Genomic DNA, 144,179 nt, shown 5'->3' with positions numbered 1-144,179 from the left:
AACCATTTATTTAATAATTTTGTTATGCTTTCTCAGTTAACTTTTTTGTTATTACATGTGCCTATGACTTTTGCAATGTGCTGTATTTAAAAGATATTTGCCAAAAATATTATGGGTGCCAACTCCACGCTGATTGACTGAATTGTTGGATTTCTGTTTCTTTGTCTATATTGTCAGAGAGAAGCATGAAAGACTCCCGCATCGATCGTGCTGTTGGTGTTTGTAAGAAGGTAGTGAGCAGTTTCTCATTCAGCTGGAAAAAGAGGAGAGATCTTGGAACAGCACAGCAAGAGCTAAACTTACCTGCACACCAGCTGATCAGTGAGTCTCCTACCAGGTGGGGCTCCAGAGCCAAAATGATTAAGCGAGTGCTGGAGCAGGAGCGAGCTATCTCACAAGTCTTGGCCGCAGACAAAAAAACAAGGCATCTGGTTCTGACCTGGCAAGACCTGGAAGTCCTTGAGTCAGTGCTCAAGGCCCTAAAACCCCTCCTGGAATTCACCGACGCGTTATCAGGGGAAGACTATGTTACAGTGTCTTATGTAAAGCCTGTGCTTTATCTCTTCCACTCCAGCATCTTGGTAATTCAGGATGATGACACTGCACTTACTGAGTCCATCAAAGTCTCCATCCTGGATTATCTGAGGGAGAAATTTGACGACCCTGCCACCAACGACCTGCTGGACATGGCTGGCTTAGTGGATCCCAGGTTCAAAACAAGATACATAGCGGAAGACAAGCTAGAGGAAACCAAGTGCAGAGCCATATCAGAGATGGAGGCAATGCTGTCTGAGTCTGACCAGGGTACAGCTGAGTCATCTGCTTCACAACATCAAGCACCAGCAGTATCAGAGCCACCAAAAAAGAAAACCCTTGGAAGCTTCTTCAAAAAGGGCAACAACATCCTCTGCCACATCATCACATAGAGAGCGGATTGAAACAGAGTTGTCTGCCTACTTGCAATCTGTCGATGTTGACAGTGAATCAGATCTCCTGCAGTGGTGGAAGACCCATGAGGAAATGTTCCCAAACTTGAAAAAAGTGGCAAAAAAGTATCTGTGTATGCCCGCCACCATCGGAACGATTATTCAGTACATGTGGGAATTCATGCCATCGAGCATCTCTCAAACCCGACACAGTTGATAGACTTGTGTTTTTGGCACAAAACCTGTAGATAAGCAGTTAGTACTGACTGCAAACATGACACAATCTTGCACAAAATGCAGCTATTTTTTTGTATATAGTTTTTGACCAAACCAGTTTGACATCATGCACTGGTTTTTGATTTAAAAGAAAAGATGCACTTTGATTTAAAATGTCTAAAAATTCATTTTATTTATGTTACATAAAAATGTCCAGTGACAGTGACTTTACTTTATTATTTTATTATTGCACTTTCAATATGTTTTGATATGTATAAGGGTTTCTGCGCTTTTTCATTGAGCTCTGTTTTTGCCCATAGAAATAGGGCAACAGTATGTATGTAGGGTAGGCCTACATTTATTTTAATATGTATTGAATAAATACTGTTCAACTCAACTTTATGATTTACCACACATTTGTCTCATTATTTTACATTCCCTTTTTTCTAAGAATTATTTTTTTTGTGTGTTGGTTAAAATCGTTTTAATAGAAACCACTAATGAAGACAGAATAAATAACAATGGTTTAATGCAGACATATGTTGCAGGGACTACTAGAATCATAATACTGGTGTGACTGTAAAGATCAAGGGGTTAAATAAAAAAAATGTATGTGTTTTAGAGAAAATTTCAGAATATCGCGATATATATCGTGTATCGCGATATAGTCAGTAAATATCGCGATATAATTTAGAGATCATATCGCCCAGCCCTAGTTCACACATGACTGCGTGGCCACACACAGCTCCAACACCATCGTGAAGTTTGCTGACGACACGACCGTCATCGGCCAGATCACCGATGGCGACGAGACGGCGTACAGAGAGGAGGTAAAAAACCTGACATCTTGGTGCCAGGATAACAACCTCCATCTCAACGTCAGCAAAACAGGAGCTGATTGCGGATACAGGAAGCAGCAGAGAGAGGGACACGCCCCCATCGCCATCAATGGGACTACGGTAAAGAGAGTCAGCAGCTTCAGGTTCCTCGGTGTCCACATCACTGAGGACCTGACATGGACTCTTCACACCACCACCATCACCAAAAAAGCTTGACAGCGGCTCTTCTTCCTCCGCAGGCTGAGGACATGGATCCCAGGTTACTCTACAACAGGGGTCGGCAACAGGCGGACCGCGGTCCGGTTCCGGACCCAGACGCCGACCTATACGGACCCGGACCTATAATCAATACATTAATAGGGGATTTCAATTTTGACAGGGCGATTTTATTTTAACCGCAGCCGACAGGGGGCGAAAGAGAGGAGTGAGAGATACAGGGAGAGAAACACAGAAGAAGAGACGAGAGCGTGGCAGAGAGAAGCGGAGAGGAAAGTAAGTGAAGACAATAATTAGCGATACAGGGAGAGAAGACGGAGAGGAGAGTGAAAAGGCGTGTTAGCGGCAGACAGGGAGAGACAAATAATTACACATGGCGCTCTCCAAGAAGAGGAAAGTGGACAGTGAGAACAGAGCTTTTAACCCTGAGTGGACTCATTCATGTTCATCCTGCCCACTGGGAGCACAGAACCAGTGTGTCTCATTTTTTCAGAGACCGTGGTGCTCATTAAAAGTGCCAAAGCGCCACTATGAGACAAAACACAAAGTGTTTGACCAAACATTCCCTCTCAAGTCAGAACTGAGGTCACAAAAAATAAATATTGTTCTAGGGCAGGCTAACCAAGGCTAACCAACGAGCACCTGCATGTGTGTGTATGAGAATGGACCTGACACCATTTCAGCCCAGATCTAAACTCCTGGCAGGACAAGCTTGAGCTCAATTCTCGCATTGAATAAAAAAAAGTGAGTGAGGGACTGCAATATAAGAGGGAAAGAAAGAGAAACTTTAAAACTGTTCAATTGTTATGATGTGTAAAGACTGATATTGTTTTATAATAGTCTGAAACTGTTAAGTCATGATGTGAAACGGTTAACAAAGAAAAAGGGAAACTCAAGCTGCTGCTACACTTTATATTATTTATCTAAAATTGAGCACTTTTAAGATGCACACATTTTCAAAATCTATTTTATTTATTTTCTCTATTTTATTTTTAAATGCAGCCCGAGAGGAACATTACACATATCCACAGTATTTTACTGTATATCTGTATAGTTCAATGTTAATTGACAATACATATTGTTGTTTATGATTGTCCTTTCTTTATTTGATTGGCAGTCAGTTGTTGATTACATTTAATTTAATTTCAAACCTTTATTTATCTAGATTGGTCCCATTGAGATCATAGATCTCTTTTTCAAGGGAGACCTGCAGCAATTAGGTTCCACATGAAACATGCAGACGTTGATACAGCTGCAGGCTACTTAAATATATATCACACTAATTCATAAAGCAAGTTAGACATTTTGAAGTTCCGGACCTTTGCACGGGGAGATTTTCTCTAACTGGACCTCGTTGAATTTTAGTTGAATACTCCTGCTCTACAACTTCTACAGGTGCACCATAGAGAGTATCCTGGCCTTCTTCAGGTGCACCATAGAGAGGATCCTGACCTTTTACAGGTGCACCATAGAGAGGATCCTGACCTTCTACAGGTGCACCATAGAGAGAGGATCCTGACCTTCTACAGGTGCACCATAGAGAGGATCCTGACCTTCTACAGGTGCACCATAGAGAGAGGATCTTGACCTTCTACAGGTGCACCATAGAGAGGATCCTGACCTTCTACAGGTGCACCATAGAGGATCCTGACCTTCTACAGGTGCTCCATAGAGAGGATCCTGACCTTCTACAGGTGCACCATAGAGAGAGGATCCTGACCTTCTACAGGTGCACCATAGAGAGGATCCTGACCTTCTACAGGTGCACCATAGAGAGGATCCTGACCTTCTACAGGTGCAGTATAGAGAGCAGAGGTGTGGACTCGAGTCACATGACTTGGACTCGAGTCACCAATTTGATGACTTTGGACTCGGCTTGACAACATTACAAAACACTTGCGACTTGACCTGGACTTGAGCCTTCTGACTTGAGGTGACTTGATACTTTAATTCAGGGGTCTCCAACACGTCGATCGCGAGCTACCGGTAGAAGACCAGACTCCCGTCAGGGAGAGCCTCATCCTCAGCCCCTCCTACTCTTGCTGAGAATCCTTGCAGGGAGGGGCGGGGCTTTATTTTGCTGGGCCACCATGAGGCCAATCATGTGCAAGGACACGTTATGTGAAAGAAGGGTGGGGGGCAGACGCTCCAAAGACAGCAACTGTAGTGGTACAGGCCAGCTACACAGAGCGACGGGGAGACGAGGAGCCGGATTTAACACTAGAACCGCCAACGGGTAAATTTTACCCGCAGCTGTTTTTTGATTGTATGTAACTTTTGTTCAATAACATATGAAAATCTCCCAGTCCGTGACTTTTCCTGAAAGTGTGTTATGTAGCACACTCTGTTGTTAACAATTGTCAATATGAAGTCAGATTGAAAAAATCGCCCAAAAAAATGCCATTTATATACCTATATCCGCCAGCGGGTAATATTTACCTCATAGAAAATGCAGCGTAAACATGATGTGTTGCTATAGCAACGCCTTTTGTCTACTGCGATTCCTTATAGATAGAGAGATAGATTGAGAGAGAGAGATAGATAGATATATTGATAGATGGATAGAGAGAGAGATAGACAGATAGATAGTTATAGATAGTGTAACATCTTGGAGAATACAAGATCTTGGATGACTGAGCTCACGTTGAGGACCTAATGCATGTGTGCAGGTTACGTGCCAGTTGAATAAAGATGGACACTCGGAATGAGAGAAGTAGTCCGCGTTTTCTGTTTATGTAGACAATTATATGTTCATAGAACAGAACATTACAGATATATCGATAGAGAGAGATAGAGACATTTGTACCTAAACAAAACACAAGTCTAACACCAAGCGTTTAAATCAGCACTCTTAGCGATATTTTAAACTTCATGCTATCTGCACAACCTATATCATATGAAAAGCTGAGAGTCCACAGATTCTATTGGTATAAGTTTCATCCCTGTGCGATCAAAACTCACTGTTCTGTATGATAAATAAAAGAACATTGTACCTTGAAAATCTATAGCGGGTACATTTTACCCGTTGGCGGTTTTACGGCCCGTCTAGACTACAGGCATGAAAAAATCTTGGAGCTGGGCGTGTCTGAAGCTTGGCGATTTTTTGCGAGCAAACAATCACATGAACCTCCCGCCCCCGACATACAAAGCAATAGCAATGTTAAAACGAAGTAAACTGGATATAAACTCTCCAAACAGGCGAAAAAACTATCAGTTTCACCCACTGTCTCTGCCACCTCCCTCCATGCCTGGTTCCTCCGGTTTGTATCCCGGTAAATAGTTCCGGTCGTAAAGAAACGGGTGATTTGCTACCGTAATATGAGGAATATGGAGGAAATGAACTGCGGTCTGGCTCTCCCAGCTTGCACGCGGTTTGATTGGCTGCGCTTGCACTGGCGGGATTTGCATAAACGGGATTTCATTGGCTGATGCCAAGCATCGAGCCTCAAAAGTTGAACATTGTTGGAAATGAGTTCAAATAAAATTGTTCAAATAAAAGTTGAACATTGTTCAACTTTTGATGCCGATAGATGCTCGTGATGCTTGCAAAGCCATGCCATGCTCCCCACAATGCAGTTCGGCGAAGATTAAAAATCTTCTACGTCACCCCATTCAAGTGAATGGGCGAAGCGTTGAAAGCATTTTTTGATGCCTGTAGTGTAGACGTACCGTTAGATATACAGCGACCTCTGGCGGTTCTAGCGTTAAATGCAAGCGTGTCGGAAAAAGTCAAGAAGTTCAGATCTTGTACTTGAGTAAAAGTACCAGAGTGCTTTACAAAAAATGAAAGACATTAACAAAATGGCATTTAAAATCAGTCATTAAAAAGAAAAGCTAATAAAATAAACATTAAAAGAAAAAATACATGGATAAAAGTTACAGTGCAGTTATTATATTATATGAATAGTTCAATTAAATACAGCGACAAAAAGAAAGGTCTTCAGCCTGGATTTAAAAGTAGTAAGAGTTGCAGCGGACCTGCAGGTTTCTGGGAGTTTATTTTATTAGCCTCTTAAGCCCTGAGCCTGTTTTTCAGGTTTCAGGCCCCAAAATGCCACTAACACAGCAAAGACTATATCTTCACTTCTAAAAGGGGTAAATTAATAATCTTTTCTCTAAGCAAGGTTACATCTGTGAGTTGGATGTAGAAGTGTCAGAATCAATATAGATGTTTTTATTTTAAAGTAAATTCAGATGGAACATAGTAAAAACATGTAAATTATAATTCCCGCCTAAAAAAACCCCATTACTTATAGTGAAAACCACCCTTGAATGATGGGTTAGTAGACTAAAAGCTTTAGGAATCCAAACTATAACATATAATAAGTACCCTGTATCAAGATTAATGCAAAACAAGTGAAATGTGACCTTTTTAGAGAGGTTTAGAAAATAAAGTCCAGGCGGACTCACCTGTGGGTAATTTGGGAACCATCGGTTCCATTTGACATTTTTCACTGTAAAAATAATTGTATTACTTTGAATTATCACTATAGGTATTCATTCCATCCAAATACAACTGTTGTGAAAAAATAAAAAAAATAAAAAAAACATACTCTGTTATCCTCTTAGGCCCCAAAATGCTAACAGTGAGCCTCTGGATTAGCCCCGAGCGAAAAATGCTAACCTATTACTGCACCGGAAATTACTCATAGCTCCCTTATTACTTATCCCAGCTGCACATCCAACACATCGTTTATGATCGTAAAGACACAGAATCTAACGGTGCCCACCTCAACACTGAAAGATACAAACTTGCAACGTTATCAACAAAAACGTAAATCAAAAGAAGTGGCGCTAGGTAGCTACACAATGCTAACATGGTTTACCTTTGTCTTTGTCTGGTCTAAACTGGTCTTCAATGGCATTAAAACGATAACAACGATGATGTAGTTAATCCATAGGTTAATATCCAATGTGGCTGTTTCCCCTTTGAAATGTTCTGATAATCTATAAGCAATAAAACTGCAATTCCGTTATCTGCTGTCCGCTCTGTGCTCCGTGCACTCTGGGTCCTGCAATTCCTGCTTCCTTACGGTAGTAAACAATAAATGAAGTCGGCTGCGTAATGTTCTTACGCCGGCTGGCATTCTTCATACTTTACGCAGGACCATATCTCTGGAACCCATTGGTCGATTTGGGTGATTTACACCTTTTTCTTAACCAAAATATCCAATAGAATCGAGGGGTAGTTCCCAAATCCACGTAAACATTATCATTGAACCATATAATAAATAGAGAAGCAAACAAAGCACATCTGAAAGTCCAAGCCTGGACGACAAAACTTTATACCCAGTATATTGCCATAAATATGATGGTGGATTATCACTACAAAAATCTACGTGACACAAAAACATTGGATTAACCTTGAGCGGGGTTTTTATTCCGGTGAACACAACTTTTGATCACAAATCAAAAAAGGTAAGACGTAATTATTGTAATATTTTTGAAACCGGATGTTGTTTAGTTTCTCTTTTCTGGATGATAGCCCCGCAATTCGGGGTCCTACAGTGATGAAATTACATGTGTGGAATATGTTGAGTCTCAGCTTTAATCGGATATCTTGTTTGTGCAGTGACGATAAGTAATAAGCGCATTGCTACCGTGAGTGCTGTGCAAAAGTCCGTTAGCATTAGTTAGCATTTTTTCGCTCCATGCTAATTCAAAGGCTTGGTATTACTCTTGTGTTTCTTTTAGCGAAACATGGTTCATATTGTTAGTTAGCTGAGTTTCTTATCGTTAAAAGGGTATAGAACATTAATAGTTTCATAAATGTTAAGAAGCCCTGAGACATAGTCTCGTAAAAAAGCGGTGGGGGGGGGGTCCACTGGGGGGACCCTCGGGGTTAAGAGGTTAAGATATACTTAAATTACCACCTGCAGAGGGATCTAGATTTACAGATGTAGCGATTCATTTCAAACAGTTTGAAACGCGAGGGCCGTGATTGGTAGGTGATCTACCCTCGCTCAAGGGAGAACCTCCAGCTTGACTTGAGACCGCCCCCGTGATAGATAAATGTAATTATAATGAAGCCAGCTGCAATGGATCATTGATCCACCAGGGGGTGCAGTGGGGTTCCACACTGGAGCTCATGTGAAATAAAGTCAGATACAGTACGCTGGATGTACAGCGGAACTTTGTTAAGATCCATATGTCACGCATATCATACTCTGTGCTAAATAAGAGACATGTAATCATTTACAAAACATCACCATGTTGTTATTTAACAAAATAATGTTGTCTAGTCGAGAAAAAAACGAACGGGAGGAAATGCAGCCCGGCTCTCGATTTTTAATCCTAATTTAATCATCATCTTCACCACGATCATTTATGTTTATGTTCACCGAATTGACATGAAATCACTGACACATATGAATATACTGTATTCAACTTCATTAAAACTTTATTAACGTGCCTAAACTCAGTAATTCACTAAAAATATGTATATTTTAATGGAGCCTCGTCGGCAGATCAGGAGCCCAACGCGCAGCGGAGGGATATTGGTCTGCATGACGGGTGTTATTTTCCCCATAAGGAACAAGTCGCTGCAAATTATCCCGCTTATTACATGGCCACATTCTCAACAAAGTAACGACATGACTCCCAATATTAATTTAAATGCTTTTATGGATTTAGAAAATGTTTTTATTGGTTTAAAAAATAGTTGTATGTATTGATTTAAATTGACATGCATCCGCTAAGAAAAATAGTCCGTTGTTACCGTTTTTTAAACAGTGTGAATGAAACGGCAGCTCTCTCCCCCCTCCCCCCCTGATCTTCTTCTCCAGCAGCTAAATTAACTGTAGGTTACTCTGAGTGACCATAGAATGTATGTGACAAGCTTACAGTTAGTGACGTAACAACACCATAAAAGCTGGTTGATTGAAAGCAATACGGGAGGTAAAAATAACTACAATAATTGTGACTTATTTATTGTGGCTTTTATGTTTTTAGGTATAAAATGTTATGTAATTCAGGCTTATAGTTCATCCTTCTCTAAAAGCCTTCAACAATGACAATATTCATAGTAATTTAATAAATCCTTCCAACACACATTGTAAAAATAGCCTACTGTAAGTTAAGAAATCATTCCAATATGTACATCTTCGGATGTAACAACAATAACATTATAAATAGTAACATAGCTGAACATGGTATTGCACATTTGGCTTTGAGTGTTACTGACCTGAGATGTTTTTATTACATGAATTAAGGTGACTGAGGCTTTGGGATGCAAACTCATCTGTATGAAAAAGGTGACAAGGATCCGAGCCCCCGGCTCCCCCACCCCACGGAATGACAGAGGATTTCAGAAGTCAGAACAACTAAAGCAGCAGTGTTAACAGAAACGCCTAAGAGTCACATCTAATAGAAATATATAAAGCATTTTTTTTTTATTGTGTAGCAGTCAGTTTATAATTTTGGCAGCACTGTTGAGCATTTTGAAAATGTATTTTCATGCCTCTGTGCAAGGCTTAGTCTTTCTATCTTTATAGCCACATGGTGTAAAGTAACTAAGTTCATAAACTCAACAAGTACTATACTTGGGCACAATTTTGAGATACTTGTATTTTATTGAAGTATTCCAATGTTTTGCTAATTTGTTCTTCTACTCCACTACAGTTCAGAGGTACATGGTGTACTTCCACTCCACTCCATGTATTTAATACCTTTAGTTACTTTACAGATGTGGATGAATGATGTGAAATATAATCAAGTGTTAAATCAGACTTTAGTTCCACCTGGAGTAAATCCACAAGCTACCCTGCAGTATACAAAGTCATTCAAACTAGCTGCACCTTTACCAGCTTTGAGAACACTTTCATGATCAATCATTATAAAACATATCATATATATTATTCTGAAATGGACCAATCTGCACAATGACTACTTTTACTGTCGCTACTTTCACTATATTTTGATGAGAATACTTTTCTACTTTCAATTGAGGAACATTTTGAATGCAGGACTTTTACTGTAACAGAGTATTCCTACACTCTGGTACTTCTACTTTTACTCAGTACAAGATCTGAGTACTTCTACCTTTACTCAAGTACAAGACCTGAGTACTTCTACTTTTACTCAAGTACAAGACCTGAGTACTTCTACTTTTACTCAAGTACAAGACCTGAGTACTTCTACTTTTACTCTACAAGATCTGAGTGCTTCTACTTTTACTCAAGTACAAGATCTGAGTACTTCTACTTTTATTCTAGTACAAGATCTGAGTGCTTCTACTTTTACTCAAGTACAATTATATATATATATATATATATATATATATACCACCTCTGTTTATAGCCTATGAAAAAAACTATTAAAAATAGAAGGCTAAAGCTAAGGTTAGCAGATAGTGACAATGTATGCTAGCTAGCTAGCTCAACGATTCCTTAAATAATATTGCCACAGAAAAACTTTTCAGTTCACATCACGCTCTGCCGCTCCGACAGAGAGCTCTGCTCTGAACACCTGAACGGCCCGTTCTAACAGCTGTTCACCAGCGGTCCAGTCTGTGCCACAGTGACTCCGGACGCGCAGTTAATATTAACGAACGCACCCGTAGGTAATGTAGCTGCTGAAGCTAGACCATCATCTCGGAGCAGCAGAGCCTTAATATACATCCATGAGAGCAGAGCCGACAGGCAGGAAGACTCGAGCACACAGCTCGCACCTCATTATAATATATATAAAAAAGAACACCATGCGTGTCATGATGGCACATAAAAGCTCACGGCCGCAGATTACTCCGGGTCCCAGACCCCCCCATACCCCAAAAATATTTTTATTGCAGATCTAAATGAATCACACAAACGACTTATTTTGGATTAAAAACTGCGAATTTCGACAAGTTTGCATCAAACACAACTGAAACATAACATCTGAAACGATGTAACAACATAATACACTTTGATGCAGCTTGTGATGTGAGGAGTGAGGGACACGGCTTAGAACGGGCGTGTCGACTGGCAGGACAGGAGAGTGTGTGCACCAGTCTGCCTTGATCTATGAATTCATGTCGGTGACACTCACTGCTGCCCACAGCTGTTTTATAGAAGGAAAACCTCCTTCACTTCATGAAAGTGTTTTAACCACACACACACCTCTACACACACACACACACACACACACACACACACACACACACACACACACACACACACACACACACACACACACACACACACACACACACACACACACACCCCCACACACACACACACACACACACACACACACACACACACACACACACACACACACACACACACACACACACAGTTGACATGAAATCACTGACAAATATGAATATACTGTATTCAACTTCATTAAAACGTTATTAACGTGCCTAAACTCAGTAATTCACTAAAAATATTTATATTTTAATGGAGCCTCGTCGGCAGATCAGGATCCCAAAGCGTAGCGGAGGTTGTCCGTTGTTACCTTTTTTTAAACAGTCTGAATGAAACGGCAGCTCTCAGCTGTGTATTTACACAACTAATGGCCCATCAACCACAGCTCTCTCCCCCCCTTCCCCCTGATCTTTCTTCTCCAGCAGCTAAATTAACTGTAGGTTACTCTGAGTGACAAGCTTACAATAGACACAACACTGTTATTGCAAGTGACCCTCAGTTAGTTGACTTTTATGTTCAACTGCTAAATTCGTTACTGATAAAAAAAAAGGGCTTCTACTGTACCTAATTACCTTAACACTAGAACCGCCAGAGGTTTTTGTATAGGCCTACCTAAAACCGTCAAATCCCGCCATTATAATGCAATTTTTAACAACATAGGGTGCTACCACACTTTCAGGAAAAGTCACGGACTGGGAGACTTTAATATTTTATTGAAAAAAAGTTACATTGCACACACACAACACACATCACACAAATTGGCCCGATTGGTGGTTCAAGTGTTAAATAAACTCACTAATGAATGAAACCAGTTCAATACGCATTATTCTTATTCTTATCATTCTTTATCAGCGCAGAAATAGTCTTAAAATCAGATCTGTTTTTTAAATGAAATCTGACGGCAGGCAGTTAGCTCTGATCACCTATGATAAATGCGCCACACCTAATCGCTGGCCATTCAGCCACTGAGCTCCCTCTATACAAATCAAACTGTAGACGGTGTGAAAGCACCTATTGTTTTAAATAATGGTCGGAATGTGACCTGTGAGCCTTCTGAATTACCGTGGGACAGACAGCACATTCTAAACTAAAATGTTCAATCACTACAATAAAGTAACATCTTATCTTATCTTAATAATATCTTCATATTAATAATAATAATAAATCATACAGTATGTGTCCGAAAGGGAGCAGGAGGAAGCAAACACAAAAATATACAAAAAATATACTGCATATTAAAGCAAACGATTGTAAAGGTAAAAGTATGAGCATAACAAATAAAGAAGTATAATGTAAACATTTACATTATTATTATGATTATTTAATATATAAAGACTATATATTATTGAATTACAAGATTAGATATACTTTAGTATAGTATCAAAAATATTGATGTGTTCAAATGCTCTTCAAAACACAACTGAAAGTCCATGAAACTTGTCTTTCTGTATTTGTGAATGAAGCGCCATCTCCTGGTTAAAACCTGAAATTGAAAATCTGGCAACGCCCTCTTGGAAAATAGTGGGAGGGCTTAACATTCCTCTATACTGGTCTTAGGCAGGTCGTAGGCAGGAAGCTGTAAGCTGGAGTCTGAAATGAACAGTGTTGGGCAAGTTACTTCCAAAATGTAATATATTACATATTACTTATTAGTCTCTTTAGAAAGTAATAAGTTACATTACAATATTACTGTCTCTGAAATGTAATGAGTTACACTACTTTAGTTACTTTTTAGTTACTTTCACCAAAATAACCGCAAAAGAATAGCTAGGTATTTTAAATGCTAAAATGTAGTTTAGTGCAGCTCATTATGCATCCAGTGAAGGGCAATGTGGTATAGCATAACAACTGTGTAGGCCCTTAAGGCTACTAACAACTTGTATTACACGGCTTAGTTGAATACTCGATTCTGATTGTAAACTCTTAACATGTGACACGTTGTTAATACAGCAGTACAAACCGCTGTCAAGGACTATAATGAAGGTTAACATATTGTAAATCCAGGCAGATATTATTTAAACCATGCTCATGGTTTGAAATGGCAAACATTGAAAGGCAAAAGTATTATTAAAACCATGTAGCCTACTACATCATCACCTTGGTCCCATCATATACGCTGGGAAGAGAATATTTACTGTACTTGAAAACTGGTATCACATCATCATGTTAGGTTGACTTTGTGACCTGGAGAACATTTCAGCTGCAACATCAGCTCGTTGATAATAAGCTTAGGATATGAGATATTTTTGTAGCCATTCGTGGTGAAGGCATCTGTGCTATTGTATGCATTATTTTTGACCCAACATTTCTACAGGCATGTCAGAATATGGTACTATTTTCACATGAATATTCTAGCCATTGTCTATTTTTATACCACAAGCTGCAAAATGACCACCTTACCCCACTGTACAGGCGGGTAGTTGTTTAAATATACCTGGCACCTGCGGGCCGCAGAGGGGCGGCGTAGTTTCGGGCGACGAAGACTGCTGCTCCGGGGCTGGCGAGTCAGGCGGGAGTAAGCTAGTGTCCACAACGGAGGGTAACGTGATGTCCGCATCTGACCTGTTGCTACTGTCTGCAGTAGATGCAGTGTTGCTGGCGTTTACTGATGGTTGCTTTAACCATTTTTGTATAAATGATTATCCACAGATCAGATGTGTGTCACTGCTGTGGAAGCACTTTGGAAATGATGCATGCGCAACGGAGCAGGTTACGCGCACCAGACACAATTTGTTGTTTGTATTTTTTGCTACGTTCTCTTTTTTGAATGGTTGCATAACGTTCAACTTCCCCGAAGATCTCGACGCGAAGCCTGAAGGGTAAACACCAGGTTTACTAATCTACCCGCACAATTTGTCCGATGTCGGAATGTCTCGCTTTGTTAGTACATTCTTAAAAAACAAAACACCATTTAATTTCGGGTTAAAATCTGTTGTAACTGCGTTACTGAGCATTGTAACGGGTAATATATTACCCACATTTCATTAGTAATGCGTTACATTACTTCGTTACAGCAAAAAGTAATATATTACTGTAACTCCGTTACTTTTGTAACGCGTTACACCCAACACTGGAAATGAAGTGCTACATCTGTAGGTGTTCTTTCCCCCATAATGACCGCCTCACTGCACATCATCCCTTGCATAAAGATAGATTTTGGGTCCCTTATAACATGTTGTACACAGTGGAAATAAACATTCTGGTCACCTTAACATCAGGGATCTTATAAATTAAACTCCTCCTGAATCAAACCGTCACAGTAGCCTAACCTTACTTATCCCTCTTAAAATAGAATAAAACATGTTACTTTACCAGCAGAGAGAAAATTGATTCGTAAATTATTAATACGACTAATAAAGAGCAGTTTGATCTGCAATACGATGAGGAACACATATTGTTAGAAATTAAAATCAATGTTTTGATGGTATAATGTAGCTTAAACATACCGTCAGTTTAAACGCTGTTTTATACTGAAAAAAACAGAAATTCTCGTGCAAAACCAGTTGTTAAGCTTTTATTCTGAAAATCCTTCATCTCCGGTTAGCATTTAGCATGTGGCTAATATACTATTTCCTAAAGAGGTGAATTTAGTAGCGAAATGACATTGAGTGATGCACACCGAAACCTACTGATTTAACACTACAACTATAGATGTTGAGATACTACCATGCTGAATATTAAATGAAGGTGTTGAGGTTTAGGATGGCAGCTTCTTCTTGCGCTGCACTCGGAGATAAATAGTGGAGACGGAGACGATGAACTATTTAGCCCTTGAGCATGTTTTATTCCTCTGCTTCACAGGTGATTCCTTCGCTCAGCCGAGCTAAATTAGAAGAGAACAAAAGATAGACAGTGTACACGTGCATCAGGTGAACACACCCTCATTTACATGACGCAAGCCTGTTCATTACGTAGCACGTAATACTACAGTGCCTCACAGTGGTACAATAACAGTATTACATCCCTATAGTACAGAATAGATACAATCTCTCTATACATACAATAACTGAGGACATACAGTATGTAAACATTTCCCTTAACACCCCCACTTGTTCTCAGGTTGCTTTATTCCAAAAATGTAAACAAAATGAAAATGTGGACCTCCTCTCACATTTTAAACTCCAAAAACGATTCCTGCAAACTTCTTCAGTTTCAGCTTAGTTACAGGTTTTGTCATTATGTCTGTCACCATCTCTTCAGTAGGGCAGTACACCAGAGTTACTTTCCCACCCTTTACAGTTGATCTTATGAAGTGGTACTTTATGTCAACGTGCTTACACCTCTGTCTGCTTACAGGGTTTTTGGCTAGGGCAATTGTTCCCTGGTTGTCCTCATACACTACTGTTTGTGTATATTTGTAATCATCGATACCCTCCAGTAACTGCTCTAGATATATACACTCTTGTATAGTTGTGGCCAGAGCCATTTATTCCGCCTCACAGGTGGAAAGTGCCACTGTAGGCTGCTTCTTACTCTTCCATGAGACTGAAGAGCTGTTCTTACTGAGGCTTACACAATATCCTGTGGTACTGCGCCTGTCGGTGACATCAGATGCCCAGTCGGCATCACTGTAGGCTAGTAAGCCTAGCTTCTCACTATCATTTCTTCTGAAACACAACTCTTTCTCTATCGTGCCTCGAAGGTATCTTAACACGTGTTTCACAGTTACCCACTGCTCCTCTGTAGGCACAGCAAAATATTGTGATAGTTTGCTCACAACAAAACTTAAATCTGGCCTTGTACATGTGGTCAGGTATATAAGGCTGCCTACCGCCTCTCTGTACATCCTGACATCATCAATTTTCACTGCATTTTCTGTATAGTCAAGTTTTTGATCACAGGGTGTTTCTCTGGGTTTACAGTTTTGCATGTTAAACCTCTCCAGTATCTTGTTAACATATTTTTCCTGTGACATCTTTACACATCCATCCGAATGTTTGAAATCGATACCCAGAAAATGTTTTAGGTTGCCTAAATCTTTCATCTTAAATTTGGCAGAGAGTATCTCTTTCACTTCCTTCAGTATTTTGTCATTGCTAGCTGCAATGATCAGATCATCGACCCAGATAATTATTATCACCTTTCCACCTTCGGTCTCTTTGGCATAGACACAGTGTTCTGCTGGGTTCTGTGCAAAATCGTCTTCAGTTAAACAATCGTGCAAAATCCTGTTCCAATTTCTACCGGATTGTTTTAGACCATAAAGAGATTTTTCTAGCTTACACACTAGACCTTCCCCTCTTTCTTCGTAACCCTCTGGTTGTTCGATATAGATTTCATAATCTATAAGAGCGTGTAAGTACGCTGTTTTTACATCCATCTGATGAAGTAGCAAGTCCTCCTGTGCTGCTTTCTGTAACAACACTCTTACACTCGTCAAGCTGGCCGTGGGGGAAAAAGTCTCTCCATAGTCAATCCCCATCCTCTGGCTATAGCCTTTGGCCAAAACCTTGCTTTGTACTTGTCCATTCCCTCAATATCACTTTTGATAGAGTAAACCCATTTGCCCCCCACTGTCTTTTTGCCTTTTGGGAGATTTGTCAGGGTAAATGTGTTGTTGTCGTTTAATGATTGGATTTCGTCATCCATGGCTTTGACCCACTCTCAGTTGACGTCATAGCCTCCTTAAATGTCTGTGGAATGCCACATACAGCTCTGTAGCAGTAGTCTATGGTAGTATGAATCCCATCACTATCACTGTCTTCAGTTACAAAGTCCTTTAAGTGACTTGGTTTCCTTCTGTCTCTAGTCGGGTATCTCCCACCCTCAGATTCATCATCTGTCCCACTTGGTTGTGTTTGGCTACTGTCGTCAGACATAGTTACTGAGCTGTCACTTTGTGCACTAGTATCTTTAGCATTCTCTGTGCTCTCATTTATCTCCTGTGTGACCCTGCTAGCCCTAGGCTGCCTCACACTGTTTTTGTCATCATTTGGGTCTGACCCAAAGGTCTGTGTCTGTTTCTCCACAGTTACCTTGTTTACAAACTTGACTAGCCTGTGCTTTTGTACTTTCTCAGTATCTGGGTGATAGACCAAATACGCGGGGCTGTTCTTGTCATAACCCACAAAACGCCCCTGATCACACCTGGAATCAAGTTTTCCCTTGTCCTGTTTGTATGTGTAACATACAGACCCAAACTTCTGCATTGTAGAGACGTTAGGCTTTTTATCTGTCAGTATCTGGTAAGGGGTTTGTCCTTTATGCCTGTTAAAACATCTGTTACGCACTATGGCTGCTGTTTGGACTGCGTAGTTCCATAAGTCTTTTGGTAGCTGACTTTCAGTTAGCATACACCTACCCATCTCAAAAAGAGTACGCCAGCTTCTCTCAGCTGTACCGTTCTGGTGGGGTGAGTACGGGGCTGACGTCTCATGTCTTATCCTATTTTTCCTTAACAACGTTTGGAAATCCCTGCATGTGAACTCTGTGCCGTTGTCTGACCTTATACACTTCACTTTCCCGTATGGGGCTGTATCTGCTAGGAATTTTTCTGTTGCCTGTACCGTGTCACTTTTAGTTTTTAGAAAATATACAAATATTGCAGCCGAGTAGTCATCAGTGAATGACTGTACATATTTGTAACCATCTCTTGACTCTGTAGCTACTGGACCGGCTAGGTCCGTGTGTACCATTTGTAATGGAGCCTTTGCTCTACTATCAGGGTTTCTATTTCTGGTTTGTGCAAATTTCCCCTGAATACAAACCTCACATTCTTGGTCTGTTTTGCCCTTGATCCGCATACCTTCAACCACATTTTGCATTTGTAGCACATCGTCATAATTACAGTGGCCTAGTATTTCATGCCACGTCTGTACATCATGGCAAGCATTGCATTTGTCACTATTCTTACCTTCAGTGTGCAAATAATACAACCTGTTGTACACATGAATGTCAAACCTGGTACCGTCTTTGTGTATCAAAGCGTCTTTTCCCTGCTTGAAAACGACCGTGGCTCCGCTGGCGGTCGCTGCCTTCACTGAGAAGATGTCCTGGGGATATGACGGTATAAACAACGCCTTTCTCAGAGTAGTGGTATGTCGCCGTCCTCCACTGTCGACCAGGCAAACCTCTGCCTCTCCCTTGCATTGAGCGACGCCGTTGCACCGGGTACCGTCTGCCAGCTCCACGCAGTGTGTCTCTGGCTTGAACGTGTCATCGAAGTTTTTGAACTTGGTGATGTCCGTGATGATGTGTGAGGTGGCTCCTGTGTCGACCATCAGGCCCTTCTCCTGGATGCTGCGTGCTGGCTGCCGCTGGACCCTGTTTTCTCCGTCTTTGATCCTGAAGACGTAATCTGCGTCGCCACCGCCGCCATCTTCTTCTGAGACTTTTCTCGCGCCATCTTGTCTGTCTTTACGCCTGCACGTGGCGTCTTTGTGTGTGTCACTTTTGCATTGACTACACCATGTCTTCTGCCGACACACTCTCGCTCGGTGGCCTTTTGTGCCGCACTTAAAACACACAATATCGGCATTGTCACTGTTCCTGTCATATGCACCTTGCTTGGCGGGCCGCCGTCCGGGTCTCGCTTGAGTCTTCATCACGTTATCACTCGACTCTGTCGTGCTTAATTTCTCTGTGTCTTCAAAACTCCTTAGCTTTGTCCTGAACTCTGGAAACGTTATATTGTCATCATTATGTGCCACGTGTATTGCAAATGGCCTAAACATCTCAGGCAGTCCTTTTAAAACCATGGCTAACGTTTCACCTGCGTTCCGTAGCGCAGTGATGGTGGTTTCTGCCCGTATGATATAGTCTGTGACACTTTCACTGTTCGTCTTCTGAAGCGATGTCAACATGGTATACAAGTTTATTATCCAGGGTTTTCCCCTCCCGGCATAATATCCTTCTATATATAGGCTTCTCTTGCATTGTCGGGCGCATCCCTCATAATTAGCGAGAGGCTTTTGTCGTCTAAAAGTTGTATTAGCTCAGCATACGCGTCTGCATTTTTCTTGCCGTCTGCCGCTATCTCGGCTTCACTATCTGGTTCTCTTAGAATCGTGTTCTTTAACCATAATAGGTGAAGGTGTCCTAACACTTTTGTCTCCCACAGTTCATACTTAGTTTCATCTTCGTCGAACATCAGTCGAGGCAACCTGCTTGTCCCTCGATGATCCATGTTAGCTTATCTTGCTATCCCGTTAGCACGCTGTTCGCCGTGGCTTTCTGACGGTGATAAATCTTCAAACTTCTTCCCGAATGACTCCTGGGCCCATAACCTGTTGAGGTTTAGGATGGCAGCTTCTTCTTGCGCTGCACTCGGAGATAATTAGTGGAGACGGAGACGATGAACTGTTTAGCCCTTGAGCATGTTTTATTCCTCTGCTTCACAGGTGATTCCTTTGCTCAGCCGAGCTAACTTAGAAGAGAACAAAAGATAGACAGTGTAATAATAATAATAATAATAATAAATTGTATTTGTATTGCACTTTACATTTGAAACAAACCTCAAAGTGCTACAGTACATAATAAAAAAAGATAAAGAAAACCATTTGCAAGAGTCAACAAACAGGTTAAAAAACAAGTTTAAAAACAAGTTTTAAAAAGGAGAGGCAGGGTTATTAAAACCGGCTTAAAAAGCTAACCAAAGGCTTTGTTAAAATGGTAGGTTTTTAGTGCTCTCTTAAAAGTGTTCACAGGTTGAGGAGCTCTGAGATGGTCTGGGAGTGAGTTCCACCACAGCCGGGGGGCAGCTGCACAGAAAGCTCGATCTCCCATAGTGCGGAGGTTGGTGTGCCGTTCCTTCAGCTTGTTAGTATTTCCCGAGCGGAGGTGTACACGTGCATCAGGTGAACACGCCCTCATTTACATGACGCAAGCCTGATCATTACTTAGCACGTAATACTACAGTGCCTCACAGTGGTACAATAACAGTATTACATCCCTATAGTACAGAATAGACACAATCTCTCTATACATACAATCAGTGCTTGAATTGGGCCGGTACTCACCGGTACGCAGTACCGGCACTTCTGATTTTTACCCATGTGGTACCGGCACTTCTTACTGAGTACCGGCAAGGTGCCGGTACTCAGTAAAATGCCGGTACTCAGCCGCCGGCAATATACGTATATATTGTAAACGCAACGCAGCGCAAATGTGGGTCTGACTCTGCCTCACAGAGGGTGACTGGCTGTCTACATGACGTGGCCTGCCGACATTGCCACTTTCATACAGATCATACTCATGCCCTCCATTGGTCTCTTTGTGTCATTCAAGCTCGGGAGGGTGTGTGTTGGTGTATGTGTGGCGCGAGCGAGCGAGAAAGCGCGCGCACCGGTTACGTGTATTGTTGTTAGCATCTGGTGCTAGCTAGCTGCGCTAACGGATATAAGGAGCTTTTTCAACAACAAGGTGGAGGGAAAGTCCTTTGCTGTCAGACTGAGAGGCTGAAAACTACAGCTCTGGTGAGGTAAATTACTCTCTGAGTCTTTAGATAGTTAACTTAGTTTAAGTTATCTCAGTGGGTCTCAAACGGTTCGGTCACCATTTATGTAAACACATATTTCCATTTGAGGGGGTAGTGATTCGTAAAATATGCATGAATAATACAAAAAAAATGTTAACTAGGTGAAAAAAGGTAAGATAAACTTGTTGAGAGCTAAAACTAGTCTTTGCTGTTGCCTCAAAGAGGAGCAGGGGGGAGAGGAGGGAGACAGGAGAGGCTGGTTCAGGAGCCCAGACACACTCACAACTATAAATGAACCAAAAACAAATAAATAAACAAGTTTCAATGTTTTTTCATATTGCATATTGTATGTTATTGGTTATGGCCATGTACTTATGATTTTATGATTATTTAAATGTATACATTTTTGTTTCATATGAGTGTAGTTTCTTTATTTCTCCCTCAAAATGCACCAGATTGATGCATTTAAGTCCAACATTTAAAAAAAAATCTCACCGGGTGAGCATGCCCCCGGACCCCCCTATAGGATTTGAGGCCCTGTTCCCAAATAGATTTGCAATTTTTTTTAAATAGTAACCCATCTCCATATGTTTCTTTTTGGGTAGTAGATTTAAACTAGAGGGCTATCACTTTGTGCAGCAACGCTATTGACAAATAAATCCAGCAAAATGGCACAAAAAACTGGTAGTGGCCTCAGGGACGAGGAGTCATTTAACCAGCCAGTAGGAGTCAAGCTTTACTTTCTTTTATATCCATAAAGAAAAAGTAAATCTGTTTACAGTTGTTTCATTATGGATGTTGAGAGGTATCCATATATCTCTTCATTTTGCTCTCAAAGTGCACCAGATTTATGCATCTAACTTCAATATTTAAAAAAAAAAAGTTCCCGGGGGAGCATGCCCCCGGACCCCCCTAGACTAGAGGGTGTCAGGTCCACTCCCCACTTATAAAAATAGCACTTTACCACTGCACCCCCTCTAATCTCAGATGCACCCTGAGTCATTTTGTTTAAGTACAGTGAGCCTTTCTAAAATATACAGTAAAGAGACAAACCCACCAGCATTATAGGATATACTATGACTTTGTGCCAAATACTTGTTGCTGATTTAGAGTACTGGCACCTTTTTTATTCCAATTCAAGCACTGCATACAATAACTGAGGACATACAGTATGTAATAATTTCCCTTAACAGAAGGTACAGTTTATTTGAATACATTATTGTTTACAGACGTGGGTAGCATGTGACAACATCCGGAACTCCACCGGAAACCAAACCAGCCATGAAGTATTTTCTGTATTTTTTAGAGTATTGATTACAGCGTTTAGAATGTGTTAAATGAAAAGTGATGAGAGAGAATATGAGGAGAAGAGGCGTGTTAAGCATATATTGAATGTGAAAGGTACCAATCCTCCGTTTAAATGCAACAACGGACATTAGAGACGAGGCAAGCCGGCTCACTGGGAGGAGCCAGCAGAGGATATGTAACTGCTGGAGAGGAGGGGTTCGCTCTCTCTTCTTCGCTCACGAGGACCAGGGGCGCCGGAAGCAGGGGGGCCAAGGGGCCATTGGCCCCCCCACTTGTATGGATCAATTCAAAAATATACGTGTATTTGTGTAAAAAAATATTTTTCCGGGGTTCGAGTTTTTTGTTTGATTTTAAATAAGCAAAGTCTTGGCTTTCAGAATATGAAACTTTTATTTCCAAAAACAAACGATAAATACAGTTTTGAAGCTTGTAAAGGGAAGAAGACAGGCACCTCGCTCTCACTCGGCTCCCCCTCAGCGCAGCAGCAGCAGCAGCTCCCCTCCCCCTCCCTCTCACTGAAATTATTAATGTAAACCGTATAGTAATCTAGATAACACGGCAGGGTCCGTGACAGTTTCATCTGATTTCAAATAAACAAAGTCTTGGCTTTCAGAATATTAAACTTGTTTCGGCAAATCCAGATGATAAATACAACTTTGAAAGCTTGTAACGGCATAATTACAAGAGGAGAACGGAGTAATTTAACGTCACAGGGCATAACAACAGCCGGTGTTTCTCGTCTGTGTGTTTAACACAGACACACTTGCGAGTTTACCCCAGACAAGTAATCCAAACGAAAATATTTTCCCTCCATAGCTACTCTGGTCATTTGCCCCGCTAATAATCAATCAGATCGATGGATTCCAGAGAAGAGGAAACTTTGAACGTCTTTTTCTCAAAATTATGACTCGGTGGCAATCATTATATAATGTGACATTTTGCTTAATATTTGGAGTACAACAACAATCCTGATATCATTAGAAAGCTAGGAATCTCCTCTTTCCAACAGTGTATACAACTCAAAATGTGTCTTTGGGTCAATGCGAGCAGTTCAAATATTGCACTAGGTAAAATAAAGCAGGCAAACATAACAGGAAGAATATGTACATTTTAATCCAATCAAAGAGGACTTTGTCACACCATTCAAATGTATCAAGTAGCCTACATTACAACCAATAAAAAAGCTGAGATTTGTTTATTTGTTACGTTGTTCTGTGTGTGGCAGCCGTTAACCTAGAAAGATAAACTTAGCTCGCAAACATGTCAGAAGAACCAGCGCATAAGAAAATGAAATACAGTCAAACTAAACTTAAATTCAACCACTTCAATGTCACATCCCTGACATCCACCACAACTCCGGAGCCTGGACCTTCAACTATAGAACCAGCGCAGCCAGATAAACCCAAAAGCAGCAGCTCTGCGGCCGCAGAGACTGTCATAACCGCAGGCCTCGTTGAACCGAAACAGGCTGGTTCCGACTGCGTGGAGGCTTGTTGTCGCGACATCGAGACGGGTAAAGCTGCACAGCTAATTGTTGATAAAAAGGAGACCGCTAGATCGTTTGGACAAAGAGAAAGGTACTTTAATGCAGAATGGTACAAAAACCGAGAGTGGCTAATTCTTTGTAAAACCACTAAACGGGCCTTCTGTGAAATTTGCAGATTTGCTGCTGTCAAACGCCTGGTAACTTTCTCAAAATGTGGAGATGACAGTTTTGTAAATACCGGATGTAATAACTGGAAAAAGTGCCCAAGCCTCCTGGACAGCCACGAAAAGTCCAATGTTCACAGAGAGTGTGTTCAAAAAAAGTGTGCTTTCTTCAGTCAAACACCAGTCAACATCCAGCTTGTCCAACAGGAGCGTATTGAGCAGGAAAAAAGAAGAGATGGGATGATGGAGCAGCTGCGCTGTCTGCAGTTTCTAACCCGACAGGGCCTAGCAATCAGGGGGCATGAGGATAAGGAGAGCAATTTCAAAAGGCTAGTAGAACTCGTAGCTGATAAAAACCCCACTCTGAGAAGCTTCATGCTCACCGGGAAATATGCATCACACGAGACAATCAATGAACTCATAAACCAAATGTATCGGGAATCTCTCACCACTTTATTAACAGAAATTAAAAACAATGCAGAACATTATGCAGTTATTGTGGATGAAACTCGCGATTGCTCCGGGCATGAACAATTGTCTCTGACTGTACGATGGGTATCAGCTGATTATGTTGTCCATGAAGACTTCATAGGAATGTATGACTGTCCTAAGACTGACGCATTATCAATAACGCTTACTATTAAGGACATGTAACTGAGATGCGGCCTGGACATTGGTGACATGAGAGGGCAAACCTACGATGGCGCATCTGTTCTACAGGGACAAATGTCAGGTGTGGCCAAACGTTTTAAAGACATCAATCCCAAAGCAATCTCAATGCATTGCACTAATCACAGCTTAAACCTCATACTCCAGGAAGCTGCTTCAAAGTGCAACATGGTACGTGGTGCCTTCAGTTTAGTTCACGACATACATGAGGTCATCAACAACTCACCAAAACGACTTGCCATCTTTAATACCATTAGGGATGCTGCAGCTGCTGCCTCTCCTACTGTCAGTGGCCTCACACCGCTCTGCCCCACTCGCTGGACAGCCAGAGGCAGTGCAATAAAATCCCTGCTTGCGAATTATGAAGCCGTCTACGACACGTTGGATGAAATAATCCGAATGGGGGGGAACACAGAAGCAAGCAAGAAGGCACCAGGGCTGCAGGCATTGATGACTCAATTTAGTGTGTTCTTCGGATTGAAAGTGTGTCTTACACTGTTTTCTTCTGCGGAAGAGGTGGCTCGGGTGCTCCAGTCCAAAGACCTCTCAGCAGAGACAGTTAAGTCAGCAGTGCAGATGCTCCAGACACACTACACAAACCTGAGGTCCACAGAGGCATTCCACAGCATCTTTGAAGAGGCCCAAAGAACGAACATGAGCGACCTGGTCCAGGCCCCGGCTCTTCCTCCAAGGCGGCGCGCTCCACGCCGTTATGATGATGGGGATGCGTCTCATCAGTGGGAAAATCCAGAGGACTACTTCAGGAGCCAGTTTTTTGAGGTAGTTGACCTGCTCACTTCTGAGCTGACTCGCAGGTTTAACCAACCCACTCTGCAGCTGCTGATGAGTATGGAGCAGGTACTCCTCACAGCAGTAAACAGTCCCCCTGGTTTCGGCAGCATCAACATCCCCCAAAATCTGGTCGACATGTACACAGGTGATATTGACATGGAACGGCTGTCCACCCAGTTGTCACTGTTTCCAGCAGTTTTGCAGGCACACAACAGTAGTTCCGCCGCTGAAAGACCCATCATGCAGGTGACAAAGGTGTCCACAATCACCGACATGCTGGCGGCACAGGGACGAGGCACGCAATCCCTCTTCAGTGAAGTGGATATACTTCTACGGCTGTATTTGACTGTGCCAATGTCAAATGCAACAGCTGAGCGGAGCTTCTCCAGCCTCCGTCGGTTGAAGACGTTCCTCCGTTCAACAATGTCCGAGCGCCGCTTAAATCACCTTCTCTTCCTCCACATCCACAAAGATTTGACCGACGGCCTGGACCTCAAAAAAGTGCTCCGGAGCTTCTGCTTTGCCAGTGAGCGAAGGGAGGTTTACTTCGGCAAAATCTAGGAAGATTGTGTAGATTTAGCCACGTGGAAATGTTCTTTAGCTTTAGCCTAATGTCGGACATTTGTTTGAAGGGTGCTCCGCCTCCACCCTCACCTGTGATTGGACATTTGAGTCATGTGATTTTGATTACATGACATCACAGCTTGTGTTAGGTGTTATTAACCAATAGTTTCATTGGAAGACCTATTTTATTATACAGTTCATATTACGCCCCAGCCAGGCCAGTTCGAGTGGCTCTTCGTCCTTTTCGTAACTGTATTACAACTATTGTTCATCGGTTGAATAAATAATTTATGTCAATTTCTTGAATTTCTTGAAATAAGTTTCATGAATTGCATTACCTCCTGTAGCCAGAGAGGCGGAGTGATTACCACTCCGCCCTGGCGGAGGCACTGGCGGACTGATTACCACTGTAGATTTAGCATTTCTTTCACATACACACACACACACTTTTTGGCCCCCCCACTTCTGAAATGAATCCGGCGCCGCTGACGAGGACCAGATCACAGCTGTTTTTCTGACTGAACAATATCCTGCTTGTAACATACCCGTGCCTTTTTTAATTAAAGTACCCAATTGAACCTTCTCAGAGACTCCATTTAGTCTCCTTTTTAAAGCTTCTCTCCTAGACGCGAGAATAACGATCACAGCTTACACTATCCACTTATTGATTGAGTTATTATTGTTATGGTACTCTTTAATGTTTGCATTCAGGAGCAACTTGTTTGAGAAATAAATACATGATTCATGATTTGTTTAAATTTTATATATTATATTCTGTTTTGGTGAAAGGACATAATGAGTTGTCGGTTTTCAAAGTTTAGGGCTTGGACTTGACTGGACTTGTCCATCGTGACTTGGGACTTGACTCAGGACTTTAGTCCAAAGACTTGAGAGTTACTTGTGACTTACTTGTGACTTGAGTCCAAAGACTTGAGACTCACTTGTGATTTAACCTGTTAAGCCCCAAGCCTGGTTTCAGGTCTCAGGCTCGAAAATGACATTTCCAGAACAAATGACCATAACTACACTTCTAAAAGGGGAAAATGAATAATCTTTTTGCTCAAAGTAATGATAAACCTGTGAGTTGGATGTAGAAAAGTCAGAATCAATATAGATGTTTTTTATTTTAAATAAAATTCAGATTGAACATAGTAAAAAACTGTAAATTATAGTGTCCGTTCAACAATTATTTTTACTTATAGTGAAAACCAGCCTTGAATGATGGATGGTAGACTAAAAGCTTTAGGAATCCAAAGTACAACATATACCCTATAGTACCCTGTATCAAGATTGGTGCAAAACAAGTGACATTTTACCTTTTTAGAGAGGTTTAGGAAAAAAAACTCCACCTCTGGGGTCATTTGGGTGGAAATAGGCGTTTTTGCCGTTTCTCTGGAACCCATTGGTCGATTTTGTTTGATATATCTTTTTAACCGTTAGAGCCAATAGAATCGAAGGGGAATTTCCACATACACACCAACATTACCATTGAAAAGTGGGGGCTATGCGCACGCAGTTTGCCCAAAACGAAAGCTGTTTTACGCTCTGAAATCTGAACATTTAAAACTAGTTTTATTGCTTTTTATTGCTACAGAAATCATTTCAAAGGGACACAGACACATTGGATTAACCTATGGATTAACTTCAGCATTGTTTTATCGTTTTAATGCCATTGAAGACAACTTTTGATCAGACAACGACAAAGGTAAGACATATTGCCGTGTTTGCTACCTAATGCCACGTGTTGTGATGTCTGTTTTTGTTTATAATGTCGCGAGTTCTGATCATGGAGTGATATGTTGGATGTGCAGTTACGGTAATAAGGGTGTTATACCGGGTTTTCTGCGCTAACGGCGTTAGCATTTTTTCTCTCAGGGCTAATTCAGAGACTCAGCGTTAGCCTTGTTTTTTTTTGCTAAAAATGATTCATATCATCAAGTTAGCTGAGTTTCTTCCCGTTACATTGACATGAAACATTCATAGTTTATTAAATATTAAGAAGCCCTCAGACGCTGTTTCCTGCAGATGATGCGTTTTTCCGCCCCCCGGAGGCGGGGGGATGGGGTTCAACAGGTTAAGTCCCAAGACTTGAGAGTTACTTGTGACTTGAGTCCCAAGACTTGAGACTTACCTGTGACTTGTGTACAAAGACTTGAGACTTATGGCGCATTTCCACTACAGCGCGGAGCTCGCTTTAAGCGTGCCGTGCCCGGCCCATTTTTGGTTGCGTTTCCACTTGGCGTAGTTCTGGCTAGCGGGTGCTATTTCAGAGTTTTCTGGCCCCAAAAAAATCGAGGTTCTTTCCAGGCCAACAACCAGGCTGAGTCGGGCTGAGTATGCTAAACTAGAGAGAGAATCGCTGGCAAGGGGGCTAAAACTACAACAGAATGAACATATTTGACCGTGATTTAATTGTAATACACGTTTCAAAATGATGCGGAAGTAACAACATACTGATACCGATTAGTAAAAACCATGAGTTAATGCTTTGATAAGTCTGCAGACAGACTGCAGGCAAAAAACCTTTTAAAATGTGTGTTTTCTGAATGGAGATTGGCTAAGCTAACGTTGTATATGCTCCGACCGTCCACACTCACAACGGCCTACAGCCATAAATAAACCAGTGACTGTATTCGTCATAACACAGACAGTCTGTGGTTTGTACTTGTTTAACTTTTGTCTAGTTTCTGAACAGATATGAGGAGCTGTGAGCTTGAGTGCTAACAGCTAACGGTTGTTTTTCTGTGGTTCTCATTGAAGATGACGTCACGGCTCCGCCTACACTGCGTAACTATAGTTACTGCCCCAGCTACGTAATGGAAACGCAGCATAAAGTGAGCCAGTCCTAACAAGGCCTAATGAGGCCTAGCCGTACAAAGCGAGACCGAGCGAGGCGCCATTACTTGTGATTTAAGTCCAAAGATTTGTGACTTACTTGTGATTTAAGTCCAAAGACTTGAGACTTACTTGTGACTTACAAAACAATTACTTGGTCCCACCTCTGATAGAGAGTATCCTGACTGGCTGCATCACCACCTGGTACGGCAGCTGCACCGCCCTCAATCGTAAGGCTTTACAGATGTTGGTGAAAACTACACAGCACATCACCAGGACGGAGCTGCCATCCATGGAGGACCTATACTCCCAGCGCCAACATCTCCATACTGATAATGTTTTATTTCCTGAAGTATACAGTAGGATTTTCAGTCGAAAGGTAGGGGTTCGGCATCTTCCAGAAGCTGAACACCTGGATCCAGATGTGTTTGGTCAAAAACACTAACAACAGCCAGTGTGTGATTTTGACTCATATTTTACTGGTTTTCCCAATAGGAAGCATCACATGTTTCACGACAATGAGAAAAGCACAAATGATGAGAAATCAGCTATGAAAGAAGTACAGTTTAGCAAAGTGATTTACATATAACATGAGACAAAAGCAATGACATGCCACAGCGGCTTATCAAACAGAAATATGTGTCATTCAGTGTCAAACAGCATGCCATTACACTGCAGTGCAGTTAAAGGAATACAAATGCAATACAATCAATTGTCAGGATGTATGCCATAGTTTTGTATGTGGGCAACATACATTATTTTCCATAGAACCTCCCTACTTCTCAAAGAACAAAGACATCGTCTTTAAAGGACAGATTTGAGAAGAACTGTGAACTTAAGAGTCCTTTCAAGCCACTTGAAGAGTTTGTGTTGCTAACCACCCTCAGACACACATACTATGACCACTAATTAACTAAGACTAAATAAATCAATATCAATAACACTGCTAAATTCTTCCAAAATACTAAGTTGAAAATGCAAAAGTCCTGTCCCCATAGTGTCAGGTTCCGCCTCTGTCTGATCGGTAACAGCATAGAATGAGTCAAGTGATTCCTCCTGCTTTATGTCTATACACTAAATCCCTCCTCAACTGTCTCTGCACAGGATGCACTGAGTTAAACTCTTAGTCAGATACCACTCCAGAAGATTCCTCAAAAGTTGTTATTGTTCCTTAAATAAAAGTCTTAAAGCACATGGTCTAAAGCTTTTTAGCATTATCACGTACTGGTCTTGCTAATACAAAGTAAAAACCATGAGTGGAGCTCAGTGGACAGGACTCAGTTCAAGGTCAACCCCTCAACTAATTTGGCAGCAGTAACAGTAAAATAACATATGCAATCATAAGAGAATCAATAAATAGCAAAATAAATAGAAATGTGACATTTCCTTTCCGTTCTTAGTCTAAAGTCATGGCTACATCTCCTGTATAGATAGGCTGACAAGTGCAGAACCCCCCCCCCCCACACACACACACACACACACACACACACACACACAAACGCTTCAGTCAGAAATTCACTTAACTGAAATACATTTAAAATTAAAAGATTAAGACAATGAGATTGGGATGAATGATCATTACAATAAATGTCATTATTTTTCTTATATACCCACAAGGCATAGAAGATCTTAATCTGGAAAAAATAAATACACTTAAACAAAGTAAAACTAATTATGAAAACAAAAAAGAAAAACAAAAAATGAAATAAGATCAATTATTTAACAAAATGAAATAAACAGTGATACAAATAAAGACTCAAATAAAAGCTAATGAGCACAGTCCCTCTCATCTTCACCACCTGAGGCTGTGGTCCTGTCACACTTAGCAGGCAGCCCTGTGCTTTAATACCCATGCTGTGATGCCATGGTGTCCATCATTGTTTAAATAAACCACCAACCAACTTGGCACATCCTGGAGGGTCCACAGGTGGGGCCCTCACCACTACTACCTATGCTTAAAAAACTACATACATCCTAATGTCATATGTCCATGGTGAGGGCGGCTCAGATGAACCACTCCTTCTTGCTCTCGTCGATGGTTTCAGTGAAGGCCGGGTCGTTGACGATGATCGCTGCGTCAGCACAGTCTGCTGACTCCGCCCCCTTGGCCTCGTTGGTGTGGTAGGAACCTTTGTGGCGGAACATGTGACGGATCACAAACACCATGATGCAGAGGACAGTGAAGATCACGATGGAGATGATGCCTAGAGTCAAAACAGAAAGGGGCACTATTACTAACATGTACTAACAACTGACACATATGACATATGGGGTTCCTCAAGGCTCAATCTTGGGGCCTCTTTCTTTAACATCTACATGCTACCACTGGCTCAGATAATAACAAATAAAATATAAAAATCATAAAATAAGTTATCAAAGCTATGCAGATAACACACATATTTACATAACCATTTCACAGGCCGAGGAGGTGGAGTTGCAGCCATCTTTGACTCAAGTTTATTTATCAATAATAAATTAAATTATACCTCCTTTGAAAGCCTTGTTTTTCAGACCTGGAAAACATTGCAATAAATCTTATTTGTTACAGTGTACAACATGTACACTGGTCCTTATTCAGAGAATTCTGAATAAGGTCCTTATTCAGAATTCTCTGAGTTTTTATCAACTTTGGTATTATCGTAGGTGACTTTAATATTGATGTTGACGATGATACAAATAGTCTTTCTGTTGCATTTAACTCTGTATTAGATTCTGTTGGTTTCAGTAAAAGTGTAAATAACCCAACCCACTGTTATACACGTTTTGAGCACCAGGAAAAGCGCTATATAATTGTAATGTATTATTATTATAATCACACTCTCGACCTTGTTCTGACTTATCGTATTGAAATGAGCAACTATTAGTCGAACCGCATAATCCTGCTTTATCCAACCATTTTTTTGTAACTTTTGAATTTGTGTTACTAGACTACAAACCATTAGTCAAAAGTTCCTGCAGTACAAAATATTTCTGTTAGTGCTATAGCCAAATTTAAGGAAGAGATTCCATCAACTCTTAACTCGATAGCATGTCTGCATGTAGGGGAGGAAACTTATACAACATTTTCACCATCCAAATTTGATCATGTAGTTGCACTTGCTCCTTTGAAAAAGAAGAAAGTAAAACAACATAGACTAGCTCCATGGCATAACGCCGAAACCCGCAAAATAAAGCAAAAGTCTTCAAGAGACAACTTGAAAGGATATGGCGTTCCACTAAGCTTGAAGAATCTCGTTTCATTTGGCATGATACTCTCAATCAAATTCAAAATTGCCTCAAGGACTTATAAACTTGGATTTTTAAACACGGACAAAACTGTTATTGTTCTTGACCACCAAGAATCTAGGAAACAATCTAAAGATACACTAACTCTGGATGGCATTAATTTGGCCTTCACTGAGACTGTAAGGAATCTTGGTGTTATATTTGATCAGGATTTATCCTTTAACGCCCACACAAAACTAATCTCACGGACCGCTTTCTTTCATCTACGTAACATTGCAAAAATCAGGCATATCTTGCCTCAAAACGATGCAGAGAAACTAGTCCATGCATGTGTTACTTCAAGGCTGGATTATTGTAACTCTTTATTATCAGGGAGTACCAAGAAGTCAGTTAAGTCGCTTCAGCTGATTCAAAATGCTGCAGCTTGTGTACTAACCAGAGTTAGGAAAAGGGACCACATTACTCCTGTTCTGGCTGCCTTACACTGGCTCCCTATAGAACACAGGATATCATTTAAAATTCTTCTTCTCGCCTACAAAGCCCTTAATGGGCAGGCGCCATCTTACCTTAAAGAACTAATTATACCCTACTCTCCTACTAGGGCATTGCGTTCCAAGAATGCAGGGTTGTTGGTTGTTCCTAGAGTCTCTAAAAGTACAATGGGAGCCAGAGCCTTTTCTTATCAAGCTCCACTTTTGTGGAATCAGCTTCCAGTTTGTGTTCGGGCGGCAGACACCCTATCCGTTTTTAAGAGTGCGCTTAAGACCTTCCTTTTTTTTTTTTTGTGACCAAATTTTTATTGTTGCTTTTTTTTTGCCCTCACAAAAGGGACTTATACAGATACAAATTATATAGACAATATAGACAATACAAAAAGAAAAAGAAAAGACAAAGAAAGAAAAAATATAGGGAATCCCTTTCTCATGCCACCCCGTCCCCCCCTCTTCCCACCCATCTTGCCATTTCACAGAAAATCCTACCTGATATTTTTTAGCAATCGTCTGAGTTCATCTATATATTATATATATTATTTATATTATAGCATAACAATTTATAGCATAACAATTTATCCACATAAAATACATTCATACCTTTTTTTTCCCACATAACATTTCATTTGTTTAAGCTGAATTGTGATTAACTCTTAATAATCTACAATTGCACCAAGGTATATAGGTATATGTACAATCATAATTTACATGAATGATATTACCCGATCAGCAGCTCTTTGAATAGCCTCTAATGTTTCCCCCTTAGCCTTATTAGCAGAAGCGATTGACAGCTCTGAGATTAGTAGGTCATGGAAGGATGATATCCATTGCTTAATAAATAAAGTATGTGGGGGTTATCATCGTATTGCTATTATTTTTTTGGCTGCTGTTAGACCAGCAAAAAGCACCCTTTTCTGATGTTTCTGTAGGTCAAGAGAAGAATCATCATTCAACAATACAATATTTGGGAGACAGGGTATGTGAACTCCAATAATCTCAGATACAATGTCAATAACCTGTTTCCAGAACGTTCTTACTGCAGTACATTTATAAACCATCTGTACATATGTGCCAATAGTCTTTTGGTTACAGAGAAGGCATATGGGGCTTGGAATCATCCTTAATTGACAGCATTTTCTGGTTGACAGGTAATATCTGTGTATCATTTTATACTGCATCAATTCTCTTCCAATTAATAGTCTGCGTATAATTTTTTAGATCTGCGTTCCATACTGCAGAGATGCCAATATATCCGGTTAATTTATCTTGCAGTTTTTTATATATACAGGACTGTCTCAGAAAATTAGAATATTGTGATAAAGTTCTTTATTTTCTGTAATGCAATTAAAAAAACAAAAATGTCATACATTCTGGATTCATTACAAATCAACTGAAATATTGCAAGCCTTTTATTATTTTAATATTGCTGATTATGGCATACAGCTTAAGAAAACTCAAATATCCTATCTCTAAATATTAGAATATCATGAAAAAGTATACTAGTAGGGTGTTCAACGAATCACTTGAATCGTCTAATTAACTCGAAACACCTGCAAGGGTTTCCTGAGCCTTGAAAAACACTCAGCTTGGTTCAGTAAACTAAATCACAAGTATGGGGAAGACTGCTGATCTGACTGCTGTCCAGAGGACCGTCATTGACACCCTCCATCAGGAGGGTAAGACACAAAAAGAAATGTCTCAAAGAGCAAGCTGTTCACAGAGTGCAGTTTCAAAGCACATCCACAAAAAGTCTGTTGGAAGGGGGAAATGTGGCAGGAAACGCTGCACAACCAAGAGAGATGACCGCAGCCTTAACAGCATTGTGAAGAAGAGTCGCTTCCAGAATTTGGGGGAGCTTCAAAGACAGTGGACTGAAGCTGGAGTCCAGGTATCAAAAGTCACTGTTCACAGACGTGTCCGGGAAATGGGCTACAATAGCCGTATTCCCATGGTCAAGCCACTTCTGAACTCAAGACAACGGAAGAGGCGTCTGACTTGGGCTAAGGAAAAGAAGCACTGGACAGTTGCACAGTGGTCCAAAGTCCTCTTTTCAGACGAAAGCAAGTTTTGTATTTCATTTGGAAGTCAAGGCGCCAGAGTCTGGAGAAAGGCTGGAGAGGAGCAAAATCCAAGTTGCTTGAAATCCAGTGTGAAGTTCCCACAGTCAGCGATGGTTTGGGGAGCCATGTCAGCTGCTGGTGTTGGTCCACTGTGTTTCATCAAGCCCAGAGTAAATGCAGCTGTGTACCAAGAGATTTTAGAGCACTACATGCTTCCGTCTGCTGAAAAGCTCTATGGAGATGAGGAATTCATTTTCCAGCATGATCTGGCACCTGCCCACAGTGCCAAAACCACCAGTAACTGGTGTACTGACCATGGCATTACTGTCCTCGATTGGCCTGCAAATTCCCCTGACCTGAACCCCATAGAGAATATGTGGGGTATTGTGAAGAAGAAGCTGAAAGACACCAGACCCAACAATGCTAATGAGCTAAAGGCCGCTATTGAAGCATCCTGGGCATCCATAACACCTCAGCAATGCCACAGGCTGATTGCCTCCATGCCACGGCGCATTGATGCAGTAATCCGTGCAAAATGATTCCCAACCAAGTACTGAGTGCATTAATGGACATTTTCAAATGTTTGATTGTGTTTTGCTGTTATAAATCTTTTTTTTTTACTTGGTCTGAGGAACTATTCTAATTTTTTGAGATAGGATTTTTGAGTTTTCTTAAGCTGTATGCCATAATCAGCAATATTAAAATAATAAAAGGCTTGCAATATTTCAGTTGATTTGTAATGAATCCAGAATGTATGACATTTTTGTTTTTTTAATTGCATTACAGAAAATAAAGAACTTTATCACAATATTCTAATTTTCTGAGACAGTCCTGTATATGAAGTAGTGCCTCTCACACTGTTTGGACTTAATATGAACTTAACTAATTGATATGTTGGCAGAGGTTGATTCCAAGGAACTCCATATGTGCGCATGACAGTACGTAGTTGCAAATAGAAAAAGAAAGAAGAGCCAGGTACATTATACGTGTCTTTCAATTCTTGGAAGGACCTCGAGCCGTTGTCGTTGGTTATGTCAGAAAGATAATATATTCCTCGAGTTTGCCATTGTGAGAATTGGATTGCTTTTTTCCCAATATGTAGTAACAGGTTATGAAAAATGGGTATGTTGAAATTCGTCCTGCTAAAGAAATTGTTATATTAATCCACTTTTTTTAGGTCATCTTTACTTGTTGTATATATTCTTTTGTATATTTTTGCTACTATTGTGTCTAATGAGGGATATATATCAATTCCCAAATACTTAAAGTGTTGGACGATCTGCAATTCTGTATTTAAGTTTAGTTCAACCATGGCACTATTGAGGGGTAAAAGACATGATTTATTCAAATTGATCTTGTAACAAGATATTGAACTAAATTGGGTAAAAATATTTAACAGCTTAGGAAGCGTAGTTGGTACCTCGTCTAAGTACAGTAGTAGATCATCCGCATATAACGAAATGTTGTGGTCTGTGTCTTTTACAACTATATGTTTTACTTCTTTGGATAGTCTTATTTTCTGTGCAAGCGGTTCTAGAGAAATTGCAAACAGAAGCGCAGAGACAGGGCAGCCTTGCCGTGTGCCACGTAGAATTGGAAATCTAGGTGACCACTGATTGCCTGTCAGAACCATAGCACTTGGATTATTATATAGGATCTTCACCATAATCATACATTTTGCCCCAAAACCCATTCTTTGCATTGTATGCCACAAAAATGGCCATTCTAGCCTATCAAAAGCTTTTTCAGCATCAACTGATAATACGGCGCAAGGCGATGTTATGTCTGCTGCAAAATGAATAACATGCGGTAGTCTCCTGATATTGTCTGATAAGAATCGGTTTTTCATAAAGCCTGTTTGGTCATAATGAACTAATGTTGGAAGGGCTTTCTCCAATCGTCGAGCTATTACTTTTGCATAAAGTTTGATTTCTGAATTTATAAGTGATATTGGTCTAAAACTTGTGCATAAGTTTGGGTCTTTCTCTTCTTGTGTATGAGAGAAATTATAGCTGTATTGGTATCCTTTTGGAAATGTCCTTCTTTAAGTGCTACCTGAATCATTTCCAATAATATTAGTCCTAAATCAGGCCAAACTGGGAATATAATTCCGAAGGGATACCATCTATACCAAGGGATTTGCCAAGGTTCATGTCTTCCAATGCTTCAGATAATTCTTTAAGTGTTATTTCACAATCTAAGCAATCAATGTCCTCAGGGGATAGATGTGGTAAATTCAGATCCACAAAGAAATGTTCTAACTCTGCCTTTGATGTCTGTAGTTGAGATGTATATAAATGTTTATAGAACTGTTCAAATTCATGATTAATACGAACTGGATCATAAATGACAATGCCATCATTATTCGTAATTGAGGATATTTGGGCAAGCTGCTCGTTATTTCTGAGTTTACTTGCCAGCAGTGTTGGGACTAACGCGTTACTGTAACGCGTTACTGTAACGTGTTCATTTCATTTCAAACCTTTATTTAGACAGATTTGTCCCTTGAGATCATCGATCTCATTTACAAGGGAGACCTGCATCATTTAGTTCCACATGAAACATAAAAACAACAAACAAGCGTTACTGTAACGCCGTTATTTTTGGCAGTAACTAGTACTCTAACGCGTTATTTTTTAAATTCAGTAACTCAGTTACCGTTACTACATGGTGCGTTACTCCGTTATTTTTTCAGAACTTGAGTAAATGTACTTAGATACTTCCTGTGTCACACGCGGAGACGCGCTGTGGGCGTGTTTGTGTTTACTAACAAGACTATCATGGCGGTAGCAGAGCTCAAGTCGAGTTTCTCCGCCTGGAGGTATTTTCACTGTTTCACTTTTGTCGAGCACAAAGAAAAGAACGTTTTAGTTAAATGTAAGTTGTGTCTTGGCGGGTCAAAGATCCTATCTACTGCCCAAAACAGCAATTCAAATCTGTTGAAACATCTGCAGAAACATCATGCTGGGAAGAAGCCTCTTAGAAAAGAAAGTAAACTCTACCAACGCATAATTATTTTTAATGGTACTTAATGCTAGGTTAGCTGATGAATTGCTTTGGTATTCCTTGATCTATCTAACAATGGATTAATTAAAGCATTCATATCACCACCAATAATAATGTCATAATTGGTCATTTCGGAAATTACTTTTGAAAGTGATTCAAAGAACGTAGGTTCATATGAGTTAGGTGCATAGCATGCGATCAAAGCTATCTTTCTATTGCAAATGACTCCTTGAAGATATGTAATTCTTCTATCTTGATCTTGACCTTTGTTAACAATATGTAATTTTAAGTTATTGCGAATTAAAATGATTACTCCTTTAGTTTTACTGTTTGAAAATGAATAAGCCACAACTTTATAAATACTATTCCCAATTGTATGTATATCTTCAGCTAATATGTGAGTTTCTTGAAGAAATGCAATATCAGCCTTTTTTCGACTCAAGAAATCAAGACATTTTGTAATCTTTAGATTGGAGTTAAGACCGCATACGTTAATGAGAGAACAATTCATCTAGTCATATGTATCAAACCAAATATACTTTGTGGACTTAGTTATGCATATTTTAACGTAATTTACAATGTCATATAGCAAACCCTGATTGCGATTTGGCCAGATTACCTCCATTCCCTTAATTCACAACTTTCCTCCCTTCTCCTCACCCGAAACAAAAAAAAAAAAGAGGGCCAATGAAATAATAATATGCAATATCAGCAGATAAATCATAATTTCCCTCTGTAGACTCCTACAACTCCGCTCCATTTAGCAGAGCTGTGGCATGTAGAGCAGTAAGAACGCATGCTCAACATCCCCTCTAGTGTAACAAGTTGCACAATACATTCAAAGCATTAGTCAAAGTCAAAAGTCAAAGTCAGCTTTATTGTCAAGAATTCTACATGTTGTACTTCCAGAAATATCGAAATATCGTTTCTCGGTGTCCTACAGTGTGACAAACAACAACAAAAAAACAAAAAAGGCCTAGATAACCGGGGTATACAGTTTAAAATGTTAATAATATGTTAAAGTGTTCAGCGGAGATGTCAGAAAAGTGACTGGTGCTGGATGAGGAAGGTTGGTTTTGTGTGTGTGTTTGTGTGTGTGTGTGTGTGTGTGTGTGTGTGCGTGCGTGCGTGCGTGCGTGCGTGCGTGGGTTAGAGTCCAGAACCATTTGGGGCAGGGGAGAAAGGTCGGAGGCAGGGTGGAGAGTTCAGGGGAGAGATGTCAGAGGGGGGGAGACAGGGAGGTAGGGAGGGGAGAGAGTTCAGCATCCTGACCGCCTGGTGGAGGAAGCTGTTCCCCAGCCTGATGGTGCCCGAGCTGAGGCTGCGGAACCTTCTTGCTGAAGGCAGGAGGCTGAAGAGGCTGTTGGAGGGGTGGGTGGAGTCACCCACAATGCTGAGTGCTTTGCGGGTGAGGCGGGTGTTGTATATGTCCTGTAGTGAGGCACCACAGGGCCAGCTGGTTCACTTCCTTCCTCTAGTTCACATGTGTCAAACTCAAGGCCCGCGGGCCGAATCCGGCCCGTCTACAATTTTGATCAGGCCCGCATATCAATTTATATCATCAATACAATGTGGCCCGCTTAAATGTATGATACTGTTCTGGCGGCACGAAGAGCCTACGCCGTAAGCTACGCAAATTACGTTGTTGGTACCTGATTGGCACAGGCAGAATGCTCTCAATTCCTATGGCCAATTGCGGAGCCTACGTAGCAGCCAACACAGAAGCATTAACGGTCTGCTAGCCCGCACCTGTTAGCTAGTAACACAGAGAATGTCAAAAAAAAGGAAGATTGATGTTGAAGGGAGGCTATTTCAAGAGAGGTGGGAGATAGAATACTTCTTTACTGAGTATAAAGAGAGGCCTGTGTGTCTTATTTGCAATGAGACAAAAGCCGTGTTCAAAGAATATAATTTGCGTCGTCATTTTGAGACGGCCCACCAGCAGCAATATGCCACCATGGACAGGGAACAGAGGCTTCAGAAAGTCACGGAGCTCAAAAAAGGCAGGCAACAACAGCAAAATATGTTTCATAGGGCCAAATCTTTAACAGATGGAGCTGTAAAGGCAAGTTTCATCATAGCAGAGGAAATCGCTAAATCAGGGAAGCCATTCACCGAGGGGGACTTTCTAAAAAACTGTATGCTTAAAGTTTGTGACATTGTCTGCCCCGCCAATAAACAAAACTTTGCCAATGTCAGTCTGACAAGAAATACCATAGCCAGCCGTGTGGATGAGCTTTCTGACGATTTGCAATCACAGCTCAAAGATAAAGCAAAATAATTTGTAAACTACTCAATTGCTGTGGATGAAAGTACGGATATATCAGACACGGCTCAGCTGGCGATTTACATCCGCGGAGTGGATGCACAGTTGTCTGTTACTGAGGAGCTTTTGGACTTAAAACCGATGCACGGAACAACCACCGGCGAGGATATTTTCAAAAAGGTGGATGAGTGCATCAGTGGAACCGGCTTACCATGGAATAAACTTGTGGGGCTGACGACCGATGGGGCGCCTGCTATGTGTGGGCAAAGGAGTGGACTGGTAGCAAAGGTGCGAGAGAAGATGAAGGAGACGGGAGGAGAGCTGACTGCTTACCACTGCATTATTCATCAGGAGGCCCTGTGTGGAAAAGTGCTAGGTATGGAACATGTCATGACAGTGGTTACGAAAACGGTGAATTTCATCCGAGCACGGGGCTTGAACCACCGCCAATTCAGGGCACTTTTGGAGGAGAGAAATTCGGAGTATGAAGATGTGCCATACCACACAGAAGTACGCTGGTTAAGCCGTGGCAAGGTGTTGCACAGATTTTATGAGGTGCGCGAGGATATTGCTAGTTTCATGGCTATGAAGGGGAAAGCTGTCCCCGAGCTGGCCGATGAAAAGTGGATACATGACTTGGCTTTTATGTGTGACATAACGCACCATCTCAACGCACTGAATGTGAAACTGCAGGGACGCAAACAGCTGATCACGGACATGCGCGATGCAGTGAAAGCCTTTCGGACAAAACTGCGATTGTGGGAGAACCAAATGCAGCAGGGAAACTATGTTAACTTCCCGACCTGTCAGTCTGTTGCAGACAACCTCAACACTGCTTTCCCGAATGAGAGATGCGCAGAAAAACTGAAAACACTCAAAGCCGAATTCGAAAGGCGATTTTCCGACTTTGAGACCCAGAAATTCAGGTTTGACCTTTTTACAAATCTATTTTCAGTTGATGTGGAAAGCGCCCCAGATAACTTACAGTTAGAACTAATAGAACTACAATGCAATGGGCCACTAAAGGCCAAGTTTGACTCTGTTGGGGCAGGTGAGTTTGCTACATTCATCCCAAGCACAATGCCACAGCTCCGCCTTCTGTGTGCCCGTGTCCTGAGCATGTTCGGGAGCACATATTTGTGTGAGCAGATGTTCTCTCTGATGAAGATCAACAAGTCTTCTCACCGATCCCGACTCACAGACAAACACCTTGGCTCCATTCTGAAAGTGGCTACAGCTCAGGACTTTCAGCCAAGAATAGATGAACTTGCATCAAAGAAAAGATGTCAGGTGTCTGGTGGCTTAAAATAGCATGCCAATATTGATGTGTCAAATCTGGGAAATTAGCTGCATGTGAGTTTTCCTTGACTGAAAAGTTTATTTGTACGTTTGTTGACATTTATGTGCACCTGGTTGCAAATCAGAAGGCTACAGTTTATATGGGACGTGTTAACAATATGATCAAAGATCTGTTACTGTTACTTTTTTGCTTACTATTTAGTGTCCCACACAACCATATTCAGGACTTTAAAACAAGCCTTTTGAGAGTTGTAGAATGTGGGCAAGATCATTCACTATTCATTATTTAGCTTTTACATCAGGCCATACCTTTTTATATAATGTCCCAAATAACCTTTTTTTAAATAGTCCTATTCAGGCCTGTGAAAGAGGTTGCTCTGAGTTGGCTGCCTACCAGTTCAAATGTATTCAGAAGGCATTGTTTTGCTTGACTAAATGCTATGATGCTAAGAAATTTTGTTTTTTGTCGACTTAGTTTGGGCTTTATCTTGACCAACTAATGTGAAAAGGCTATATATATTTATATATATATAAATGTACATATGGTACTGGTCTGTGAATTAGGTTAAATGTGTGTTTTGCTTGACAGTGAGGTTAGTATGTAAATGTTGGGGGTTTTATTTGCAGCTGATGTTATGCCAATGGGACAGACTGCAAGGGACAACATGTTGAGATGTGTTTTACTTTTATACAATGTTCCACACAACCATTTAATTGTTGTATCAAGGCTTGTGATATCTGTTGAAATGTGGGACAACGTTCAATATTTGTCCTTTTATATTAGGTTGATTTGTGTTTGTTTATTATTCAACACAACAATGTTTTCATATTGTTGTCATATTCAGGCCTGTGCAACAGGTTCTGAGTTGGCTGTATGCTAGCCAGAAAGCATTATTTTGCTTTACCAAATGCTATGATTGCCAAGCAATGTGTTTAAATATATATGGGAAGGCTATATAGTACATACAACAATACATTGAAAGATATGTTTTTATGTTGTTTATTGAATAAAAAAGGCATGTCAGTAAAGCATATGTCCGGCCCTTAATGTGATTCCAATTTCCCAGAGTGGCCCTTTGTGAAAATAAGTTTGACACCCCTGCTCTAGTTAGTCTCATCTTTGTTGCTGATGAGACCCACCACAGTAGTGTCATCTGCAAACTTCACGATGTGGTTGGTGCTGAAGATGGGTTTGCAGTCGTGGGTCAGCAGAGTGAAGAGAAGGGGGGCTGAGCACACATCCTTGGGGTGCCCCCGTACTCAGTATGAGGGTGTTTGAGGTGTTATTGTTGACCCGTACAGCTTGTGGTCTCTCTGTTAGGAGGTCCAGCAACCAGTTACAGAGAGAGGGGCTGAGGCCCAGGTCTGTAAGTTTTTTTACAAGCTGCTGGGGGATGATGGTGTTGAATGCTGAGCTGAAGTCTATGAATATCTTTCTGACATATGGGTCCTTAGTGTTAGTGTCAGTCTTAGTGTCCAGGTGTGTGAGGGCTGGGTGGAGAGCGGAGGAGATTGCATCCTCTGTGGACCGTTTAGCTCGGTAGGCAAACTGAAACGGGTCCAGCGATGGGGGGAGGGTGGATTTGATCTGCTTCATGACCAGCCTTTCAAAGCACTTCATGATGGTGGAAGTTAGTGCGACGGGGCGGTTGTCGTTGAAGCCGGATGGAGATTACTTCTTTGGCACTGGAACGATGGTGGTTTCCTTGAAGCACGAGGGAACAACAGCCTGGCTCAGGGAGATGTTAAAAATGTCTGTGAGGACATCTGTGAGCTCTTCCACGCAGTCTTTCAGCACACGACCAGGAATGTTGTCAGGTCCTGCAGCCTTACGGGGGTTAATCCTCAACAGTGTGCTCCTCACACTGGCTGGTGAAAGATGCAAAGCTTGGTCGTCGGTGGGGGGGGGGGGGGGGGGGGGGGGGGGGTGGTTTTCTGCGCAGGTGTGTTGTTCTGTGCTTCAAAGCGTGCAAAGAAGCCGTTGAGGTTGTTGAGCAGGGAGGTATTACTGTATCAGGTCTGTGGCGGTGGTTTGTAGTCTGTTAGGGTCCTTATGCCTGCCACAGGCTCCGTGAGTCCCTGCTATCCTTGAAATGTCCTGTACTTTTTCGGGTGAATTTTTGTTTTGCTTTCCTAATGCCACGGTCCAGGTCAGCCCTGGCTGCTTTGAAGTCAGCCCTGACTGCTTTCAGCCCAGCTGGATCTCCAGCTCTGAAGGCTTTGAAGGCGATGTTGCGGACCTTCACCAGCGTGAGGACCTCCCCTGTCAGCTATGGCTTCTGGTTGGCCCGGATGGTGATGGTTCTGTTTTGTGTCACATCGTCAATGCATTTAGTGAAGTAGCCCGTGACTGTCTCTGTGTATTCTTGTATGTTGGTGTGATGGTTGTATGTGGCTACCTGCTTGAACATGTCCCAGTCTGTAGTGTCAAAGCAGTCTCTGAGTGTAGCTGTGCTGTCTGCTGACAACACCCGTACCTGTTTTGAAATCGGTTTGGTGGTTTTTACCCAGGGTGTCACGATTCTCATGTTATGTCACGTTTATAGTTTTGTAGGTTTGGGTGTTTTTGCTGTTTTCCATGTCATGTTTTCCTTTGGGTTATTGTCTGGTCCTTTTCCCTGTGTTTTTCCTCATGTCATTAGTTTCCCTGGTGTGTCTAATTGTCTGATTATGTTCACCTGGGCCCCTGTGTTTTCTCCTCCCTCCTCACCTGTGTCTTTTTGTGTGAGTAGTCTTGTGTGTATTTAAGTTCTGGGTTTTCTGCCTGTCTTGGTCGGTTCCGTCTTGTTCCCTGACTAGTTCTGCGGTGAGTGTTCTGTTTGTCATTGTATAGATATATCATAGCCTTGAAATAAAGGAATTTTCAGTTTATATCTGCATTTGGGTCCTGCTTGTTTCACAAACCGTGACAGTACGAACCGACCTTAAAATGGACCCAGCAGACCTTTTGAAGCTACAGGCGGAACGTCTTGGATATTCTCTGGAGTATATTTTTTATACGTGGCCCTGGAGCTTGTTGCCCGAGTGGCTTGGGATTTTTTCACGTAGCCCTGAGAGCCAATCCTCATTTTCTGACCCTTTCTTGGGGTCTGGTCTGGAGTTTGGGGGTCCACGAAGCCTCCAAAAAACTCCTAAGAGACGCAAGGCCAGGGTTCCGAACCCAACAGCCATGGTTCCGGCTCCAGCGCCAGACCCAGCAGCCGTGGCTCCGTGCTCCAGTACCGGCCCACGCAGCTTTGCTTCCATACTCCATTACCTGGCTTACACAGCCAGGGTCCAGGCTTCCGCTCCGCGCCCAGCAGCCATGGTTCCGGCTCCAGAACCGGACCGTACAGCCATGTTTCCGGCCCCAGAACCGGACCTTACAGCCATGTTTCCGGGTCCAGTGCCGGCCCATACAGCCATGTTTCCGGCTCCAGAACCGGACCTTACAGCCATGGTCCGGCTTCAGTGCCGGGTCCAGTAACCATGGTCCCGACGCCAGCTCCCCGAGTCCTGTCGGCGTACCGGCCGACTCCAGCACCTCGTCTCCGGTTGACTGTCCGTCCGACGCCAGCTCCCCGTGTCCTGATGGCTGTCCGTCCGACGCCAGCTCCCCGAGTCCTGTCGGCATACCGGCCGACTCCAGCACCTCGTCTCCTGTTGGCTGTCCGTACGACGCCAGCTCCCCGTGTTCTGTTGGCGAACCAACCCACTCAAGTGTCGTTGGAGGTCCTGCAGACTGCCTTTCTGCCGGGGGTCCTGCCAACCCCATGTCCTGTGCCGTTGGAGGTCCCGCAGACTGCTCTTCTGCCGGGGGTCCTGCCAACCCCATGTCCTGTGCCGTTGGAGGTCCCGCAGACTACTCTTCTGCCGGGGGTCCTGCCAACTCCATGTCTTGTCCCGTTGGAGGTCCCGCAGACTACTCTTCTGCCGGGGGTCCTGCCAACCCCATTTCCTGAGCCGTTGGAGGTCCCGCAGACTGCTCTTCTGCCGAGGGTCCTGCCAACCCCATGTCCTGTGCCGTTGGAGGTCCCGCAGACTACTCTTCTGCCGGGGGTCCTGCCAACTCCATGTCTGGTCCCGTTGGAGGTCCCGCAGACTACTCTTCTGCCGGGGGTCCTGCCAACCCCATGTCCTGTGCCGTTGGAGGTCCCGCAGACTACTCTTCTGCCGGGGGTCCTGCCAACTCCATGTCCTGTCGCGTTGGGGATTCCGCCGACTGCTCTCCTGCCGGGGGTCCTGCCGGTCCTGTGTCCTCTTCCATGGGGGATCTTGCCAACACCGGCTCCTGACCGGCCTCCGGAGCTGTCTGGTCTTCACCCCTCCTCGGACTCTGCCTTTCCCCCTGGCCGTCCGACCGAGATTCCCTCAATGGACTCTGCCTTGCCCCCGAGCCGTCCGCCCGAATTCCCCTTTTTGAACTCTGCCTTGCCCCCGGGCCGTCCGCCCGAATTCCCCTTTTTTGAACTCTGCCTTGCTCCCGGGCCGTCCGCCCGAGACCCGTCCTCCAGACCCCCTCCACCCACCCTGCTGGACTTTTGTTTTTTTGGGACGTCTGGAATCCTTCCCTTGAGGGGGGGGTTATGTCACGATTCTCATGTTATGTCCCGTTTATAGTTTTGTAGGTTTGGGTGTTTTTGCTGTTCTATTTCGTATATGGCTTCGCCCTCTAAGGCTATCGCTATTGGGTAATCCCCCTGCGCCCCCGCGCAGCACTGAAACACTTGTAGTCCACGCCCACCAGCAAGGTGGGCCCCACCCTCGGGCCTCCTTCCGGTATAAATAGGAAGGAGGCCCGGCAATCTGCTCCCTCTTTTTTTCAGCAAACCAGCACAGTTACTGAAGCACAGCAATTGAGAATCATCATGAGCAACAACTGCGTCCGTGGTTGTCCCTCTGGCTCTGGGTTCATAATGAGTTATGACCTGCAGAGATAAAAGCAGTATGCGAATCCTGCCGGGGGTCAGAGCACGCGTACGCGGCTCTAAACCAGCAGGTAGCATGCACTGCGCTCGTCTCCCCTCGGGCGACAGGAAGCGGAGAGCGGACACTCTTGCTGCTGTGGCCGAGGAGGACGATTGGCCCGTCCAGGCTTACGAGCCCGCGGACGGGGCCTCGTGTCCCTGGGGCAGAGTGCCGGGCAGGAGTCCGAAGCAACTCCTGCCCCGCCTCCCTCCACGGTTCACCGTTCGGTTCTCCCCTCCCTCCTCTCCCCCGGACGGGGGAGACAGAGTCGGAGCAGGGTGCCAGCTTGGCGGCCGAACATGCTTTCCCCCTCTCCAGCGCGGCGGCGTCTGTTACGGAGACGGCCAGAAAAGTGCTACTGGACGCTCCAATCAGCCCGGACGGGCTGTTCGGACCCCAGTTCCACGCCATGGTCGAGTCCATGAAGACGGCCGCGGAACAGGTGGACGGCATTCGCCAGCATGTACAGCTGGCTCCAGTCGGCTGATCTGCCACAGCGGCACCAACGCCCGCAGCAGCCGCGGCGTCCACGCCGGCCACAGGAGGCCGCAAGCGGAGAGACGCCCACAGCAACCGCCCCGGCGGCTGCAGGGGCTCCGTCCCACGTCTCCGCTCCCCCGCCACCCCAGAGACAGGGTCTCCCGGCGGCGAGTCAAAGGGGAGTGAAGCTCCCCGCTCCTGGTCTGCTCCGCGAGAGCCTCCGAGGAAGCGGAGCCGGTAATTAAGCCGGCTGCCACTATTCTGTTGATTAAGTAGACAGCAGGGCTCCCTGCAGAAGCCTGCTGGTTTTAACCTATCGGTTAATAAACCTGCAGAGCTCGCGGCATTCCTCTGTCCGAGATACGCCTCCTACACACGGTCATAATAACTCATGAGCGCCGGTATAACGCCTCATGGGGACAGCACTGCACACACCTCCACTCATCCCCTGAGCGTGTACACGCCTCATGATGACAGCCGGAGTGAAACGCAGCGTGTGGAGGTTTCCTCGCAGCCCTTTCGCCTCACGGGCAGCGGCGGCGAGGGCAATGGCGTGGCTCGTCACCATGACGACCATTACAGCACATCACAGAGAAGCCAGAACGGGGGAATGAGCAGTATTCCAGGCTGAGTGCCCCCAGTGGAAGCGCCCGCAGCGCCACGGCTCGCTGCAAGAAGCCTGCTGGTTTTAACCTATCGGTTAATTAACTGCAGAGCTCGCTAATTAAGCCGGTTGCCACTAATCTGTTGATTACCAGCAGGGCTCGCTGCAGAAGCTTGCCCGTTTTAACCTCGGTTAATAACCTGCAGAGCTCGCGGCATTCCTCTGTCCGAGATACGCCTCCTACACACGGTCATAATAAACCCATGAGCGCCGTTATAAAGCCTCATGTGGGCAGCACTGCACCCACTTCCATCCATCCCCTGAGCGTGTACGCGCCTCATGATGAGAGTTGGAGTAAGACGCAGCGTGTGGAGGCCCCCGCGCAGCCCGTTCGGTCCAAGCCCACCTGGGGTTGCCTCACGCCCTGTGTAAACCAGCTGCCTATAACCTGTTGGTTAATAGCTAGCAGGGCTCGTTGCTAAAGCCTGGTTTTAACCTGTCGGTTAATACATTTCAGAGCGCGCTAATTAATCCGGCTGCCACTAATTTGTTGATTAGTAGACAGCAGGGCTCGCTGCAGAAGCCTGGTTTTAACCTGTTGGTTAATAAACTACAGAGCTCGCGGCATTCCTCTGTCCGAGATACTCCTCGTACACACGGCCTTAATAAACCCATGAGCGCCGTTATAACGCCTCATGTGGGCAGTACTGCACACACCTCCATCCATCCCCTGAGCGTGTACGTGCCTCATGATGAGAGTTGGAGTGAAACGCAGCGTGTGGAGGCTTCCTCGCAGCCCTTTCGCCTCACAGTGGCGGGGAGGGCAATGGCATCACAGAGAAGCCAGAACGGGGGAATGAGCAGTATTCCAGGCTGAGTGCCCCCAGCGGCAGCGCCCGCAGCGCCAGGTCTCGCTGCAAGAAGCCTGCTGGTTTTAACCTATCGGTTAATAACCTGCAGAGCTCGCTAATTAAGCCGGCTGCAAATAATCTGTTGATTAAGTTGAAAGCAGGGCTCGCTGCAGAAGCCTGCCGGTTTTAACCTCGGTTAATAACCTGCAGAGCTCGCGGCATTCCTCTGTCCGAGATACGCCTCCTACACACGGTCCTAATAAACCCATGAGCGCTGTTATAACGCCTCGTGTGGACAGCACTGCATACACCTCCATTCATCCCCTGAGCGTGTACACGCCTCATGATGAGAGCCGGAGTGAAACTCCCTGGCGTGGCTCGTTGCCATGACGAACACAGAACATCTCGAGCATGTGCGCCCGCTCTTAGAGTGTTTCTCAGAGTGGCAGCGCGTGTGTCTGATGGACAGATGGATGAGCAGGCTGATCAGCAGAGGATACGTCCTGCAGTTCGCCTCTCCCCCCCCCCCACAGTTCAATGGGATACAGGAAACACTCCTGTCCTCCCAGAAGCCATGTCTTTCGCTCCAATCCGAGCTGCTGGAACTCCTGTTGAAAGAGGATATTTCCAGGGTTCCTCAAAGGGAGGAAAATCAGGGGTTTTCACTCCCGTTATTTTTCTAATCCCGAAAAAGACTGGGGGAATGAGACATCCTCGATCTGTCAGTATTCCACATGCTGACGATCAAACAGGTGCTGGAATGTTTTCACCAGGACGACTGGTTCACTTCCACCTGAAGGATGCATACTTCCACGTACCCATCATCCCGAAACACAGGAAATTCCTGCGTTTTCCATTCAGGGAATATTAGACCACACAACTGCTGCCGTTCGGATATTTCCTGGCTCCTCGCATTTGTGTAGAATAGGCTGGAGCCACTACACAGAGGAGCGCAGACTACATCATGCTTCGCCCTTAACCCAATAGCGATAGCCTTAGAGGGCGAAGCCATATACGAAATAGAACTGAGGTTACCTACTGTAACCCCAGCTTCTATGAGTAAATGGCGCAGCCCTCTAAGCGCTGGGCCCCACTGGCTCTACGAATAGCTGAAGAAAAGTTATTTGGTATGGGAGCAGATTGCCGGGCCTCCTTCCTATTTATACCGGAAGGAGGCCCGAGGGTGGGGCCCACCTTGCAGGTGGGCGTGGACTACAAGTGTTTCAGTGCTACACGGGGGCGCAGGGGGATTACCCAATAGCGATAGCCTTAGAGGGCTGCGCCATTTACTCATAGAAGCTGGGGTTACAGTAGGTAACCTCAGTTTTCCATGTCATGTTTTCCTTTGGGTTATTGTCTGGTCCTTTTCCCTTTGTTTTTCCTCTTGTCATTAGTTTCCCTGGTGTGTCTAATTGTCTGATTATTTTCACCTGGGCCCCTGTGTTTTCTCCTCCCTCCTCACCTGTGTCTTGTTGTGTGAGTGTAGTCTTGTGTGTATTTAAGTTCTGGGTTTTTTGTCTGTCTTGGTCGGTTCGTCTGGTTCCCTGACTAGTTCTGCGGTGAGTGTTCTGTTTGTCATTGTATAGATATATCATAGCCTTGAAATAAAGGAATTTTCAGTTTATATCTGCATTTGGGTCCTGCTTGTTTCACAAACCGTGACACTGGGTCTGTAAGCTGGTTCCAACAGAACAGTGAGGTGATCAGAAAGGCCGATGTGGGGGAGGGGGGATGCCTTGTAAGAACCTTTGATGTTGGTATAGACCAGGTCTAATGTGTTTTTTCCCCTGGTGGGAAAATGAACATGCTGATATATTTTAGGCAGCACAGTTTTTAAGTTAGCGTGGTTGAAGTCTCCAGCTACGATGAGAAGGCCGTCTGGGTGTGCTGTCTGTTGCTCACTGATGGCTCTGTACAGTTCACCGAGTGCCTCCTCTTTACCCTCGCTAACTGGGGTTAGGCGGGAGGTAAACAGCCACCACAAGAATCGCTGTAAACTCCCTCGGCAGGTAAAAAGAGCGGCACTTTAGAACCATGAACTCCACCAGCGGCGAGCAGTGTTGGCTAAAAAACAACAGTATCTCGGCACCAAGCGTCACTGATGTACACACACACCCCGCCGCCGCGAGTCTTATTTCCCCCGTTATCTTTGTTCCTGTCTGCTCTGTAGCTTGTTAGATTGTCTAGCTGAATAGCGGAGTCAGGGATGTTGTTGTGGAGCCATGTTTCTGTGAACACGTAAACACACAAAATGACAAAGTGACAAAATCGATGTAACTGAGGTTTCACAAGTTTTTATTTTTTTTCAAACACCGTTTCGAAACTGTTAAGCCGTGCGGTAATACACTGGTTGCCTTTAACCGGCCCGTTGCGGTACGCATAGCTCACTGTGGGCAGCGGCCCAATAATGTTTTGGCCAAACAAATCTGCGAGGAGCTCAGTTACATATGCAGTCGGTGATCCTTGTTCCAGTCCCTCTTTCAGTCCGTAAATTCTTATATTGAATTTTCGGTTTTGATCTTCAAAAACCACAATTTTCTGCATACATTTTTTGTTTGAACTTTGTAAAAGTTAGTAGTCGTTCTCTAATTGAGTCAGGCGACTGTCTGTTTCGTTAGCAGATCCCTCCAGATCTTGGATTTTGCAGACGCTGTTCACCGCTGTCACTTGGAGCTTAGATAGGGAATCCTGTATTGGTTTTAATTTATCCTCCAATGCAGAAGTGATCTCCTCTCGAACGATATCTCTTATGAGTTTTCCAAGCGATTCAGGATCCATCAGGGTGCTGCGCGTGGTCGGCATCCGCGAGGCTGAACAAACAATTGGCCCGGTGTGATCAGACTAGACGTGTGGTAAAAACAAATGACACGCCGAAATGTTCTTCGATATTAATATTTGAGAAAGCTTTATTTAAAGCTGTTAGATCCTTCTGAAAAAGTCACTTAATGCATATTTTGAGGGGTAGTTGGCTGCGAGCTAGACGCCTTCACTGCATGTCACCGGAAGACCTTCCTTTTTAAATAAAGCTTATAGTTAGGGCTGATTAGATTCAGCCCCTAGTTTTGCTGCTATAGGCTTAGTTTGTCGGGGGACATCTTACTTCTTCCTTCTCTCTGTCTGTACCCGTGTACTCTCATGTTCCGAATAACTCAGCTTCCCCCAAATTTCTTTTGGGTGTCTATCTACGGCGGGATCCTGAGTCGTGGCTGGTCCTGTCGCTGCGGTCGCAAACCCTAGATCCTGAGTCCTGGATCCTGAGTCGTGGCTGAACCTGTCACTGTGGTCCTGAGTCCTGGATCCTGAGTCCTGGATCCTGAGTCTTGCATCCTGAGTCCTAGATCCTGAGTCCTGGCTGAACCTGTCTCTGTGGTCCTGAGTCCTGAAACCTGAGTCCTGGATCCTGAGTCCTGCATCCTGAGTCCTGGCTGAACCTGTCTCTGGTCCTGAGTCCTGGATCCTGAGTCCTGGATCCTGAGTCCTGCATCCTGAGTCCTGGCTGAACCTGTCTCTGTGGTCCTGCCCGATTCTCACCATACTACTTCTCTGATGGCTCCCACAGGATTGTTGACATCCTCCTGGATCCATCTTCTTCTTATTTATAGACACATTCATTTCCAAGCATTTGGACTACCTATGTTGTAAATGTATAATCTTTTTAAATTACACACAACATCTGTTTCACGTCGTCCGTCTGTCCTGGGAGGGATCCTCCTCTGTTGCTCTTCTTGAGGATTCTTCCATTTTCCCCTTTACCTGGGGGGTTTCTTTGGGGGTGCTTCCGTATCCGATGTGAGGGTCCAAGGACAGAGGGTGTCTTATTCAGATTATGTACAAACTGTAAAGTCCACTGAGACAAATTTAACATTTGAGATTATGGACTAAATAAAATAACTTTGATTGATTGACTTGGATATGTGTCCTGTGGATTGTCCACTTCATTTGCTCTAGGTATTTTCTTTCTTTACTTATTGATTTTTATGCTTTAATATTTGTGCTCCTTCCTGACAAGATTAGATGTGATAAATCTTAAGTTGTGTAATGTTGATAGAAAAATACATTGTGTTTGGAGGAGACAGCTGCAGCTCTCACAGTCTGTAGGAGTTGAATGAGATTTACCTCCCACGATGGCAGAGTTTCGGTCCACTCCTTCCTTGGCCTTGTTCTCTTTAAAGGGGAACACCGCTCCAGCTGTGGAGGAACATCTGTTAGAATCTGACTGTGGCTGGTTCTGAGGTTAACATGCATCATCTGTCTGTGTCTCTACCTGCTTCGACGTGCCAGGGGTCACTGGCTGAGGCCATGGGGAAGATGGTGAGGGGTGATGCTCCACAGTTGGAGGGGACTAGAATGCCATGGGTGCTGACGGGTGCTGCGGGGCCCAAGCGCAGGGCTGCTTTCAGCGGGGCCACGCCGTTCAGCTGTACGCGAGACAGACAGCCCACAAAGCCCGGCGTGTTGTAGCGCTCGATTAAGATGGGGTCAATCTGTCCAGTTTCTACATGGTGGTCATAACCATCAAAAAATAATATTATTCAAATAAGGAACATGCATACATATTCATTCATCTTAAAAAGAGCAGAGATGATCCATGTCATATTTAGCTATTAAACCAACATTTACGAACAGCAAAAATAATAGTATGAAATCTTGATTCATTATAATTAGCACATTTGAGGATAGTTCTTATTGGAAAATGGTATTATATTATAGTAAGCAACAGTGGCCATTCCTTTCAGATGTTAGTTACCTTACACACAACACAAACGTGTTTAAAACTGCTCTTAAACTCCTCTCCTGTCAGCATCCCGGGAATCATCAGGAGATTTTGTGTCCCTCACCTGGAAAGTTGCCGTCATTGGGAAGATTTTTGACATCACCTCTGTCTCCCCCCTTTCTCATTTATCACTGAGAGCTTTGTTCTTCTAAAACTATATGTGTTTGGGAAATATGAGTTTGAATGAAGTTTACAGCACGAGTTACGTGTGTGAACAGATATTTGGACATATGTTCGCTTTTGTCAAACCTTTATTTAATTAAATGAATCAACACTCAAAATAAGCATATTCTCATATTCATATTCAAGAATTCAAGGGTGAGTAATTGATTTACAAATGATCATTTTGAAGCTTATCGTTGATCTTGCTTCAAGATGCTGAAACTCCTAATGCATAACCCCAGTAGATTTCACTGCTGTCTGAACAGGATCCACACTCAGATTTTCTCATCTTCACACTGACCAAATACTTTTCCAAGAAAGATACTCTTGAGCAGGTTGAAGTTGGTGTCGGAGGCCTCGGGCAGGAAGTGTGTGGACACTGGGTAGTGGTCCAGCTGGAGAACATGGATGAAAGAAAAGAACAGTAAGTCCTACTATTATCTTTCATGCTGCTTCCACCTGTTCATCTTCCAGCGTGGGTAGATTATTACATGGGCAGCCCCTTTTATGGGAAACACTTCAGAGAAATGTAATTGTTTTATTAATGATATACTAGATAGCTCAGGTGGTTTCCGTTCATACCATGGTTTTTGCTGTATGTGTGTTCACATTTACAGGTTTGTGCGTCTAATATACTGTAAGTAGTCAAAAGATATGTCAGAAATGTTAAAAGATATAAATATCAAGCTTTTGGGGAAGGACCTTGGACTGACAGATATGTGGAGGCTTGTCAACCCAAGAGAGAGAGAGGGAGAGGATACATTCTATTCGAACAACCATAAATCTCACTCAAGGATAGATTACTTTCTGATCAGCAAAGATTAGGTGGAGAGCATTTCAGACTGCTCGATAGGACCTAGCATTGACTGATCATGCTTAGTAATGGAGCCAGATGGGGTTAAGAAAAGCAGATGGAGGATGAATGTTTCCTTGCTTCAGGACACAGATTTTAATAGTTTAATGGCAGAGGATCTTGAGAGTTTCTTCCTGGTGAACATCGGGTCAACAGATAAAGTAGGGACAGTCTGGGAGGCCTCTAATCCTTAGATTCCACCGGGTCCGTCTGCGTCGCGTTACGGTCGCGTTACGGCCGCGTTACGGCCGCGTTACGGCCGCGTTACCCCTATACTCCACCGGGTCAGTCTGCGGCACGTTACGGCCGTGTTACGGCTGCGTTACGGCTGCGTTACGGCTGCGTTACGGCTGCGTTACGGCTGCGTTACGGCTGTGCCGCGGCGTCCGCCAGGATCGCGGCCACTCTAGTCAATGGGTGCTATTCCACCAGACGCGCCGCGTTACCGCTCAGAAGCGTCCCAGAAGCGTCTCGCCGCTGGGCTCCGCTCAAAGTCTATTTTTCGACGCGAAGCAGCCGTAAGGTAATGTCGGGCAGGCAGGAAGTGGAACGTTCAGAGGATATATAGCATATATATATACACACAAACTAATTTTGCAGACCCTATCCCTCCGTTGTCTTTCAAGTAGGAGGAGAAATGCCAGCGTTCTCCTCCGGTTTACAGGCACTGTGTAAATTATATATATAGAACAATTATGATGATGAATGCATTTTTTTACCACTAAAATACAGCAACACATCTTTGATTCATGTCGTTTATAACTGGAATATTATTATTATTAACTTTGTCTGTACAAAGTAGCTGGCAGGCAAGACGCTCCGCTTCTGAAAAACCGCGGCGCAGCCGTAATGCAACGCAGACGGACCTGGTGGAATCGAGGGGTAAGGCAGTGCTTCTCAAAGTCTTTTCAGTAATGTACCCACTTTGAAACATTTTCTCAGCCAAGTACCCCCTGACCGACCCCGAACATTTTTGATAGAAAAGGCCTATATAAATAATGATATAGTGATGTTCCATCAGTGTGTGATTTATTAACTCAGCTCAATGCAATGTGATGTAATTAACTCCTTCATGCACGAATTACAACAAACTAAGGATATTTTCATCTTTATGCATGAGAAAAAAATGTAAAACAGATTTTTAAGTAATATATGTTTAACAAACCAATGAACAAAATGATATATTATGCAAAAACTATCAAATACAATACACAAATATTATAATAAAATCCACTGTGGTGCCTGATATGCAACTATACCATCCGAAACCCGATGCAAATTAAGAAAACAGCATTCAATTAGCAGTGTCTGTAGTGACCACAATGCATGAAAGGGTTAAAAAACTAAATCCGTTGTAACTGAAAAAAATGTGCAATTATAAACAAACTATGTAATGACACTGCACTGACACTATTTAGTTACTTCCGGGTCAATAATGTGGCATTTTTGGCAGATTTACTAAAAGGTGTGCAGCTGCTGCTCTGAGGAAAGATCAGGCTGAATTTACAATGGGCCTTAAAGGTCACCTATCATGCTATTTTTAGGCAATAGCATAGGTCTCAGATATATACAAATATATAAAAAACACGTCTATGAAGTGTTTTGCTCAAAATACCAAACAGATCACCCATTCTAGCCATGCCTCATATCCCTCCGTTTCACTTCCTGTTTCAAAAGTGCTGATTTGGGGTATAAAGCTTTACAAAAAAAAAAAATCATTAAAAAAAGGAGGGGGCTGAGCTCATGCGGGATTATTTCTGAAACAGTATGGAGCTCAAAGGGTTTCTCTCTTGCCAGTTATACCACAAGGTGAGTTCCTTTTTATTTCCTGCTTCTTCACACACATGCTCTTTGCAGTACAGGTTAGCTCTGAGTGTTAGCGATGCTAATGTAAACACAGACCATATTACCTCCAAAACAGTCGGGCATTGTTTCTGATAGCAACGTTTCTGATAGGGCCGTGGGTGTAAAGCCAGCCTACATTTCCGATATTACGTCATATTGGACGCAAATCTGGATCAGCTCCGTTGTAGCCCCGTTTTTAGAGAATTGGGTACGGAGGAAAAGACAGAGGGTTTTATTTATGACGCTGCGTGAGTTCCCCGACACACCGGGGACACATATTTATGTATAAAATACATCAAAAAGTGCATTTTGCATGATAGGTCCCCTTTCATGGGGACGTGTTGAACATTTTTGTCCCTTCATGCCCTCAAGAGGCATTTTGTTTAATTGTTTTGCTTAATTTTTTATTATTTTTCAACGTAAGAGGGGTTTTCCTACAATTCAAGCATCAAATTATGTCCAAGGAGTGTAGGGTTTTGGAATTATGGCAGTTTGAAAAAAAATGTAAGGCGTATTTCAAGCTCTCCTCCACTCTAGCTGTAACATCAAGCACTCTAAGCCTTAACGAGCTGCGCAATACACACTCATGTTAAAATCTGAAGAAGGCATCTTTAACAAGCTCCAAACTAAGTTAAATATCTCATAAAGTGTAAAAGATATCAAAAATCTGAAAAAGATTTTAATAGCTGAATGTCTTGTGATCATTTTAAAGTTGGAATGAAATCTCTAGCTGAAAGTATGTGGAAGGAGAAGAATTTTGCAAACAGTGTAGCTAAAAGAGGATTTGAAGGTTCCTCCCCTTGAGTTCCATGATAAAAAAAGAGTTTAAAAAGCTGAATATTTCAAAAAGTATAAAATATTTTGAAAAGGTAAACAGCATTCGCACTAATAATTGGGGTGCCAGGGGCGGGGGGCGGCTGCTGCCTGTATATGTTTGTTCTGCATTTATGTATAAAATGTGAAAAATGTAATAACAATCTTAATATAAAAAAAAAGATATAAATACAATTATTTATAATTTTAGCTTAGAGCAGAGACCTTACTGCCTTAATTTATTATTTTAATACCTTAGGCGTGTTCACACCGGAGTACTTTTCCCATTTAGTTCCGTTATTACCCCTTATGTCGCGTTCACACCAAAAATAGTACTTAGTGCCGGGAACTTTTACCCCAATTTTTAGTGCCTGCTTCCTGGGGGAAAAAAAGTGCCCCAGTTCTGATTGGCTGGGCGAATTGCAAACCACGCCCCGTAAAACTCTGAAATGTTTTGTAGAGCCGCCATTTTATTATCCTCGCATTAGCATTATTAGCATTAGCATTCACCCAGCGCACAAACGCAGAGAGACTAACTTATGGCAACACAAAAGAAAACATGGGAGCGGTGGAGATGAGGAGGTGTCGGCGTTCTGGTGATTTACTCGGAAGGCTTCAGTAGAAGCTACTGGGAGTCCCAGTACATGTATTGCTGTCATGTAATAGGTGATGTTTGGAAGCAGGCTAGCTGTTTCCCTTGCTTCTGCTTTTCAGATCAGTCATTTAAATAGCTTGATATATTTACAAGAGATTAAAATCAATTTACAGATGTAGCGATTCATTTCAGACAGTTTGAAACGCGAGGGCCGTGATTGGTACGTGATCTGCCCTCGCTCAAGGGAAAACCTCCAGCTTGACTTGAGACCGCCCCCGTGATAGATAAATGTAATTATAATGAAGCCAGCTGCAATGGATCATTGATCCACCAGGGGGTGCAGTGGGGTTCCACACTGGAGCTCATGTGAAATAAAGTGAGATACAGTATGCCGGATGTACAGCGGAACTTTGTTAAGATCCATATGTCACGGATATGATACTACTGTGCTAAATAAGAGACATGTAATCATTTACAAAACATCACCATGTTGTTATTTAACAAAATCATTTTGTTGTTCGAAAAAAACAAACGGGAGGAAATGCAGCCCGGCTCTCGATTTTTAATCCTAATTTAATCATCATCTTCACCACGATCATTTATGTTTATGTTCGCCGAATTGACATGAAATCACTGACACATATGCATATACTGTATTCAACTTCATTAAAACGTTATTAACGTGCCTAAACTCAGTAATTCAACAAAAATATGTATATTTTAATGGAGTTTCGTCGGTCGATCAGGATCCCAAAGTGTAGCGGAGGGATCCTCATCTGGATGAAGGGTGTTATTTTCCCCATAAAGAACAAGTCGCTGCAAATTATCCCGCTTATTACATGGCCACATTCTCAACAAAGTAACGACATGACTCCCAATATTAATTGAAATGCTTTTATGGATTTAGAAAATGTTTTTATTGATTTAAAAAATAGTTGTATGTATTGATTTAAATTGACATGCATCCGCTAAGAAAAATAGTCAGTTGTTACAGTTTTTTAAACAGTCTGAATGAAACGGCAGCTCTCAGCTGTGTATTTACACAACTAATGGCCAATCAACCACAGCTCTCTCCCCCCCTCCCCCCTTGATCTTTCTTCTCCAGCAGCTAAATTAACGGTAGGTTACTCTGAGTGACAAGCTTACAGTTAGACACAACACTGTCATTGCAAGTGACCCTCAGTTAGTTGACTTTTATGTTCAACTGCTAAATTCGTTACTGATAAAAAAGGGCTTCTACTGTACCTAATTACCTTAATACTAGAACCGCCAGAGGTTTTTGTATAGGCCTACCTAAACCTGTCAAATCCCGCTATTAGAATGCAATTTTTAACAACATAGGGTGCTACATAACACACTTTCAGGAAAAGTCAGGGACTGGGAGACTTTAATATTTTATTGAAAAAAAGTTACATTGCACACACACAACACACATCACACAAATTGACCCGATTGGCGGTTCTAGTATTAAATAAACTCACTAATTAATGAAACCAGTTCAATACGCATTATTCTTATTCTTATCATTCTTTATGAGTGCAGAAATAGTCTTAAAATCAGATCTGTTTTTTAAATGAAATCTAACGGCAGGCAGTTAGCTCTGATCACCTATGACAAATGCGCCGCACCTAATCGCTGGCCATTCAGCCACAGACACTGTTCGAAATGGGGGGGAGCTAGGAGGAGCTTGGCTCCCCCGAAGAGGGAGGGAGCTCCCCTGAAGGCTGACTTTGAGATAAATAGGGGGAGCCCAAAACAATCGTGCATATTTGTGTCACACAGATTAGAAATGTTGAGTTTCTGTAAATAACAGTTCTTGAAATAAATAATAGTTATTGTTCATTACAGTTTCTGAATATTTGTTTTATATTTGTGAATATGTCTGTGTGTTGCCATCTGTATGTGGCGGCGCTGCATTCTTACTTACGTTGCTATGATTATGGCGGTGATGCCGGCGCGGTATTTGAAATGTTCATATTGATATTTTTTTTAACTCTGGCTGTGTAATAAAAATATATGGCAAAACGAAAACAGCCAAGCGTTACAGCTTTTGGATTCACAAGCAAAGAAGCGAAGGAGTCTAAAAATGACAACGTGAACGGAAAACAACTTTTAGTTGGCCGGCTGTAAGCGGCGTTAGGGTCGAGTTTGACAGCTCCACACCGAGGGAGAGGCCTGCCGATGCGGAGCCTGAAGAGGCTTCAACAACGGCCACATCCGCCGGCATAGTGACACCGTCTGTATTAGTAGAAGAGTGTTTTTATAGCAATTGATCGCATCCGCGCTGCTGCGCCAGTCAACAGAGCGTGCGTGTGACATATTTAGTAGCAGGATGTGCTCTGAAAAATAGGGCTCCCCGAAAGCAAATGGGTAATTCGAAAACTGACAGAGCTCCTTCTATACAAATCAAACTGTAGAAGGTGTGAAAGCACCTATTGTTTTAAATAATGGTCGGAATGTGACCTGTGAGCCTTCTGAATTACCGTGGGACAGCACATTCTAAACTAAAATGTTCAATCAATAAAGTAACATCTTATCTTATCTTAATAATATCTTCATATTAATAATAATAATAAATCATACAGTATGTGTCTGAAAGGGAGCAGGAGGAAGCAAACACAAAAATATATTGCATATTAAAGCAAACGATTGTAAAGGTTAAAGTATGAGCATAACAAATAAAGAAGTGTAATGTAAACATTTACATTATAATTATGATTATTTAATATATAAAGACTATATATTATTGAATTACAAGATTAGATATACTTTAGTTGATCTAAAATATTGATGTGTTCAAATGCTCTTCAAAACACAACTGAAAGTCCATGAAACTTGTCTTTCTGTATTTGTGAATGAAGCGCCATCTCCTGGTTAAAACCTGAAATTGAAAATCTGGCAACGCCCTCTTGGAAAATAGTGGGAGGGCTTAACATTCCTCTATACTGGTCTTTGGCAGGCCGTAGGCAGGAAGCTGTAAGCTGGAGTCCGAAATTCAGTGCTACATCTGTAAAGAGGAGATGTTGTGTTCATTTCCAGGTGTATATCAGTATGTAGTGTCTCTACTGGGACGTGTCTCCATCCTTTAATGTTCAAAAAGCTCTTTATTTTTCTCATACTGCCTGTGCTGCAGCACCTCTTTTCACCCTCTGTCTGAAATCAGAGCCCATTCTGCTCTGATTGTTTAGCTGCTGCCTACAATCTGTTGGAGCGCTAGCCAATAGGAGCATGAGTGTGACATAGCGATATCACTATGTTCCTGAAGTAAACAAAGGAGTCCAATGGAGGCGTTTCAGGCAGGGGGGTGTGTGTGTGTGTGTGGGAGAGATACTCCCTCTGGAGGGAACACAGGGATTTTAGACTTTGCAGACCATTAACATGCACAAAAAAGCTATAGATACACACTACAGTAAAGTATCAAAGGAACTATTTAAACATGTACTTCTCCAGAATAAAACTAAATCGGCTAATGTCTCAGTGGAACTGTTACCTAAAATGATTTTGCAGTGTTGCACTGACCTGCAGCCGTATCTCCCTTAGGTTCCTCGTAATGTTGACAGAGTGAGGCTGTCCATTAGCCATGTTACGATGGTCAACATCTATGGTGTACGGTTCTGTTAGCCCCCCGAGACTGTAGCGGATCTGGAGGGTGCCTGGACACACACACAAACACAGGCTAATAAATATGTATTTTTATATCGTTGTAAGAAATGGATCAGGTCCAATGATGAGCCCACCGTTGTGTCGGAGCACCACTGCTAGGTAGTCCTGAGTCCTGGAGCTGACGTAGACGAGGATGCTGGGGGTGCTAGAGGTGCTGAAGCTGAACACAAGCTCCTCCTGGGTCAGATTGGCATCACCACGAACACCAAGTTCTGAGAGGCTCTTCCCCTCCTGCAACACGTTTGCTGCCGCCTCCAGCAGGAAGTCATAACGCACCAGGGTCCCCGTCTCAAAGTATCCGCCTACATCTAACAAACACAAGAAGGATTGTTGCTCCCAAGGGTGTCACTTGGAGTTGAAAAGTGATAGGGACAGAGTGAGTGGTCTAAGGATCTCTAAGTCATCTTCAACATGTACACGTTAAGACAATGTAAGTGGGGGATCAGTTTCAGGTCAGAGTAGATACTGTATTTATCAAGATTGAAACAAAAGACGAAAGTATGTCAGGAAATGTTTAAAGCCACTGATTGATACATGCATGATTTTGGTAATTTTATAAAAGTTATAAGTATAAGTTATAAGTAATCTAGACAGGTTTTTTTTAAGACTACCCACACCAATTATATATATTATTATTATAATAAAATTGGAATTGATGTATCTCATTGTACTTTTTGATAAACATTTATTAAAAAAAGTAAACTTTAAAAAAGGTAATGGGGACAAAACCAGCCTTTTTGTGGTGGGGACATTTGCCTTCCATCCCCAGTGTAAATGACTATCAGATGATCTGATCTATCTAATGAATAACATCATCTAAAGCAGGGGTTCCCAACCTTTTGTCCCAAGAGCCCCCCCAAATGACTCCTGTTGGAAGTTGCGCTCACAAACGCATTCAACTGTTTAAAACACATGCTCAAAGTAAGCCAGATTTTGCCGATGTGTTTATATGGATTCAAAAGTCGTAAATAATCTACAAAATGGAGGAGACCGAGCTGATCGAAGAAACTGTGACAAATAATCCAACCGAAACCGGCATGGACAATGACTATGTTTTAAAAATGTGCTTATCCAGAAAAGCCCGGTTTGGACACTTTACGGGCAGAAGAAACATTTCTATTAACCTGTTAAGCCCTGAGCCTGTTTTTCAGGTCTCAGGCTCGAAAATGACATTCCCAGAACAAATGACCATATCTTCCCTTCTAAAAGGGGAAAATTAATAATCTTTTTTCTCAAAGTAATGATAAACCTGTGAGTTGGATGTAGAAAAGTCAGAATCAATATAGATGTTTTTTATTTTAAAGAAAATTCAGATTGAACATAGTAAAAAACTGTAAATTGTAGTCTCCGTCCCAAGATTATTTTTTATTTACAGTGAAAACTACCCTTGGATGATGGTAAGGTAGACTAAAAGCTTTAGGAATCCAGAGTACAACATATAATAAGTACCCTGTATCAAGATTGATACAAAACAAGTGACATTAGACCTTTTTAGAGAGGTTTAGCAAAAAATAACTCCACCTCTGAGGTGATTTGGGTGGAAATGGGGGTTTTACCGTTTCTCTGGAACACATTGGTCGATTTTGGTGATTGACATCTCTTTCTGACCGTTAGAACCAATAGAATCGAAGGGGAATTTCCCCACACACCCACATGGACACACATTGCATCAGAGTGAACCTATCTCTCGCTCTGACCTCTGGAAACGGAAAAGCAGGTTTATTGCTTATGGATTATCAGAAATCAATTCAAAGGGACACAGACACATTGGATTAACCTATGGATTAACTTCAGCAGCGTTTTTATCGTTTTAATGCCATTGAAAAACACTTTTGACCAGACAACGACACAGGTAAGCCATGTTAGCGTTTTTAGCTACCTAGCGCCACGTTTTGATGCCTGTTTTTGTTTATAAAGTTGCAAGTTCTTATCATATAGTGATAATGTATGTACCCATCGATTCTGTGTCATCTCACTATGTGAATCAATGTGTTGGATGTGCAGAAAGGATAAATAATAAGGTTTTATGAGTGAGCTTCGGTGCAGTAATCTGTTAGCATTTTTCGCTCGTTGCTAATTCAGAGGCTCAGCGTTAGCAGGGGTTTTAAAAAAAAAAAAAGATCAGTGAGATGAGTTTCTTCCCGTTACATGGATATAAAACATTCATAGTTTATTAAATGTTAAGATGCACTCAGACACGGTTTCCTGCAAGATGTTGCGGGAGGGCCCCGGTATCGGGGTCTCTCGGGCTTAACAGGTTAAAGAAAGAATTATACATTTCTGTCTTTTTATGCCTTTATTAGCTACTAACTTGAATTGTTATTCAAATTAATGAATCAATTATTTAGTATATTTGATTGTAATGTAGAGACAAGGCTTTTAGTGACAATCATGTATTGCGTTACAATTATATGTAAAGAAAAAAGAAGAAAAAAAAGAAAGTCTAAATATCATATTTGGCCTCAAATCATCTGAGGCCTGGCCCCCCCCTGCGATCTTTGGCGCCCCCCTGGTTGGGAACCACTGATCTAAAGGGATGCAGCATGTTGGAGAACATACCATCAGAGCAGAAGGGTCCATCGTACGCAGTGAGGGAGCAGTCACACAAGTATCCGTTGTACTGCTCAACACACTTCCCTCCGTTCCCGCAGTGCATCCCGAAGCTGCTGCAATGGCCCTGGCAGCCTGGATTCACCCCTGGAGATACCTGTGCCCTCTCTTCCAGGTCAAAAGTCAGACCATTTATCTTCAGAGCCCGCATGCAGCCCAGAAAGCCTCTCTGACCACTGGATGCCCCTGGAAATATCACATTAGTCACAAGTTTCTTCATTCAAGCTGCACCGCCGCTGGCTCATTAGAATGCATGCATTACATTCATGCAAACAATATATTGTTCATTGTAATACTGTCAAGCCTGCACAACCCTCCGAATTGTGTACATTGCACACAACGCTATTTTTTTTAAAAGAAATAAAAAAAGTTTGGTCCTTTTGTAACAATTTATCTTCTTTGGCTGTGTTTATGTGTGCACCATACACACCGAGGTAAATTCCTCCTAACTGGGAATAAACCTGTTTCTGATTTCTGAAACTGTGAATTGTAAAAATGCAGGTATAGAGCGCAGACACTTTTTACGTATTTCTTTAGAATAAGTTGTTTTCCATCAATATAGCAAATTTGACAAAATAATTATAGTTATAAAGACACACTATAGCTTTCATTAACTGGCAAACAGTTTGTTCATCATGACAAACGTCACAGGGATCCTTATACTGCATTCACACCGGACGCGATGCGAATATTCGCTTCGCTCTAATCGCTCCAATCGCATCGCAGTGACCACCAACTGGCGGCCCGCGGGCCACATCCGGCCCGCCAGACATTCTCATCCGGCCCGCACGACGGGGGTGACTGTGGCATTGGAGTGGTTACTGCGTTCGGCCCCCCACCCATTTCTTTTTTTACGTCTCGTGAGTAAGGTGCAGTACCGGAGTCCAACAGAGAGGCAGCAGCAGCGGGACAGTAGACTGCGTTCTGCGAAACCTTCCCTGCCTTAAAGTAACTTAGAAACGGAGATGGTTAGATAAAATGTGCAAGATGACGTTTATGTAGCATTTATTTATTGTCGAAATGATGACATTTCATAACGGGATCAAATCAAAGTGAATGGCCTGCTGCTACTGAATGTATGGGGCAAGTGACTGGAACAAGTTTTAAAAGTTATTACATAGTTTCAGATAATAAATAATAAATAATAATGATAATTCATTCTATTTAGGGGAGCCTTTCAAAGCACCCAAGGACACCTTACAATTCATAACATATTCCAAGGAAAGGTTTTAAGACAGTACAAAGAATGCAGTCCGGGTGATGTTTTTTATGTGGGGTGCAGATGAGAGATATCACGATTCTCATGTTATGTCACGTTTATAGTTTTGTAGGTTTGGGTGTTTTTGCTGTTTTCCATGTCATGTTTTCCTTTGGGTTATTGTCTGGTCCTTTTCCCTGTGTTTTCCTCTTGTCATTAGTTTCCCTGGTGTGTCTAATTGTCTGATTATGTTCACCTGGGCCCCTGTGTTTTCTCCTCCCTCCTCACCTGTGTCTTGTTGTGTGATTGGTCTTGTGTGTATTTAAGTTCTGGGTTTTCTGTCTGTCTTGGTCGGTTCGTCTTGTTCCCTGACTAGTTCTGCGGTGAGTGTTCTGTTTTGTCATTGTCCATATATATATATATCATAGCCTTGAAATAAAGGAAGTTTCAGTTTATATCTGCATTTGGGTCCTGCTTGTTTCACAAACCGTGACAAGAGAGCTGTCCAGAATGACACCAAGATGTTGTGTTTGAGTTCTTGATAAGCCATTAAAACAGTAAAATACGTGTCTCCTGTTCACCAAAACATACCCATCTGTTATAGAAAAAGAAAGTATTCCAAAAGTATTCTAAAAGTAATCTGAATACTTTTTTAAGACAAGTAACTGTAACTGTATTCTGATTACTTTCAGAGCATGTATTCAGTATTCAGTAACTGATTACATTTACAAAGTAACCCTCCCAACCCTGCCTAGAAGTGATCCTTCGTTAGCGTGAAGGGTCTGCTAAGCTTTATGCGGTCCGCAGTACCTGAGCGTGCTCCACTAGCACCGCCCCCTATATATATAAAAATCGCTGGCCCGCGATAGTGTCTATTGGATACATTTTGGCCCTTGGACAAATGTAGTTGGTGATCCCTTCTCTAAACGCTCAAGTTTCACAGCGGCTGCCAGCTGTGTTTACTCGCGTCATTCAAACAAGACACGCTGGCTCGGGAGCTACAACTACAACAAAATGAACATATTTCACCGTGATTTAATTGTATCAGCATCACAGCTGTCGTGTCACGTCACGTCTGTCCCTCCGGTGCTAGAGCAACGCTGGCGTCTTGTCTGTTGACTGCCGCTTCTACCCCCGGACTGTTTCTGGATGTTTGTTTGTTTTGTCTACGGGTCTCTATGCTGGTTTTCGCCGATCCAAGGCTGCTCTTCACTCCGTTGTGCATCTCTCCAGCTCCGTTTCCATTCATAGGCTCCCTCACTACTGGACTGTATGCTACGTTAGCCATCAAAGCTAACAGCTGGCTCCACTCCGTCACCTTGACTACCCGGTCTGTATGCTACGTTAGCCACCGAAGCTAACAGCTGGCTCCCGTCACAATTGGACTACCTGATTACACCACTGGATTGTTTTTCCTGGCTCTGGGTGTGTTGATCGCTGCTCTGGACTCGGGTGAGTACGCTGTGTGTTTTGTGATGGTGATTGTGCCAACCTGGACCGACCTGTTGTGCGCCGTACATCAACAACAACAACACTCACTCTGTCTGGCTGCCCAGCCGGCGTTCTTGCGGGGAGCCTCCACTCCCCACCAGCTCGTCTACTGTTGGGTAGCTAGGTCCAGACATGGTGCCGCAGGGACGGTCTGGGGTAACCAACACCACACGCATCACTCACTCCAACACCTGGTCCACTGCTGCTTTCACATATCTCACTGCCTACCAACTCCTAGCCAATCAGTTAATAACCACTGCAAATACACTACCTTGGCTACTCTCATCTGCTGCTACCTTTCATCTGCTGCTTGGACTATCTCTCCCGCTGCTTCAGCCTACTACACCACCAACCTCTCGCCCTCTCATCTACACTGCTGCTGACCTCCACAGCCTCAACAACAACCATCGTCTCCCTGCTGCTACTGCCACCGCAGCTAGCGCCGCTGGGATCCTCCGCCGACGCCGCTACATCCACCGGGGCGCTGGCCTCCCCCGCAACCGACACCTCCCTGACGGTTCACCCATCCCCTCACTCTGGACTATCCCCCACCCCCCCGCCATCCCCATCCACCGCACTGCCAACCTCAACAACCTTTGTACCCCCTCCCCTGCTCCACCATCCATCTCCCTCGCACTCCTGAACTGCCGCTCCCTCTCCAACAAATCACCTGTTATACACGAACTGCTACTGGACAATAACATTGATCTGCTTCTCCTCTGTGAAACATGGCAACAGCCCCTGGACTTCTACGCTCTCAACCAAGCCACTCCCTCCAACTACAGTTTCACTGCCAGACCCCGCCTCTCCGGGCGCGGGGGTGGTCTCGCTGTTCTCCACAAACAATCCCTACACATCACTGAACTGAACCTCAACCTCCCACCTATCTCATCCTTTGAACACCTTGCTTTCTCCCTCCCCAACTCTATCACTACTGTTCTAATCTACCGTCCCCCGAAGCCACACCCCTCTTTCCTCTCTGAACTGTCTGAACTACTCACCATTGCATCCTCTCTATCTTCCCACCTCCTACTTACCGGCGACTTCAACATCCACATGGATCAGCCCAATGCCCCCCTGACATCTGACTTCCTCTCCCTCCTTGACTGCTTCCACCTCACCCAACACATTGACTTCCCCACCCATACCAAAGGCCACATTCTGGACTTAGTCTGCTCCTCCTTTCTACCATTATCTAACCCCCAGCCCCTCCCCTTCCCACTCTCTGATCATCTCTGCATCCTCTTCTCCGCCCCTCTACCCTCCCCCCACAACCCCAAAAAACGCACCATCTCCTACCGCAACATCAAGGCAGTCAACCCCCTCACGCTCTCCCAGCTCATATCCTCTGCCTTCCCGCCCGACTCTGCCCCCTCTTCCCCTGACGACTATGCCACCACACTCAACTCAATTCTCTCTGACTCCCTCGACTCTCTGGCCCCCTGGAAAACCTCCTCTGTTTCATTCACCAACCCCGCCCCCTGGTACACCCCGGAACTCCGTACCATGAAACAGACCGGCCGTCAACTTGAAAGATTGTTCAAACGAACCCACCTCACCGTCCACGCCGAAGCCTATAAAGTTCACATCTCCTCCTACCGTGATGCTCTCCAAGCCGCCAAATCTGCCCACTTCTCCACCCTCATCGACAGCACCAACCGGAACCCCCGCATCCTGTTTTCCACCATCAATAAATTGCTCCAGCCACCTGACATCAATCCACCCTCCTCCCCTGACCTATGCAACTCCTTCCTCCTCGCCTTCAACAACAAAGTTTCACAAATCAACAGCTCCCTAACTGCCATGACCACTATCTCCTCCAACCCCCACGCCCCCCCTCCTCTCCCAGTCCACCCGCCCTTCCCTCCCCTCACTGCCTTCTCTCCTGTTGACTCCTCCCACATCCTAGCCATCATCACCTCATCCAAAACAACCACCTGCTTTCTTGACCCCCTCCCTACGACCCTAACTAAGGCCTGCCTCCCTGTCCTCATCCCCCACCTCACCACCCTCTTCAACCAATCTCTATCCCTTGGTCTTGTTCCCTCCATCTACAAACTGGCCTCCATCACCCCCATCCTCAAAAAGCCCACCCTTGACCCAGCCAACCTCTCCAACTACCGCCCCATCTCCAACCTGCCATTCCTCTCCAAAACACTGGAGCGTATTGTCGCCACCCAGCTCCACACCCACCTCCAGTCCAACAACCTCTATGAACCCCTCCAGTCTGGTTTTCGCCCACTCCACAGCACTGAAACAGCCCTGGTCAAAGTAATCAACGATCTCCTCTCCTCTGCAGACTCCGGTGCCCTCAACATCCTGCTACTACTAGACCTCAGCGCAGCCTTTGACACTGTGAATCACTCAATCCTCCTACAAAGGCTGCGCCAACAGGGTGTTGAGGGCTCCGCTCTCGACTGGCTCACCTCCTACCTCACCGACAGGCAACAATTCATCTCCCTCTCTGGCCACACATCCACCCTCTCCCCAGTCACACAGGGGGTCCCCCAGGGCTCAGTCCTCGGCCCCCTCCTCTTCATCTGCTATCTTTTCCCCCTTGGTCACATTATTCGCAACCTCAACCTTGATTTCCACTGTTACGCCGATGACACCCAGATCTACATCACCACCAAATCCCCTCACAACCCTCCCCTCACCCATATCGAAACCTGCATCTCTTCAATAAAAACATGGCTGACTCACAATTTCCTTAAACTCAACAGTGATAAAACAGAGCTACTCATCATAGGCACCAGATCAACCCTCAATAAAACAGGACCCATTTAACTCACCATTGAGAATTCGACCATCACCCCCTCCCCCCTGGCACGCAATCTTGGCGTTATCCTGGACCCCACCCTCTCCTTTGACCCCCATGTCAGCTCCATCATCAAGATCTCCTACTTCCACCTCCGCCGCATTGCCAAAATCAAACACTACCTCCCCCCCGTGCTGCTGAATCCCTCATCCATGCCTTCATCACCTCCCGCCTCGACTATTGCAACGCCCTCCTCACTGGCATCTCCTCCCATTCCCTCCATAGACTCCAAATGGTACAAAACTCTGCTGCCCGCCTCCTCACCCACACCCGGACCCGTGAACACATCACTCCCGTTCTCCGCTCTCTTCACTGGCTCCCCATCAAACAACGCATCATCTTCAAAACACTCCTCCTCACCTATAAAGCCCTTCACCACCTAGCCCCCCCCTACCTCTCTGACCTCCTCATCCCCTACAACCCCCCCCGAGCCCTCCGATCCTCCTCCACTCTCTCCCTCACAGTACCACCATCAAGACTCAAAACATTTGGCAACAGAGCATTCTCCAGATCAGCACCCCGCCTCTGGAACTCCCTCCCCCAATCTGTCCGCCACTCTCCCACACTGTCTACCTTCAAAACCCAGCTGAAAACATACCTCTTCTCCCAAGCCTTCAACTTACCCTACCCCCCAACCCACTGACTTCACTCACACCCCACGCTGTATCTCTTATTCACCCCACGCTGCATCTCTTATTCATACATTCATCAACTTTTTCTTTCCTCTTTTCCATTATGTTGTCTTTTGCTCGTTGTCCTATGCTTGCTCCCCCCCTGTGTTGTCCTTTGCCTGTTCATGTAATGTTCATGTTCAATTTTCTTGTCCAATATGTTGTCTTCTGCCTGTTCACCCCCTTTCTGTACTTTTAATTTTTTTTGTAAGCGACTTTGGGTTATTGAAAAGCGCTATATAAATAAAAGTTATTATTATTATTATTAATAAACATTTCTAAATGATGCCGAAGTAACAACATACTGATAGTAAAAACCATGAGTTAATGCTTGACAAGTCTGCAGACAAGACGGCAGGCGAAAAACCTGTAATGCTTGTTTTCTGAATGGAGATCGGATCGATCAGGCTAAGCTAATGTTGTATCTGCTCCGTCCACACTCACAACAATGGCCTACAGACATAAATAAAGCAGCGACTGTATTCACCATGACACAGACAGTCTGTGGTTTGTACTTGTTTAACTTTTGTCCAGTTTCTGAACAGATATGAGGAGCTATGAGCTCTGTGTGCTAACTGCTAACAGCTCACGGCTGATGTTTTCTGGTTGAACGTCAGTGACGGCAGGCTGAGATCCTCACCGCTGATTGGCTACCGCGAGATCGTGTCACGCGAATATGCCGCTCGCTTGAACTCGAGCGTTTGTCGCGGCCCCCTTAAATCACGCCGCGGAATTCGCGTCCATCGCTTCATGCTTGCCGTCGGAGCGAATTTGAGTCTGTCCGCGTCTCTGCATTGACTGTACATGTAATCACGCCGCCCCCAAACATTGCATCGCGTCCGGTGTGAACGCAGCATTAGAATCATTCTGCCAGAATCCCAGTGGGACTCCATGATGAGGTTTGGAACATTTAGTCACATCTCACATTTTTCTTGTGTGTTAATGGTCATGTAAAGCACTTTGATTTGCCTTTGTGTCTGAAATTTGCTCTATAAATAAACTAACCGCAATCTCTGTTGATACACTCCAAAGACATTTCTCAGCTGTGGACAGTACAGTGCTAGATGTGTGTCTTACCAACATAAAGCTCACTGTAGAACTCCAGTTTTGTGTGTCCATGGGGGGGCATGGGTTTGACCTCTCTGTACTGTCCATCAAGCTGCAGCAGGACCTCCTTGATGTTCTTCTCTGCCTCCAAGTGATGCCACTGGTCATCGTTCAGAGGCAGCGGCGAGCGGACGCTGAGCTCCACCCGCTCACCGCCTACATAAAAAGAGAAGGAGACCACCGAGCCCCCTAAGAGCACCACACTCAGATCAGCACTGCCACATGTGGAAGATCAACTCAAACTAATGTCTTGGTGTGAAATCACTCAAACCAAAATACATTAAGAAAAATGTATGCCCCTGTTTCAAGTCTTTATCCCCTTGTTTCTAGTCTCTAGTATTTATGCTCCTGTTTCTAGTCTTTATGCCCTTGTTTCTAGTCTCTAGTATTTATGCTCCTGTTTCTAGTCTATAATCTTTATTACCCTGTTTCTAGTCTTTATCCCTTTGTTTCTAGTCTCTAGTCTTTATGCTCCTGTTTCTAGTCTCTAGTATGTATGCTCCTGTTTCTAGTCTTCTTCCCCCTGCTTCTAGTCTCTAGTCTGTATGCCCCTGTTTCAAGTCTTTATCCCCCTGTTTCTAGTCTCTACTATTTATGCTCCTGTTTCTAGTCTCTAGTCTTTATGCTCCTGTTTCAAGTATTTATCCCCTTGTTTCTAGTCTCTAGTCTTTATCCCCCTGCTTCTAATCTCTAGTCTTTATCCCCCTGCTTCTAATCTCTAGTCTTTATCCCCCTGCTTCTAGTCTCTAGTCTTTATCCCCCTGCTTCTAGTCTCTAATCTTTACCCCCCGCTTCTAATCTCGAGTCTTTATCCCCCTGCTTCTAGTCTCTAGTCTTTATCCCCCTGCTTATAGTCTCTAGTCTGTATCATCCTGCTTCTAGTCTCTAGTCTTTATCCCCTTGTTTCTAGTCTCCAGTCTTTATCCCCCTGTTTCTAGTCCCTAGTCTTTCTCCCCCTGCTTCTAGTCTCTAGTCTTTATCCCCCTGCTTCTAGTCTTTATGCTCCTCTTTCTAGTCTCTAGTCTTTATCCCCCTGCTTCTAATCTATAGTCTTTATCCCCCTGCTTCTAATTTCTAGTCTTTATCCCCCTGCTTATAGTCTCTAGTCTTTATCCCCCTGCTTCTAGTCTCCAGGCTTTATCCCCTTGTTTTCTAGTCTCCAGTCTTTATCCCCCTGTTTCTAGTCCCAGTCTTTATCCCCCTGCTTCTAGTCTCTAGTCTTTACCCCCCTGCTTCTAGTCTTTATGATCCTGTTTCGAGTCTCTAGTCTTTATCCCCCTGCTTCTATTCTCTAGTCTTTATCCCCCTGCTTCTAATCTCTAGTCTTTATCCCCCTGCTTCTAATCTCTAGTCTTTATCCCCCTGCTTCTAATCTCTAGTCTTTATCCCCCTGCTTATAGTCTCTAGTCTTTATCCCCCTGCTTCTAGTCTCCAGGCTTTATCCCCTTGTTGTCTAGTCTCTAGTCTTTATCCCCCTGTTTCTAGTCCCAGTCTTTATCCCACTGCTTATAGTCTCTAGTCTTTACCCCCCTGCTTCTAGTCTTTATGCTCCTGTTTCGAGTCTCTAGTCTTTATCCCCCTGCTTCTATTCTCTAGTCTCTATCCCCCTGCTTCTAATCTCTAGTCTTTATCCCCCTGCTTCTAATCTTTATCCCCCTGCTTCTAATCTCTAGTCTTTAATCCCCCTGGTTCTAGTCTCTAGTCTTTATCCCCCTGCTTCTAGTCTGCAGGCTTTATCCCCTTGTTTCTAGTCTCGTCTTTATCCCCGTTTCTAGTCCCAGTCTTTATCCCCCTGCATCTAATCTCCAGTCTTTATCCCCTTGTTTCTAGTCTCCATTCTTTATCCCCCTGCTTCTAATCTTTATCCCCCTGCTTCTAATCTATAATCTTTATCCCACTGTTTATAGTCTCTAGTCTCTATGCTCCTGTTTCTAGTCTCTAGTCTTTATCCCCCTGTTTCTAGTCTCTAGTCATATGCTTCTGTTTCTAGTTGTTATCCCTATTTCTAGTCTCTAGTATTTATGCTCCTGCTTCTAGTCTTTATCCCCCTGTTTCTAGTCTCTAATATTTATGCTCCTGTTTCTAGTCTTTATCCCTATTTCTAGTCTCCAGTCTTTATGCTCCTGTTTCTAGTCTCTCGTCTTTATGCTCCTGTTTCTAGTCTTTATTCCCCTGCTTCAAATCTCTAGTCTTTATCCCCCTGCTTCTAATCTATACTCTTTATCCCCCTGCTTATAGTCTCTAGTCTTTATCCCCCTGTTTCTAGTCTCTAGTCTCTATGCTTCTGTTTCTAGTCTTTATCCCTCTTTTTCTAGTCTCTAGTCTTTATGCTCCTGTTTCTAGTCTCTAGTCTTTACCTCCCTGCTTATAGTCTCTAGTCTTTATCCCCCTGTTTCTAGTCTCCAGTCTTTATCCCCTTGTTTCTAGTCTCCAGTCTTTATCCCCGTTTCTAGTCCCTAGTCTTTATCCCCCTGCTTCTAGTCTCCAGGCTTTATCCGCTTGTTTCTAGTCTATAGTCTTTATCCCACTGTTTCCACTTCCAGTCTTTATCCCCCTGCTTCTAGTCTCTAGTCTTTATCCCCCTGCTTCTAGTCTCTAGTCTTTATCCCCCTGTTTCTAGTCTCTCTGCTTCTGTTTCAAGTCTGTATACCCCTTTTTCTAGTCCCTAGTCTTTATCCCCCTGCTTCTAGTGTCCAGGCTTTATCCCCTTGTTTCTAGTCTACAGTCTTTATCCCCCTGTTTCCAGTCCCAGTCTTTATCCCCCTGCTTCTAGTCTATAGTCTGTATCCCCCTGCTTCTAGTGTTTATGATCGTGTTTCTAGTCTCTAATCTTTATCCCCCTGCTTCTATTCTCTAGTCTTTATTCCCCTGCTTCTAGTCTATAGTCTTTATCCCCCTGCTTCTAATCTCTAGTCTTTATCCCCCTGCTTCTCATCTCTAGTCTTTATCCCCCTGCTTCTAATCTCTAGTCTTTATCCCCCTGCTTATAATCCCTAATCTTTATCCCCCTGTTTCTAGTCTCTAGTCTTTATGCTCATGTTTTGTAGTTTCTAGTCTTTATGCTTCTGTTTCTAGTCTTTTTCCCCGTTTCTAGTCTCTAGTCTTTATGCTCCTGCTTCTAATCTCTAGTCTTTATCCCCCTGCTTCTAGTCTCTAGTCTTTTTCCCCCTACTTATAATCTCTAGTCTTTATCCCACTGCTTTTAGTCTCTAGTCTTTATCACCCTGCTTCTAATCTCGTCTTTATCCCCCTGCTTCTAATCTCTAGTCCTTAATCCCCCTGGTTCTAGTCTCTAGTCTTTATCCCCCTGTTTATAATCCCTAATCTTCATCCCCCTATTTATAGTTTCTAGTCTTTGTGCTCCTGTTTCTAGTCTCTAGTCTCTAGTCTTTATGCTTCTCTTTCTAGTCTTTATCCCCCTGTTTCTAGTCTCTAGTCTTTATGCTCCTGTTTCTAGTCTTTATGCTTCTGTTTCTAGTCTCTAGTCTTTATCCCCTGCTTCTAGGCTCTAGTCTTTATCCCCCTGCTTCTAGTCTCTAGTCTTTATCCCCATGTTTCTAGTCTCTATTCTTCTGTTTCTAGTATTTATCCCCCTACTTCTAGTCTCTAGTCTTTATCCCCTGCTTCTAATCTCTAATCTTTATCCCCTGCTTCTAATCTCTAGTCTTTATCCCCCTGCTTCTAGTCTCTAGTCTTTATCCCCTGCTTCTAGTCTCTAGTCTTTATGCTCCTGTTTCTAGTCTCTAGTCTTTATCCCCCTGCTTCTAATCTCTAGTCTTTGTCCCCCTGCTTATAATCTCTAGTCTTTATCCCCCTGCTTCTAGTCTCTAGTCTTTATCCCCCTGTTTCTAATCCCTAGTCGTTATCCCCCTGCTTCTAGTCTGTATCCCCCTGCTTCTAATGTCTAGTCTTTATCCCCCTTCTTCTAGTCTCTAGTCTTTATCCCCCTGCTTCTAATCCCTAGTCATTATCCCCCTGCTTCTAATCTTTATCCCCCTGCTTCTAATCTCTAGTCTTTATGCTCCTGTTTCTAGTCTTTATGCTTCTGTTTCTAGTCTTTATCCCCCTGCTTCTAGTCTCCAGTCTTTATCCCCTTGTTTCTAGTCTCCAGTCTTTATCCCCCTGTTTCTAGTCCCTAATCTCTATCCCCCGGTTTTTAGTCTCTAGTCTTTATGCTCCCTTTTCTAGTCTCTAGTCTTTATGCTTCAGTTTCTAGTCCAAGTCTTTTTTCCCCTGTTTCTAGTCTTTATGCTCCTGTTTCTAGTCTCTAATCTTTATCCCCCTGCTTCTATTCGCTAGTCTTTAGCCCCCTGCTTCTAATCTCTAGTCTTTATCCCCCTTTTTCTAGTCTTTCTGCTCCTGTTTCTAGTCTCTAGTCTTTATCCCCCTGCTTCTAGTCTCTAGTCTTTATCCCCCTGATTCTAGTCTCCATGCATTATCCCCTTGTTTCTAGTCTACAGTCTTTATCCCCCTGTTTCTAGTCCCAGTCTTTATCCCCCTGCTTCTAGTCTATAGTCTTTATCCTCCTGCTTCTAGTCTTTATGCTCATGTTTCTAGTCTCTAATCTTTATCCCCCTGCTTATATTCTCTAGTCTTTATCCCCCTGATTCTAATCTCTAGTCTTTATCCCCCTGCTTCTAGTTTCTAGTCTTTATCCCCCTGCATCTAATCTCTAGTCTTTATCCCCCTGCTTCTAGTCTCTAGTCTTTATCCCCCTGCTTCTAATCTCTAGTCATTATCCCCCTGCTTCTAGCCTTTATGCTCCTCTTTCTAGTCTCTAGTCTTTATCCCCCTGCTTCTAGTCTCCAGGCTTTATCCTCTTGCTTCTAGTCTACAGTCTTTATCCCCCTGTTTCTAGTCTCTAAACGTTATGCTCCTGTTTCTAGTCTCTAGTCTTTATCCCCCTGCTTCTAGTCTCTAGTCTTTATGCTCCTGTTTCTAGTCTCTAGTCTTTATGCTTCTGTTTCTAGTCTTTATCCCCTTGTTTCTAGTCTCTAGTCTTTATGCTCCTGTTTCTAGTCTCTAGTCTTTATGCTTCCGTTTCTAGTCTCTAGTCTTAATCCCCCTGCTTCTAGTCTCTAGTCTTTATGCTTCTGTTTCTACTCTCTAGTCTTTATGCGTCTGTTTCTAGTCTTTATCCCCGTTTCTAGTCTCTAGTCTTTATGCTCCTGTTTCTAGTCTATAGTCTTTATGCTTCTGTTTCTACTCTCTAGTCTTTATGCTTCTGTTTCTAGTCTCTAGTCTTTATCCCCCTGCTTATAATCCCTAATCTTTATCCCCCTGTTTATAGTCTCTAGTCTTTATGCTCCTTGTTCTAGTCTCTAGTCTTTATGCTTCTGTTTCTTGTCTTTATCCCCCTGTTTCTAGTCTCTAGTCTTTATGCTCCTTTTTCTAGTCTCTAATCTTTATCCCCCTGCTTCTAGTCTTTATGCATCTGTTTCTAGTCTCTTTATGATTCTGTTTCTAGTCTTTATCCCCTGCTTCTAATCCCTAGTCGTTATACCCCTGCTTCTAGTCTCCAGTCTTTATCCCCTTGTTTCTAGTCTCCAGTCTTTATCCCCCTGCTTCTAATCTTTATCCCCCTGCTTCTAATCTCTAGTCTTTATCCCATTGTTTCTAGTCTCCAGTCTTTATCCCCCTGTTTCTAGTCCCTAATCTTTATCCCCCTGTTTCTAGTCTCTAGTCTTTATGCTCCTGTTACTAGTCTCTAGTCTTTATCCCCCTGCTTATAGTCTCTAGTATTTATCCCCCTACTTCTAATCTCTATCCCCCTGCTTCTAGTCTCTATCCCCCTGCTTCTAGTCTCTAGTCTTTATCCCCCTGCTTCTAGTCTCCATTCTTTATCCCCTTGTTTCTAGTCTCCAGTCTTTATCCCCTTGTTTCTAGTCTCCAGTCTTTATCCCCCTGCTTCTAATCTTTATCCCCCTGCTTCTAATCTCTAGTCTTTATCCCATTGTTTCTAGTCTCCAGTCTTTATCCCCCTGTTTCTAGTCCCTAATCTTTATCCCCCTGTTACTAGTCTCTAGTCTTTATCCCCCTGCTTCTAGTCTCCATTCTTTATCCCCTTGTTTCTAGTCTCCAGTCTTTATCCCCCTGCTTCTAATCTCTAGTCTTTTCCCCCCTGCTTCTAATCCCTAGTCGTTACCCCCCTGCTTCTAATCTCTAGTCTTTATGCTCCTGTTTCTAGTCTTTATCACCCTGTTTTTAGTCTCTAGTCTTTATGCTCCTGTTTCTAGTCTCTAGTCTTTGTCCCCCTGCTTCTAGTCTCTAGTCTTTATCCCCCTGCTTCTAGTCTTTATGCCCCTGTTTCTAGTCTCTAGTCTCTATGCTCCTTTTTCTAGTCTATAGTCTTTATGCTTCTGTTTCTAGTCTCGTCTTTTTGCTCCTGTTTCTAGTCGTTATCCCTGTTTCTAGTCTCTAGTATTTATGCTCCTGCTTCTAGTCTTTATCCCCCTGTTTCTAGTCTCTAATATGTATGCTCCTGTTTCCAGTCTTTATCCCTATTTCTAGTCTCTAGTCTTTATGCTCCTGTTTCTAGTCTCTCGTCTTTATGCTCCTGTTTCTAGGCTTTATCCCCTTGCTTCTAATCTCTAGTCTTTATCCCCCTGCTTCTAATCTCTAGTCTTTATCCCCCTGCTTCTAATCTCTAGTTTTTATCCCCCTGCTTCTAGTCTCTAGTCTTTATCCCCCTGCTTCTAGTCTCTAGTTTTTATCCTCCTACTTCTAATCTCTAGTCTTTATCCCACTGCTTCTAATCTCTAGTCTTTATCCCCCTGCTTCTAGCCTTTATGCTCCTCTTTCTAGTCTCTAGTCTTTATCCCCCTGCTTCTAGTCTCCAGGCTTTATCCCCTTGCTTCTAGTCTCTAGTCTTTATCCCCCTGCTTCTATTCTCTAGTCTTTATGCTCCTGTTTCTAGTCTCTAGTCTTTATGCTTCTGTTTCTAGTCTTTATCCCCGTTTCTAGTCTCTAGTCTTTATGCTCCTGTTTCTATTCTATATTATTTATGCTTCTGCTTCTAGTCTCTAGTCTTTAACCCCCTGCTTCTAGTCTCTAGTCTTTATCCCCTGCTTCTAATCTCTAATCTTTATCCCCCTGCTTCTAATCTCTAGTCTTTATCCAGTTGCTTCTAGTCTCTAGTCTTTATCCCCTGCTTCTAGTCTCTAGTCTTTATCCCCCTGCTTCTAGTCTTTATGCTCCTCTTTATAGTCTCTAGTCTTTATCCCCCTGCTTCTATCCTCCAGTCTTTATCCCCCTGTTTCCAGTCCCAGTCTTTATCCCCCTGCTTCTAGTCTATAGTCTGTATCCCCCTGCTTCTAGTCTTTATGCTCGTGTTTCTAGTCTCTAATCTTTATCCCCCTGCTTCTATTCTCTAGTCTTTATCCCCCTGTTTCTAGTCTCTATGCTTCTGTTTCTAGTATTTATCCCCCTGCTTCTAGTCTCTAGTCTTTATCCCCTGCTTCTAATCTCTAATCTTTATCCCCCTTCTTCTAATCTCTAGTCTTTATCCCCCTGCGTCTAGTCTCTAGTCTTTATCCCCCTGCTTCTAGTCTCTAGTCTTTATCCCCCTGTTTCTAGTCTTTATGCTCCTTTCTAGTCTCTAGTCTTTATCCCCCTGCTTCTAGTGTCCAGGCTGTATCCCCTTGTTTCTAGTCTACAGTCTTTATCCCCCTGTTTCCAGTCCCAGTCTTTATCCCCCTGCTTCTAGTCTATAGTCTGTATCCCCCTGCTTCTAGTGTGTATGCTCGTGTTTCTAGTCTCTAATCTTTATCCCCCTGCTTCTATTCTCTAGTCTTTATTCCCCTGCTTCTAGTCTATAGTCTTTATCCCCCTGCTTCTAATCTCTAGTCTTTATCCCCCTGCTTCTCATCTCTAGTCTTTATCCCCCTGCTTCTCATCTCTAGTCTTTATCCCCCTGCTTCTAATCTCTAGTCTTTATCCCCCTGCTTATAATCCCTAATCTTTATCCCCCTGTTTCTAGTCTCTAGTCTTTATGCTCATGTTTTGTAGTTTCTAGTCTTTATGCTTCTGTTTCTAGTCTTTATCCCCGTTTCTAGTCTCTAGTCTTTATGCTCCTGTTTCTAGTCTATAGTCTTTATGCTTCTGTTTCTACTCTAGTCTTTATGCTTCGGTTTCTAGTCTCTAGTCTTTATCCCCCTGCTTCTCATCTCTAGTCTTTATCCCCCTGCTTCTAATCTCTAGTCTTTATCCCCCTGCTTATAATCCCTAATCTTTATCCCCCTGTTTATAGTCTCTAGTCTTTATGCTCCTTGTTCTAGTCTCTTTATGATTCTGTTTCTAGTCTTTATCCCCTGCTTCTAGTCTCTAGTCTTTATGCTCCTGTTTCTAGTCTCTTTATGATTCTGTTTCTAGTCTTTATCCCCTGCTTCTAATCCCTAGTCGTTATACCCCTGCTTCTAGTCTTTATGCATCTGTTTCTAGTCTCTTTATGATTCTGTTTCTAGTCTTTATCCCCTGCTTCTAATCCCTAGTCGTTATACCCCTGCTTCTAGTCTCCAGTCTTTATCCCCCTGTTTCTAGTCTCCAGTCTTTATCCCCCTGCTTCTAATCTTTATCCCCCTGCTTCTAATCTCTAGTCTTTATCCCATTGTTTCTAGTCTCCAGTCTTTATCCCCCTGTTTCTAGTCCCTAATCTTTATCCCCCTGTTTCTAGTCTCTAGTCTTTATGCTCCTGATACTAGTCTCTAGTCTTTATCCCCCTGCTTCTAGTCTCTAGTATTTATCCCCCTACTTCTAATCTCTATCCCCCTGCTTCTAGTCTCTATCCCCCTGCTTCTAGTCTCTAGTCTTTATCCCCCTGCTTCTAGTCTCCATTCTTTATCCCCTTGTTTCTAGTCTCCAGTCTTTATCCCCCTGCTTCTAATCTCTAGTCTTTTCCCCCCTGCTTCTAATCCCTAGTCGTTATCTCCCTGCTTCTAATCTCTAGTCTTTATGCTCCTGTTTCTAGTCTTTATCACCCTGTTTTTAGTCTCTAGTCTTTATGCTCCTGTTTCTAGTCTCTAGTCTTTGTCCCCCTGCTTCTAGTCTCTAGTCTTTATCCCCCTGCTTCTAGTCTTTATGCCCCTGTTTCTAGTCTCTAGTCTCTATGCTCCTTTTTCTAGTCTATAGTCTTTATGCTTCTGTTTCTAGTCTCGTCTTTTTGCTCCTGTTTCTAGTCGTTATCCCTGTTTCTAGTCTCTAGTATTTATGCTCCTGCTTCTAGTCTTTATCCCCCTGTTTCTAGTCTCTAATATGTATGCTCCTGTTTCTAGTCTTTATCCCTATTTCTAGTCTCTAGTCTTTATGCTCCTGTTTCTAGTCTCTCGTCTTTATGCTCCTGTTTCTAGGCTTTATCCCCTTGCTTCTAATCTCTAGTCTTTATCCCCCTGCTTCTAATCTCTAGTCTTTATCCCCCTGCTTCTAATCTCTAGTTTTTATCCCCCTGCTTCAAGTCTCTAGTCTTTATCCCCCTGCATCTAGTCAGTAGTCTTTATCCCCCTGCTTCTAGTCTCTAGTTTTTATCCTCCTACTTCTAATCTCTAGTCTTTATCCCACTGCTTCTAATCTCTAGTCTGTATCCCCCTGCTTCTAGCCTGTATGCGCCTCTTTCTAGTCTCTAGTCTTTATCCCCCTGCTTCTAGTCTCCAGGCTTTATCCCCTTGCTTCTAGTCTCTAGTCTTTATCCCCCTGCTTCTATTCTCTAGTCTTTATGCTCCTGTTTCTAGTCTCTAGTCTTTATGCTTCTGTTTCTAGTCTTTATCCCCGTTTCTAGTCTCTAGTCTTTATGCTCCTGTTTCTATTCTATATTATTTATGCTTCTGTTTCTAGTCTCTAGTCTTTAACCCCCTGCTTCTAGTCTCTAGTCTTTATCCCCTGCTTCTAATCTCTAATCTTTATCCCCCTGCTTCTAATCTCTAGTCTTTATCCAGTTGCTTCTAGTCTCTAGTCTTTATCCCCTGCTTCTAGTCTCTAGTCTTTATCCCCCTGCTTCTAGTCTTTATGCTCCTCTTTATAGTCTCTAGTCTTTATCCCCCTGCTTCTAGCCTCCAGCCTTTATCCCCCTGTTTCCAGTCCCAGTCTTTATCCCCCTGCTTCTAGTCTATAGTCTGTATCCCCCTGCTTCTAGTCTTTATGCTCGTGTTTCTAGTCTCTAATCTTTATCCCCCTGCTTCTATTCTCTAGTCTTTATCCCCCTGTTTCTAGTCTCTATGCTTCTGTTTCTAGTATTTATCCCCCTGCTTCTAGTCTCTAGTCTTTATCCCCTGCTTCTAATCTCTAATCTTTATCCCCCTTCTTCTAATCTCTAGTCTTTATCCCCCTGCTTCTAGTCTCTAGTCTTTATCCCCCTGCTTCTAGTCTCTAGTCTTTATCCCCCTGTTTCTAGTCTCTCTGCTTCTGTTTCAAGTCTGTATGCCCCTTTTTCTAGTCCCTAGTCTTTATCCCCCTGCTTCTAGTCTTTATGCTCCTTTCTAGTCTCTAGTCTTTATCCCCCTGCTTCTAGTGTCCAGGCTGTATCCCCTTGTTTCTAGTCTACAGTCTTTATCCACCTGTTTCCAGTCCCAGTCTTTATCCCCCTGCTTCTAGTCTATAGTCTGTATCCCCCTGCTTCTAGTGTTTATGCTCGTGTTTCTAGTCTCTAATCTTTATCCCCCTGCTTCTATTCTCTAGTCTTTATTCCCCTGCTTCTAGTCTATAGTCTTTATCCCCCTGCTTCTAATCTCTAGTCTTTATCCCCCTGCTTCTCATCTCTAGTCTTTATCCCCCTGCTTCTAATCTCTAGTCTTTATCCCCCTGCTTCTAATCTCTAGTCTTTATCCCCCTGCTTATAATCCCTCATCTTTATCCCCCTGTTTCTAGTCTCTAGTCTTTATGCTCATGTTTTGTAGTTTCTAGTCTTTATGCTTCTGTTTCTAGTCTTTATCCCCGTTTCTAGTCTCTAGTCTTTATGCTCCTGTTTCTAGTCTATAGTCTTTATGCTTCTGTTTCTACTCTCTAGTCTTTATGCTTCTGTTTCTAGTCTCTAGTCTTTATCCCCCTGCTTATAATCCCTAATCTTTATCCCCCTGTTTATAGTCTCTAGTCTTTATGCTTCTGTTTCTTGTCTTTATCCCCCTGTTTCTAGTCTCTAGTCTTTATGCTCCTGTTTCTAGTCTCTTTATGATTCTGTTTCTAGTCTTTATCCCCTGCTTCTAATCCCTAGTCGTTATACCCCTGCTTCTAGTCTTTATGCATCTGTTTCTAGTCTCTTTATGATTCTGTTTCTAGTCTTTATCCCCTGCTTCTAATCCCTAGTCGTTATACCCCTGCTTCTAGTCTCCAGTCTTTATCCCCTTGTTTCTAGTCTCCAGTCTTTATCCCCCTGCTTCTAATCTTTATCCCCCTGCTTCTAATCTCTAGTCTTTATCCCATTGTTTCTAGTCTCCAGTCTTTATCCCCCTGTTTCTAGTCCCTAATCTTTATCCCCCTGTTTCTAGTCTCTAGTCTTTATGCTCCTGATACTAGTCTCTAGTCTTTATCCCCCTGCTTCTAGTCTCTAGTATTTATCCCCCTACTTCTAATCTCTATCCCCCTGCTTCTAGTCTCTATCCCCCTGCTTCTAGTCTCCATTCTTTATCCCCTTGTTTCTAGTCTCCAGTCTTTATCCCCTTGTTTCTAGTCTCCAGTCTTTATCCCCCTGCTTCTAATCTCTATCCCCCTGCTTCTAATCTCTAGTCTTTATCCCATTGTTTCTAGTCTCCAGTCTTTATCCCCCTGTTTCTAGTCCCTAATCTTTATCCCCCTGTTACTAGTCTCTAGTCTTTATCCCCCTGCTTCTAGTCTCCATTCTTTATCCCCTTGTTTCTAGTCTCCAGTCTTTATCCCCCTGCTTCTAATCTCTAGTCTTTTCCCCCCTGCTTCTAATCCCTAGTCGTTATCCCCCTGCTTCTAATCTCTAGTCTTTATGCTCCTGTTTCTAGTCTCTAGTCTTTGTCCCCCTGCTTCTAGTCTCTAGTCTTTATCCCCCTGCTTCTAGTCTTTATGCCCCTGTTTCTAGTCTCTAGTCTCTATGCTCCTTTTTCTAGTCTATAGTCTTTATGCTTCTGTTTCTAGTCTCGTCTTTTTGCTCCTGTTTCTAGTCGTTATCCCTGTTTCTAGTCTCTAGTATTTATGCTCCTGCTTCTAGTCTTTATCCCCCTGTTTCTAGTCTCTAATATGTATGCTCCTGTTTCTAGTCTTTATCCCTATTTCTAGTCTCTAGTCTTTATGCTCCTGTTTCTAGTCTCTCGTCTTTATGCTCCTGTTTCTAGGCTTTATCCCCTTGCTTCTAATCTCTAGTCTTTATCCCCCTGCTTCTAATCTCTAGTCTTTATCCCCCTGCTTCTAATCTCTAGTTTTTATCCCCCTGCTTCTAGTCTCTAGTCTTTATCCCCCTGCATCTAGTCAGTAGTCTTTATCCCCCTGCTTCTAGTCTCTAGTTTTTATCCTCCTACTTCTAATCTCTAGTCTTTATCCCACTGCTTCTAATCTCTAGTCTTTATCCCCCTGCTTCTAGCCTTTATGCGCCTCTTTCTAGTCTCTAGTCTTTATCCCCCTGCTTCTAGTCTCCAGGCTTTATCCCCTTGCTTCTAGTCTCTAGTCTTTATGCTCCTGTTTCTAGTCTCTAGTCTTTATGCTTCTGTTTCTAGTCTTTATCCCCGTTTCTAGTCTCTAGTCTTTATGCTCCTGTTTCTATTCTATATTATTTATGCTTCTGTTTCTAGTCTCTAGTCTTTAACCCCCTGCTTCTAGTCTCTAGTCTTTATCCCCTGCTTCTAATCTCTAATCTTTATCCCCCTGCTTCTAATCTCTAGTCTTTATCCAGTTGCTTCTAGTCTCTAGTCTTTATCCCCTGCTTCTAGTCTCTAGTCTTTATCCCCCTGCTTCTAGTCTTTATGCTCCTCTTTATAGTCTCTAGTCTTTATCCCCCTGCTTCTAGCCTCCAGCCTTTATCCCCCTGTTTCCAGTCCCAGTCTTTATCCCCCTGCTTCTAGTCTATAGTCTGTATCCCCCTGCTTCTAGTCTTTATGCTCGTGTTTCTAGTCTCTAATCTTTATCCCCCTGCTTCTATTCTCTAGTCTTTATCCCCCTGTTTCTAGTCTCTATGCTTCTGTTTCTAGTATTTATCCCCCTGCTTCTAGTCTCTAGTCTTTATCCCCTGCTTCTAATCTCTAATCTGTATCCCCCTTCTTCTAATCTCTAGTCTTTATCCCCCTGCTTCTAGTCTCTAGTCTTTATCCCCCTGCTTCTAGTCTCTAGTCTTTATCCCCCTGTTTCTAGTCTCTCTGCTTCTGTTTCAAGTCTGTATGCCCCTTTTTCTAGTCCCTAGTCTTTATCCCCCTGCTTCTAGTCTTTATGCTCCTTTCTAGTCTCTAGTCTTTATCCCCCTGCTTCTAGTGTCCAGGCTGTATCCCCTTGTTTCTAGTCTACAGTCTTTATCCCCCTGTTTCCAGTCCCAGTCTTTATCCCCCTGCTTCTAGTCTATAGTCTGTATCCCCCTGCTTCTAGTGTTTATGCTCGTGTTTCTAGTCTCTAATCTTTATCCCCCTGCTTCTATTCTCTAGTCTTTATTCCCCTGCTTCTAGTCTATAGTCTTTATCCCCCTGCTTCTAATCTCTAGTCTTTATCCCCCTGCTTCTCATCTCTAGTCTTTATCCCCCTGCTTCTAATCTCTAGTCTTTATCCCCCTGCTTCTAATCTCTAGTCTTTATCCCCCTGCTTATAATCCCTAATCTTTATCCCCCTGTTTCTAGTCTCTAGTCTTTATGCTCATGTTTTGTAGTTTCTAGTCTTTATGCTTCTGTTTCTAGTCTTTATCCCCGTTTCTAGTCTCTAGTCTTTATGCTCCTGTTTCTAGTCTATAGTCTTTATGCTTCTGTTTCTAGTCTCTAGTCTTTATCCCCCTGCTTATAATCCCTAATCTTTATCCCCCTGTTTCTAGTCTCTAGTCTTTATGCTCATGTTTTGTAGTTTCTAGTCTTTATGCTTCTGTTTCTTGTCTTTATCCCCCTGTTTCTAGTCTCTAGTCTTTATGCTCCTGTTTCTAGTCTCTAATCTTTATCCCCCTGCTTCTAGTCTTTATGCATCTGTTTCTAGTCTCTTTATGATTCTGTTTCTAGTCTTTATCCCCTGCTTCTAATCCCTAGTCGTTATACCCCTGCTTCTAGTCTCCAGTCTTTATCCCCTTGTTTCTAGTCTCCAGTCTTTATCCCCCTGCTTCTAATCTTTATCCCCCTGCTTCTAATCTCTAGTCTTTATCCCATTGTTTCTAGTCTCCAGTCTTTATCCCCCTGTTTCTAGTCTCTAGTCTTTATGCTCCTGTTTCTAGTCTATAGTCTTTATGCTTCTGTTTCTAGTCTCTAGTCTTTATCCCCCTGCTTATCATCCCTAATCTTTATCCCCCTGTTTATAGTCTCTAGTCTTTATGCTCCTTGTTCTAGTCTCTAGTCTTTATGCTTCTGTTTCTTGTCTTTATCCCCCTGTTTCTAGTCTTGTCTTTATACTCCTGTTTCTAGTCTCTAGTCTTTATCCCCCTGCTTCTAGTCTCTATTCTTTATGCACCTGTTTCTAGTCTCTTTATGATTCTGTTTCTAGTCTTTATCCCCTGCTTCTAATACCTAGTCGTTATCCCCTTGCTTATAGTCTCTATTATTTATCCCCCTGCTTCTAATCTCTAGTATTTATGCTTCTGTTTATTTTCTTTATCCCCCTGTTTCTAATCTCTAGTCTCTATCCCCCTGCTTCTAATCTCTATCCCCCTGCTTCTAGTCTCTATCCCCCTGCTTCTAGTCTCTAGTCTTTATCCCCCTGCTTCTAGTCTCCATTCTTTATCCCCTTGTTTCTAGTCTCCAGTGTTTATCCCCCTGCTTCTAATCTCTAGTCTTTTCCCCCCTGCTTCTAATCTCTAGTCTTTTCCCCCCTGCTTCTAATCCCTAGTCGTTATCCCCCTGCTTCTAATCTCTAGTCTTTATCCCCCTGCTTATAATCCCTAATCTTTATCCCCCTGTTTCTAGTCTCTAGTTTTTATGCTCCTGTTGCTAGTCTTTATCCCCCTGTTTTTAGTCTCTAGTCTTTATGCTTCTGTTTCTAGTCTCTAGTCTTTGTCCCCCTGCTTCTAGTCTCTAGTCTTTATCCCCCTGCTTCTAGTCTTTATGCACCTGTTTCTAGTCTCTAGTCTCTATGCTCCTGTTTCTAGTCTATAGTCTTTATCCCCCTGTTTCTAGTCTCTAGTCTTTATGCTTCTGTTTCTAGTCTCGTCTTTTTGCTCCTGTTTCTAGTCGTTATCCCTGTTTCTAGTCTCTAGTATTTATGCTCCTGCTTCTAGTCTTTAACCCCTATTTCTAGTCTCTAGTCTTTATGCTCCTGTTTCTAGTCTCTCGTCTTTATGCTCCTGTTTCTAGGCTTTATCCCCTTGCTTCTAATCTCTAGTCTTTATCCCCCTGCTTCTAATCTTTAGTCTTTATCCCCCTGCTTATAATCTCTAGTCTCTATCCCCCTGCTTCTAATCTCTAGTCTTTATCCCCCTACTTCTAATCTCTAGTCTTCATCCCGCTGCTTCTAGTCTCTAGTCTCTAGTCTTTATCCTCCTGCTTCTAGTCTCTAGTCTTTATCCCAATGCTTCTAGTTTCCAGTCTTTATCCCTTTGTTTCTAGTCTCCAGTCTGTATCCCCCTGTTTCTAGTTCCTAGTCGTTATCCCCCTTCTTCTAGTCCCTAGTCTTTATTCCCCTGATTCTAGTCTTTATGCTCCTGTTTCTAGTCTCTAGTCTTTACCCCCCTGCTTCTAATCTCTAGTCTGTATCCCCCTGCTTCTAGTCTCTAGTCTTTATCCCCCTGCTTCTAATCTCTAGTCTTTATCCCCTTGCTTCTAGTCTTTATCCCCCTGCTTCTAATCTCTAGTCTTTATCCCCTTGCTTCTAGTCTTTATCCCCCTGCATCTAATCTCGTCTTTATCCCCCTGCTTCTAATCTCTAGTCTTTATCCCCCTGCTTCTAGTCTTTATCCCCCTGCTTCTAATCTCGAGTCTTTAATCCCCCTGGTTCTAATCTGTAGTCTTTATCCCCCTGCATCTAATCTCGTCTTTATCCCCCTGCTTCTAGTCTCTAGTCTTTATGCTCCTGTTTCTAGTCTCTAGTATTTATGCTTCTGTTTCTAGTCTTTATCCCCGTTTCTAGTCTCTAGTCTTTATGCTTCTGTTTCTAGTCTCTAGTCTTTATCCCCTGCTTCTAATCCCTAGTCGTTATCCCCTTGCTTATAGTCTCTATTATTTATCCCCCTGCTTCTAATCTCTAGTATTTATGCTTCTGTTTATTTTCTTTATCCCCCTGTTTCTAATCTCTAGTCTCTATCCCCCTGCTTCTAATCTCTATCCCCCTGCTTCTAGTCTCTATCCCCCTGCTTCTAGTCTCTAGTCTTTATCCCCCTGCTTCTAGTCTCCATTCTTTATCCCCTTGTTTCTAGTCTCCAGTCTTTATTCCCCTGCTTCTAGTCTCCAGTGTTTATCCCCCTGCTTCTAATCTCTAGTCTTTTTCCCCCTGCTTCTAATCCCTAGTCGTTATCCCCTGCTTCTAATCTCTAGTCTTTATCCCCCTGCTTATAATCCCTAATCTTTATCCCCCTGTTTCTAGTCTCTAGTTGTTATGCTCCTGTTGCTAGTCTTTATCCCCCTGTTTTTAGTCTCTAGTCTTTATGCTTCTGTTTCTAGTCTCTAGTCTTTGTCCCCCTGCTTCTAGTCTCTAGTCTTTATCCCCCTGCTTCTAGTCTTTATGCACCTGTTTCTAGTCTCTAGTCTCTATGCTCCTGTTTCTAGTCTATAGTCTTTATCCCCCTGTTTCTAGTCTCTAGTCTTTATGCTTCTGTTTCTAGTCTCGTCTTTTTGCTCCTGTTTCTAGTCGTTATCCCTGTTTCTAGTCTCTAGTATTTATGCTCCTGCTTCTAGTCTTTAACCCCTGTTTGTAGTCTCTAATATTTATGCTCCTGTTTCTAGTCTTTATCCCTATTTCTAGTCTCTAGTCTTTATGCTCCTGTTTCTAGTCTCTCGTCTTTATGCTCCTGTTTCTAGGCTTTATCCCCTTGCTTCTAATCTCTAGTCTTTATCCCCCTGCTTCTAATCTCTAGTCTTTATCCCCCTGCTTCTAGTCTCTAGTCTCTATCCCCCTGCTTCTAATCTCCAGTCATTATCCCCCTGTTTCTAGTCTCTAGTCTTTATCCCCCTGCTTCTAATCTCTAGTCTCTATCCCCCTGCTTCTACACTCTAGTCTTTATCCCCCTACTTCTAATCTCTAGTCTTCATCCCGCTGCTTCTAGTCTCTAGTCTTTATCCTCCTGCTTCTAGTCTCTAGTCTTTATCCCAATTCTTCTAGTTTCCAGTCTTTATCCCTTTGTTTCTAGTCTCCAGTCTTTATCCCCCTGTTTCTAGTTCCTAGTCGTTATCCCCCTGATTCTAGTCTTTATGCTCCTGTTTCTAGTCTCTAGTCTTTACCCCCCTGCTTCTAATCTCTAGTCTGTATCCCCCTGCTTCTATTCTCTAGTCTTTATCCCCCTGCTTCTAATCTCTAGTCTTTATCCCCTTGCTTCTAATCTGTAGTCTTTATCCCCCTGCATCTAATCTTGTCTTTATCCCCCTGCTTCTAATCTCTAGTCTTTATCCCCCTGCTTCTAGTCTTTATCCCCCTGCTTCTAATCTCGAGTCTTTAATCCCCCTGGTTCTAATCTGTAGTCTTTATCCCCCTGCATCTAATCTCGTCTTTATCCCCCTGCTTATAGTCTCTAGTCTTTATGCTCCTGTTTCTAGTCTCTAGTCTTTATGCTTCTGTTTCTAGTCTTTATCCCCGTTTCTAGTCTCTAGTCTTTATCCCCCTGCCTCTAATCTCTAGTCTTTATCCCCTGCTTCTAATCTTTATCCCCCTGCTTCTAATCTCTAGTCTTTAATTCCCCTGGTTCTAGTCTCTAGTCTTTATTCCCCTGCCTCTAATCTCTAGTCTTTATCCCCTGCTTCTAATCTTTATCCCCCTGCTTCTAATCTCTAGTCTTTAATTCCCCTGGTTCTAGTCTCTAGTCTTTATGCTCCTGTTTCTAGTCTCTAATTTTTATCCCCCTGCTTCTAGTCTTTATGTTCCTGTTTCTAGTCTCTAGTCTTTATGCTTCTGTTTCTCGTCTTAATCCCCCTGTTTCTAGTCTTTATCCCCCTGCTTCTAGTCTTTATGCTTCTGTTTCTAGTCTTTACGCTTCTGTTTCTAGTCTCTAGTCTTTACGCTTCTGTTTCTAGTCTCTAGTCTTTATGCACCTGTTTCTAGTCTGTAGTCTTTATGCTTCTGTTTCTAGTCTTTATGCTTCTGTTTCTAGTCTTTATGCTCCTGTTTTAGTCTTTATCCCCCTGTTTCTAGTCTCTAGTATTTATGCTCCTGCTTCTAGTCTTTATCCCCCTGTTTCTAGTCTCTAGTCTTTATGCTCCTGTTTCTAGTCTTTATGCTCCTGTTGCTAGTCTCTAGTCTTTATGCTCCTGTTTCTAGTCCTTATCCCCTTGTTTCTAGTCTCCAGTCTTTATCCCCCTGTTTCTAGTCCCTAGTCTGTATGCTCCTGTTTCTAGTCGTTATCCCCTTGTTTCTAGTCTCTAGTCGTTATCCCCTTGTTTCTAGTCTCCAGTCTTTATGCTCCTGTTTCTAGTCTTTATGCTTCTGTTTCTAGTCTTTATCCCCCTGTTTCTAGTCTCTAGTCTTTATGCTCCTGTTTCTAGTCTGTAGTCTTTATGCTTCTGTTTCTAGTCTTTATGCTTCTGTTTCTAGTCTTTATCCCCCTGTTTCTAGTCTCTAGTATTTATGTTCCTGCTTCTAGTCTTTATCCCCCTGTTTCTAGTCTCTAATATTTATGCTCCTGTTTCTAGTCTTTATTCCTGTTTCTAGTCTTTATGCTCCTGTTGCTAGTCCCTAGTCTGTATGCTCCTGTTTCTAGTCGTTATCCCCTTGTTTCTAGTCTCTAGTCGTTATCCCCCTGTTTCTAGTCTCTAGTCTTTATCCCCTTGTTTCTAGTCTTTATGCTCCTGTTTCTAGTCTCTAGCATTTATGCTCCTATTTCTAGTCTTTATCCCTGTTTCTAGTATCAACCTTTATGCTCCTGCTTCTTGTCTCTAGTCTTTATTACATTACATGTTAATTGTTAGACGCTTTTATCCAAAGCGACATACTCAATACTGTGGACAATCACCACAGGAGCAATTTGAGGTGAAGTGTCTCAGGGACACAACGACATGCTGACTGCAGTGGGGTTTGAACCTGTGCTCCCCTGATCCGAACACCAACGCACTACTCCACTGCGCCACAGTCTCCCATTTATGCTCCTACTTCTAGTCTTTTTTAATTATATTGGCAAAGAAGAAGCATACACACACACTGCAGAGCATAATATACTGTCATTGTGTTGAAATAAATTGAAATAATTACATTTTAACTAGGAGTGTTTACACAAACAGACAGACACACACACCTCTGAGTTCAATGTGAAGGAAGCTGGTTGTTCCTAGGTTCTCTAGAAAGACTCCACGGGTGGAGGAGGTCTTGAAGTAGAAGGATATATCGGTGCTGGTCTCTCCTCTGAAGGACGGGAAGCGGAGGGAGGAGGCCGGGCTGCTGAAGGACGCTGCATTCCAGAAGCTCCCTTCGGAAAACAACAGCAGGCCATGCATGAACATACCAAATGTTTTTGTAATGATACGTCAAGTCTCTGTGAAAGATAGATGCGTGTTTGTGTGATGAGGGTGTGTGTGTGTTTTATTTTAAAAGAGAGAGCAAGAGAGAGAGAGAAACTCACGGTCCCCCTGGCATTTGAGTGGCCCTACAGTCAGTTTGGCCTCAGATCCAGCTCTGCTCGTATCACCAACCACAACCTGACTGACCGGCAGGTGGTCCTTATACACCAACAGGCCTGAATCCTCCCTCCTACACACACACACACACACACACACACACACACACACACACACACACACACACACACACACACACACACACACACACACACACACACACACACACACACACACACACACACACACACACACACACACACACACACACACACACACACACACACACACACACACACACACACACACACACACAACTGACGTATTAACAAAATATGTCTACTGCATAATTTAGCGGTGCAGATAAAGGACTTCGCCCATAAGAGTTAATCAACGTACAAATACAACAAGGAAACTGCCCTACAGAGAGAATGCAACTAACTTTTCAAATAACAACTGTAATTGTCACTTCATAAAAAATAAATTCAAGTGAAGCATTATACCCCCCTTTGTAAAATGGACAGAACAGATGGGGGTCCACTCACCATGAGCGCAGGTCAGCGTCACAGTTGCAGTAGTGTTTGGCGTCAGTACAGTTGTGTTCGATACCACAGGAACACTTCTGTATGCCTGGTCCTGAGCCCCCCCAGTAAGAATGCCTCTCATTGGCTCTTCCTACCCACCAGGTATAAGGGGCACCATCTAAGTCAGACCATCAGCTTGGTGTCATTTTTAAATTCAAAATGTTTTAGTTCAGACACATGTTTACCTTGAAAATATCAGTAGTGTTTTCTACAGTACAATTCACACCAAAACATATCAGTTACACAGAACTGTTAACCATGTGCATTGTTTTGATAGAGTTTACATCTGAATGAGTCTTCAAACAGTGTGACTGAAGGGTATAACAGCTTACTCTCATGGTTTATTATAGGTGATGGCAAACCACCAACACGGAGCACACACCTAAACCTGTTGTCGGTTTAAGAGTGAGTATTTACATGCATGCATTTAATTGTGCAGATATGCATTAATATGTGCCATAATTGTGTTACTGACAGTACTTTTTGCTGACATTGGGCTCATGTGGTTTTTATGCTTGTGTGCTCTTATATGTATATATTTATTCCATCATCATCCTCCTGGCACTGCAGACAACAATTCTGCCATATTTACATAATGGGCTCAAGTGTTCATGTAATTACGTACAATGTCCCTTCTAATATAAATGAATAAAAAAATGCCCTGAAGAGTCCATTGGTTAATGGTTAACATGTATCATATATCTGCATGCAGCTTTACCTGGAGTGTTGAGCAGGCGGGACATCCTGCAGGCGTAGCCCACGTACTGCTCACAGTACTCTGCACTGCTGGACACTGACAGCAGCTGCACTCACAGGAAGGACACACAAACAGAAATTCTTTCTATGTTTTCTTTTGTTAAACAAGGTTAATGTTATTTTTAAACTGATACATTTGTTACCTTCATTACACAACACAGTGTAAAAAAAATGTAAACAAAAATACCTTAACTAGTGACTATTAGTAGCACCAATGCAAAGCACACAAATACTTCAAGTTCTCCACTCTGAACACAACAAGACATAGTGTGGAGCCAGGTGGCTAACAGTAGGTGTGTAGTCATTGTGTACCTGTTCATCAGTCACATTGTAAGTGATCTGCAGCACTGCCTTCCCCTCCTGCTCTGAGCTGGTGACTGATGTCTGAGGAGAGAGGTTGTTCTTCAGCATCGTCCAAACCTTTCCCTCTAAAGCCCCAGAGAAATACCAGCATTAGTATCATATGACAGATAGATGTTTCTATACAATAGCACTTACATGTATCTTGACATTCACAAAAACACACATAATAATAATAAAGGGAAATAATTGTTTTAGTTTAAGAGCCTGTGTCAACATAGCGCTGCTAGGGCGCTAGAGAGGTCGTCCTCCCAGCATCAGAATAGTGTTCCCAGCACTTTTTCAATGTCTCTATGACAACAAATGATCGACAATGTATCATCGCTGTTGTAAGACAAGCTAGCATGGCACCCCTGGGTTTTAAACAAATCTATTTGTGCTACTATATATTTGTCTGACAGGTTTTTTACTATTAACACCAATGAGATGGTTATTGCTCTCACACTTTGACTGAATGGTCTGTCAAAGCTCATTCTGAAAGCCGTAGAGCGAGGAGGACGATGTCGGTATGGAGGTAAAAGTCAACATCTATTGTTTGCTTAAACAATCCTTTAGGTCTTTGTTTTGATAGTTTATATTTAAAATATATGGTCAAAAACAAGCTTCTCCTCCAATTTATACAGTGGCATCATCAGAGCTGTCCTGAAAAGTTGAAATATTTTCATCCGGAAGCACCACCAGTCGCTCAAAAACGGCGATGCGCTTGAAAAAACATGTTCTCAAGATGGCTGCGCTTTCTCCTCTTTGTAAACAATTGACAAAAGGCACTGGCGTTCAGAAAAAGGTACCATGTTTTTTAAGCTGAGGAGTTGAAAGAAGAATTTTGTGTAAAATGTTTGGGCAAACATTGACAAGCGCTGTTCTGGTCTTTTGTTGCTGTATTACCATGTACAAATATGTTTAAACCTTTTCAGCGACATCTCACCTGTCATGTCACAGTGGACTCTGAAGGGGGCGATAGATCCACTGCCGTCTGGGTCAATCCAGAAGCTCCCTGAGCTCTTCCCCTGGTGCTGATACTCCTCACAGGACTGCTGATACATGGCTACAGAGGAGGAGACACATGGGTCAGCACACACAGATCAGTTAGTGTGCTTGTGTGACGTGTGCGAGCATGCATGTGCACTTACATGTATGGCAGGTGGCTCCAGTGTATCCTGTGCCACTACAGTTGCAGCTGAATGTATCCCACGTCTGAGAACAGCGCCCGTCGTGCTCACAGTAATTAGGAACACACCTAATAAAGAAGGGAGGGATAGTGGGAGGAATCTCATAAGAACCTGTTTCAAACCTACCGTATTTGCTGTTAGGCACCATAACAACCAACTGAACCTTCATCCTTGATCCATTCTTAGATTTGTTCCAATCTTATGTTTATACCTGTCTATAATAGCACACATATCCAGGCTGACATTTTCAAATGTTCCAATGAGGCCCTGCTCCACAGCCCTGAGGTCAGCCAGATGGTCGTCTATGTGGATCATCTGCATGCAGCCCTGAAAGGAGCGCTGAAAGGATCGAGTGTTGCCATGCAGAACGTTTCCTGAAAGCAAGCGGAGAAGGTCAAAAGTCTTTAATATAACACTAAAGATCTTATAGAATGAACTTTGCTGCGACTGAACAGTTTGTATGTGCTGCATCTTCTCCTGCTGTGTCACCCCTATGACTGTAGGCAAGATATTAGAAACATTCAGGTCCTGAGTCTAAAGTGTCTAGAGACATATTACAGATTACATTATTTACTACAACCTTTTCAAGACACATACAAGTTACAACAGACAGTTAGTAATGTTTTTGAGGAATCACCTCCAAAGTGGTAGGTTCCTCCAGTCTGGATCTGGATTGGGATGGCTGTTCTCACTGTGGAGGCCTCGTCTCCATCAACTGTCAGCATAGCATAGTTCTCCAAAGCATTCAGATGGACACTGTGCCACTGGCCATCATTCAGACCTGAGCCTGCAAGGTAAACCACACTTTAGTCTATAAACACGTATGTAATATCTTTCACAGCGCTTTAAATGTATAATAATGTCATAAATATGTTCAACAATAGAACTTATTCCAACTTATTTCCCCTCACACACCGGCTAGAAAAAAAGATTTTATAAAAGTTGTACACTGACTAAAAATGTGTCTGTCCTCCAAAAGTGCTCAAAGCAGCATTTGTCGAGCACATATGTCAAAGCTTGAATATAGTAAATGTCAAACATTTCGGTTTAATATATCTTAGCATTTAGATGTTAGGGTTAGATTGATTTATTTATTTTTATATAAGAAGTCCCTTCTTATATGCACATTAATGAACATGAGCATGTGAGTCCATCATGAAAATGCCAGATTTAGCCATAGAGGCTAATTTTCATCTGCAGTCCCTGGCAGGTTGATGGCATTCAAAAAAACTAAAACACACAAGAGTTTGCACAGATAAAAGCACATGAGCATGATTGAAACACATGAGCACAATTTACTTACAATTGCAGCACAAAATAAAGCAAACAAAAACAAAACCCATTAAACACGCTTCTGTGTAATACATGAACTCTCTCTCTCCAATCAAAGAGGTGTTAGTAATATATATAATATTAACGTGTTCTTGAATCAATTACATTTAACTTAACGATAACATTTAAAATATTAAAAAATATGAGGAAAGCAGCAATAAAAACAATTGAATTAAAAGTTCTAACTTATTGAAGATTTGAGGGTTCCTGAACATCCATTCTGAAGATCAATGATCTGAGCAAACCTGATGAGATGTCAATACGCATGTTCTTCTTCTGTGTGACATTCATGTAGACGGTGACCTTGCCCTCCGTCAGTCCCACCTCCACCCAGCCATCAGCTAGTGCGGTGAACATCAGCAGCCCGTTGGGATTCCAAGTCCTGAACGACAGACTGACGGACAGCGTGTCGCTGTCAGTCTGACCCGGCAGCCGCAGGAAGGACGTGGAGTTGAAGAAGACGGAGAAGGAGTTGGCCTCAGCACAAGAAAATGTCAGGTTACGCTACAGAGGAGAAGAGACACAGAGACAGACTTGAGCTGTTACAGCAGCTCTAATTATGAACAGTAATACATCAACAACGGATCTAGTTACAAGTTGTAATGTGAAATGTTTAACTACTTGTAATTAGATCCGCAGTATCCAACCAATCACAAACTAGGGCCTTTTCCATAGCTTTGGTGTTAGACCTCGTTTTGTTCTGTTATTAAGCATACAATGTTTTTGGGGGGTTATAACTCAAATTGACATGTCATCTAGTTGGTAGAAGTATAACCTACTGTAAACACACACACACACACACACACACCCCCCCCCCCCCCCCATTGATTTCAAAGTTTCCTTACAAAGCTGGAGGTGTCCACCTTCTTCCTGCGGACCAGGTTGGTGATGTTGTCTCCGTTGTAGGTGATTCCCTCCATGCAGCCCACAAAGTTATCTACACCTCCGGAGCTGGGCTTTGCTGAAACAGGGTGCCCCCCGAAACTGATCTGAGGACAGGCAGCAGAGCGACAGAGACTAAATGAAACTCATCCCACCCCCATGTTTATTGTACTACTGTGAGACACACACAGTTACCGGCCGGAACTCTCATTACATAATTAGTACTTAAGGCATTTTAACATAACAACAAAACAAAAAACTATTTAAAAAATATATTATATTGTTTTTCCAGGTAGGAAATTCACAATCTCCAGTGAAATTATTTAAAAATTTATATATTCAAATTATGATTTACTGAATAATTTGTAGGACCAAACAGAGATGTTTTGTCTTGAACATTTGATCTGTAGGCAATACTTATTCAGAATGGGGCTTCCACACATATTTTGCATTTATAACAAATATTGCGATTTTGGAAATTGCACTTTGCCATATTGCCAATTTGATAACAGCAAAATGTATGTATTAGTGCGCATACGCCGACCATGCATACAGCCTGTTGCAGTTGCTAGATTTTTTACTATTTTTGTCTTTTAGGGTTCCTATTTTGATTAGATTGTTACTCTATTAGTACCTTTTTCAATCAATCAATCAATCAATCAATCAATCAATCAATGTTTATTTATATAGCCCAATATCACAAATGTTACATTTGTCTCAGTGGACTTCACCGTTTGTACAGAATATCAGTATGACAATACGGCACCCTCTGTCCTCAGTCGGCAGGTCTCCCTTGAAAAAGAGATCTATAATCTCAATGGGACCAATCTGGTTAAATAAAGGTTTGAAACTAAATGAAATGAAATTAGACCCTCACACCGTACAAGGAAAAACTTCCAGAGAAAACCCACAGTTTAAAGGGGAACATGGGTGAAACCTCAGGGAGAGCAACAGAGGAGGGATCCCTCTCCCAGGACGGACAGACGTGCAATAGATGCCGTGTGTAAATCGAAAAGATAATACATTTACATCATAGGTAGTCCAAATGTTTGGAAATGCATGTGTCTATAACAAGAAGATGAATCCACAAGGATGTCCATAATCCGGTGGGAGCCATCAGGGAAGTAGTATGATGAGAGTCAGGCAGGACCACAGTGACTGGTTCAGCCACGACTCAAAGTCCAGCACTTGAATCCAGAACTCAGGATAGAGGATCCAGGACACAGGATCCAGGACTCAGGACTAAGGATCCAGGACTCAGGACACAGGATCCAAGACACAGGACTAAGGATCCAGGACTCAGGACTAAGGATCCAGGACTCAGGACTAAGGATCCAGGACTCAGGACACAGGATCCAGGACACAGGACCGCAGCAACAGGATCAGCCAAGACTCAGGATCCCGGCGTAGATAGACACCAAAAATAAATTTGGGGGAACCCTGGTGAAATCTGACCATGGTTGACCATGGTCAGCATGGTATTTCATGGCCAACCATGGTAAAACCATGGTCGGCCATGAAATACCATGGTGCCTGACCATGGTAACCAAATTCTACCATGGTCAACCATGGTCTACCATGTTTTTATAACCATGGTCTAACCATGGTTTCCTTCAACCATGGTTAGACCATGGTAGACCATGGTCTACATGTACCTTGTTCCAAGAAACCATGGTCAACCATGGTAGAACATGATCTAAATCTATGTTTCAAGAAACCATGGTCAGCCATGGTAGACCATGGCCTACATTTGTACATCGTACTTTTGTTTCTAGAAACCATGGTCAACCATGGTCTACATGTACCCTTGTTCTAAACCTGCCTTAAATGGGGTCACAAATATAAACAACAAATTGAAGAAAGAAAATTAAATGATTAGCTTGTGTAAATTAAATTAAATAAATAAATAATAAATTAAATTAAATTAAATTAAATAATTAATAAATTAAATAAATTAAATTAGCTTCGATGGCACACACACACACACACACACACACACACACACACACACACACACACACACACACACACACACACACACACACACACACACACACACACACACACACACACACACACACACACACACACACACACACACACACACACACACACACACACACACACACACACACACACACACACACACACACACACACACACACACACACACACACACACACACACACACACACAAGCAAGCAAATCTAAATCTCTTCGGTCAAAATGTCCGGTCAAAATAATTTCCCTTTAGCGCAATACCGCTTCAGTTGCGCCACTTATGTGACAGACAAGAAGAGTATGTGACAGACAAGAGTAGTCAATTCTAATGTGTAACACTTAATGTGGAGGAAGAGATGTGCTTTATGGGTTGATTGTGCGTTGATCTGTTGCTAATGCCTCGGGGTTCCGGTGGGCATGCAAACAAATGCATAATGCTGCGCTATACTTTGTGGCCTCACCCAGTTGCATAGCGACACTTATTGTTTAGGTCACGGTGTCTTTTAATAAGCAGGTAGTCATATCATTAGCTAAAACTAGCTGGATCCGATCGATATGGACATAAACGCGAGTGAAGTCTAATCTGACGGGAGAGAGAGATCAGCTGCTGCTGACGAGTCGACACGCAGCTCTGCATGATCACATGCAGCGGTGAGCGGAACAAAACACACACTTCAGGTTAGAATATCACACGTAGCTATTTTAATTACCTCTCAAACTACCTAAACTAGTTATAGATATGTTTAGTTTTACTGTCGGGTCACTCATTACTGGATCCGCGAGCTGCATGATACTGGTATAATAGATTGCCCGATCGGGCAACCAGCAGGTGAGGCTTCATGGCCCGCGCTAAATACTAGATGGCCCCGGGCCATCGGGCAATCCTTAATGTCGAGCCCTGTAGACTAAGCTTATCTCGCAAAAATCGAATTTCATCTGGCAGACTTACTTTTGTTGTGAGCACTGACGAGATGAGACAGGATGCGTTCTTTCCGTGATAGAATCCTCCCGCATTCAGAACACTTAAACCTTGTGTTTCCATCAGTGTCAGTCTGGATCGAGTAGCAGTCTTCCTTTGACATCTTTGTAGTTTGCTGAATGAGTCCAGTTTGTTCATTTAGGAGTACGAGTTCAGCCTAAAAGTAAATATGAACTCGTGTTGCGTGCACAGTACGCCATCTTGTCTTGCTCTCGAAGTCTCATTCGAAATCTCGTATTTTCTCGGCGGGCGATTGGAGTCTATGGAGCAGTCTCCCGCGGAAATTTCCTCAGACTGGCCGAATGTCAAGTGTTTTGATTGGTCTCCAGAAATCCCAGATGATCCAGATGATGCCATTCGCTGTTCCATAACCGTTGGCGCGAAGGCAACCTTTTCCGATCTTGCCAGTTAGCGTCACGATCGGCCAAATTGCCTAGATTTTAATTCTACATCTGCAAGTCATTTATTAAAGTGTAACTCAGCCAAGATACTCAAGATGACGACACACGCACTGATGTGGTGGCCTGCAGACCGACAGGGGACGGTCGTGAGCCTGAACTTGATAAAAAGACCTAGGAAAGAGCTGTCAGAGTACCACGTTGGGGAAGAAGTACAAGCTCAGTGCCCTGGCTACCCTGGGTTGCACCGGGCCATAGTGTACAGTATAGGTATGTAAACTATGACTATCACTGTGTATATGTTGACAATGATTATTATTATAGGCCTAGACTAGCCTAGAGGATATATGTAGAATATATATATAATACATATATGTACAATTTTGTGCGAAATAAATGATTTTTATGCACGTCAAAATGTCAGGAGTGTTAGACCTATAACATACGCTACGCTTTTTGTGTGACAGTAGGCCTATATCTTTTTCATTTCCAGTCTCCTTGGAGCTGTTTAACCTTTAAATCATAAGAGCTTGATCTTGAGAATTATTTGAAACCATTTTAAATGCAAAAATCTCATTATTTGAGTATATAAGCTACCTTTGCGTGAATGTATTGCCACATTATGCATCAGTGGATAAATACAAATTCTGACTTTGTGATCTCATAACTAATTTGACACTCATATTATACAAATGAGATTGATACATTTTCAACTATTCTAGGCTAGGGCCTTAGTATATTGTGAAGAATTTTGATAGTTTCTCTTCAGAAAATATTAAATTTTAGTACCTTTTTTAAAGATGCTAAGTGCAAGGTAGTCTACCCTCCTTATCTATTTGAATTACAATGTATACAATTTTTGCAGTAAATATATTTTTTATAATCATGGCTTTATACAAATTTTACCTTTATAACTGTTAGATACATGTATTGGTTAAGGTAATTTGAGAGATAAAAATGTGTATGTAATTAATATGACTTGCTGTGTTGACACTTTATACCAATTAAGGTGTGTTTCTAGAAAACCGCGAAACACAATAGAAACATACACATTACACATAATTCGGAAGAAACTGGCAATATTATATGTGATTTTTCAAATATTTAATATATCAACTTTCATAGTATTCACACCAAAAAACAATTTATACAACTTTTTATTTTTTACCCCTCCGTCACACTTGTGGAGCATTATTTTTTTAGACAGGCCATATGGCATAACCATTTCTACTGTAAATCTGTCTGTAATTTCACTGGTCTAAAAATTACACTCTAACCAGTGCTAACATTTATATTTGTTGATCTAATTTATTTACAGGGCAAAAGAAAGACTTGGATATTCTTTCCAAGGATCCAAATTTTTTGGAAAAGGCCCTGGTCATGCAGGAGGAGGTGGAACCAAAGCCGAAGGAGGTCACCAGGGTCTGTGACACTGATCAACCAAAGCCAGCCCAAGGCCAAAAGCCAACAAAGAAGACACCAGTGAATGTCCCTGTGGTGGCCGACATGGCCCAAAGAATTGCAGAGAAGACCAATGGGTAGGTTTCAAGATAAATACTGTAAATCATGAAATATGTTAATTTTGTATTTAAAAAAATATTTAATTAAACATGTTACCGGGCACTCCTGTACTTTAGTGTCTTGTTCTTCTGTTTATATTTTATTCAGTTAAATATTATTTTTCTGTACAGCAATGGTGACGCCAAACAGCCTCAAACGAGTTCAACGGAGACAAGTAGACCCAAAGACGAGTAAGAACTTATATCATGCTTAATTGCTTATTCTCAGGAGTCTTATGTCTAATGAAAACTAAACTAAAACAAGTATGTTTAATTTTGGACCATTTGAATACTATTTAGGATTAAGGTAACAGTTCTAACAATTTAGAAAAATACTGACAATACTACCATGGTTACAAACATTTGATCTGTTAGTATTCCTTGTAAAAAAATCATGCATTTTGTACAGCTATGGTGACACCAAACAACATGAAACGAGTCCGATTTCAGGCAAGAAGACGAGTAGCCCGAAAGATGAGAACTATTTCTCAGGAGTCTAATGAGTTGATGTTTAGCCAAAAGGAAAATTAAGCTAAAACAAGTAGGCCCTATGCTACACTTGAATACCTTTTTAGGATTAAGGTACAGTTCTCATAATTTAAAAAAAGAACTACAAAATTACTGACATTATATGTTAATTAATTTTCATGAAAAATGTGTACTTAATTATTCCTCCTAAAAATAATACAAAATGATTCCTAAAAAATACGCATTTTGTTTTCCAGCTTTGTAACTCGTAAAGAGTTTAAGGAAATGGAAGAGGAGGTGAGGAAGCTGAAGGCGCAGATCAAGAGAATTAGGCGCCACTGCAACCCTGCCGAACATGGCAGCTCTCTACCATCACCATCACTGCCAACATTGGAGGTCGCATCACCGTCGCCAAAATCACCGTCGCCAACATCGCCGTCGCCAAAATCACCGTCGCCAAAATCACCGTCACCATCACCTTCGGAGGAGGCCCTTCATGAGTTGATTCGGCACGAGGACAAACCATTCCTGGCTGTCAAAATTGTTTTGTGCCAGCTGTTCCCCCGGGCTTACATTTTAAGCCACAGCGTCTCGGGGAAGGCTTCAAACAGCAAAACAACTGCCAAGCCACCCTTTGATCTGCGACTTTTTGGCAGAATGCTGTCGGTTGTGATGGGGAAATTTCCCCAGCTGAAGAGGAGCATGATCACCCCACTTGTTCATGCTGTACAGAAATGCTTGACCAAGAGTACAACATGAACAAGTAGGTGATCATGCTCTTCAAGACAGACTTTTTTATTTTGTGTTTTACATATTTTCTTCAACTTTTTAGATTTTTGGAAGGGGGGGGGATAACCTCACTTCAATGGTCAGACGGGGGTGGGGGGGGGGGGGGTGTGAACATTGGTATTTTTTTCTGAATGGAGAGAGGGAATAGAAAAGGAAAAATTCTTTGCTTAACAATTTGTCGCAATTGCCCAAATTGTCTGTTTTAATGTCAGTGGATCAATAAAACACAAAATAAAAAAGTCTGGCCCCAGCTGGGCAAATATATTGGAGAATTATGAACTTGTATTAACCAGACTTTTCTAATTTGAAGTTCAAATGTACATCTTTGTAAACCATGTGTCATTCATAAACAACACCATTATGTCTGCATCAATCTATTGTTTTATTATTTGTGGTCAACCATTGTTCTTTGACATTTTGTACCGACAGTCCACCATTGTTCCATGGTCAACCATTGTTTTCATGGTCAACCATACCATTTTAACCATGGTCGACCATGGTTTGACCATGGTCGACCATGGCTTGACCATGGTTTGACCATGGTCTACCATGGTTTGATCAACCAAATTCTCCTTCCTAACCATGGTCAAGAATCATGGTTTGATACCATGGTTAACCATGGTTTCCATTTTACCATGGTCTCAAACCGTGATGCCACTTCCCAACCATGGTTGACCATGGTTGATCATGGTACAACCATGGTTCGGAGAGCATGGTTGACCATGGTCAACCATGGTCAACCATGGTCTATTTCACCAGGGAAGCTGGGTTATTTTAAGCTGTGCCCTCTCTAAACCTTGGTGTAGAGAGAGATTTTTGTTTTTGTTTTATCGACATTGATTTGCTTCTGTTGTGCATCCAAGCCACTGTGGCGCAGCAACTATATGGCTGCCTTGTTTCCAGCAGAGAGAAGCTAATCATGCTAAAACAGGCTAGAATAGTGGTCCGAACAATGGCTATCCCCACAGAAATCTGGTGAACACAGGGGGTGCCTTGTAAACCAGAAGAGACGAAGGAGGCATTTTAGTTACAGATTAATGGAGACAAGAGACGTAAAATCACTGGATGATGGGAATGAACAAACTACGGGTGTAAGCCAGGAGTCAGACACAATATCAGGAGTGTAGTGTAATGTGCTTTACGGAAACATGGCTGCTTCAGGATATATCTGATATTCCTTTGATGGCTTCCGAACTGTACGGACTGTAATTTACCTCATGGTCCAGGTCCAGGTGGTCAAACTCTCCATTGGTCCTGAACTGCTGAGTGTGATGGTCGAGTGTGAAGTTAACATTCCTTCGGTAGCGCTCTATGACGACTGAGTGCCAGTGGTCATCATCTAGTAAGCTCCCACTGGTCACAGATGTGTGACCCTGGATGGAACCACACTGGTCACTTCCTGGAGAGCAAGTAAATCACACAGAGAAAGATTGTACAAGTGTATCATGGCATTATCATGCAACAGTATCAGTAGTATAATATAGTCCTTAAAACGGCAATAGAATAAAAAAGGTTCTCTGTTGTGAACATGCTTGCTACCTAGGTTGAGGCTTAGCTGCAGTCTGGCCCTGCGCAGCTCCAAAGAGATGTAGTCCCCCTGCTGTCCCTCTCCGTGGAGCAGGACCCCGGCTCCAGCTGTGGTTCTGAACTTAAGAGAGATCAAATCCTTCACAATCTTTATCTTCTTACTCCTGAAGCGGTAGGAGATCACACCAAGGCCATCAAAACTGATCACATCTGCCCCTGGAAGAATATGAGAAAATCACAAAAAAGGTTCAGACAATTATCTTTCCTGCCAAAAGAACAGATCATGGAAGCGGGGTCATCATTGTGCCTCCTTGCTGGATCGTGGGAAAGTGTTTCCCTTTTCGTTGCCTTTTTTTAGTGCTCATCACAGCTAGTGCTTAGAAAACGTTTTCAAATGGAGATTAGAAATTCAAATAGATTTGAATGGAGATGGCACAACATAAAAATTACACTGTTGTGCGCATGCACATAACAATGTAGATGCTAAACGCGTAATTGTACATTTGATGTGCAGGGTGGGTGGGGGTAATAGTAGACTTGAAGAATAGTCGCTAATAAAAGCTTTGCTAATTTTGTGGTGAACATTTAATTTCCTATACATTCTTCACACTAAAAGCTTTTGTTATTTTGATATTTGAAGGCTTTTGTGGTGAAGCAGGACAATCCATCAAAGCTGGTTCATTACCGCTGTTCATCAACAGTAAATCAAAACTACTCCTATACGGATAAAAGGGTACACTAAACTTAACTTAGCTCCAAAGAAGGAAAATATGAAGTTTTAAAAATACTTTTAAAAACGGCTGTGTCTGGTCTCCTGAGACCAGTGTTGGGACTATCCATCCATCCATCCATCTTCTCCCGCTTATCCGTGGTCGGGCCGCGGAGGTGGAAGTTCCAGCAGAGAGCCCCAAACTTTATTTTCCCTGGCCACATCAACCAGCTCTGACTGGGGGATCCCAAGGCGCTCCCAGGCCAGCGAAGAGATATAATCCCTCCATCTGGTTCTAGGTCTACCCCTTGGTCTCTTCCCAGCTGGACGTGCCTGGAACACCTCCCTAGGGAGGCGCCCAGGTGGCATCCTAACTAGGTGCCCGAACCACCTCAACTGGCTCCTTTCGACGCGAAGGAGGAGCGGTTCAACTCCGAGTCCCTCCCGGATGACCGAACTTCTCACCTTATCCCTAAGGGAGACACCAGCCACCCTGCGGAGAAAACCCATCTCGGCCGCTTGTACCCGCGATCTCGTTCTTTCGGTCATGACCCATCCTTCATGACCATAGGTGAGGGTAGGAACGAAAATGGCGTGTTGGGACTAACGCGTTACAAAAACGCAACTACTTTTTGCGGTAACTAATAACGTTACTAGTTACCTATTCCCATTAAGTAACGCCGTTATAGTTACTGTGATTTAAATGGGTGCGTTAGTGCGTTACATTATGTGATCCAACTGAACCGAATCTCCCTGCTGATGTAACTTACAGGCGAATACAGCGATGTCCTCTCACAGCACCATGGAAAAGTGAAAGTAACCAGAGAGGAGTGATGATTGGTTAACGCGGGGTAACATTTCAGGGTAAGCCAATCAGAGACAGAGTTGGGCGGGTCTTGCCTTATGGGGAAATTAAACAGACACACAAACACCTGCTAACACACACACACACACATACACGGCAACGCCCACCAACAGCTCATAAGAAATGTTACCATAGTGTACCATAGTACGTACCATGGTACACCATGGTACTACCATGGTACTACCATGGTACCTCAGATGTTACCATAGTGTACCATAGTACGTACCATGGCATACCATGGTACCTCAGATGTTACCATGATGCATACCATGGTATAATTCTGGTACATACCGTTGTACCACAGCTGTTACCGTGGTACGTACCATGCCACCTCCGATACTATAGTACATGCCGCGGTACCTCAGATAACTGGTACTCCATAGAGTATTCAAATGGTACTACAGACATTACCATGGTATGTATCATGATAATCACTCAAGTCCCATTGTATGCATTTTTATTTTTTATTTATGTGAATGCAAGTCTTATACCTTGTTTAGTATTTTTCATTGCTGGTTTTAGTTGGTTTCCCTTTAGGTAACATATATTTTCATCTTCTTTTTCAACACATCTTCACACAAAATAGCCAAAGAATTACACTTTAGATAAAGATGTTCTCAATGTTGTTATTGAATGAGACAACTGAGTTCATACAGCGCTTCAATGTGGCGTTTTACTCACATATTTAGAAATATCCATATAGATTTACCCAGTCACAGACACAAATGCATTAAAAAATACAGTTAATGATCAAACAGTGAGTTATAAAAAAACAATAATAGCATAAATAAAAACACATTTAAATCATCATATATGTGCAGACAAATTGAGTCTCAACAGTTTGTGCTAGCCCTCAACATTTGACTTGTCTCAAACAAAGGCATTTCCATCACATATAGCTTACCCCCATGTTCAATTGCAATACATTTAGCTATGATGTCCTCGTCAATACACACAATTCATTGGAGATCTTTACTTTTACAAGACATTTTGCAACACCAGTTTGTCTTTCTTGAACAAAGTGGACCTGCACAAATTATACCATTTCATGGTTTGGATCTTCCCCTCCATCCTCTGATGACCCTCCAGACTGAGAGACAGCAAAAGGCTATAAGATAAGATGGATCTTTATTGATGCCCATAGGGAACAGGTGTTAGCATGCAGCAACAAAATATATTTAAATGGGAAGGTAGCATTGCGGGTGAAAGTCATATGTGCATACAGTGAAAATAATGTTAACTATAAGTTATAAAATAACTCCTGATACTTTTTGCTATTTGTAACCCAAATTATTTTGTGTCGGATAAATCTGTATTCTTATCATCATAGAAAACTGTGTTGTCTCTTACTGCTACCTGTAATGTAGCAAAGGTCATGGATTTTAACAGAATACGTTATTTTTTTTAATAAGTAAAACAATCCCTGCATGTTTATGTTGTACCATTTCATGTTGTTGATCTGTTCCTTCGTCGTCTGCAGCCATCTCTACCTCATCGTCACTCTGAGAGACAGAAAAGTTGAAATAAAATGAATTCAATAAAAAAAGAGGGGCTATTCCTGAGACAGGCATCATAAAAAGAGCATTCAAACAGGATACAAAGACAGTACATGACGGACGAACGATGACCTTGTGGCAATGCACAGTGGCAATGCCTTAAAAAAAAAATCAGTGACTAAGTAGCAGAGTCATAGTTAAGTCCACCAGTGAGTCCAATTTCTTAAGTCTGTGGATCAGTCAATGCAAAAAACAACAATTTCATTATGTGGATCCTCCCCTTTGTCATCTGATATCCCGCCAGAATGGTGATCAGCCTGAGTTAAAGCAAAAGGCTACACAATAACTATCCTGATAATATGATTTTAATGAATCTAACACAACATCATCGTCACTGTAATACATTATACTCTCACCCACCATTCGATCTTCATTTGAAGCTTCATCACTGGATGAGTCAGAGTCTGTAAATTGATAAAATCACACAGCTGTTACACAGACATTTATACACACATTGATTGTGGGCATTTTAATTTAGCATCTCAGCAAAAAGCTAGGGTTGGTTTATACTGTATATGTCTCAGCTTTTTTAGAGTCAATATTGATTTTATGTTTTATAACGTAATTTACATATTGCCCTACTGCTATCAAAATAGGAATAATAGCAGTATACACAAAGTGAATCTATACATGTACATCTAAAAAACGTTTCAAAATGTTGTAGTATACTCTGCTATAATTCGTTGAATACAGTAGTGTGAGACAAAAAACACCAAATGAAATACGTCTTATATTGGCAGTTCATCCCGTTCGTCCAATGTGAAGAGAAAACCCGTCCTTACCTGTCACAAGTTATGCCTCCATACGGGTCCTTCGGTACCGTTTTGTAGTCCTGGGAATATCTACCTAAATCTGACAAATATCTTTTGTACATTCTCAGGTTTTCTCTCTTTTTGTGAATGAGAATCAAAATTAAAAACTTTTTCCAGGCACGGATTATTCTGCCGCTGAGGGTAGCCGGTGAGTGGTTCTTTAGCGTTGCTAGGATACAGACCGCAGTGCCAACTGCAATCTCCGGATTGTAATCACTTTGTTGCCACTACTTAGAGCTACTTTTGAACACAAACATTTACGGGCTCTATGAATTTAGCAATGATACAATCGAAGTTGGCCGGTTACATTTAATTGAGGGAGAGTACGATCCTAAATGGGACAAGGAGTATCTTGTCTGGTGGCCTCAAAATGGGAAAAAGATGGCTTGGACTGCGAAAGTGTTATCAACTGGCGGTAAGTTTGCATATTTAAAAAGATCATACATGTACAGCTTATCATTATTATTATTATTAACAGTTGTTAGGCCTATGTTTTATTTGTTAATATATAGCAGTGGCGGCTGGTCAATAGAGGTGCTATGGAAAGTTTTATATTTATAATAAGTACAATACTGTTTAGTATATCAAATCTAAACCGTTATATGTTTCATTAGAATCATTACCCTCTCTCGTCTGGGAATTAAGCACCCCAGCGCATCTTCCACAGCCCCACCTAAAATATGTTTCACCAGCTGCCACTAATAAATAGTTTAAATCACCTGGCTAAATAGGTATTATCAGCTAAGTATCATAAGTATACTAATGGGTGTAGCATGACCATATGTTATATTTTCCTATACAGAGTATCATTACCAACATATTGTCATGTAAGCAGACAATGTGACTCACATACAAATGTTGATGTACCCTATATATATATATATATATATATATATATGGATTGTACAAAGTAATAGGCTGAATATCTTTGTTGCTTCCAATAGATGACAAAGGTGCACTCCTCAAGATGAGGAACCGGCTGGTTGAAGGTAAAGAACCTTTGGAACAATCCGGGCCGATGGGAAAAGGCAAGAGGGCAAAGAAAAGGAGGCCTTTCGTGGAGGAGGAGGAGGACGACGTGGAACAGTAAGAGGTGAGTTATTCCAAATCGAAACACCACCACTTTATTAAGATACACACACAACCACACACAAAAACAAATATTTAGATATGTTGTTGTCTGTTCTCAGGAGAGACCGAGCAAAAAACCAAGGCCGGAGTCATCGTCATCCACAGACATTATCCAAAAATATAAGGATCTTCAGAAGGTATGTATCTGTTTTATACTAAGTCCAAAGTGCAGTGACCTAAATGTACCTAAACTGTGCAATACATACCTGGCTGCTAAATCCTCAAAACACAAGTACATTTATTTAGAACTAACTTTCCACACTGGCTTTTAAACCTAACCTTCTTCTTTTTTTTTTTAATGGTGTGCTTTTTGATAGGCCCAAGAGGTGAACAAAAATAGTTACCAGAATGACGTTGGAGGAAAGGGTTGCTGCACTGGAGAGGGAGAATTATTCAGCATCATTGAAGGTATGTTGATTTAACTGTGCTTGAGTAAAAGTAGAAGTACTCAGATCTTCTTCTTGAGTAAAAGTAGAAGTACTCAGGTCTTGTACTTGAGTAAAAGTAGAAGTACTCAGATCTTGTACTTGAGTAAAAGTAGAAGTACCAGAGTGTCAGAATGCTAGGGCTGTGCAATTTAATCGATCCTGCGATATATATCGATATTTTGTTTCCCGAGAAAGTATCGATATTTCAGCCGCGGGTATCGATACATTAAGTATCATTCAAATCCCCCGTGTTCCGCCTGGCACTCTGCTCGCTGCCCATTCCCCCCCGTTCGCTTTGCATGAAGAGCAATTACGTCAGCCAGCCGAGCCGCTAGTGTCGCTGTAGAGCATTTCTAGATACACAGACGCCGGTGTCTTCTTCTCGCAGTGAGTGCGAAGCGGTTCAGGAGAATGGCGGCAAACATTAACCACACTGGAGAGGGTCTTCTCTACCGCCGGAGATATCGGCCCAATCCCAAACCACTCCCTCGACGGAGTGAACTCCGTCTGTAGCCACACTCGCAGCTCAACGAGGCTCCCTCCTGTCAGATGGAGGGAGTAAATACAGCAGCAAGCTTTGGGACGGCCTCCCCTCTCTCCGGCAGAAACAGGAAATGCCGTAACTATATGTAACAACGGTTTCAAATCAGCATCTCTTAGACAAAAAGTTTAAATTAATTACTCAAATAAAAATCCTAACATCTTTCATTGTGTTTCAAAGCTCTTTTAGTTTTAAACCTGATGTTTATAAGCTTCTTAGTTTTTGCAACGGTCTGTAAATATACACAACTTTATAATAAAATGCACACATTTACCTTTTTCTAGACTAAATACAGGTACAATCCTAACTTAAAAACATATGAGGTTATCATGAAGTTGTTAACATCGCAGTTTATCAGTGGATGTTTGCTGGAACTACTTGTTAACAGCTTGTTTCCTGACGGACACACAAAGCGTGACTCCGGTCAGGTAGAGACCGGTCTCAAGTCAGCACCCCTGCAGACTCGCTGTTTGAGGGCTTGATAGCCCACTCCCCCTCCACACTCGTTGCTTTGGAACAGCCCTCAATATGGCGGACCCTCCGCGTGAACGCGCAAACGGGGGGGTAGGGTGTAGGGGGCGGTTTGGGAATGGACATCGTCACTGCTCAGAGAAGTGCACTTCTCCCAGACCACGTTGATCAGATTATATTGCTGAACAAAAATCTGAAGAGAATGTAGATGCAGTTATGTAGAGAGGAGCCTTTCTGTTTAGTGTTTTTGGCTTAAATGTTACTCCTTTAAACTTGAATTATTGGCAGGTACATTTTACATTAAATGTTGTTCTTAGTGATTTGGATGATTGGCTACCTCATATTCTGTGTTAAGCTAAACATGCTGTAAAAGAATCTGTTCAGAACAGGCCACCTGCTGCACCTTTTAATTCTCCATTGTCCATTGTGATACTGCACTTTATGTACTTACGTTTCAAAGGCTTGTAAGCTACAGTTGGCACTGTTTCAATAAATGAAACAAATTTTCTCACCACATCTTTTGAGTCATTTTGTCCAGCATTTGCAAGCTGTAGACTCTCTGTCTAGTCAGAGCCATATATTGTATAATTGATGCTTTCAGTTTTCAGTTGAATTAATTCAATCCAAGTCAATGGAACACTGACGAAGATGTCACCAAAATCACACTGTCCCTTTAAAATCTTTCAGAAAATGATGTAAGTGTATCGAATGATATCGAATCGTACCGAATTGTATCGTTGGCTGAATATCGTGATATATATTGTATCGTGAGTTGAATATCGTGTATCGTATCGTATCGTGAGATTAGTGTATCGCTACAGCCCTACAGAATACTCTGTTACAGTAAAAGTCCTGCATTCAAAATGTTCCTCAAGTAAAAGTAGAAAAGTATTATCATTAAAATATAGTTAAAGTAGCGACTGTAAAAGTAGTCATTGTGCAGATTGGTCCATTTCAGAATAATATATATGATATGTTTTATAATGATTGATCATGAAAGTGTTCTCAAAGCTGGTAAAGGTGCAGCTAGTTTGAATGACTTTGTATACTGCAGGGTAGCTTGTGGATTTACTCCAGGTGGAACTAAAGTCTGATTTAACACTTGATTATATTTCACATCATTCATCCACATCAGTAAAGTAACTAAAGGTATTAAATGCATGTAGTAAAAGTACACCATTTACCTCTGAATTGTAGAGGAGTAGAAGTACAAAGTAGCAAAACATTGAAATACTTAAGTAAAGTACAAGTATCTCAAAATGGTACCCAAGTATAGTACTTGTTGAGTTTATGAACTTAGTTACTTTACACCAGTGGCTATACAGATTGAAAGACTAAGCCTTGCACAGAGGCATGAAAATGCTTTTTCAAAATGCTCAACAGTGCTGCCAAAATTATAAACTGACTGCTACACAATTAAAATAAATGCTTTTATATATTTCTATGGGACTTTCGATGTGACTCGATGTGACTTTTCGATGTGACTCTTTAGCGTTTCTGTTATTATTACAACTGCTGCTTTAGTTGTTCTGACTGCTAAAATCATCTGTTATTCCTAAATTTAAAGCCGATTTTCCGTGGGGTGGTCGGGGGGCTTGAATTCTTGTCACCTTTTTCATACCTGATGAGTTTGCATCCCTGCTGTCTACCTGACTGTCTGTCTGTTTTTGTAATTTGTCTCTTCATCTGTTAATTCCCCTTTTCTTTATTTCTTTCTCTCTTTAGGTGAAGTTAAATCTGTCTTCAAAGAGAAGACAGAGGCGGAGATCAAGGGCTACATACGCCAGAAACTCTCCAACTCTGCGAAGATCCTCAAAAGGAAAACATTTTTAAAAAATCAAATTTGTTCGGCCACGTTAGGCCATTCTTTTTTTTCATGCAATATTGTATGTTCGGTAGTATAAATAAAAAAATGTAATACATGTAAATACATGTTGAATCCATGTATTATTTGTATTTGCTTCAGTCCATTATTTTTATTTGATATAGCCTACCATTGTACAATCTGTCAAAAATACCATGGTACATGTACCATGGTAAATATACCATGGTACTATGGTAAAATGTCTTATGGGAGCACACACACACACACAATGGCAGATGCAAGTATCAGCGAGAGCAGCAGCGCATTTACAACTTGGAGATATAACCACTATTTTCAATTTGTGGGGATAAAGGACGCAAAATATTACGGTAAAATGTAAACTGTGTGCAGGACAGAAAGCATTGTCCACATTGAATAACAGCAATGCCAATCTCCTGAAGCACCTAACTAATGTACATGGGGCTATAAAACTAGTCGCCAAAGACCCCATCGTCTCAAACACCGGCAGTGACCCAGATGGAGCAACACCATCTAAACAGCCAAAAAACGATTTTTTTGTCACCCAGAGTCAACTAAATAGATTGATTGCCAGGTATGTTGTTGAGGACATGCTGCCCATCGCAACGCTCGAGTCTGTTGCCTTCAGAGAACTAGTCAGCAAAAAACAACACAAAAACTTGCATTTTTATTGTTATTATTTTTAAAGTAAAGTAACTTGTTACTAGTTACTTTTATAATTTAGTAACTAATAAAGTAACTTGTTACTTTTTTGAGAGCATTAACTACAACTATTACTAGTTACTTTTTTTAAGTAACTTGCCCAACACTGCCTAAGACACACACTTTCTGTCAGGGTGGGTAACGGTAGGGGAAACACTGTATGTACAACTTTGTGAATCCTAAATGATCCACGAAATAAGGAATAGTAATCCATAGGGATGTAACAATACCAAAAACTCACGGTACGATAATATCGCGATAAAACGTCCACGGTACGATACTTATCGCGATATTGAAAAATAAAATAAAAATATTTTTTTTTTAATTAAATTTTCTCCATTAAATAATCAATCTGATTTGTACAGCATTTTAGTAGGATAGTAGTATTTTAAAGTGTCAACAATATAATAATCAGACCCTGCAATAGAATAAATCAAGTTTCACTTTAGTTTTTCAAGTAACTCAACTCTAACTCACTAAGTCACTCACTCAACATCATCAAGGTTATCTTTTAGGGATATGAGCATGTCCACATTTCCAGGTAGAAGCTGGGATGTTTGGGCGTTTACAATATCCCCTGCTGTGGAAAAAACTCTCTTGCTTGGTACTTATGTTGCTGGGACAGAGAGATATGCTTTGGCCATGGGTGACAGCATTGTCTCTCCACCACTTCAAAAACAATACCGTTTTTGCCAAGAAGTTGAGGCTTATTGACAGGGCGAGATATAAATATACTGTTGGTACTTGTCAATGTCTCTAGGTATGTACATGTAGCCCTGTAAATACGATGTCCTTTTGTGTTATCTGTTGTTTTATGTTCATGTTGTAACCTACTTGCTGCCATGTTGGACAGGTCTCCCTTGAAAAAGAGATTGAAGATCTCAATGGGACCATCTGGTTGAATAAAGTTGTTTTTTTTGTATTATTATTTTTAAAAAGATTATTTAAAGTTTTTTTTAACCGCGGTAGATTTTGTCAGTCTCACGACGGTATTGAAACATTTATTTACCATGATATCGCGATATTCGATATATCGTTACATCCCTAGTAATCCAACATTATTCATACAATCATCCCAAATCTAATCAACATTAAATAGTGTGAATGCTGTGCCACAGCATTCCACTATAGTTCTTTGAATCTTTAACCCCCTTCTTCTTATTAGTGGAATGCTGTGCCACAGCACTCCACTATAGTAGAATAAAGAATCTTTATTAGTGTGAATGCTATACATAGCATTCCACTATAGTTCTTTGAATACTATTTATAGCATTCCACTATAGTTCTTCAAATCAGAATCAGAATCCCTTTATTAGTCCCACAGAGGGGAAATTTGCATCTTTACAGCAGGAAAGAGCCACAGACAGCTTAATATTACATATGTTAAAAAAAAGTACTAAGTTATGATATAATAACAAATATTATACAAAAATAAAAGTAAAAAATAAAAATACTTTTCAAAATACAAATCCTGTAACAGTTCTTAGGATTTAGCAGCCAGATATATATTATGGCATATGTATATAATAATGTATATCTTGCACATATAGCACATATTGCAAATATAGTTTGATGGTATTTAACAGCAGCAAGTTACACAATTTACAAAATACAAAATGCAAAAAACACAGTGTGTGTGTGTGTGGGGGGGGGGGGGGGGTCTACTAGGGGCTGTGCTGGTTGTACAGTCTGACCGCTGCAGGAGCTGCACAGTGAGGACAGGGTGTCCTGGAGGGGGTGGGACACATTGTCCAGCAGGGAGGACAGCTTGGCTGCCATTCTCCTGTCTCCCACCACCTCCACGGTGTCCAGAGGACTCCCCAGGACAGAGCTGGCCTTCCTTACCAGTCTGTTCAGTCTCTTCCTGTCAGCAGCCGAGATGCTGCTGCCCCAGCAGGCCACACCATAGTTGCATGCCCTCTCCGTGAGCAATACATGCCTGAGCTGGAACTCCGATGGCTCGGGTGTTGCCCTCTGGGTGAATGTGGCGTTCCTGCCCAAGGTGCTTCCACTTGCCCACTCCAATCGGCCCATCCAGCTGGCACGCTTTAACGTCCTACAGGAGAGCTGCACGCCCGAGTTGCTGTGCCCTGTGCGTGCCCTAAAAGCGTATGTCGATGCTACGGCCCATATACGGCAGTCAGAGCATCTCTTCGTTTGCCATGGCGGCACTAGGAAGGGCTGTGCTCTCTCCAAGCAGCGGCTGTCCCACTGGGTTTTCGATACAATCGCACATGAGTATGGGGCCAGTGGCCGCCCCCTGCCATTAGGGGTGAGATGCCACTCTACAAGGAGCGTCTCAACGTCTTGGGCCGCCCTGAGAGGAGCGCCCCTGGAGACCATCTGTGCCGCGGCGTCTTGGGCGTTCTACCGGGTCAATGTCGCCACCCCCCATCCTTTGGGCGTGGTCATGTTGCCAAGCTCCGCTGCCTCCAGCTAGGTGAATATTTGGTTTCTTCATGACATGGTTGGTATAAGTCATCCAGTGCTAAAGCACCGGCTCTGGCAGTCAGTAGGGACGAAATGGAACGATAGTTACGTCTGTAACTACGGTTCTATGAGTCCCGGATGACCGCCAGAGTTTCCTGTCACTCAGAATCCTTGTGTGCTCGCGAGAAGATTCTGGGAACAGATCCTCTGATGACACCAGCTGATATAGCCGGTGTCACGTGGGTCACAGGTGACTTTGTTGTTATTGGTACTCGTACGGTGCATGCACGCCATGGACATATCCAGTGCTAAAGCACCGCCTCTGGCGGTCATCCAGGACTCATATAACCGTAGTTACAGACGGAACTATTGTGTTGCTGGGCAGATTGAAAGCTTTGATCTCTGGGCTCACACAGGTGTTATGATTATTTGTTATGATTAGGTGCTCAGCACAGAAACAAACACTGACAAACATACTGGACTTTAACAGACTGTCTCAGCCTATTATTTTCTGTCTGATGGAGACTTCTGACTTCAACAGGTTCCACATATTTTATACATTATTGGTGACGTATGGTTTTAGTCAAAACGTTTGCAGTCAAAATATTTTGCTGCTTTCCCAAGCCTTTTTACTTTCTTTTCTCTTCTTAGTATTAATTAATTCACTACTACTTACATCTGATATTTAACTCCTTCAGCTTATTTTCAGCTGCAGAAACCATTCAACTATTACATTATTCAGCTATTTCAGGACATCAACATGTTGTTTTATACCTTTTTTAAACCTTTTCTTTTAAATATTAAGCTTCTTCACTATTTTTCCTACTCTTCCAGTTTAACATTTCACTTTCAAGTTTTCAACAAAGTAATTGCAATGCATTTGAGCTGTAACCATTTAGATTCAAATAATTTCACTTTTATGCATTTCTCCGCTAAGTTCAGCAACACACTTACTTGTTTTTTGTAGTTAAAAGCAGCTACAGAGACCATCCAACTAATAAAATATTCAGCTTTTTCAGCTAAATTCAGTCACAAATGTGCACAGTTTACAGCTTTCGCAAGCATTTTCAGCAGGAAATGCATTTTCTAGTTATGAATAGCTATTCCCAAAAGGATAGTGTTGTTTGTTGTGTGTTGAGGTGTGTGTGCATCACTTTAATTCAAATAAACCACAGTGGTAATGAGGGAACATGTGTGGCTCATTGATGTGTTTTCCTATACTCTTTGTGCAACAGTAAAGCAAGCTCTACAGCGCAGAGGAACAGATCAGGCATAGGATCAAATGTGGCCCCCTTCGTTTCTCATACACTGCAGGAGCTATTCTAACCGGTAGGCTGTGGAGTACTGTCAAATGATATAAATCAATACAAAAATGATAATGCTGGAAATAAACAAAACTATTTATTTTTTATTTCTCAATGTTACCAATACATTTAAAATTACGTTGGAAAATTACCACACCAATTACTTCAGGGAAAGATAACATTTTGTGTTCTTGTTCTTGGATGCAGTGACACAAATTGAAAATGGTTTTGAAACAAAAAATGATGCAGGAGACAGTACTACCACAAATAAAAGCTCCAAAGTGTCTGATGAGGAAATAAATACTACTTCCCTGATGGCTCCCACAGGATTGTTGACGTGTTGACTAACTCAGTGAGGGACCGCTGGCAAGTTGCTGCCGCGCCTCCACCGTTGTCTGTCGATTGTTTCGTGTCGTTTCATCTCAATCTATTGAATGTTGTCTTGTGCAACTGGACTCCAAACCCGTCTGTTACAAACCCGCCTGTCCCATCTAACATTGTGACGATTAATTTAGTCGTTTGACAGTCCGTACAACGTACGTGCTTGTGCTACTGTGCTGTCATTCGGTGGCTTGAAGCTAGCCGCGCCGATACACGGCTCACCGTATTGGACTACTTGGGCCCTTTTGTGCTGGGCTCTCTTTCACCGGATAGTCTGATCTGGTGCGCCATGCAAAGCACACCTGTTCGGATCTGTCCGCTGCCATTCTGCCAGCTCTCCTGGGTGCAAATCTCCGCTTGTGGATTGCTGCCAACACGGAGGCCGCCCCACACAGGTTAGCCACTACCGGCTAACCTGTCACTCGTCTTCAGCGCCGTATGTCTGGTTTCTCCGCCTCGAGAGAAAACCTGCTGCTACAACCAACACGACTACTCCTCCGCCTCAGCAGTGCAGGTTTTGCAGGGCTTGCTGTGTTGCACCGTGAAAACATTAAAGTCATTGCTGTCACACACCCATCATCATTATTTCCATCTACAGACCACCGAAGCCCTCTGCTGTTTTTCTCACTGAATTTTCATCACTACTGACATCTGTAATGTACTGTTATCCTCTTGATGACCCATCCAATGTTTTTGCAAATGATTTCTTCTCACTCCTGGACTGCCTCGATATCACACAACATGTCAACCTCCCAACACATAACAAAGGTCACATACTGGACTTACTCTACTGCACTGGCATCACTCCCACTAACCTTGCTGTCATTGAATTCCCCATTTCTGACCATAAAGCTGTAATTTTTGATATCCATGCCCCCCTTTCCAAAGAACAACGGTCCATCACCTTCAGAAACATTAAACATATTAACCCCACAGATCTCACCACTCTGATTAATTCTTACCCCAATCCTCCCACCCTGCTGACCTGGTGAATCACTGTAATAACTGTCTCTCCTCTTCCACCCACATTCTCACTCAACTACATTGGCTTCCTGTACGCTACCGTATTAAATACAAAAACCTTCTACTTACATATAAAGCTCTCCACAACCTTGCCCCCATCTACATCACCAACCTTCTTCAGCAGTACACCCCCTCCCGCACCCTCTGCTCTTTCTCCGTAGGACTTCTCACCATCCCAAGCTCTCGCCACAAAACCATGGGTGCTCGAGCTTTCAGCTGCTCGGCTCCCAGACTCTGGAACTCCCTGCCATTACATATCGGACAGTCTGATTCCATAAAAATATTCAAAACCCAACTCAAAACCCACCTGTTCAGACTGGCATTCTCATTATAAACTGTACCCTGTGTCCTTTTGTGTCATTTTGTAGTCCATTTCCTGTTGTTTGTCTTGTTTTACCCCGGCTGATATTTAATTAATTCCACTGTTTTAATTTCCCCTATATTACCCTATGCCCTGTAAGGTGTCCTTGGGTGCTATGAAAGGGACCCCCCAAAAATGTATTATTATTATTTATAAAACCCTGAGCACGAGGATTCCCTCTGTTGTCACTCACAGTATGAGCAGCCGTAGAGCTCCAGGCGCAGTCCGATGCGTCCCTCCCTGCTCCAGCTCACTGGGATGAAGCGGATGTAGCGAGCCAGAATGGCGTGCTGCAGCTCGTGGCGAACAGACGATTCACTGTCCATATTTCCCTCAAACATCTGAAACAAAAACATGCAAAACAATTCTGTCAAAAAGGAAGCTACAGTTCTAATTATTGTCATCAGACAGAGCGGTGGCAAGCTCATTCATGGACAGTGAAGTGCTTATAGCAGTGTTTCTCAAACTTTTTCATACCAAGGACGGACCACTTAACCAATAAAAAAACACTCGCGGACCACCTAACTCCCCAAAAGCAATAGGCCTGCTTACCACTCCAACAGTATATAAAAAATGACAGCCTAATAATGACAGCTTAACCTTCTCTATATCGCCTCGTTCACAATCAACAATACAAATACAACTACAGATTATATAAGCATTTAGTTCAAATGCAATTTAAAATGCTCAGGTTTTAAACCTCTTATGAAATGTAGACTACATTTATTACGGAGTTTATGTCTGAGCCAACAGACTCACAGATCGTTGGCTACTGAGAGACATGCAAAATACACTGCATGTAGTATCATACAAACCTCCGTAAAAAAAATACAGTAAAACTATGGTCGCAGGCCCAAGTTTAACTCTCTGAGGTCTAAGCCATTTTTTCACATGTTAGGCTGGCCTGGGCTGGGCTTTTTTTGTAAAAATGCTACTAAAATATGAACCTTGGTGACCATCGGGCTGGCCTGCAAGGTCTGCCTACATAACAAAAATAAAAAACAGTTTATGCAGCCCCAACAACAGCCTCTGATCATCAACAGATTTCATGCAATGCTTCCTTGCGTGCATATTAGATAATAATTTCTAACTCCTAACACATGTTAATCTATTTCCAGCATGGATAAATGTTCATAAAAGACTTCCATTGTTTGTTTTATACGCTTCATGAAATCAAAAAAAAAAAACACATTGTTTTTCTAGAACAGATTACAAATCGCCTGAAAATGGTTCAAACAAGTGGCAACATGTGGGGCGAAGGTGTTGCGCTGTGCTATATCATGCAATCGAAACTTAAGCTCGCTCCATTGCGGAGATATTCCTGCGAGAGTGCGGAAAAACTTAAATCTATTTATTTATTTCAAATGTGAAATTTTGACAATATACTCAAGGACCACTAGGGGGCGCTCACGGACCACCAGTGGTCACTTTGAGAAGCACTGGCTTTTAGTAAAGTCATAGCCCAACTTGAGTCAAATTTGGGATTTGATACAAAGGGAGAGACAAAATGTCCATTAGTTTGTAATTACAGACATATTATAAAGCCTGACTATTGTAAAAATATGGTGTTTAAAACAGTTATGTAATTTGCATTAGCTTAATGCAAATGTGCAGTTTGCTTTGCAATCATTGAATTAGCAGTAGCTACTGTATCGTTTTTTGTCACAAATTGTATATTTTCATTTTTACGTTGGTTTCCTGCTTTACTTTGAAAGGTGTTCACCCCCTGTCTCATGTCTGTATTTGCTTCCTGTCTCTGTGTTTTCCCTCCTGTCTCATTGTGTTCACCTGTTGCCCCTGTGTTTCACCTCCCCTCTCCAGCTGTGTCTTGTCTTGTTATTACCCTTTTGTATTTAGTCTTTCTTTCCCTTGCGTTCCTTGTCAGTTAGTCATCGTTTGTCCTGTGGTTTGGATGTCTTGTTCTGGATTTCCCTGGTCTGCCCTCCTGTTCTAGTTTTGTTTGTTACTTTTCCTTTTGTTCCACCTAGCCTGCTCCTGCCGTTTTTTGTGTGGAACCATCTTTTCATTTAATAAAAGCTCGCCTTTCGTTTACTTTCTCATACCTGCCCCCCTGTTTGTACTGATTTTGGGTCGACACTCTGGCCAATCCCTGGCAGTTTTTATGTACATTTCTTTTAATTCTATGCATTTCCTACTTGCGTTATAACCAGTGTTGGGACTAACTAAGAGGGTACACTAAACTTAACTCCAAAGAAGGAAAATATGAAGTTACAAAAATACTTTTAAAACGGCTCTGTGTCTGCTCTCCTGAGACCAGTGTTGGGACTAACGCGTTACTGTAACGCAGCTAACTCTTGCGGTAACTAATAACGTTACTAGTTACTTATTCCCATTAAGTAACGCCGTTATAGTTACTGTGATTTAAATGGGTGCGTTACTGCGTTACATTATGTGATCCAACTGAACCGAATCTCCCTGCGGATGTAACTTACAGGCGAATACAGCAATGTCCTCTCACAGTACCATGGAAAAGTGAAAGTGACCAGAGAGGAGTGATGATTGGTTAACCGCGGGGTAACATTTCAGGGTAAGCCAATCAGAGACAGAGTTGGGCGGGTCTTGCCTTATGGGGAAAATACACAGACACACAAACACTTGCTAACACACACACATACACGGCAACGCCCACCACCAGCACACACACACACACAATGGCAGATGCAAGTATCAGCGAGAGCAGCAGCGCATTTACAAGTTGGAGATATAACCACTATTTTCAATTTGTGGGGATAAAGGACGCAACAAATATTACGGTCAAATGTAAACTGTGTGCAGGACAGAAAGCATTGTCCACATCGAATAACAGCAATGCCAATCTCCTGAAGCACCTAAGTAATGTACATGGGGCTATAAAACTAGTCGCCAAAGACCCCACCGTCTCAACCACCGGCAGTGACTGTCAAAATGTCTAAACATATATTTTGTGTTTTATTGTTCCACTACATTTCATAATGATAATTGCTACAATGATGGGGAGTTGTCTTTTCTCTTACTGTGCCACAGAACAACACAAACACTTCTATTTTTTTTGTTATTATTTTTAAAGTAAAGTAAAGTAACTTGTTACTAGTTACTTTTATAATTTAGTAACTAATAAAGTAACTAGTAACTTTTTGAGAGCAGTAACTATAACTATTACTAGTTACTTTTTACAAGTAACTTGCCCAAGACTGGTTATAACTATTATTGTAGGAAAGATGTGAAATTACATCTGAAGAGTTTTTCGGTTTATGTATTCAAAGAGTCACTGTCACTGCAGAGACGTAGCTGCACTGAGTTCAGCAGTATGTAAATTACATATTTGGGCAATTAGTGCCACAAATTTCCTCAATTGGTTAAGAGTAAAGTTTAGATGAGATGACATATGATTCTTACCCAGATGTTTCCATCCTGTAGATAAGGCCTCCAGTTTTTCTGTGTGTCACTGTAAAGTAGCCGATATTTGCTGGTCCAATCAGAGCTACTGTAGCGACCCTGTGTCGCTACGGAAACCACCTGCTTCCTTGAACCCAGGTCTACCTGTAACCATTGATAACGGTCTTTATCCAGGGGGGCCCAGCCTCCAGCACCTAGTGGTGTGGGTAGGGTAAAAAAATAAATGGGGAAAAGGAAGAAGAGCACAATTATGGATTTGAGCGTTATAAACACAATTATAGGAAGTTTCCTGTCAGTGAAGGCAGAGTTGCTAAGGTACTCAGAATCAGAATCAGAAACGGGTTTATTACCAGGTAGGTTCACACGTACGAGGAATTTTACTGTTGTGGTGCACACATAAAAAGAAAAAAACACTAATTTAAAAATGAACACAGATAGCTAACTATATTAAGAACACTTTAATACAAATATAGTAAGATAGCAATAAAATAAAGCAGTAATTTACATTGAAATAGAATGCAATAAATTATATAATATAAAATATGTGCTGTAGGCAATATTGTCAACATTGTGTGCATTAATGAAATGCATAGTCTATGATGTGGCTGAGGTAAAGTGTCAGTGGGGGGGGGGGGGGGGGGGGGCGCGATCCTTGTTGATGAGGCCGGGAGGGGAAGAAACTGTTCAGATGGAGAGAGGTTTTGGTCATTATGGAGCGCAGCCTTCTGCCAGAGGGGAGGGGGGTGAACAGTTTGTGTCCAGGGTGAGAGGGGTCGGCCACTATCTTCCCTGCCCGCCTCAGGGTCCTGGAGGCATGCAGGTCATGGAGGGATGGCAGATTGCAGCCGATCACTTTCTCTGCAGAGCGGATGACACGCTGCAGCTTGCCCTTATCCTTGGCTGTGGATGCAGTGTACCAGATGGTGATAGGGGAGGTGAGGATGGACTCCATGATGGAGGTGTAGAAGTTCACCATCATCGTCTTTGGCAGGTTGAATTTCTTCAGCTGCCTCAGGAAGAACATCCTCTCCTGTGCTTTTCGGATGAGGGAGCAGATGTTCTGCTCCCATTTGAGGTCCTGGGCGATGATGGTGCCCAGGAAGCGGAAAGACTCCACAGCAGTTACTGGGGAGTCACACAGAGTGATGGGGGTGGGTGGGGCTGCGTTTTTCCTAAAGTCCACAAGCATCTCCACTGTCTTGAGAGCGTTGAGCTCCAGGTGGTTGTCCCTGCACCAGGTCACCAGATGGTCCATCTCCCACCTGTAGGCAGACTCGTCCCCACCAGAGATGAGTCCGATGAGCGTGGTGTCGTCTGAACTTCAGGAGCTTGACAGACTGGTGACTGGAGGTGCAGCTGTTGGTGTACAGGGAGAAGAGCAGAGGGGAAAGAACGCAGCCTTGAGGGGAACCAATGCTGATGGCCTGGAGATCAGAGACGTGTTTCCCCAGCCTCACATGCTGCTTCCTGTCAGGCAGGAAGTCTGTGATCCACCTGCAGGTGGAGTCGGGCATGTGCAGCTGGGAGAGCTTGTCCTGCAGCAGAGCCGGGATGTTGGTGTTGAAGGCAGAGCTGAAGTCCACAGGAAAACAGGATCCTGGCGTAGGTACCTGCTGTGTCCAGGTGCTGGAGGAGGAAGTGAAGGGCCATGTTGACAGCATCGTCCACAGACCTGTTGGCTCTGTAGGCGAACTGCAGGGGGTCCAGGAGTTGGTCTGTGATGGATTTGATGTGGGACAGGACAAGGCGCTCAAAGGACTTCATAACCACATAGGTCAGGGCGACGGGTCTGTAGTAATTTAATCCTGTGATCCTTGTTTTGAGGTTTCGAAGCATGCTGGGACGTGGCATGTCTCCAGTGAGGTGTTGAAGATGTCTATAAACACCAGAGACAGCTGATCAGCACAGTGCTTCAGGGTGGAGGGGGAGACATTATCTGGGCCAGTAGCTTTTCTGGTACTGAGTTTTTTGAAACGTTTATTTACATGGGCAGTGGTCTGGGAAAAGCGGGACACTGTAGGGGAGGGGGGCATGGAGGTGTGAGACTGGAGCTGTTGGGAGCTGTCACGGGGGATGGTGGGGTCAGGACTAAACTCTTCAAAGCGACAGAAAAACTGATTCAGGTAGTTTGCAAGGCGTTGGTCGTTCATGGAGAGTGAGGCTTTTGGCTTGTAGTTAGTGACCTGCCTGAGCCCAAGCCAGACAGAGCCAGAACTGTTATTGCTCAGGTTAAGCGTGCCCCTTCCAACGTAAGCGTGAAGTATTGGTTCTTGCCGGGCAGCCGAGTGGGGCCAGCTAAGAACCGGAGCTTAATCAGGCTCTAGCTCGGAACCGGCCCTGGAACCGGTTTGGTGGAAAAGGGGCATATGTCACAATATTTAGCATGTGGCCCCAACCGCTGTGGCCCATTCAGTTTGTGGGCAGCCCTCTGGAAATACAGACACATTAGTATCTGAGTATATCTGTTAAAATGTGTGTATTCAACAACACTCTAGTTAGGTAACTTGCAAGGTAATTTGTGAAGCGTCAGATAAGTTTGAAAAAATGTATCTATGGCGAACACACATTTAAGGTACTGCCAGATCGCACCAGAATGCCGCACTGGTATTTTTTTTCAGAGGAAAATGTATATTTGTAGTAGGCCTACGCATAAGGCCCCGTACCAATGCCAAGTGTTTGCATGCTCAAATTCCCTGTTCATCACCAGGGCACTACAGTGTCATTAGTTGAAGGTATCCTAGTTTAACTTTTGGAACACAGCAGCACGCACCTAGTGCAGATTGAGTAAGATTTAACATGAGGAAGACACTGTTAAATCGACACAAATAAAATAATAATGAAAGTGATTTGGTAAAAAGTTTGAATAAGGCGAACTGGCACTGTTTTATATATAATTATTGTGTATCGTCTACTGTGGATAATCACATATTTGTGACACAACAGCATTTGCAGAGTCAGTGGTAAACAACCACAGAGACAATATGTACTTTTGTTAAATAAAAAGCTTGCGAGCGCATAGCCGCTCGTTTAATCTGCGCGCAAGGGTCATTTCATGCTTGTGTAAAAGCACATTTTCCGCTCGTGAGTAGCTTGTTTTGCGCGCTAGAATATTGACCCAAATCTGACTCCATACTATGGCTCTGCTGCAGCAATTTCATGAAATGATTAGTGAGCTTTTTATACTATGAAGCAGCTGTGTGCCGTAGGTACTGAAATAATCTGCATTGTCAATTCTGTCCGGAGAGTGTTAATTAACAGCGGTTACATAACCTTTCAAACGAGCAAAAACTGTGTGCGTGAACGCATGCATGCGTCATAGGTGCGCTCCAGTACAAATAGCACTACACCCCTGAATGCATATTTTGTAATCTCCACATATAACAACACTTTATGATTTTTGAAGCGTACATGCAATCGCCAAAAGTAAAGAGCTAATGTAGGCTATAAAGAAACTACATCACGGTCACATGTCTGCCTTCACCACCCCTAAGCTAAAGGCGGCTAATGTTCAGAGTAATTACATTTAGTAGTTTCATTTAATCAGCATGATATCAACTGCTGTTTGTATGATGTATTTTATGCCGTAGAACACCAGACTTTAAATCTCTTTAGCTTGTGTTAAGAGATCTTATGACAGTCCTCTAACCACACACATGCTCACAACACCATTGACTACCAGACGAGGGAACACGAAATGGCAAATTGCTAAATAATTTCCTTGTTTTAGGAACCATTCGTACACCACTCTATTATATCATGTTTAATCTGAAAGGGAATATTTGAGCTTGTAGCAGCTAATGTCTAAAGGCATGTACTGCTGAAAGCTAAAACCTCCTCAGTGGGTGAAGAAGATGAACCCTGACTTGGTGGAAGTGGATCCTCCCTCTCTACTTACAAAGTGTTGTTATTTTCAAAACATAATGGAAAAAATCCATCACAATTCTTCAGTACTATTCCACGCAACAACTACTAGTATGCAGGATTAAATGTATCATCAGTATATTAACAGACAAAATCTAGAGTATGACCCTATGTACACACACTATAGTAAGAAGGACACAGCAGCAGCTCCCATTACAGAAGCATACAGTACCTTGTTTCCGATTGAGTTTGGCGTAACCCGCTCCACATCCTTGGGTGTACACTGAGGAGCTGCTGAAGGAGCTGTAGGGCAGAGGAGTGGCCAGGCTGTTCTCACACTTTCCTGAACGACAGACAGAAAACAGACGCAATGTTTATCAGCAAATATGTCAGTCTGTATTGGCTGATTATCAGCTGTAAGCATGCCAACTAATAACTGTCAAAATAACAGAGACATAACACACCAATACATTTCTGATATGGATAGCATTTGTGAATCACATGTTTAAAGGTCTCCTATTATAGTACTATTTTTAGGCATATATTATAGGTCTCAGATATATACAAAACATGTCTATAAAGTATTTTGCTCAAAATGCCAAACAGATCACCCATTAGCCGCGTTCACACCGCGTACTTTGCAGTACTTTGCAGTACTTAGCAGTACTTAGTGCCGGCACTTAGTGCCCCAGGGCACTAAGTACCAATCGCGTTCACACTTTTCCCTGAGGGAAGATTACGCAAATTAGCCGCTTCGTCTTCTTCTGCTTTGGGTTTACTGGCAGGCTGCAAACAACTTCACGGTGTATACTGCCACCCGGAGTCCCCAGCAGGAAGTCCCCGGAGTTGGGGACTGGCTTCAGTAGAAGCTGTTGGGACTCCCAGCAGCTTCTACTGAAGCCTTCCGAGTATATCGCCAGAACGCCGACACCTCTTCATCACTACACCGCTCCCATGTTTTTTTTTGTGTTATTCTCTCTCCGTTGGTGCGGGGGGCTAATGCTAATGCTAATGCCACAAATAAAATGGCGGCTTCACAAAACTTTTCAGAGTTTTACGGGGCGTGGTTTGCAATTCGCCCAGCCAATCAGAACTGGGGTACTTTTTCCCCCCAGGATAATACCACCTCTCAGCAGGCACTAAAGATTGGGGTAAAAGTTCCCGGCACCAAGTACTCTTTCTGGTGTGAACGCAACACAAGGGGTACTAACGGAACTAAAGGGAAAAAGTACAGGGAAAAGTACTCCGGTGTGAACGCGGCTACAGTAGCATGCCTTATACCCCTCTATTTCAGCCCTGTTACTAAAGTGCTGATTCTGGGTCCGTAGCTTTAAAAAAAAAAAAAAACGCTGCCGTGATTAAACGCCGTATTATGTTCTAAACCACATCAAGCATTATTTTCTGAAACAGTATGGAGCTCAAACGGTTTACCACAGGGACTGTACATTTTACAACCCGCTTCTTTACACCTACTCTCTCCAGCACAGCGTTAGCTCTGAGTGTTAGCGATGCTTGCTAATGTAAACACAGACCATATTACTTCCAAAACATTTCACGCATTGTTTCTGATACAGCAACGTTTCTGATAGGGCCATGGGTGTAAAGCATATTATATATGCTATAAAAAATAGCATATATAATACCCCCAAACACACCACTGACGTCTCATTTCTGAAGAATCATTAGAATTTGAAGAATATTTGATCTTATTTTGTCATTTGAACAATATTGCCTCTCTTTTTCATGTATTCCTACTTTATTCAAACTATGTCAAGATGGCAGAGTAGTGTTGTTTGTTAGCTTTAACAGTTTGGAATAATCTTCCTTTTATCATATTTGTAAGCGTGGTCCTTATTGGAATTGTACTCCTTTTGTAATAAAATTCATAATTAGGATCAATTTGATGCAGGAGTTCAAATGTTAGATTTACAGGTTGTCAATGTTTGATACTGAAAGTATAAAATGCTCAATATAATTAATGTTATATATAATATAATATACAAATCGTTTTAATCATGCGTCCTCCATCGTTTTTAACACATTTACACACATTCAAGGCCCTGAGAATGATTGGGACATTTACATTAAACATGAATAATAGATTTATAACACACTGTACTAATTTGTTCCCATGAAATCCTCCATCAGTATAACATTATTTTAGAGAGAACAATATCATCGTAAAGGTGGGGTAGGTAATTAACTTCAGAAACACTTGTTATATTCCATGGAATGCTCTTAACATCCCGATAGCAATGAATACATTAAATGATTTGACAAAAAATACAAATATTTCCTCTGTGGAAGCTGTGGCGCTGTAAAAAGCCAGTCCACATTTCCAATATAACGTCATATCGGACGCAAATCTGGATCAGCTCCATTTTACCCCACTGTATTGATGTATAAAAGACATAAAAAAATGCATTTTGCATGATAGGAGACCTTTTAATGTTACAGCAATAATGTATGTCAGTCTATTTCAACAAACATATATGATGGCATTTAATAGCAGCAATAAGAGGGACTTTTGGAAACTTGTCAGTAACTATTAGCTTTTATCTGTGCTTATGTATTTGCTCATACGCTTTTAATGCAATCCACCTGCCAGCGACTGCAGATAAAAATTAACCTTAATGGCTAAATCTGCTACATTTACATAATGGATTCAAGTGCTCATTAAAATGATAAGAACATAAGAAGAAACAGCATTGCATCTATGCCCAACATCAATGTATTGTCATTTTATAAAGGCTGAATTAGAAAGAATACAGTATCATTAAGGTTATTTTAACCCTATTGCACTTATATGTTTTTCCCTAACAGTTTTTTTAAAGGCCAAACAACAATAACAACAAATACATGGAAACAGAACATTGATTTGGTTTTGTACAAGGCTGATCAGTTTGTTTCTTCTCCACGATGTCAAAAACAAAACCATAAATGTGTGTGTGTGTGTGTGTGTGTGTGTGTGGGTGTCTTTGTTCTCAACACATAACAGCTTTTTGGCGGGGGAGGGGTCACCTCAGTGTGTGTGTGTGTGTGTGTGTGTGTGTGTGTGTGTGTGTGTGTGTGTGTGTGTGTGTGTGTGTGTGTGTGTGTGTGTGTGTGTGTGTGTGTGTGTGTGTGTGTGTGTGTGTGTGTGTGTGACAGGTGTGGGGCATGGTAATGCCTTTCCTCATATGCATTACAAAACACCAAGCCAAGCATGTCTCAAGCTGTTTACAGGAAGAAGGGAGAGATTCTCAACAAAAAAATTGCATATATAATACCCCCAAACACACCACTGACGTCTCATTTCTGAAGAATCATTAGAGTTTGAAGAATATTTGATCTTATTTTGTCATTTGAACAATATTGCCTCTCTTTTTCATGTATTCCTACTTTATTCAAACTATGCCAAGATGGCAGAGTAGTGTTGTTTGTTACATTACATTACATTACATGTCACTTATTAGACGCTTTTATCCAAAGCGACTTACATACTCAATACTGTGGGCAATCCCCACAGGACCAATTTGGGGTGAAGTGTCTCAGGGACACAACGACATGCTGACTGCAGTGGGACTCAAACTTGCTACCCCCTGATTCGAAGTCCAGCACTCTGAGCCACAGCCGCCCCGTTAGCTTTAACAGTTTGGAGTAATCTTCCTTTTATCATATTTGTAAGTGTGGTCCTTATTGGAATTGTACTCCTTTTGTCATAAAATTCATAATTAGGATCAATTTGATGCAGGAGTTCAAAGGTTAGATTTACAGGGTATCAATGTTTGATACTGAAAGTATACAATGCTCAATATAATTAATTTGATATATAATATAAAAATCGTTTTAATCATGTGTCCATTGTTTTTCCACTATTTTCTCCGAGTGCAACGTATGAGGAAGCTGCCATCCTTAACCTCAACATGTTTAAAACATAAAAATAAAGAGGTTTATAAAGCTATTGTTTAATGTTTTAAGGAAGTGGCGCTCAGCCAATCTAAAAAGAGAAAGGTAGCGAAAACAGAGCATTTTATGACATTTTCTCTTACTGGACCTCTTTGAAATGCAATTGAATACCCCTGCATTATAGCAACAACAACAATAATAATAATAATAATAGCAATAATAATTGGGAGGGGGGGCGCGGCTGTGATTATGTTCTCTGAGGGGAGGCTCACCTTCCCACACTTTGGGAACCCCTGCTCTAGATGATAGGAAAGGAGGTTTCAAACTTCCTTTATAAACTCCTTTAGCTTAGGAACCACTGGACCTCCCTTTACGAAAGGAGAGGAGAAAATGCTGCCCCACAATGCCTTGCAGCCGCAGCATTTGCCGTCACACAACATTCGGCCGTTCACGGAAACAACCAATTATGACCGAGAAAGCATATCATGAAAGTTACGGTGCTTATTAAGCTTTTTAAAACGTATGTGGTAACTTGCCAAAGTGCTTTGTTTTGAACGTTCATCAGTATTATAATCAAAAAGAGAAACATGAACGTTACTTTTTACTGAAATGATCAAATAAAGTCAACATTTCACAGTCTTTACTGAGCTGTGTGGGGTTTGTTCAACTTTTAAAAGATGTTTGAATGGTGATATACACAGTGATAGATGTTAAGGACTAACGTTTATAATAAATACATTTGTATTGATTTTAAGATCTTTTCATAGTTCATACAATCATACGTATTGGGATCATTTGTATTAATATGGACCGGAGGGAGAGGGTGACGATGAGCATAAGTTTCACTTTCCTTTTTTATTTCAATTCCAACTTTGGTCATTAAGAATATGTTTCTCTGTTGTCCAGGTTCAAAAAGCATACCGCAACAGCGTCAGAGCACGGTGCAGAGTCTCTAGATGAGTTTACAGTAGTCCCTCGTTCTTTTTAAACATCCGCTGTATAGAAAACTGTAGTTTCCCCACAGCAGAAGACGCACACAATGACGTCCGCTGGTGCACAAGTCGGATAGTTAAAGTGCAGACAGAGGCCGTTTCTCAATCGCGAGGAAACTGGCTTCCAAGCCAATATTTCAAGGATATTACGTCATCGAGTGCCGCCGAAGGACTGTTCCAATCTCCAGCATACTTGGAATTCCATGTGTGATATGCTTTACACTGACTATAAGGCTATAATTTCTATTTTTGGTATTGTGGAGCACATATGAATGCATTGACCATTATGAGGGGCGAGGAGGGGGGGGTTCTGAATTATATGAAACAAATCACATTATTATGGGTGTCGTCAATAGTACAATTCTGTATGAGCCCTAATGTGTATGGGCTCAGAACAGTCTCATAATACCCACATGCACACAAGGATTCACACTTGTATTTCATGATCCGCAAAAGGATTCACACTTATTTCCGGATCCACACTGTTTTTCAATGCGCACACAAATGTGTTCCGTTTCATATACATGTAAATAAAATCCAAAGACAGAAAAAAGTTTTACATATGTATTTTTGATCCACACATATTTGTTTTCCGTTTAAATCCCCTGAACCTGCAAAAAACAAACCGCTTTCTGTACACGGATCGCTGTGCATTCCTGTGTGGGTTTTTTGAGACTCCCCTGACGGTCACCCAATTCGTACTTGTAATTTCTCTCATCTATAGCCAATCAGATGTCTCCTTCAGTCTAAGCCAATCACATGAGCGCGCCCCCACGAGGCTATAATTTATTGCGTTCATGACACTTCATATACGCATTTTGCGCAGTCCGGTCAGCTCGCTAAACAGAGGGCGGAGCTTCAGGTGATTCAGCTCCATGTCTCCGCCAGACTCAGCAGCTGATCTGATCTCTCTCTCGCGTCCGGTTACACTTCACTCGCGTTTATGTCCATATCGATCAGATGCAGCTCTCCTGATCGGCCTTTATAGAGAGCACCGATCAAACTATTTAGAGTGAATATCGGCCGATAATGACCGGAGGGGCTCCCCCCGTTGACAGTTCACTGTCTAGCACTGGCTTCGTAGTGCACTGATCGATTAGGCTAAGCTATCCTGTAGCTGCTCCCTCCACACTCACAACAACTTCATACAGACATAAATAAAGCAGCTGTATTCGCCTTACAGGAAACACACATTTAAAAAGGTTTTGCCTGCCGTTTTTGTGTACACACAAGCATTCATCAATGGTTCGGAAAGTGGCGCTGTACCCTAATAATATAAAGGCTTGTATTTGCGTGCATTTCCTGTTCGGAAAGTGGCAATGTACTGAGAGTGGTGGTGTCCTGAGATTAGCGCCTGCAGGCAGGCTCCATGGACCTGTCAGCTCCGGACGGCGCAAAATGCGTACATGAAGCGCTACGTCATGGGGGCGCTCATGTGATTGGCTTAGAATTGAGGAGACATCTGATTGGCTATAGATAGAAAAAATTACAAGTAAGAATCGGCTGATCGTAAGGGGAGTCTCAAAAAACCCACACACCAATGCACAGCGATCCGTGCACAGAAAGCGGTTTGTGTTTGCAGGTTCAGAGGTTTTAAACGGAAAACAAATATGTGTGGATCAAAAATACACATTTAAAACTTTTTTTTGTATTTGTATTTTATTTACATTTATATGAAACGGAACACATTTGTGTGTGCATTGAAAAACAAAAGTGTGAATCCTTTTGCGGATCATGAAATACAAGTGGGAATCCTTCTGTGCATGTGTGTATTATGAAAATGTTCTGAGCCCATAAATGTGTGCTGCTGCTGCTGCTTTGGCCCCAGGCTGAGTCCTTCCTGCTTAATCACTGCACTGCCCCGACAAGAGCGGCTACCAGACTAGCATGGTTGCTAGTGTGTGTGTGTGTGTGTGTGTGTGTGTGTGTGTGTGTGTGTGTGTGTGTGTGTGTGTGTGTGTGTGTGTGTGTGTGTGTGTGTGTGTGTGTGTGTGTGTGTGTGTGTGTGTGTGTGTGTGTGTGTGTGTGTGTGTGTGTGTGTGTGTGTGTGTGTGTGTGTGTGTGTGTACTTACTGTGGGATACTGTGGATGCTGCGCTGCAGGTGCTGATGATGGTCACCAGGACCGGCAGCAGATTCATGTTCTCGGTCCGCAGAGCAGAGCGGGATGGCCGGATCCAGAAGCTCTGTTGTTTCACCCCTCGAGACCTGTGCGCGAGATTCTGCTTTCTTTATTAGCAGTGAAGACAGAAAGCAATGGCTGCCCGCCGCCTGTGCTTTTGGTCTTGTCCTTCCTTTCTTTTCAACTCGCCTCAATGTAATTTATCGGGCTTTGATACACTATCTCCAGAACTATCTTGAGACCTGACGTCTGTAACGCATGTCGGGCATCGTGCTCCAGGTGCATCACCAGAAAGACGAACTGAGCTGAGCTGCCCTACTAATCAAACACCCCCACTTTTTGCTGCACTTAGTACGATCCAATACGTACAACAATACAGGCTCTCTGGGATGAGGAGGGGGCATGGATGTATTGGGAGGGGGGAAGGAGGGTCCGAAAGATGAAATTGAAACGACTACACTGCACACAAAGCAATGTCCTTAATATGCCTGTTTCAATAAAACGGATTAGAAATTGAATATGAATCTATTGTACGGTGGCCCTGAAGTGCAAAACACCACATCATTTCACAAAACACTACAGCAAATGCTGTGGTGTTTTGTGAAATGAGGTGGCGTTTTGTGAAATGCTGTATTGTTTTCTGAAATGCTATAGTGTTTTCTGAAATACTGTGGCGTTTAGTGAAATTCTGCGGCGTTTTCTGAAATGCTTTTGTGTTTTGTGAAATGCTGTGGCGTTTTGTGAAATCAGGCTAAACTAACCTGTAGCTGCTTCGTCCACACTCACAACGTCATACAGACATAAATAAAGCAGCGACTGTATTCGCAATGACACAGACAGGGAAGATTTATTTTTTACATTTTAAAGTAAAATGCTTCAATCTGGTGCACTTTGAGCTGAATTACCAGAGACTAGATCTAAGGGGTACAACTCTAAACACCCATATGGAAAAGATCGGTTTATATTTTAATAATCAAATAAGTATGTGGACATAACCAATAACCTAACATACCCAATAACAAATAAATGTAACTTATTTTATTTGTGTTGTAATTTATTTCTTATTTTACCTTAACATGTATTTATTTATGCATATTCTTTAATCTCTCCGGAGTTAAACAATATTTTTTGTTTACTGCCCGTATGCATTGGAATTATTTCAAACCTGTTTTTATTCATCCCAATAAGTTATAAAGGAGTGCCTTGGAAATATTTGTTTACATAAATTGTGATCAAACCGTTTAAGACCCACTGAGATAACATTCACAACTTAGTCCGCTTCTCTGGTGTGCACCAGACGACAGTTTGTTACATTGTTTCATTTTTCAGAAGGTTCGGTTTGCGTTCACACGGGCAAAATTCAAGCAGATTATAAACTTTAAACACAAGTCATGTGCACGGAAATGCTGTTCAACTATTGGTCAGACATTAAGGGGGTAAAAACGCAAATCCCGGCAATTTCTACCGGAGCCTCCACCATGGAGCCTCCGCCATGGAGCATCGGCAGGTTATTTTCATGCTGCTGTTACAGTAATCTGGAGATCATATCAAGAGCAACGGCGCATATGATTATATAATCAGACAACGTGCGATACAAAACATTATAACACATGAGAGACGTTCTGCAGTAAGGAGGGGCGTTTCACCGACGGCAGGTGGCTCTGACTTTTATGTATAAAGTTAGATAGTTGTTTTTACTTTACACGACACTGTTCAACCTGTTTTCAACATATCATTCTGCTTCACTCTTTCACTAAAGAAATGAAGACACCCGCGTTCTTGTGACACGTAAATACTACGCTTCCTATGTTTTGGTGCAGACTGCGTTCACACTAGCGATGAACCGCTCCAGAGTTCACTAGCAAGCGGTCCGAGACCACCTATTTTAGCGGACCAGAGTCCGGTTGTTTAGTTCACTTAAGAGGTCTCGGACTGCGTTCACACCGACCCAAATGAACCGCACCAAGCGGCTAAACGCACCAGGGTTCGATTCAACCGGATTATAAAAGGCTGGTGTGAATGCGCCCACTAAAGTGAACTATCTAAACACTCACTGAGCCTCTCAGTCTGTCAGGAGAGAGCCCTCCCTCCACATTATTGTAGAAAGAGCTTCTTTTATCCGTTAGCGCAACAGAAGCTAACAACAATCCCCGCCGGTACCGGTGCGCCCTGTGTCTCTCTCTCTCTTTCATCACTTACATTGCTCATCATACAGGGCAAATGGAAAATGTAACCGGGGTGAAAAGGGTGTTATCTTTACTTAATTATGAATGTTGTTACATCAAGGCTGACATTTTTTTTGAATTATATTTGTATTTTTCCATTTAATCTTGTGGACGTTCAGATTCCCTGTCCTCCATCAGGGGTTGCTGCAGCACCCTCAGCACCCCTACTTCCCATTGCCCTTTCCGTCCAATGTGAAATGCTGTAGCGTTTTCTGAAATGCTGTTGTGTTTTCTGAAATGCTGTAGCGTTCTCTGAAATGCTGTGGCGTTTTCTGAAATGCTGTGGTGTTTTCTGAAATGCTGTGGCGTTTTCTGAAATGCTGTAGTGTTTTCTGAAATGCTGTTGTGTTTTCTGAAATGCTGTTGTGTTTTGTGAAATGCTGTAGTGTTTTGTGAAATGCTTTAGTGTTTTGTGAAATGCTGTGGCGTTTTGTGAAATTCTGCAGCTTTTTGTGAAATGCTGTATTGTTTTGTGAAATGCTGTGGTGTTTTGTGAAATGCTGTTGTGTTTTTTGAAATGCTGTAGGGTTTTCTGAAATGCTTTAGTGTTTTGTGAAATGCTGTGGCGTTTTGTGAAATGCTGCGGCGTTTTCTGAAATGCTGTGGTGTTTTCTGAAATGCTGTAGTGTTTTCTGAAATGCTGTGGTGTCTTGCACCTCAGGGCCACCGTACCTTAAACATGCTATGTTATAGTTTGGCCCAATTTGCTATGTTTTTGTACTATCTACATACCTGATAAAAGGGGAGAATTATGACGAGTCAAAGTTAGGTTTCATTCTCCAGTACTTTACTCGAGTGAGGAAAGTGTCCCGAAACCCCCCACCTGCTGACTTTCACCTAGCTGGCTTTCACTTAGCTGGCTCTCTTCCTCTGGCACCAGGCTGTGCGGTTGAGGGTCAGGAGTAGTAAAGGGGGATGGAGGCAGTGTTTGCCGGGGGACATTGCTGGACGTCTCACTGTCAGTGATAAATGGGGTTAAAAAACCCATCACTGCCGTGAAACGCCAGGGTTTATATCCCCCTGACGACCCTGCCCCGCTTCTTTTAGCTTCTTTATCCCTAGCTTTCTCCTTCCTGAATCTGTACCTCAGTGACTTCCACCTTGTCCTACACAATTCCTCTAATGAAATGAAATCAAATTAAATAATAAACTTAATTTCTTGAATTACTTGAAGAATTTACAAAATGATTCCTCCCTGAATGAAAACCTTATCCCGTTATCACTGTCAATTGCATAAAAGGTTTTACATGTCACACTTTATATGATGAAAATGTATGACATTAATGTCTTTGGTGCTATTTTATGCAACATTCCATGCTGGCTAAATACTGTCTATGCCTGCAAGCTGTCCATTCAATGTTAAAACGTACACTGGATATAAAATCCCCAAACAGGCGAAAACCTACCAGTTTAACCCACTATCTCTACCACCTCCCTCCATGTCTGGCTCTTCCGGTTTGTATTCCGGTAAGTAAATAGGGACTGGTCGTACAAAACCGGGTGATTCCCCCCCATGATCTTTTCCTCAATTTTTTGGAACATGAGGAAATGAGGAATATGGCTCTCCCAGCATACACACGGTTTGATTGGCTCGCGCTTGTACTGGCAGATTTGCATAACGGGATTTGATTGGTTGACGCTTGAAAAGTTGAACTTTTCTCAACTTTTGAAGCGAGCAACGCGAGCAAAGCGAATCGACGGTACCACAATGTAGTTCGGCAAAGTGTGACGTCACTCCATTCAAAGTGAATGGGAAGAAGCGTTGAAGCGTGTCATTCGTGACTCTTGTGTAAAAGACATGGGCGGCGCCAGGATTTTTTTGCTGCAGTAGCTTAGCAGTTGCTATATGACAGCCCGGCGTTGCTAGTTAATTTTCAAAATAAATAAACAAACAATGCCAGTGGGCCAAGCACGAGCCTGTTCATATTGTAGCGTTCACCGCTATTCAAAATCACAGATCACGAGCCTTCAATGTCGAAAACGTTCTCTTTATTTTCTCGTATTGACGGCCACAGCTACGCCTTACAGAACCAATCAATAGTAGAACACTCATTATGACTTTTCCCCACACTCGAAGATAATTCCTACCGCTTCGTACTCCCTCCACACACACACACCGAAAATGCACACACACACCTGGAAGGGGCGGTCTCTCCCTAACTCCCACCAACAACATTGTCTAAATAACTTTACAAATGTACTAAACTGTGCACATCTGATAACTGACATAACTATTAACTTGGACACGCGACAATATTATCATTAATATTTACATTAAAACATTCCTTTGACACTTATAACATTACTTTGCAAGGCAAGCACAACCAAAATAAGTTTGTAAAAGCAGAATTTGAACACTGCTTCTTTGCTCCTACAATATTTTTGTATAATACCATTATACCCTAAGCGTAAAAGTACACAATAGCAATCGTTCACTGTTTCAACTGGCATGCTGTGGCATTTAACCTCATCACCACACCGCAAACAAACAGACAGACAGACAGACAGACAGACAGACAGACAGACAGACAGACAGACAGACAGACAGACAGACAGACAGACAGACAGACAGACAGACAGACAGACACACACACACACACACACACACACACACACACACACACACACACACACACACACACACACACACACTGGCTCCGTTGGAGATCGCGGTCGTTTACGCTGACTTGTGAGAAATCTTTCCATTTTCGATCTGTGTTCACATACTGAGAATTATATCAACATTAGCCAAGCAACAGTTTGCGCTTTAACTTACAACGACCCCTGATAGATCTTGCGAGAATGTGTATACATATACAGTATATAGTGTAGTGCCGATGAAAGGTAGTCAAAGGTGGTGTATTCAGAATGGACTTCCACACTTTATTATCCATTCATCAACAAGCAGGTGGTACATGAGCTGCTCTGCATGACAAGCTAGCATGAATGACCTCTCACCCCGGTACCCTCACTAACGGGTCTGGGTTGCAACACACACTAATCACACGGTGAATTATGTACTAATAATGTGTCACCACACAAGCCCCCCCAGAATTCACCCATAAACAAAGTCAGCGTGGCGGGGTGGAACGACAGGTCGACCCCCACGACTCCTGAGCACGGGAGTCGGAAAAACGACCTCTGCCTGTGCGGCTTCCGGAAGAGGCGAGACCGGAACAACGGATCTCAACTCAGTGACAGGGATCAAGGCCGGGGGGCGCCCCCGTTGCGGAGGTCGTGCCAGCACCACCACTTTAGCTTTATAGGGATCTGCAGATAAATGTTTAGTCTTCTCAAGCACCAACTATCAAATATCTCTCCTGATTGTTGGCACTTGACAATAACCTTCACTGAATTTTACTCAGGTGCAGTGTTGGGCAAGTTACTTTTAAAAAGTAACTAGTAATAGTTATAGTTACTGCTCTCAAAAGTAACTAGTTACTTTATTAGTTACTAAATTATGAAAGTAACTAGTAACAAGTTACTTTACTTTTAAAAATAATAACAATAAAAATACAAGTTTTTGTGTTGTTCTGTGGCACAGTAAGAGAAAAGAGAACTCCCCATCAGTGTAGCAATTATCATTATGAAATGTCGAGGAACAATAAAACACAAAATATATGTTTAGACATTTATTTTTTGTGTCCTTTATCCCCACAAATTGAAAATAGTCGTTATATTTCCAAGTTGCAAATGCGCTGCTGCCCTCGCTGATACTTGCATCTGCCATTGTGTGTGTGTGTGCTGGTGGTGAGCGTTGCCGTGTGTGTGTGTGTGTGTGTGTGTGTGTGTGTGTGTGTGTGTGTGTGTGCGTGCGTGCGTGCGTGCGTGTGTGCGTGCGTGCGTGTGCGTGTGCGTGTGTGTGTGTGTGTGTGTGTGTGTGTGTGTGTGTGTGTGTGTGTGTGTGTGAGTTTGTGTGTGTGTGTGTGTAGCATTAGCAAGTGTTCGTGTATGTGTTTTCCCCATAAGGCAAGACCCGCCCAACTCTGTCTCTGATTGGCTTACCCTGAAATGTTACCCCGCGTTAACCAATCATCACTCCTCTCTGGTTACGTTCACTTTTTCCATGGTGCTGTGAGAGGACATCGCTGTATTCGCCTGTAAATGACATCCGCAGGGAGATTCGGCTCAGTGGTTCCATCACATAATGTAACGCACCCATTTAAATCACAGTAACTATAACGGCGTTACTTAATGGGAATAGGTAACTAGTAACGCTTTTAGTTACCGTTAAAAGGTGGTTGCGTTACAGTTACAGTTAGTCCCAACATTGCTCAGGTGTAACTAAAGTCTGATTTAAGGGTTGTTTATATTTCACACCATTAATCCAAATCTGTAAAGTAACTAAAATAAATGTAGTAAAAATACCAGGTTAACCTTAAAGAAAGCCCTCAGGATTATAAAAGATCCCCATCACCCCACACTGAAAAAAAGGGGAAACTGGGGTTGTTCAATTTGCAAATATGCAAAATAAAAGACCTTTGGGGACAGTGATGATAGCTCATATATGAGACTTCAAATGTCTTTTATTTTGAAACTGTACATCAGAATGTCCTGATTTTTTCTGAGTGACTAGATGGGGTGTCCTGCTACCCTGGAGTGAGATGGATCTATGATACTGGACTGTCTTTGTTTTATTCCCATCTAAAAACAGGGATGATAGCTCATATATGAGACTTCAAAGGTCTTTTATTTTGAAACTGTACATCGGAATGTCCTGATTTTTTCTGAGTGACTAGATGGGATGTCCTGCTATCACCCTGAAGTGAAATGAGTCTTTGATACTGGACAGTTTTTGTTTCATTCTCATCTAAACACAGAGGGATGATTTTTTTTTTACTCAACCGTAATGCATAGGATATTCGCGCACCGCAATATCAAGTGAGGGCTGGCTTGACTAGATTTTCCCGAGTGGAGGCTGGCTTGACCGCAGTTAGTTTAGCATACTCAGCCCGACTCAGCCTGGTTGTTCCTGGCCCTAGAACCACGATTTTATGGGGCCATTACATCACCAGAAGTCCCAATTTAAGGGGTCATTTCTCCCCAAAAAAATGTTTTTACTCACTATCAACAGCCCCACCAAAAATATTTTCCACCAGCCGCCACTGACGAAGAGTACTTCAGGAAATTGCGTCCATAGAACGTTTTCATTGTTACCAAGGTGGTTGCTATGGACGCTGCTATCGATATTATTTCTGTTATGTTGTGTAACTGTTTAATGGTGTTATCTTTATTGCTACCCCCTTCCCCTTCAATGCATAGTGTTGGTCCACAGCGCAAACGTATTAGTTTAACAAAATCCGCATCTAAATATACGTTATTTTCCCCTGTGCAATTCCAGTCTCACATCTCACATCACATCGTCATTAACAAATACCGGAAACAGACCGAAAACATTTTAAAAAAATTAAAAAATACTTTATTCAGAGTGTGCTTGCTTTTCTCTTTGAAAGTCATCACATTACGGCATTGTAATACACGTTTTACAAATGAACAGACACAAATGCAGACTTGAGTACTTGGCAGTTGATTAAAGCAGATGTGTCCTTTTTCATCTCTCAAAGGTTTGGGTCCTGTTCAACACTGGGTACAGAAATGTTTTCAATATACAGTCATTTGTACGTAAAGATTTTTTAAGTTGTAAGCCCTTAGAAATATGCATTTGATTGCATTTAAAGTGGCTGTACAACTTATCATAATGAAGTAGTTGATTGCACAAATTTGTAATGGATGTAGAATAAAGACGACATTAGCATTTAAATTGGCTCCCTATAAGACTCGCTTTCTCTATGAAATGATGTCTGGCTCTGAGTAGTGTTCTCCCTTTCACAATAAAAGCCCAAACACAATACTTTCTGAATCACTGCAGGAAGTAATGTGCTAAAATGCAAATACAAATAGCTTACAGTAGCTCCCAATTAGTTGAACAATTGGAAAACCGCAAGGACTGTGGAAACACCTACTGCCAAAGGATTGTGGATGCAAATTATGCAAAGAGGAAGAAAAAACATTCTATCTAAAGCTATATAACACAATCTACGTATTGACAGTATGAGTACAACAAAAACAGTATGCATGTTGATGCAAACGACGATGTTCAGTAAACGATCAATCACAATCGAAGGATCCAATGTATTTTTAAATGGAGCAGAAATAGAACTAGTCTCCCAGTTCAAGTATCTTGAACAGGGAGTGTCATATTGGACTCGCACTTGACTTTTTAAGAAACATATCCAGAAAGTATCCAATACCATTAAATTCAAATTGCAACATTTTAAACAAATTAGACCTTTTCTTAACTGTCAATGCTGCAAAGTCATACCTCCACTGTATGATTCTATCCCACATTGAATACTGTTTTACAAACTGGTCGTTTGCTTGTGCCACACACCTGAAACCCATATAACAGCTGTTCAAGAGTGCTATCCAGGTGTTTGACAGAAAGCCACAGTCATACCACCACTGTACCATCCTTGAAAATCACAATTTCTTGAGTTTTTGACAATTTTAAGTCTTTTAAAAGTATGTGTTTTTTTAAATAATATTTACATGGGCTGGCCCCCCTTGGGGGAATTCATCCACAGAAAACACACTGGACGCAGCACTAGGTCAGAAACCAGAGGAGACTGTGAAGTCCACCACAGACGGACCACCTTTGGACAAAATGTACTCTCCATTAAAGGCAGCTCATTGTGGAATAGCCCCCCAACTGAGATACGGGATTGTCCCACTCTCAATAGTTTTAATGGTCAACTTAAAGAATGGTTGAGCAACAAACAGACGTGTAATCACCGCTAAATAAATGCACTTTAACACAGGGGTATCTCCTCTTGCACTTTTATGTAGCGCTTTTATCTTATCTTGCACTTTATATATCATAGCTGCTACATTGTACTGCCATGTGGTAAATGCTTGTATGCTGCTCATGCTCTTTCTGCATATCATGTATTTATTTTTGCTGTATATATATAAATGTCATGTTCTTATATGCTGTATGTGACGGGACTACGGATGGAAATTAGCTCAAAGCTAAAATCCGGCTCATTTACACTTGTAAACATTATTTTTGTTTTAAAGTAATAATAATAATAAATGGGATTTATATAGCGCTTTTCTAGACCCAAAGATGCTTAAAGTGTTCATCAATGTGCACTACGGTGGCCCTGAAGAAAATTAAACATTAAAATATGTTATCGATGTCCCCATTCCCAGTTTGTTTTGAGAATAATTGCGATGTTTACTATGTTTTGGTAGCTCTTAACAAAACAGAATTTTTGTAAAAGACTACGACTCTAAAAGGCAAGTTTGTGATTTTAACACTGTTTCGATGAAACAATGCAGTCTTGATAACTTGACTTGACCAACATTCCTTTTCTAAATATATGTTTTTAGATGCTTTACTTTGATTTCTTTCATGTTATTTTAAAACAACATTACTTTTTTCATATTTTTCAACATACTGTGATATTCTGTTTTTGTCTTTCTCTCCTTTTTCCATTATATTTTTGAAAAACTACATAGTGGTTTTTAGCAAAATACAACATGCAACTAATACATTATACAATATTACGACTTTTTGCGATATTTTCAACACAATATACTTGTACCTTTTTTGTGGTTGTAGGGCTTCAAGATATTTTGCATGTCATGCATAAACACGGTGTCATCTTTTCCTTGAAACTGACGTGCTGTCCGTTTTACAAAACAAGTTATTTTTCTGCTTCGTCATCCTCTGAATTTTCCTCCCCCGTCCCTCTTCCTTCAGCCAGCACAACAAGAATCAAGGTGGATCTGTGAAATGAAACACCTCGATCAAAGGGGAGGCGGGACTTAGCTCATTTGCATAATGGGGGGAGGTGTGACCTGTCACTTTTTTATGCATACTAATGAGACGAAAGTGGGATGAATATAACTACTGTGGAGTCACAAACTTTGTTACATTTATGTGTCGGCACCACGCAAACAACCCCTATATAAAGTGAATTAGGCTCCTTTGTCGAGGTGAGTAGTATTATTCATCCCGCTTCCATCACATTAGTATGCATAGAAAGTGACAGGTGCTGTGACAGGTCACACCTCTCCCTACTTATGCTAATGAGCTAAGTCCCGCCTCCCCTTTGTTCGAGGTGTGAGATCTCAAGTAGGTGTGATATCCCAAGTAGGTGTGATATCCGTCGATAGGAGGGGGGTGATGTGTATTCACAGGTGTGAAAAGCCCCCACTGTTGCACCTTATGGTGTAAAATAAAAAATGTTTCAATCACATTAGTATGCATAAAAAGTGACAGGTGGGCCCGCCCCCAAGTCTATTAAAACAAAATGCTGCTTCCATCACATTAGTATGCATAAAAGTGACAGAAGGGCCCGCCCCAATTATGTGATGTCAGAAGACCGAAGGGGTGGAGTGAAATAAAAAAAAAAGAACCCCGTGCAGATAAAAAGCCAGTCATTTCCAATCATCAAGTCATCTTTCCAAAAAGAAAAAATGGCCAAGAGACGCCTCGATATGGGTTTAATCAGCGAGACGCCTGTGACAACTTACCGCCATCCGTCCGGAGCGCCAGTCAAGAAACGGATGCAGTATCTGTGCCGGGTTCAAACACCTCCGGTCGAAGATCTTGAAGAGAAATGGCTTCTGGAAAATGAACATGTTTGGGGATACGTATTCAACTATATGGCGAATGAACTGCATTTCTACAATCTGAAGAATGGAGAAACGTATGGACCCCACAGTGTTAAAGCAACGTTGACCTCAACAGATTGGGCTGTGTTAACTCTGGTGTCTTCCAGAGATCGCCACGCAACCATTGTATCGGAAGAAGTAGTGCATCAAGAAAACACTGTGGAACCAGCGGTGTACAAGATATGTGCAACAAAAAGCAAAGAAACGCAAACAAAAAGCGAGATCAAAGAAGAGTTTTCACCGTTACCCCTCAATGTGGAGGAAGAAGAAGGAAATATCCCCCCGCCGCCAGAAGTGAAAAGAGTCCTGACAAGCACCGTCTGGGAAACTAAAAGCGGACCATCTGGGCGATGGTATTACCGCGCAAGCCGTTTGCTGACGCAGGGGGGAGGGGTTCTCTCTAAAACACAGTGTCCTGCCATCTCTCTCTGTTTCTGCTGATGTGTAAAATATACAAAATAACGTTTTATATACTTACTCTCTTGTTAAAAGGTGATGAAGTTTGTAGGGTAAGCCAGCCTTCAGTGTTCTAGTTTTAAGGATCGAAGGATCCAATGTATTTTTTAAATGGAGCAGAAATAGAACTAGTCTCCCAGTGCAAGTATCTTGAACAGAGAGTGTCATATTGGACTCGCACTTGACTTTTTAAGAAACATATCCAGAAAGTATCCAATACCATTAAATTCAACTTGCAACATTTTAAACAAATTAGACCTTTTTCTTAACTGTCAATGCTGCAAAGTCATACCTCCACTGTATGATTCTATGCCACATTGAATACTGTTTTACAAACTGGTCGTTTGCTTGTGCCACACACCTGAAACCCTTAGAACAGCTGTTCAAGAGAGCTATCCAGGTGTTTGACAGAAAACCACAGTCATACCACCACTGTACCATCCTTGAATATGCTGCTCATGCTCTTTCAGCATATCATGTATTTATTTTTGCTGTATGTATATATATAAATGTCATGTTCTTATATGCTGTATGTGACGGGACTATAGATGGAAATTAGCTCAGAGCTAAAATCCGGCTCATTTACACTTGTAAGCATTATATTTGTTTTAAAGTGTTCATCAATGTGCACTACGGTAGCCCTGAAGAAAATTAAACATTAAAATATGTTATCGATGTCCCCATTCCCAGTTTGTTTTGGGAATAATTGTGATGTTTACTATGTTTGTGGTAGCTCTTAACAAAACAGAATTTTTGTAAAAGACTGCGACTCTAAAAGGCAAGTTTGTGATTTTAACACTGTTTCGATGAAACAATACATTATACAATATTACAACTTTTTTGCCATATTTTTAACACAATCTTTTTTTTTGTGGTTGTAGGGCTTCAAGATATTTTGCATGTCATGCATAAACACGATGTCATCTTTTCCTTGAAACTGACGTGCTGCCCGTTTTACAAAACAAGTTATTTTTCTGCTTCTTCATCCTCTGAATTTTC

General features: G+C 42.4%; 3 protein-coding genes across 6 annotated transcripts; 2 read left to right on the top strand and 1 right to left on the bottom strand.

The window, feature by feature from the left end:
• Nucleotides 1-29,015: 29,015 nt before the first annotated feature.
• Nucleotides 29,016-132,153, bottom strand: LOC307018883 (contactin-associated protein-like 2). Of its 2 annotated transcripts, none has more exons than XM_079649371.1 (25): nt 131,770-132,153; nt 125,049-125,159; nt 120,956-121,149; nt 117,753-117,900; nt 103,015-103,218; nt 102,690-102,874; nt 95,245-95,388; nt 94,645-94,903; nt 93,705-93,854; nt 93,279-93,441; nt 93,029-93,135; nt 92,824-92,943; nt 91,851-91,966; nt 91,501-91,585; nt 90,744-90,873; nt 90,204-90,331; nt 89,880-90,050; nt 70,358-70,576; nt 63,052-63,288; nt 60,567-60,800; nt 60,349-60,482; nt 53,025-53,118; nt 52,052-52,282; nt 51,904-51,975; nt 29,016-30,762 (listed from the first exon to the last, which is right to left on the bottom strand). In XM_079649371.1, the coding sequence occupies exons 1-25, from the start codon at nt 131,834-131,836 to the stop codon at nt 30,563-30,565; spliced, it is 3,903 nt and encodes a 1,300-aa protein (XP_079505497.1). In that variant the 5' UTR covers nt 131,837-132,153; the 3' UTR covers nt 29,016-30,562. The 2 variants fall into 2 exon arrangements, with proteins under 2 accessions (XP_079505497.1, XP_079505496.1); XM_079649370.1 differs by having other exon boundaries at nt 90,744-90,900; nt 131,770-132,152.
• Nucleotides 63,310-70,345, top strand: LOC307018885 (uncharacterized protein). The gene is made up of 2 exons (XM_079649373.1): nt 63,310-64,683; nt 65,357-70,345. Exon 2 carries the CDS (start codon nt 65,924-65,926, stop codon nt 68,576-68,578), a length of 2,655 nt encoding a protein of 884 aa, XP_079505499.1. The 5' UTR covers nt 63,310-64,683; nt 65,357-65,923; the 3' UTR covers nt 68,579-70,345.
• LOC307018886 (uncharacterized protein) lies at nt 97,484-101,551 on the top strand. Of its 3 annotated transcripts, none has more exons than XM_079649376.1 (4): nt 97,484-97,933; nt 99,978-100,197; nt 100,351-100,410; nt 100,944-101,549. In XM_079649376.1, the coding sequence occupies exons 1-4, from the start codon at nt 97,918-97,920 to the stop codon at nt 101,443-101,445; spliced, it is 798 nt and encodes a 265-aa protein (XP_079505502.1). In that variant the 5' UTR covers nt 97,484-97,917; the 3' UTR covers nt 101,446-101,549. The 3 variants fall into 3 exon arrangements, with proteins under 3 accessions (XP_079505502.1, XP_079505500.1, XP_079505501.1); XM_079649374.1 differs by having other exon boundaries at nt 97,484-98,929; XM_079649375.1 differs by lacking the exon at nt 100,351-100,410 and having other exon boundaries at nt 97,484-98,929; nt 100,944-101,551.
• Nucleotides 132,154-144,179: the final 12,026 nt, after the last annotated feature.

Source organism: Notothenia rossii (genome assembly GCF_949606895.1).
Source record: "Notothenia rossii genome assembly, chromosome: 9".
Taxonomy (NCBI): domain Eukaryota; kingdom Metazoa; phylum Chordata; class Actinopteri; order Perciformes; family Nototheniidae; genus Notothenia; species Notothenia rossii.
This window is presented reverse-complemented; position numbering and strand designations above follow the sequence as displayed.

What these genes read in the sequence shown, in the direction of transcription:
- LOC307018883 (XM_079649370.1), bottom strand. Translation starts at nt 131,836, where the DNA reads ATGAATCTGCTGCCGGTCCTGGTGACCATCATCAGCACCTGCAGCGCA. An exon ending in TACAGGATGGAAACATCTGG is followed by an intron (nt 117,901 to 120,955) that starts GTAAGAATCATA and finishes TTTTTGTTTCAG; the next exon opens with ATGTTTGAGGGAAATATGGA. An exon ending in CTTTCTTGGAAAAGTATTTG is followed by an intron (nt 52,283 to 53,024) that starts GTCAGTGTGAAG and finishes ACCACCATGTAG; the next exon opens with AAACTGGACAGATTGACCCC.
- LOC307018886 (XM_079649374.1), top strand. Translation starts at nt 98,758, where the DNA reads ATGACGACACACGCACTGATGTGGTGGCCTGCAGACCGACAGGGGACG. An exon ending in GGCCATAGTGTACAGTATAG is followed by an intron (nt 98,930 to 99,977) that starts GTATGTAAACTA and finishes ATTTATTTACAG; the next exon opens with GGCAAAAGAAAGACTTGGAT. An exon ending in ATTGCAGAGAAGACCAATGG is followed by an intron (nt 100,198 to 100,350) that starts GTAGGTTTCAAG and finishes TTTTCTGTACAG; the next exon opens with CAATGGTGACGCCAAACAGC.
- LOC307018885 (XM_079649373.1), top strand. Translation starts at nt 65,924, where the DNA reads ATGGTGCCGCAGGGACGGTCTGGGGTAACCAACACCACACGCATCACT.